General features: G+C 44.1%; 1 protein-coding gene across 1 annotated transcript; it reads right to left on the reverse strand.

Moving 5' to 3' along the window:
* Positions 1 to 46,914: 46,914 nt before the first annotated feature.
* LOC137336181 (E3 ubiquitin-protein ligase RNF144B-like) lies at positions 46,915 to 111,375 on the reverse strand. Its single transcript, XM_068001640.1, has 8 exons — positions 111,024 to 111,375; positions 86,507 to 86,713; positions 79,495 to 79,599; positions 62,912 to 62,972; positions 58,196 to 58,406; positions 53,747 to 53,891; positions 52,910 to 52,999; positions 46,915 to 52,377 (listed from the first exon to the last, which is right to left on the reverse strand). The coding sequence occupies exons 2-8, from the start codon at positions 86,672 to 86,674 to the stop codon at positions 52,237 to 52,239; spliced, it is 921 nt and encodes a 306-aa protein (XP_067857741.1). The 5' UTR covers positions 86,675 to 86,713; positions 111,024 to 111,375; the 3' UTR covers positions 46,915 to 52,236.
* Between the last annotated feature and the right edge of the window lie 32,804 nt (positions 111,376 to 144,179).

The following is a 144,179-nucleotide window of genomic DNA, read 5'->3' on the forward strand; positions in this document are numbered from 1 at the left end:
AACTCAGTGTATAAGTAGCCAGCCTCTACGCACACTCAGGGTAGAGGAGAAAGAAAGTAGAAGCAAGAGAAGCGAGAAGCGGACACAACTTCTACCCAGAACAGAACGAGAAATCTAATTCTTGTTCTGTACTGTTAACTATTGCTTAGACACTCGCACATGTTGATCCTTGTGTGAAGTTAATAAGGTATCGTTATTTCCAATTGGAGTCAAGTCAATTCATTCTGACATTGCACAGCATTTTGCCACTGACCACTTGGCAACCACTGTAAGGACTTCAGTGACACACAGAGGAGACTCAGTAGGAACAACTCTCCTTGAACGTGCCTGCTGTTGCTATCGAGCCATGGGGTCTAAGTTCCATGTGTGACATTGACGGGCCTCATCGCACTTCAGGACAGAAATCCAGGCCTGTCTAGACCAGATCAGTAGCATTCATGAGGAATCAAACTCCAGTGGAGAGTACATGCAGTTTATTTAATATTCATTCTCGGGGATATGGGTGTCGCTGGCAAGGCCAGCATTTATTGTCCATCCCTAGTTGCCCCTTGATGAGGTGGTAGTGAGCTGCCTTCTTCTTGAACCGCTGCAGTCCATGTGGTGAAGGTTCTCCCACAGTGCTGTTAAGTAGGGAGTTCCAGGATTTTGACCCAGCGACAATGAAGGAACGGCGATATATTTCCAAGTCAGGATGGTGTGTGACTTAGAGGGAAACTTGGAGGTTAACAAGGCCGTAGAAAATGCAAACCAAGCACTGGGGTTCATTTCTAGAGGAATAGAATTGAAAAGCAGAGCTGTTATGTTAAGCTTGTATAGAACCTTGGTTAGACCACATTTGGAGTATTGTGCACAGTTCTGGTCTCCATATTATAAAAAGGATGTAGAGGCATTGGAGAAGGTGGAAAAAAGATTTACAAGCACGATACCAGGACTGAGAGGTTATATCTATCAGAAAAGATTGAACAGGCTGGGGCTCCTTTCTCTAGAAAAGAGAAGGCTGAGGGGTGACCTGATAGAGGTCTTTAAGATAATGAAAGGGATCGATAAGGCAGACATAGAAAAGATGTTTCTGCTTGTGAAGGAGTCCAAAACTATGGTCATAAATATAAGACAGTCACTAATAAATCCAATAGGGAATTCAGGAGAAACTTCTTTACCCAGAGAGTGGTTAGAATGTGGAACTCACTACTACAAGGAGTAGTTAAGGTGACTAATATAGATGCATTTAAGGGGAAGCTAGATAAACACATGAGGAAGAAAGGAATAGCAGGATATGCTGATAGGGTTGGATGAAGTAGGGTGGGAGGAGGCTCGTGTGAATCATAAACACCAGCATAGACCAGTTGGGCCGAATGGCCTGTTTCTGTGCTGTAAATTCTATGTGATGGTGTTCCCAAGCACCTGCTGCCCTTGTCCTTCTAGGTGTTGGAGGTTGGGGTTTGGGAGGCGCTGTCGAAGAAGCCTTGCTGAGTTGCTGCAGTGTATCCTGTAGATAGTACACACTGCAGCCACCGTACACCAGTGGTGGAGGGAGTGGATGTTTAAGGTGGTGGATGGGCTGCCGAACAACTGTGCCAGTAGCACAGGAGATTTGAGGCTGGCAGCCCGGTCAGTGCTTTCCTCATGCCGCCAAGTGCCACTGCAGCAGGGGGCTCCTCCAGTAATACTCAGCCTCCGCACCGTGGGTACATCGCAGGGAGTTCCTAGTGCAGACGCAGGGACCTCTGGGCACGGGGAAGCAGTCAGGCATTGCAGCACACCAGGCTGAACACATTCACTGTTACAGTCAATAAAGAAAATAAAGAAACAGCAGAGTTTTTACATGACGAGGTCAGTCCTTTCCTTGTGTAGACTTTAAACCAGAAAGGAAGTCAGTACCCGTGGCTCAAAAGTAAAGCCTTTCAGATGGGAGCACTTTTCTTCTGCCGGCTTTCGAACAAAGAAAGAAACAAGAGCTTCTTGGCTGAAAAAGAAAACATTCAGGTGATCAATGCCGCGGCTCTTAAGTAAAATCTTCACATGTCTGGCTTCAAGTGCCATGAGGCAGAAAGAAATATATTGCATCTTCACGATAAGACTCAGTTCAGCGAATGATTTCCATGGCCACGACATTTTGCGTGAACAGCTGATGTTGTCAGGGACCCTTCCTGCTCCGATCACGCACCTGCCGAGGTCCCTCGTGCCTCTTAATCTTCATCTTCTTCCTCGGCTTCCTGCGGCCTCTGCCCCATTTCCGGGGGCTGGGGGGAGACTTGCCCCCATTGCCTGTAGTGCAGCATGCGGCACGCCACAATAAATTGAGGGCACGCCTGTCAGGAGCACCTTATAAGGCATCTCAGAGCTGCCTAAACATCTGAATTTTTGGATTCATTTTCATTTAACTTTCGTAACGGGAGTCCCACGGGATCGGGTGGAATGTCAGTTTTACATCCCGCTTAATGTTACTCTATAAAATTGGGTGGGCTATAAAACCAGCATTGCGCCCGATCTCGTCAGTTTCCCGACAGGTTAAAACTTCCTCCCTATATTTCAACAAAACCAAAGTTTGTTCCAAGTGTCACCTGGAACATCCACATGACTGACTGTAGCTCTGCTCTGTTGGTGTGTGGGGGACGACGTAGAGGTGTAATGAGCCATGAATGCTGTGAGCATCCGTGGCCTTCAAGGAATCAGCCTTGCAGCCTGTCCATCTCTTGGAAGGAGTTCTGGTCCACGAGTTGTGAAAAACGCGCATAGCCTGGAAACTGTCCATTCACATGCATGCCTGTCGTTGTGTGATCACAGATAACTTATGCATTGGTGGAGCTGAGCTGGTTAAAGAAAGAAAGAATTAGCATTTATATAGCACCTTCTCCTGCCCTGAGAATGTCCCAAAGTAACACCCAATCAATAGAATCCTTGTGAACTGTGGTCACTGCGGTAATGTAAGGGGAGGCAGCAGCCAAAATGCACAAAGCAAGTGAATGAATGACCAACAACAACTTGCATTCATAGAACAACTTCAATGTCTTAAAACATCCCAAGGCGCTTCACAGGAGAGTAATCAGACAAAAATTAACAACGAGCCAAAGAAGGAGACATTAGGACAGGTGAATAAACGCTTGCTCAAAGAGGTAGGTTTTAAGCAGTGCCTCAAAGGAGGAGAGTGAGGTGGAGAGGCGGAGAGGTTTAGGGAGGGAATTCCGCTGCTTAGGGACTGGACGGCTGAAGGCACGGCCGCCAATGGATAATGCGTTTTTGTTTGGTGTTGGTTGAGGGAGGAGTGTTGGCCAGGACACTGGGAGAACACCCTACTCTTGTTCAAATAGTGCCACGTGATCTTTTACATCCACCCCAGCAAGCAGACATAAGCAAATAAAAGCGGAGGTGACCCTCCATATTCTCTGGGCTGGAAGCAATGATGAGCTTGTGCCTCATGGCACAAGGTTTGTCTGTAATTAGGCAAACTTGAGCTCATCGAAAACGCTCCTCCAATTCTGGCCTCTTGTGCATCCCTCACTTCCTTCGCCCCATCATTGGCGGCTGTACCTTCAGCTGCCTAAGCTCTGAAATTCCCTCCCTAAATCTCTCCGCCTCTCCACCTCTCTCTCCTCCATTAAGATACTCCTTAAAACCTACCTCTTTGACCAAGCTTTTGGTCACCTCTCCTAATATCTCCAGATGTGGCTCGGTGTCAAATTTTTGTCTGATTACGCTCCTGTGAAGCGCCTTGGGAGGTTTTAACATGTTAAAGGCCCTACATCAACGCAAGTTGTTGTTGTTGTTTGCAGTCTGCTTTGAGAGCAGCACTGGAAACCCTTATGTCGCAGAGAGGTGTTTTGAGGAATGGGGCCTGTACTCTGTGACCTGCGAGATCCCAAAATTGGTGTCAGCATTTAAGTTTAGCACATGGATCCTGCGAGGGTTTCTCCAGCTGCTGCCGACAGTTTGGGATAGTACGAGGAGCCTGTGGGAAGCGACGCAGCTGTTGTTGGGAAAGGAAGTCCTGACAGCAGCTCCGGGTACCCTGAGGCCCGTGTGATAAATGCCTGTTATCAGACATGTGGGCAAGAACAGGAATCTGTCATATCCAGTTTCTCCCTGCACTTTCAACATAAATACAGAAAATGATTTAATAGTGTGTCAAGAAGGGTGCCAGAAGAATCCTCTCGTGGAACTTTTCTTGTTAATTTTGCTGCCAGTAGATATGTTTCAGTGGCAGTGACTCTTTTGTGTGTGCGTCCGACCTTGTGTCTATTCCCATTGAATCCCAAAAAAACGCTGTGGGTGTGTTTTTTAATGACATTGAAAACTAGACTCTGTGAACAAAACAAATCCAGTGCCTAATGTTTTGTTCTGCTTAGTGTTGTTCCTTGATCAGCAATTTTTCTTTTATTGATCCTCGAACCCGAATTGAGCCCGCAGTCAACCGTATTGTTAACTGTTATGAGGTCAGATGTCTCACACAATTGATATTGGTGAATGTCGTGAGCAGAATCGCTGTGCTGGGCAATTACGATTGCCCGTGGACCAGTGAATGCTGCAGAAACCCGATTCAACAAGCAAGTCGTGTACATGAGACATAAGGGGGTGCAATTGGTCTTGGGCGCTGGTACAAAATGGGCACTAGCGAATCGCCAGCCCACCTTACAACCTGTCCAATCTCCTTTTCCATTGAAAAGCGCCAGCCACTTTTCACATTGTTCTTTCATCGTTCATTTTCTTTTCTTGTGTGTGTCCGTCACTTTCCATTGTTATAACACAATGATACATTCCAGTTCCCAAGATTGTGCCAGCTGCTTCAAGACAAGTGAAGACAATGGTCCTCTGAAGCTGACCGCAATTTCATTGGGGGATAGGAAGCATCAGGTAGAGGCTGAGCACCCCTTGGGCAAGGGGGGAAATCAGAGTGAGAGGCATTTCTGAGCTGTTGCTTGGAGCAGGCCTGGCAGTGGCCTGGAAGCAAGTATTGAGGCTGACTGACTTCTCAGCTGCTGGACACGTATGTCCCAGAGAGAAGAAATATAACACTGACCACTACACTGTGCAATACTGTGGTTGTAGCTCAGTTGGTAGCACTCTCACCTCTGAATCATGAAAGTTGTGGGGTCAAGTCCCACTCCAAGGTCTTGAAGCACAAAATCTAGAATGGCACTCCAGTGCAGTACTGAGGGAGTGCTACAGTGTTGGAGGTGCTGCCTTTCAGATAAGACGTTAAACCAAGGCGCTGTCTGCCCTCTCATGTGCACATAAAAGATCCCATGGAACTATTTGAAGAAGGGCAGGGCAGTTCTCCCTGGTGTCCTGGACAACATTGATCCCTCAGCCAACATCACTAAAATAGATTATCTGGTCATTATCACATTGCTGTTTGTAGAACCTTGCTGTGTGTAAATTGGTTGCTGTGTTTCCCACATTACAGTAGAAAGTGGTAGGCCAGAAAAATGGCAAATGGAATTCAATCTGGAGAAGGGTGAGGTAATGCATTTGGGGAGGGCAAACAAGGCAAGGAAATACACAATAAATGGGAGGATACTGAGAGGTGTAGAGGAACAAAGGGACCTTGGAGTGCATGTCCACAGATCCCTGAAGGTAGCAGGGAAGGTAGATAAGGTGGTTAAAAAGGCATATGGGATACTTTCCTTTATTAGCCAAGATATAGAATATTAGAGCAGGGAGTTCACGCTAGAACTGTATAAAACATTGGTTAGGCCACAGCTTCAGTAGTGCGTACAGTTCTGGTCGCCACGTTACAGGAAAGATGTGATTGCACTAGAGAGGGTACAGAGGAGATTTACGAGGATGTTGCCACGGCTGGAGAATTTCAGCTGTGAGAAAAGATTGGATAGGCTGGGGTTGTTTGCTTTGGAACAAAGGAGGCTGAGGGGAGATTTATTTGAGGTGTATAAAATTATGACGGGACTAGATAGAGTGGATAGGGAGGACCTATTTCCCTTAGCAAAGGGGTCAGTGACCTGGGGGCATTGATTTAAAGTGATTGGTAGAAAGATTAGATAGGAGCTGAGGAGAAATATTTTCACCCAGAGGGTGGTGGGGTCTGGAACTCACTGCCTGAAAGGGTGGTAGAGGCAGAAACCCTCAACTCATTTAAAAAGTACTTGCATATGCACTTGAAGTGCCGTGACCTACAGGGCTACGGACTACTGGACAGGGCTACTGGAAAGTGGGATTAAACTAGATAGCTCTTTTTCGGCCGGCGCAGCCGCGATGGGCTGAATGGCCTCCTTCTGTGCCGTGACTTTCTATGATTCTGTGATTCTGTGATTACAACAGTGACTTCACTTCAAAAGTACTTCACTGGCTGTAAAACACTTTGGAACGACCTGAGGCTGTGAAAGGCGCTTATATAAAAGCAAGATTTTATATTTACAGAACTGTGTAGTATTTGAGGCTTGAGGTGGCCAAGCACAGTATTTCTAGAACATTCTTTAAGGCATTTCGTATTGCTGCTACAGGTGCACAGACTCATTCTGTGGTGACTCAATCAAGAATGCATTTGGGATTAAAGCCAAAATTAGTAAAGGGTTCAGGAGAAGAAATTCTGTGGATTTCCAATGAATCTCCATTATTTTAAAGGGCTAATTTTTCCATGGGACAAATTTATATATAGTGCCTTTAAAATATTGACCGTCCAAAGATACTTCTCAAAGGGGAAAAAACAGACATTAGTTGTAAATTTGGGGGAGCTGACCAAACACATGGTTGAAGAGACAGGCTTTGAGAAGAAAGTGGAGGGAGGGGTAACAAGGATGGGAGCTCCAAACAGTACAGCCAAAGTAACTGAAGGCTTTACCACTGAAGATGGTATGGGGCGTGTGCCCAGGAGATGAAGAGGAGGTCAGAACGAGAGGGGTGTTGCTATGTAAGTCTCGGGAGGTTGTAGAGATAGGGTGAGGCAAGGCCATGGAGGGATTTGTAAAGGAGGACTCGGATCTCAAACTCAATTGATTGGGGGATAGGTGAGCAAAATGGACAGGTTGATGGGTGTGCGAGATAGAACGCGAGCGGTGGTGTTTTGGATGTATTGGAGTTTATATAAGTTGATGCTAGGCAGACTGGTGAGGGCTGCATTGAAGAACTCGAGTCTGGAAGGCTTGGATGCCGGGTTCAGAAGCAATTGGGAGTGAGCTATGGGCGGAGGTGCTGATATTTTTGAGGTGGACATAGGCGATCTTGCTGAGAGAAAGTTACATTTCTTAAACATAAATTGCTTTAGTAACAGCATGGTAAGGAGCCAGGTACTGAACACAAAACAACCAGGAAGTTTAGCTGACCTCGTAGACACCTGACCAAATTATTTTTACAACTCCTGTTTTTTTTAAAAAACTCCAGGTTGGCTATGTAAAGAGGCACGTTATGACACAATCCTTTCCATTGATTAGGCTGTTGATTTGTTAATCTGTCTATTTGTTAATCTGTCTGTACAGCTGCAGTGTTTGCTCTTTGCATACTTTGCACTCTGGAGAACAGTATGAAGTAGTGGGAGGATTCACAGGCTGGTCAACAGTCTGACTGGCCGCAACGTGAACACTCCTTCCATGGCCGTAACCATCGTTATACCAGCCGATGGGGTGATCAGTCCTATACGGCAGGAGGGTTTAATGGGCTCCCACAACCCATATGACTGAGGTGGGGGGGAGGGGGAGGCGGGGATGGCCGACACCCATCGGACATGAGTATTCAGCTGGATATCAACCCAGAATCCACTCGCTGGGACTGTCTGGAGCAAGGATTTGATCCACCTGCCTTCTAACTCGGAGGTGGAAATCCTACCACTAAGCCAAAGGCTCGCTCCACTTCACACTAAATGACCTAATTTTTCTTTTCTCATGTTGTATTATAACATGTGGAGATTGTGGAGTGATTTGATGGAGGTTTTGAAGATTATAAAGGGATGGGACATAATAGATAGAAAGAGACTGTTTCTAGTGATTGAGGAGTCTAGAATAAAGGGACATAGGTATCAGATGAAATGTAAGAGATTTAGTTCAAAGAGCAGGAGAAACATTCTTGTTGAACACAGAGGGTTGTCAGGGTGTGGAATTCACAAGAAGACTTAGTGATTGGAGCAGAGACCATGTCAACATTAAAATATAGGTTAGATAGGTGGTTGAAGGAAAGGGGAATAAAGGGATATGAAGGCAGAGTTGGGTGCATGGGATTAGGACTACAGCTCATGTGGAGGACCAACACCAACACCAACGGCTTGTTTCCAATTTCTAAAGGCGCGATTTTAACACAGCCTGCCGGTGGAAACTGGCCAAGTGGACAGTTAAAATCACCCATGGGTCTCACCAGCCGAGGTCTCGCTCTCTTCCCGCAGGTTCAGATTTAACTGACTCTTCCGAGCAAGAGAGAGGGACACCCGGGTTCTTCTTTAAATATTCAGGTCAGGCTCTGATGACATCATTAGGGCCCAACTGCTATTTTAGCCAGAGGCCTGTGCAAGGGAAGCAATTGTGGCTTTCCCTCTGGACCAAACTAGCAGGAAGAGGAGTCGGGGCCAGAAGAGGTAAAAAAAAAGTATTTTTATTTTATTTTTTACTTTCCTTGTGGGGCCAGGAAGAGCAGGAGTGCTCCCCCAGGCCTCATAAGGAAAATTGAGACCTCCACTCTCCCGATCGCAAGGCCTCCCCAGCCTGTTCCTTCGGTCCCCGGCCAAATATTCGCTCCTGCCCATCGGCCAGCTGTCCCCTCCTGCCAGGAGACGGACAAGGCCTATGCAAATGAGGCCCGGGAATTTGCCGCCCGTCTCAGCCACCCCCCTCACCCGCAGGACTGCCAGGCCCGACTTAAAATCGGGGCTCATAAAAACATAAGAACATAAGAAATAGGAGCAGGAGTAGGCCACACGATTCCTCGAGCCTGCTCCGTCATTCAATAAGATCATGGCTGATCTTCTACCTCAACTCCACTTTCCCACCGGATCCCCATATCGCTTGATTCCCTTACAGTTCAAAAATCTATCGATCTCAGTCTTGAATGTACTCAACGACTGAGCATCCACAGCCCTCTGGGGTAGAGAATTCCAAAGATTCACAACCCTCTGAGTGAAGAAATTTTTCCTCATCTCAGTCTTAAATGGCCGACCCCTTATCCTAAGACTATGCCCTCTAGTTGTAGACTCTCCAGCCAGAGGAAACAGCCTCTCAGCATCTACCCTGTCAAGTGGTACCATTTCAATGAGATCACCTCTCATTCTTCTAAACTCCAGAGAATACGGACCCATTCTACTCAATTTCTCCTCATAGGACAACCCTCTCATCCCAGGAATCAATCTAGTGAACTTTCACATCGTTAAATAAATTTAAAACAGAAATAGACAGTTTCCTAGAAGTAAAGGGAATTAGGGGTTACGGGGAGCGGGCAGGAAATTGGACATGAATTTAAATTTGAGGTTACGATCAGATCAGCCATGATCTTATTGAATGGCGGAGCAGGCTCGAGGGGTTGATTGGCCTACTCCTGCTCCTATTTCTTATGTTCTTATGTTCTTATGATCACTGCACAGCCTCTAAGGCAAGTATATCCTTCCTTAGGTAAGGAGACTAAAACTGTACACAGTACTCCAGGTGTGGTCTCACCAGACCCTATATAATTGCAGCAAGACCTCCTTACTCTTATACTCCAACCCCCTTGTAATAAAGGCTAACGTACTATTTGCATTTCACAAGCATCTTCTCATTTGGTTACAAACACACAATGTGATGACATTCATTGCACCAAAATGCAAGATTACGTTGCTAGCACATAAATGTGATAGTGAGCAAATTGCCAACCCGTTTTACATCTTTCCTGATTTTTATTTGCATTGAAGTTAAAAACGGTGATTTAACGCTCAAAAAATGGGCACAACAATCTTCAAACTCTTCCCCCATGTCTTTCATACATGCCCTCACGTGCACTTCTTCAGTCAACATCCTGGGTGGGGGTCATCATTGACCAGAAGCTCAATTGGATCAGGCACATCAATGGCATGGCTACTACAGCAGGTCAGAGGCTGAGTATTCCAAACTTACCTCCTGAATCCCCAAAACCTCTCCAGAACCTACAAGACACAAGTCAGGAGTGTGATGGAATACTCTCCACTTGCCTGGATGAGTACAGCTGCAACAACACTCAAGAAGCTCGACACCATCCAGGACAAAGCAGCCTGCTTGATTGGCACCTCATCCACCACCTTAAACATTCATTCCCTTCACCACTGGCGCACCGTGGCTGCAGTGTGTACCATCTACAGGATGCACTGCAGCAACTTGTCAAGATTTCTTCATCAGCACTTCCCAAACCCGTGATCTCCATCTCCTAGGATAAGGGCAACAGGTGAATGGGAACAACACCACCTCCAAGTCACACACCATATGATCGCCCTTCCTTCATCGTCGCTGGGTCAAAATCCTGGAACTCCCTACCAACAGCACTGTGTGGGAGAACCTTCACCACACGGACTGCAGCGGTTCAAGAAGGCGGCTCACCACCACCTTCTCAAGGGCAACTAGGGATGGCCAATAAATGTCGGCCTCGCCAGTGACTCCCACAGCCTGAGAATGAATTAAATTTTAAAAATCTTCCTCCCCCCAAGGACAGGTTCTTCAAATGTGAGCCTTACAGCTCACTTGTGATGGCTGTGTGCCCAAACTGGGTGTGTCACCGTGACTACTGATCCTCCCAGACCCCAGAAGTCCACAAGTTGCTTAGAAACCTTCCCTAGAGACATGCAACTCCTGAGCCTCTGACCCCATTGCGCAAACTCCAGTTCCACGAATCGCACAGACGGGGTGCCTCTGCACCAGGGCACGTACCATGTAAAACCATAGAAGTTTGCAGCACAGGAGACTCTTCAGCCCATCTGTCCGTGCTGGTTCTTTGCTGGAGCAATCCAAACCTAATCCCCACTGCCCCAAGCTTCAAATGTTTACCCACTTTTCCCTTAAAAGATGCCTCAACTATTTCCTGTGGCAAAGCATTCCAAGCTCCAACAAATCTGCATAATTCTCCTAAGCCCTCACCTCAATGTGTCATAGATTCATACAGTCATGGAATCATAGAAATTTACGGCACAGAAGGAGGCCATTCAGCCCATTGTGCTGGTCGAAAAAGAGCTACCCAGCCTAATCCCACTTTCCAGCTCTTGGTCCGTAGCCTTCTAGGTTATGGCACTTCAAGTTTTTTATCCAGGTACTTCTTAAATGCGATGTGGGTTCCTGCCTCTACCACCCTTTCAGGCAGTGAGTTCCAGGGCCCCACCACCCTCTGGGTGAAAACGTTTCTCCTCAACTCCCCTCTATTCCTTCTACCAATCACTTTAAATCTATGCCCCCTGGTTATTGACCTCTCTACTAAGGGAAATAGGTCCACCCTATCCACTCTATCTGGGCCCCTCATAATTTTATATACCTCAATTAAATCACCCCTCAGTCTCCTTTGTTCCAAAGAAAACACCCCCAACCTATCCAATCTTTCCTCATAGCTAAAATTCTCCAGTCCTAGCAACATCCTCGTAAATCTCCTCTGTACCCTCTCTAGCGCAATCACATCTTTCCTGTAATGTGGTGACCAGAACTATACACAGTACTCTAGCTGTGGCCTAACTAGTGTTTTATACAGTTCTAGCATAACCTCCCTGCTCTTATATTCTATGCCTCGACTAATAAAGGAAAGTATCCCGTACGCCTTCTTAACCACCTTACCTATTTGTCCTGCTAACTTCAGAGATCTGTGGACATGCACTCCAAGGTCCCATTGTTCCTCTACATCTCTCAGTATCCTCCCATTTATTGTGTATTCCCTTGCCTTGTTTACCCTCCCAAATGCATTACCTCACACTTCTCCAGATTGAATTCCATTTGCCACTTTTCTGCCCACCCCACCAGTCCATTGATATCTTCCTGCAATCTACAGCTTTCTTCCTCACTATCAACCACACAGCCAATTTTTGTATCACCTGGAAACGTCTTAATCATGTCCCCTACATTTAAGTCTAAATCATTGATATACACCACAAAAAGCAAGGGACCTAGTACTGAGTCCTGCGGAACCCCATTGGAAACAGTCTTCTAGTCACAAAAACACCCATCGACCATTACCCTTTGCTTCCTATCACTGAGCCAATTTTAGATCCAACTTGCCACTTTCCCTTGGATCCCATGGGCTTTTACTTTTTTGACCAGTCTGCCATGTGGGACCCTGTCAAAAGTCTTGCTAAAATCCATGTAGATTACATCAAACGCGCTACCCTCATCGACCCTCCTTGCTACCACCTCAAAAAATTCAATAAAGTTAGTTAGACACGACCTTCCCTTAACAAATCCATGCTGACTGTCCTTGATTAATCCGTGCCTTTCTAAATGATGATTACATGTCATATTGTGTAAAACTTTTATGTTGTTTCACAAACAAGTTAAAATCTAAAATCAGCAACTAAAATGACTTCTATCATAACATAAGTAGTAAAGGAAACAGACAGGCCCCTTATTTTATCATTTGTTTGTGCTGGAAGGATTTCCCTGCTATAAATGTCATGTTATACAGTAAGTTTGTTCTGCTGGTAAGGTCTGGTGTCATAGTTTATTTGGGAGGAAGTGCTGATGAGGTTCAGGGGGACTGGCACTTAGTTCTAACCACGAACTGTCCTATGTGTGGCAATGTTCCAGCTCTTCCTGCATTGCCACTGACGATATTGCGAGACTTACAGTAATTTCCATGAGTATGTAATTTCCACATTGAATTAAGCCCAGCTGTGCCACATTAGCTCGCAGTGACAAAACCACCAATTAAGTTCAAATCTTAAGCCCTGGATCTGACTAATCTAACCCCAAGCAGCCATTTTTCACCTCATTTGTGTGTTACTGAAATAAATGGCAGGAAAATTGGAGTAGCCCATTCAGCCCCTCGAGCCTGTTCTGTGATTCAATTAGATCATGGCTGATCTGCACCTCAGCTCCATTTACCCGCCTTTGATCCATTATCCCTTGACGCCGTTACCTAACAAAAATCTATCGATCTCAGTCTTGAAAGCTCCAATTGTCCCAGCATCAACAGCCTTTTGGGGGAGAGAGTTCCAGATTTCTAATACCTTGTGTGTGAAAAAATGCTTCTTGATTTCCCTCCTAAATGGCCTGGGTCTAATTTTAGGATTATGTCCTCTCTGATTCTGCGCTGCACCCTGTCCAGGGCCAATATATCCTTCCTGAGGTGCGGTGTCCAAAACTGAACGCTGTACACCAGATGGGATCTGACCCAGGCTCTGCACAACTGTAACATAACTTCCTCCCCTTTATATTCCCGCCCCCTTGAAATAACGGCCAACATTCCATCAGCCTTTTTGTTTGCTTTTTATACCTGTCTACTTGCTTTTAATGATTTGTGTACTTGGACTCCCAAATCTCCTTGCTCCTCTACAGTTCCTAGTTTCTCATTATTTAAAAAATACTCTGATTTATCTTTCTTGGCTCCAAACTGGATGACCTCACACTTGGCCACATTGAATTCCATTTACCATAGTTTTGCCCACTCACTTAATCTGTCTATGTCCCTTTGCAACTTCCTGCTCCCATCTACACAACTTACTGTGCCTCCTAATTTAGTGTCATCTACAAACTTGGATATGCAACTCTCTATTTATTTATCCAAGTCATTGATGCATATGATGAAATACTGAGGCCCCAGAGCTGTTCCCTGGGGAACATCACTTGTCACATCCTGCCAATCAGAGTACATTCCCTTTATTCCTACTCTGTGTCTCTTACCTTCCAGCCAATTACCAACCCAAGTCAAAAGGCTACCTCCAATTTTGTGCACTCTCATTGTTCACCCCTAACGGGGCTCCTAGCCACCAGCAGAGCCTTGCTTATCAGTGGCCTCTGAAGTAACATTTAGTGCTTCCCACTATGTTACAGTGTTTTGTTAATATTTTGTCACACAATGCTGCCCATCTGTAATATCTTTCAGTTCTGAGGTTTAGACCTGAAACGCCAACTGACTTGTGTTTTCTCAACAGATGCTGCCTCACCTGCCGAGTGTGTCCAGTGTTTTCTGTTTCCGAAGAACCAGTGATTCCGATCATGTCAGCAAGGGACATAGGTGCAACCTCCCCTCATATTTACCCAGAGAGTAATGAGAATGTGGAACTCGCTGCCACAAGAAGTAGTTGAGGCGAATAGTATAGGTGCAATTAAAGGGAAGCTAGATAAGTACCTGAAGGAGAAAGGAATAGAAGGATATGATGAAGTAAGGTGGGAGGAGGCTCGTGTGGAGTATAAACACCGACGTAACCAATTGGGCCGAATGGCCTGTTTCTGTGCTGTAAAATTCTATGTGCTATTCAAATTCTTCCAGACCAAATTGCCCTGATGGCATTTTCAGTCATCACTGTTTAAATAAGAGTGAATGCAGAAAATGAGGATGGGTTCACACCTCAAATGTTTCCCCTGGCAGGAGGGTCAGTGACCAGAGGGCACCGATTTAAGGTAATTGCCAAAAGAACCAGGTGGGGGTGTAGGAGAGATGAGGAGACATTTCTTTATGCAGCGAGTTGTAATGATCTGGAATGCACTGCCTGAAAGGGCGGTAGAAGCAGATTCAATAGTGACTTTCAAAAGGGAATTAGATAAATACTTGAAAAGGAGAAAATTGCAGGGCTATGGGGAAAGAGCAGGGGAGTGGGACTAATTGGATAGCTCTTTCAAAGAGCCGCACAGACATGATAGGCCGAATGGCCTCCTTCTACGCTGTAAGATTCTATGTTAACTCACCTGTTATCTCCACAGATGCTGACTGACCTGCTGTGCGTTTCCAGCATTTTCTGTTTCTTGTTTCAGGTTTCCAGCAACTGCAGCTTCTAAGCTTTTTGTTTTTTAGTGTTTAAATAAAACTATTTCCAACATTAACAGAAACGGTAGCAAAAAGAAAATCATCCCAACATTTTCAGTGAGACTCCCTCTTTGATCCAAGACAAACTCAGTCCGGGCTACTCTGGGATGTTAGTTGGAATCTGCACTCCCTGTTCTGTATTGCACAGGATGAATTTGATGTTAATCTTCTAGATTACAGCAGTGCGACAAACCTCAATAGTATTTTCAGCCGACCTAACTGGACGTTCCCTGGTCCATTCACCTTTAAATGTCACATCATCAATGGGGCAGTTGGTAAATGCAATGAGTACACAAGAACTGAGGTCAGTCGACTAGGAAGGTCAACGATTAAATCCCTGGTCAGTGCTGATCTCAGTCAGGTTGGTAAATGGGAGCGAGAATTGGTAATACTGGCACCATGAACTCAGAAAATCGGCCCCTCTGCCTCTATTTGTTAAAACAAAACTTTTCTCATTGCTTTATATTTTAATATTTCCCATTCCCATCCCACCCCCCCACCCCCTTCGGATTTGACGCCTGCTTAATGTTGTAAATTTAGCTGGTGATTTGGCTATTGCTGAGACTAGAGCAGGACGCTGGCTGATTGGTTGCTTGGATTCACAGGTGCCCTGCGGTATTGTGTGATTTCCCCCTCCTCGGCCCTTTTCCTCCCCTCCTCCTCCTCCTCCTCACCCCACCTATCCACCCCTCCTCTCCCATCCCCCAAACCTCCCCCCTCCCACCTCCTCTCTGGCCTCCTCTCTTGTCCCCACGCCAATGCCTCTCGCAGCTGGCAACGGTGCCACACTCTCCCACGTCAACCACTAATGACTTGCAGCTGCCGCCAGTTTTTGGGGCACTGCCACGTCGTCATTACTGCTGGTGAGCAGCCAAATGCCAGGTGCTGGCACCGTTAGTTCCAAGGCGGGGGAAAAGCCCATCATTGCCCCCTTGTACCAAATGTAATGTCGTTTTGTGTAGATTCGTGCCCTGGCATTTAATTCTGGGCGAGTGGGCAGGAAAGTGGGAGCAGAAACTGTGTCATTCAGATTAGCATTTTAAAAAATCTGTTCGGCTAAACGTTACTTTTTATTAAACTCAAACCACAACCATCTCTGCTTGTTATCTGATGGCCAGTTAATGGCGCAGTTAGTGGTTAGCTACAGAAGTCCCCTTGTTAAGTAAAAGTACTTCATTTTATTTCCAGTCACCACAATGGCGGGCCGGACAGAGTGGCAGACTGTTATTCAGCAGCTCATTGTGCTCATTGAAAAGTCCTTTCATTGCAACAAGCTGCAGTTGTTGTGGGTCCCTGTTTGAAGTCCGCCTTCTCTCTCTCTCTCTCTCTCTCTCTTGTGATTTGACTTTCTTGTTTCAATTCAATTAATTCTTTTACTAACATTGCTTCCGATTCGCAGAGCTGAACTGCAGACCTGGCCGCCTACTGACTGCACCAAAGATGGAGGACAGCACCGCTCATTAATAAGTACGTGCTGGCCCGGGAGTCAGCGAAACCCATTCTCTTTCAGAAAGTTTAAGATGTCAATAGTTGCAAAAGGCACGGAGGGAATGATATCATTCCTGACTGTGACTGTGGGAAACACTTAACAGACGCAGAGTATAAAGGTCTTCTTGCCCACTTTCAATTTGAAGCGAAGTTTAGCACAATGGAACAGGACTCTAATCTCTGACCTTTCACCTCTGGGGCCTGTATTTAAAATCCACCGCAGACAAAAGGAGATGAAAACATCTTCTCACTGGCAGTTGCTAAGAGCTCCAGGTAAAGTGAGTTTAGGCAGTCACGATTCACATTCTAGTTGGCATAGAAGTGATCAGAATTCAGCACTAATGTGATAGTCCCGCCAGGAGAGGCCACTAGGATGGCTGGCAGGAGAAACAGAGATGTCGCACTCTACTGGTGCAGCAAAAGATGCTGGTCATAAGTTGGGTTTAGGTTGTATCGTGGAATCATAGAATCTTATAGCACAGAAGGAGGCCATTCGGCCCATCTTGCCTGTGCCGGCTCTTTGAAAGAGCTATCCAATTAGTCCTACTCCCTTGCTCTTTCCCCATAGCCCTGCAAGCTTCTCCTTTTCAAATATTTATCCAATTCCCTTTTGAAAGTTACTATTGAATCTGCTTCCACCACCCTTTCAGACAGCGTATTCCAGATCATAACAATTGGCTGCGTAAAAAAAATGTCTCCTCATCTCCCCTCTGGTTCTTTTGCCAATTATTTTAAATCTGTGTCCTCTGGTCACTGCCCTCCTGCCAGTGGAAACTGTTTCTCCCTATCCACTCTGTGAAAACCCCTCATAATTTTGAACACCTCTATTAAATCTCCTCTTAACCTTCACTGCTCTAAGGAGAACAACCCCAGCTTCTCCAGTCTCTCCATATAACTGAAGATTTACTGGGATCAGAGCAAAGGGAACTTTACCCCACATTTAACCTGCTCTATATTTGCCCTGGCAGCATCCAACACTTTAATTTCCTTTCCCTACCCGATCCATCTTTTCCATATCTGGTTTTCCTGAAACAAACCAGTTTTGAAAGTTTTCGGTATCTTCTTCCTCCTGGGCGTCATCGTCCATTTTGGAGAAATTACCATCCAATTGAAAGCACAGAATGTAAAAATTAACATAGTCTCATTGTAGATTCAACCAGGTCAGTCTTTGATATGTAACGGCATTTCAAACACAAGTAGGCCTCTGCTGGATGACTGTATTTGTCGGTTGACCCAGAGCCTGGCAATGGAAACGTTCGACTCATCCACGGCACTGTAAGGATTACATAGAATTACATCGAATGTACAGCACAAAAACAGGCCATTCGGCCCAACAGGTCCATGCCGGTGTTTATGCACCAGACGTGCCTCCTCCCTCCTTACTTCATCTAACCCGATCAGCATATCCTTCTATTCCTTTCTCCCTCATGTACTTATCTAGCTCCCCCTTAAATGCATCCATGCTATTCGCCTCAACTACTCCTTGTAGTAGTGAGTTCCACATTTTAACCATTCTCTGAGTAAAGAAGTTTCTTCTGAATTCCCTATTGGATTTATTAGTGAATATCTTATGTTTATGGCCCCTAGCCTTGATCTCCCTCACAAGTGGAAACATCTTCTCCAAACCCTTGCATAATCTTAACGACCTCTATCAGGTCTCCCTTCAGTTTTTTTTGCACCTTCTCCAGTGCCTTTATATCCTTTTTATAATATGACCAGAACTGTGCACAGTGCTCCAGGTGTGGTCTAACCAAGGTTCTATACAAGTTTAACATGACTTCTCCGCTTTTCAATTCTATCCCTCTAGAAACGAACCCCAGTGTTTGGTTTGCTTTTTTTATGGCTTTATTAACCTGCGTTGCTGCTTTTAGTGATTTGTGTATCTGTCCCCCCAGATCCCTCTGCTCCTCTACCCCATTTAGACTCTTATTTTCCAAGGAGTATGAGGCCTCCTTACTCTTCCTATCAAAATGCACCACCTTACCACATGGACGGCAGCGGTTCAAGAAGGCGGCGGCTCACCACCACCTTCTCAAGGGCAATTAGGGATGGGTAATAAATGCTGACCTTGCCAGCGATGCCCACATCCCGTGAATGAATAAAAAAAACCTTTGAATTATCCAAATTGAAATTCATTTGCCAATTACGTGCCCATTCTGCAAGTTGATTTAAGGATTAACTACTTCATTACTAGAACCATCCCCTTATGGAATAGACTGGCGCTTAGCACAGTGAATGTGGGCAAACAGCAGGGAAAACTCTTAATAATCTTCAAGGCCTGCAAGCCACAAAGAGAAACGGGCACCACAATCATGAAACAAAATGATATAATATAAAAGATGTGAGGTGATCCCATGAGCCAGCTGCCAGCCGGGAGCAACGCCCACGGGGAGCTTCTCTCCGAAGCTCGTGGGCACGCAACCCATGATTTTTGGATTTCCCGAGAGCATTGGATCATGGAATCAATCCTACGGTGTGTGGATCATTTATTCATGCATGTTGTTATGTCCTAAGTTAGGTGTCTGCCATGGATCAGTGGTAGCACTCTTACCTCTGAGTCAGAAGCTTGTGATTTCATAGTCCCACTCCAGAGTCTTGAGCACAAAATCTAGACTGACACTCCAGTGCAGTACTGAGGGAGTGCTGCACTGTTGGAGGTGCCGTCTTTCAGATGAGACGTTAAACCAAGGTCCCGTCTGCCATCTCAGGTGGACGTAAAAGATCCCATGGCACTATTTTGAAGACAAACAGTGGATTTCTACCCAGTGTCCTGGCCCTCAACCAACATCACTAAAACAGATGATCCAGTCATTATCACATTGCTGTTTGTAGGGCCTTGCCGCTTTTCCTACATTACAACAGTGACTTCATTGGATGTAAAGCGCTTTGGGACATCCTGAGGTCATAGAAGATGCTATATAAATACAATTGTAAACAATTTTACAACACCAAGTTATAGTCCAGCAATTTTATTTTAAATTCACAAGCTTTCGGAGGCTTCCTCCTTCCTCAGGTGAACGATGTGAAATTGTCAACCCCAGTCCATCACCGGCATCTCCACATCATATAAATACAAGTTCTTTCTTTTCTTTCTTTAAGTTAGATTTACTGGCAGAGACCCATAGCAAAAGCAGTTAATGCTGCGTTGCTTAATTACATCAAAAAGAGCTGGATCAACATCTGGGTAGAAATAGGGGCGAGGTTTGCAGGAATAAGTTAGAATCATAGAATCATAGAAGTTACAACATGGAAACAGGCCCTTCGGCCCAACATGTCCATGTCGCCCAGTTTATACCACTAAGCTAGTCCCAATTGCCTGCACTTGGCCCATATCCCTCTATACCCATCTTACCCATGTAACTGTCCAAATGCTTTTTAAAAGACAAAATTGTACCCGCCTCTACTACTGCCTCTGGCAGCTCGTTCCAGACACTCACCACCCTTTGAGTGAAAAAATTGCCCCTCTGGACCCTTTTGTATCTCTCCCCTCTCACCTTAAATCTATGCCCCCTCGTTATAGACTCCCCTACCTTTGGGAAAAGATTTTGACTATCGACCTTATCTATGCCCCTCATTATTTTATAGACTTCTATAAGATCACCCCTTAACCTCCTACTCTCCAGGGAAAAAAGTCCCAGTCTGTCTAACCTCTCCCTGTAAGTCAAACCATCAAGTCCCGGTAGCATCCTAGTAAATCTTTTCTGCACTCTTTCTAGTTTAATAATATTCCATGGATTATGACGCTTTATGTTCTGCTGGGACCATAGAAATTTGTCCTGTATAAACAAGACCAGCCTTTCACTTTGTGAGAGTCGTGATGCTCTTCCCACCTTCATCATATATTGTGATGCACAAGTCATCGCACTTGTGTGGGACAGGCTGGGTGGACCAGTGCGTCTTTTCCTGTCACTGACGTATGTTCATATCAGTGGCTGAATTATTTTTATGTGTAATTGCCGAAGCTTAGTGTATAAGTTATCCAAAGAGAAGATTTTCCGATTGGCAGTCTTTTGGCACTCGCACCAAATTCACGCCGATGTTATTCGTAATGGGTCAACACCTGGCTTAAAATAATACTGGCACAAGTGCCTTAAGCACTCACACCAAACATTCATCCATCAGAAAATCTCTCCTCAGATTAGAAACTTGAGTCCTGGAGGATTAACTAGCTGAACTGAGTACACATGCATTGCTGGAAGCCATTAAGACATTTTTAAAGCTGTAATGAATGTTGTCATTGAGTTTCTTTTTTGAAAACCTAAAAATTGTTGACATTTACCCAATTTTATTGAAAATTTCCTATTTTGAATTTCATTCACACAGAGTACGTGTAAGTAAGTGCAATGAGGGTCATATATAGTTAGACAGTTTGACAGGGCACAGAATGTACTCTGGGTGGGGGACTTCAATATCCATCACCAAGAGTGGCTCGGTAGCATCACTACTGACTGAGCTGGCCGAGTCCTGAAGGACATAGCTGCCAGACTGGGCCTGCAGCAGGTCGTGAGAGAACCAACACGAGGGAAAAACCTACTTGACCTCGTCCTCACCAATCTACCTGTCGCAGATGCATCTGTCCATGACAGTATTGGTAGGAGTGACCACCACACAGTCCTTGCAGAGACAAAGTCCCGTCTTTACACTGAGGACACCATCCATCGTGTTGTGTGGCACTACCACCGTGCTAAATGGGATAGATTCAGAACAGATCTAGCAGCTCAAAACTGAGCATCCATGAGGCACTGTGGGCCATCAGCAGTAGCAGAATTGTATTCCAGCACAATCTGTAACCTCATGGCCCGGCATATTCCTCACTCTACCATTGCCAACAAGCCAAGGGATCAACCCTGGTTCAATAAGGAGTGTAGAACAGCATGCCAGGAGCAGCACCAGGTGTACCTAAAAATGAGGTGCCAACCTGGTGAAGCTACAACTCAGGACTACATGCATGCTAAACAGCGGAAGCAACATGCTGCAGACAGAGCTAAGCGATCCCACAACCAACGGATCAGATCAAAGCTCTGCAGTCCTGCCACATCCAGTTGCGAATGTTGGTGAACAATTAAAAAACTAACGGGAGGAGGAGGCTCCGTGAACATCCCCATCCTCAATGATGGCAGAGTCCAGCACGTGAGTGCAAAAGACAAGGCTGAAGCGTTTGCAACCATCTTCAGCCAGAAGTGCCAAGTGGACGATCCATCTCAGCCTCCTCCCGATATCCCCACCATCACAGAAGCCAGTCTTCAGCCAATTTGATTCCTTCCACATGATATCAAGAAACAGCTGAGTGCACTGGATACAGCAAAGGCTATGGGCCCCAACAACATCCTGGCTGTATTGCTGAAGACTTGTGCACCAGAACTAGCCGCGCCTCTAGCCAAACTGTTCCAGTACAGCTACAACACCGGCATCTACCCGACAATGTGGAAAATTGCCCAGGTATGTCCTGTCCACAAAAAGCAGGACAAATCCAATCCGGCCAATTATCGCCCTGTCAGTCTACTCTCAATCATCAGCAAAGTGATGGAAGGTGTCGTCGACGGTGCTATCAAGCAGCACTTACTCACCAATAACCTGCTCACCAATGCTCAGTTTGGGTTCCTCCAGGACCACTCGGCTCCAGGCCTCGTTACAGCCTTGGTCCAAACATGGACAAAAGAGCTGAATTCCAGAGGTGAGGTGAGAGTGACTGCCCTTGACATCAAGGCAGCATTTGACCGAGTGTGGCATCAAGGAGCCCTAGTAAAATTGACGTCAATGGGAATCAGGGGGAAAACTCTCCAGTGACTGGAGTCATACCTAGCACAAAGGAAGATGGTAGTGGTTGCTGGAGGCCAATCATCTCAGCCCCAGGATATTGCTGCAGGAGTTCCTCAGGGCAGTGTCCTAGGCCCAACCATCTTCAGCTGCTTCATCAATGACCTTCCCTCCATCATGAGGTCAAAAGTGGGGATGCTCGCTGATGATTGAACAATGTTCAGTTCCATGGCAGGTGACTCACCTCCTGACTCCCCAAAGCCTTTCCACCATCTACAAGGCACAAGTCAAGACTGTGATGGAATACTCGACACTTGCTTGGACGAGTGCAGCTGCAACAACACTCAAGAAGCTTGACACCATCCAGGACAAAGCAGCCCGCTTGATTGGTATCCCATCCACCACCCTAAACATTCACTCCCTTCACCACCGGCGCATTGTGGCTGCAGTGTGTACCATCTACAAGGTGCACTGCAGCAACTCGCCAAGGCTTCTTCAACAGCACTTCCCAAACCCACGACCTCTACCACCTAGAAGGACAAGGGCAGCAGGTGCATGGGAACACCACCACCTGCATGTTCCCCTCCAAGTCACACACCAACCCGACTTGGAAATATATCGCTGTTCCTTCATCGTCGCTGGGTCAAAATCCTAGAACTCCCTTCCTAACAGCACTGTGGGAGAACCTTCACCACACGGACTGCAGCGGTTCAAGAAGGCGGCTCACCACCACCTTCTCAAGGGCAATTCGGGATGGGCAATAAATGCTGGCCTTGCCAGCGACGCCCACATCCCATGAATAAATAAAAAAAAGACAGTTCTTGCAGAATTACACTGCCAATGTTATAGAACCATTGAAGTTTACAATACAGAAGGAAACCATTCGGCCCAGCATATCTGTGCCAGCCCTTTACTAGAGCAATCCAAAATTAATCCCATTGCTTCACTCTCCACATACCATCCTCTACTTCAAAAGAAGTTTCCTTAAAAGATGTAATTATCTCTGTCTCCACATAAAGGCATTTCTCCTAACATCGCTTCACACTCTTTTTGTGACAATTTTAAATTGATGACCCTCATCACTGACTCCCCACCCAGAAAGAATAGACTTTCCCTATTCACTCTATCAACACTTCTTCATTTTAGAGAAACATCTATTAAATCTCCTCTAATTGTTATCCACTCCAGCAGAAATAGTATTAGTGTCGCAATCTATAGTTTCTCGTTCCTGGTATCATCCTGGTGAATCTACGCTGTACCGCTCTCCATGGCTTTAATGTTCTTTCTATAACAGAACAGCCAAAATTGCAGGTAGTTCTCTATTTATTCTAGAAGACCCCTTGCATATTTTCTATGAGTTGTAGCACCTGTCGTTTAAACCCAAGTCCCCCCAGTGTTTACCACTGAGCAGTCAGCCAGCCATTATCAAGTCAGTGCAATTTATCATTTCCACCCTACTGCAGTTGTATCACCTGAGTACATGCTGGCTCCGTCTGCTGGATAACTGAGGCATAACATCGATAGCAGCATCCATGAACGCTGTAGACTGGGAACCTCCCTCTGGCTGAAGCCAGGGAGGATGTTGAACCTGTTCACTTATTATTTTGGCCCACTCTTTTTTTAGCAGGTTAGTTGATGATGTCAGTATTCAGCTGTAGCCAGATCCACCCGTCTTTAGTGACGGAATAAATCAAACTTCATTTTTGCAACATGGAATTACAGTGGTTCCTCTCATTGTATCCTGCCCAGGGTTGCCAACTCTGGCTAGACGTATTCCTGGAGGTTTTATCACATGACCTCCCACCTCCAACTGCCCTGCCCACTCAAACAACCTTTTTTCCCATCTGCATTATTTTTATAACTAATAATCGAAAGTGTTTGAAGAAAATTAATTTTTTATATACCCCTATGATTTTTTTTCTCCTAAGATGCTCGCAGCAGTTTCCAGGACATTAATCTTTAATTCCTGGAGGCTCAAGGATAATCCTGGGGTGGAGGGGGGGGCTGCCGATCATATTGCTGCCCCTCCATCACCCAACCCCTGATATCACCACTTCATTTGCACAACTCAACTTCTCACCTTGGTCTCTGTGCGGCCTTTATTTACCTCCACACTCTCCGCCCAGGTATCAAAGGTTTTGACAGCAGTATTGGCTTCTGAGGATGTGCTTGTTATTGGAGCCTTGGTGACTTTCTGCTTCGTGCAGATCTCCTACTGTCTCCGAGCCCCACCTTAGAATTTCAGCACGCAGTCGAGGCTGACACAGTCCTGAAGGGTGCTGCATTTCAGAGGTGCCGTCGTTTGAATGAGCTGTCTGATACGTATTGCACAGGAATCTGATCACTCCAGCCCAGCCTAAAGACAAATCGGATGGGGAGTCGGTCCAAATGATCAGAGAACATGTGAGCCCAGAACCGCTCGTTATTGGCGAACGGTTCAAGATCAAGAGATGATGAAAATGTTCATCAGTTTGTGGCAAAACTGAGGAAACTGTCCAAAACATGGGACTTTGGCGGGCTTCTTGACCACGCAATAAGAGACCGGCTTGTCTACGGTTTGAAGGAAATGTCGATTACAGAGGAAACCGTTGGTAGAAGACAAACTCACAGCTGTTAGAGCTCTGGAAATAGCACATGGGCTGGATATTGCTGCCAGGCCCACTCGCGAGTTACAGGCCACAGAGTCCAACAGCTTCAGAGTGAACAGAGTCGCTCAACCATGGTGGAAGATGTGGCAAAAGTAATCATCATCCAGACCAACGTTTTTGTAAGAAGGTTAAACGCCAGAACGGCACAGAAACAGGCCATTTGGCTAAGTGTTGCCGGAAGCCAGTAGGTGCTAGAATGGAGGTAGGGAGAAGAAAAGAAGGCCCTAAATCATACTGTAGCACTGCGAGGAATCAAAAGAAGAAAAGATAAAAATCCAGTGACCATGAGGTCGATTCCCGCGAAGAACCTGAGTATAAAACCACACCTCAAGGTGTGACAGATGAAGAGATGCATTTCCGGTATCTTCCATAACAGGAAAGGGGAAATGCGAAATTGTGGTTGGAAGGAAATTGCCAAATTGTTTGAGCTTGTAGATGGTTACGGGCGCACCGGGAATGTAAATTGGACACTGGGGCAGCGGTAACTATTATGTCATCAAAAGTATATGAAGAAAAGTTTCGGAAAATTTCCCGACAGAAAACTGACATTTTGCAGAAAAGTTATTCTGGACACCCATTTGGGAAAATAAAAATCCAAGTAAAATACAAAAATCAGATGGAACAATTGTCTGTAATTGTAGTTAAGGGCAAAGGTCCCTCTTTGATGAGCTGAGATTGGTTTTGTAGCTTGAAGTTAAACTGGGCCAATATTAAGAAGATCACCACTCAAAGACCCGTGGACATGCTCATGGAAGAGTACAAGTCCTTACTCAGTCCGAAACTCGATACAGCAAAGGGCTTCCAGCTACACCTTAAAGTGAAGGAGGGGCCAAAGGCAAATATTTTTAAGCCCAGAGTAGTGCCCTGTGCTGTGAAGAAAAGGGTATCAGGGGAATTAGATCGTAAGGACTGAGAGGCAATGACCATCTGAACAAGACAGAGTCTAATCACCTCCCCTTGACATTCAACGGCATTACCATCGCTGAAACCCCCACCATCAACATCCTGGGGGTCATCATTGACCAGAAACTTAACTGGACCAGACATATAAATACTGTAGCTACAAGAGCAGGTCAGAGGCTGGGTATTCTGCGGCGAGTGACTCACCTCCTGACTCCCCAAAGCCTTTCCACCATCTACAAGGCACAAGTCAGGAGTGTGATGGAATACTCTCCGCTTGCCTGGATGGGTGCAGCTCCAACAACACTCAAGAAGCTCGACACCATCCAGGACAAAGCAGCCCGCTTGATTGGCACCCCATCCACCACCCTAAACATTCACTCCCTTCACCACCGGCGCACTGTGGCTGCAGTGTGTACCATCCACAGGATGCACTGCAGCAACTCGCCAAGGCTTCTTCGACAGCACCTCCCAAACCTGCGACCTCTACCACCTAGAAGGACAAGAGCAGCAGGCACATGGGAACAACACCACCTGTACGTTCCCCTCCAAGTCACACACCATCCCGACTTGGAAATATATCGCCGTTCCTTCGTCATCGCTGGGTCAAAATCCTAGAACTCCTTTCCTAACAGCACTGTGGGAGAACCGTCACCACACGGACTGCAGCGGTTCAAGAAGGCGGCTCACCACCACCTTCTCAAGGGCAATTAGGGATGGGCAATAAATGCTGACCTTTGACGTCCACATCCCATGTACGAATAAAAAAAAATCATAATTGAAAAAATCGCCCATAGCGAATGGGCAAGCCCGATCATGCTTGTGTTAAAAGCTGGGCAGAATGGTCCGGAAAGCATTTCTGTAAGTGAAAGCACCGAGACCAGCACCAAAGAAAGCCCCAGTGACAGTCTGATATGTGACGTCAAAGAAGACCAGTGGGATTTGCTTAATCCAGAGGGCAAGAAGCGATATGACTAGGACTTTCTCCTTCGGTTTCAGTTCATATCAGCCAGTATCGACAAGCCAGATGGTTTTCCAGCAATCAGTGGTGTTGTTCTTGACAAGATTAACCAGACCAAACTAATGACCAGACCTTTGAATCCCTTGAATCCCTCACCAATGTTGTCCAGGGGTCCCAGGCCTCATGCCGTCCAACGCAGGGTTTGGAAGCAGTCACAAGGTGAATGAGAAGGAGCTCCTGATGATCCAGAAATACAAAAAAAACACAGGAACAATTCTGAAGGAAGCTGTGAAACTCGACCGTGTTGAAACCGAACTTGAGAAGTTACTGCCCACTGCTCCTGTTATTAGTCCTAGTTCACCCCTTGTTAACCCAACTCCTGGACATCCTCAAAGGCCAAGGAAACTGCCATATCGTTTGAGCTTGTAGATAATTATGAGTGCTATGGTTTATTTTATTTATCACTTTTTATATAACGTAGTTGCTGAATTTCTTTAGTTCATGTTTTTTACCTGTTAACCAGGCTCATTCTTGGAGATGGTTTTTGTCATCTTGAAATTCTATGGGGGTGGGGGGGGGGGGCGGGGGAGTGTTACGTGTTGTACTTGCATCTTGTTAGTTGGATACTAGAGGCCCTTTGAAAGGAGTAAGCATACTGTAGCAATGACACTCCAGGGTCTGCTCATGTTATCGAATGTTATATCTTTGGGAGAAAGTTCCAGCTCTGTCTCTCTATTCAGGTGAATGCTAATGATCCTATGGCACTATTCAAAGGGACTCATCCCAGCCAACTTTCTTCCTACAATCAGTATCACCAAAAGCAGAGTAACTGGTTCCTCACCTCACTGTGTTTGTGGAGCCTTGCTACCAGCAATGTGACTGCTGTTTTACTGACATTTCTGCGCAAAGTAATTCATTGTATGTGAAATAGTAGGGCACGTACGGCTCTATATCATTGCAAATTATTTGGTGCTTTCCATTCTGTTGAGTGGAAAGCTTTTTAACCTGTTCCATAGTAGACAGGACCTCAGTTTGACTTCCAACACTGCTGAACTTCTCCAGAACACCTTAGTGTCAGCCGAGATTACGTGGCCCACTGTGGATTGAAGCTCACAACCTTTTGGACTCCAAGGCAAGCAACTGAGCCAAGCTGACACTGAATGAGAAGCTATCTTCCCACAGACACAATGTATCTACTTTGGTGTGAGCTCAATGCAAGGTGATTTACATCAGTAACAAAATTGCATGTTTTCCGCTCCAAGTGGCAAAACAAGAATATACTCTGCTTTAATGAACATAGGAACAGGAGTAGGCCATTCAGCCCCTCGAGCCTGTTCCGCCATTCACTTAGATCATGGCTGATCTCTATCCTAACTCCATTTATCTGCCTTGGTTCCATATCCCTTGATAACCTAACCTAACAAAAATCTATCAATATCAGTTTTGAAATTTTCAATTGACCCCCAGCCTCAACAGCATTTTGGGGGAGAGAGTTCCAGATTTCCACTACCCTTTGTGTGAAGAAGTGCTTCCTGACATCACCCCTGAATGGCCTAGCTCTAATTTTAAGATTGTGCCCCCTCATTCTGGATTACTCCACCAGGGGAAATATGTTCTCTGTATCTACCTTGTTGAATCTTTTTATAATTTTAATGACCTCAGTCAGATCATCCCTCAATTTTCTAAACTCAAAGGAATACAAGCCATGTTTAACTTAATTTAACCATTTTAAGTCCTGGAATCATCCTGGTGAATCTTTAATGCATCATGTCTTAAAATTATGCATTTAAGCATTACAGTTAATTTTTTTTAAATTAATCATTTAAAAATTCCTGAACGCTGTCTTTTGTAAACTCAAGAATAGGGGATAATAAAATCTGCAGCAAATGATGTGGTTTGGCTGGAGTTCATTGTGTAGCCACTAGAGGGTGCTTAGTGTCCATTTATAGATCATAGAAACATAGGAACAGGAATAGGCCATTCAGCCCCTCAAGCCTGTTCTGCCGCTCAATTAGATCATGGCTGATCTGTATTCTAGCTCGATTTACCCGCATTGGCTCCATATCCCTTAATACCCTATTGATCTCAGATTTAAAATTATTAATTGAGCTAGCATCTACTGCTTTATGTGGGAGACAGTTCCACACTTCTACCACCATTTGCGTGAAGAAATGTTTCCTAACTTTTCTCTTGAATGGCCTGACTAATTTTAAGGTTATGTCCCCTTGTCCTAGACTCCCCCACCTGCGTAAAAAGTTTCTCTCTATCTACCCTATCAATTCCTTTCAAAATCCTAAAAACCTCAACCAAATCATCCCTTAACCCTTAATTCCAGGGAATACAATCTAGTTTATGTAATCTCTCCTCATAATCTAACCCTTGGAGCCCCGGTAACATTCTGGTGAATCTGCGCTACGCTCCTTCCAAGGCCAATATATCCTTTCTAAAGTGCGGTGCCCAGAATTGTACACAGTACTCCAGACTTGGTCTAACCAGAGCTTTCTAAAGCTGTAGCAAAACTTCCTCCCCTTTATATTCTAGCCCACTAGATACAAACGCTAACATTCCATCAGCCTTTTTAATTATTTTTTGTACCTCACTACTACATTTTAGTGATCTGTGTACATGGACCCCTAAATCTCTTTGGACCTCCACTGTTTCTAGCTTTTCACCATTTAAAAATACACGGATCTATCCATTTTTGGTCCAAAATGGATGACCACACACTTGCATGCTGTAAGAATATGGTTTATACCAAGTATAGTCAAGTATCCCGACTCGCATGGCATCCAGGCATTTAGCAAGAGGACGGTGCTGGAGAGGGCGAAGTTCCTGTCTCCATGTTAACAAAGACAGTTTGCAGATCAGAGATAAGGGATGTGGTTACCAAGAAACCAACATACCATAGAAACTGGTATCATTGAAAGACTGCTGAGGCAGTTAGAATTATGGAGACCCACAACGCCATAAGGGGGTCTGCACTTAAATAAGAAGAGTCTACACATTACTGGGAACAATATCAACTTGTAAAACAGAGATGAAGGTTGAGGTGACTAGTAACACTACATGAAACAACTCATCTTGAGTTCTTAGCATGGCGTCAGCTTAGCGGGATAATTAACAACTAGGAGATAAGGCCAGCGATGCGTCTGTGCAGAACAAAGCAGCTGAATAGTATAAAGATAGGGCATACTCCCTCCCAAAGGTTAGAATTCTTGGGACAGTCGGAAGTCCATAGCCAAGAGGCAGCCTATGAAGGTCGAGTCTGATCACTTCAAGTCTGCAGGGAAAACCAGGTTGCATGAATTGCTTTTCATTTAATGTGATGTTGAATACAGCTGTAGAATAATTCTGTTGTAAGTCAATATTAAAACTTGTTGAATAAACACTTTGGCCCGAATCTCACAGAAGTTATTCCTGAAGGACTAATGGGAGGAGGAGGCTCCGTGAACATCCCCATCCTCAATGATGGCGGAGTCCAGCACGTGAGTGCAAAAGACAAGGGGGAAGAGTTTACAACCATCTTCAGCCAGAAGTGCCGAGTGGTTGATCCATCTCGGCCTCCTCCCGATATCCCCACCATCACAGAAGCTAGTCTTCAGCCAATTCGATTCACTCCATGTGATATCAAGAAACAACTGAGCAAAGGCTATGGGCCCCGACAACATCCCAGCTGTAGTGCTGAAGATTTGTACTCCAGAACTAGCCGTGCCTCTAGCCAAACTGTTCCAGTACAGCTAGCATCTACCCGACAAAGTGGAAAATTGCCCAGGTACATCATGTCCACTAAAAGCAGGACAAATCCAATCCAGCCAATTACCGCCCCATCAGTCTACTCTCAACCAGCAGCAATGTGATGGAAGGTGTCGTTAACAGTGCTATCAAGCAGCACTTACTCATCAATAACCTGCTCACTGATGCTCAGTTTGGGTTCCGACCAGGACCACTCGGCTCCAGACCTCATTACAGCCTTGGTCCAAACATGGACAAAAGAGCTGAATTCCAGAGGTGAGGTGAGAGTGACTGCCCTTGAAATCAAGGCAGCATTTGACCGAGTGAGGCACCAAGGAGCCCTAGTAAAATTGAAGTCAATGGGAATCAGGGGGAAAACTCTCCAGTGGCTGGAGTCATACCTAGTACAAAAGAAGATGGTAGTGGTTGTTGGAGGCCAATCATCTCAGCCCCAGGACATTGCTGCAGGAGTTCCTCAGGGCAGTGTCCTAGGCCCAACCATCTTCAGCTGCTTCATCAATGACCTTCCCTCCATCATAAGGTCAGAAATGGGGATGATCGCTGATGATTGCACAGTGTTCAGTTCCATTCGCAACCCCTCGGATAATGAAGCAGTCCGTGCCCGCATGCAGCAAGACCTGGACAACATCCAGGCTTGGGCTCATAAGTGGCAAGTAACATTCGCGCCAGACAAGTGCCAGGCAATGACCATCTCCAACAAGAGAGAGTCTAACCACCTCCCCTTGACATTCAACGGCATTACCATCGCCGAATCCCCTACCATCAACATCCTCAGGGTCACCATTGACCAGAAACTTAACTGGGCCAGCCACATAAATACTGTGGCTACAAGAGCAGGTCAGAGGCTGGGTATTCTGTGGCAAGTGACTCACCTCCTGACTCCCCAAAGCCTTTCCACCATCTACAAGGCACAAGTCAGGACTGTGATGGAATACTCCCCACTTGCCTAGATGAGTGCAGCTCCAACAACACTCAAGAAGCTTGACAGCATCCAAGACAAAGCAGCCCACTTGATTGGCACCCCATCCACCAACCTAAACATTCACTCCCACAAGGAGTAGTGGATGGTACACACTGCGGCATTGTGGCTGCAGTGTGAACCATCCACAAGATGCACTGCAGCAACTCGCCAAGGCTTCTTCGACAGCACCTCCCAAACCCGCGACCTCTACCACCTAGAAGGACAAGGGCAGCAGGCACATGGGCACAACATCACCTACACGTTCCCCTCCAAGTCACACACCATCCCAACTTGCAAATATATCACCGTTCCTTCATCATCGCTGGGTCAAAATCCTGGAACTCCCTACCTAACAGCACTGTGGGAGAACCTTCACCACACGGACAGCAGCGGTTCAAGAAGGCGGCTCACCACCACCTTCTCGAGGGCAATTAGGGATGGGCAATAAATGCTGGCCTTGCCAGCGACGCCCACATCCCATGAAAGAATTTTTTTTAAACTTTTTTACGACAGTAATGGCAAGATCCGCTCACACATGCGTTAGATAGAATTACATAGAATGTACAGCGCAGAAACAGGCCACTCGGCCAACAGGTCTATGCCAGTCTTTAAGTTCCACACGAGCCTCCTCCCATCCTTCTTCATCTAAGTTCATCAGCATACCCTTCTATTCCTTTCTCCCTCATGTTTATCTAGCTTCTCCTTAAATGTATCTATGTTAGTCGTCTCAACTACTCCTTGTGGTAGTGAGTTCCACATTCTAACCACTCTCTGGGTAAAGACGTTTCTCCTGAATTCCCTATTGGATTTATTAGTGACTGTCTTATATTTATGGCCCCTAGTTCTGGTCTCACTCGCAAGTGGAAACATCTTCTCTACGTCTACCCTATCAAACCCTTTCATAAACTTAAAGACCTCTATCAGGTCACCCCTCAGTCTTATCTTTTCTAGAGAAAAGAGCCCAAGCCTGTTCAATCTTTCCTGATAGGTAAAACCTCTCATTTCTGGTATCATCCTAGTGAATCTTTTTTGCACCTTCTCCAGTGCCTCTATATCCTTTTTATAATATGGAGAACAGAACTGTGCACAGTGCTCCAGGTATAGTCTAACCAAGGTTCTATACAAGTTTACATAACTTCTCTGGTTTTTAATTCTATCCCTCGAGAAATGAACCCCCGTCCTTGGTTTGCCTTATTAATGGCCTTATTAACCTGCATCACTACTTTTAGTGATTTGTATATCTGTACCTCCAAATTCCTCTGCTCCTCTACCCCATTTAGATTCTTATTTTCCAAGGAGTATGTGGCCCCCTTCATTCTTCCTTCCAAAATGTACCACCTCACACTTACCTGTATTGAAGTTCATTTGCCAATTACACGCCCATTCTGCAAGTTTATTAATGTCTTTCTATATATCTTATCGCAATCCTCCCCAGTATTTGACATCCCCCAATTTGGTGTAGTTTGCAAATTGTACTTCCAATTCCTGAGTCCAAATCATTTATTAAAATGATGAACAACAGTGGTCCCAGCACTGACCCTTATGGAACATCACTTCCGACCTTTGTAGTCCCAGTCTGAGTAACTACCTTTAACCCCTACTCTCTGTTTTCTGTTTTGTAGCCAGTTTGCTATCCATTCTGCTACTTGTCCCCTGACTCCATGTGCTCTGAGCTCAATCATGAGCCTACTATGCGGTACATTGTCGAAGGCCTTTTGCAAATCCAAATATATTACATCTACTACATTACCCTTGTCCACCCTTTCTGTTACTTCTTCAAAGCACTCAATAAGGTTGGTCAAGCATTGCCTTCCCTTTTGAAATCCGTGCTGACTATTCTTTACGTTTTCAATTTCTAGATGTTTTTCTATTACATCTTTGAGTAAGGATTCCATTATCTTTCCTACCACTGACATTAAGCTAATTGTTCTATAGTTCCCTGGATTGATTCCATCTCACTTTTTAAATATAGGAATCACATTAGCTGTCCACCAGTTCTCTGCCACTATTTCCTTTTCTAATGAATTTTTCTATATATGTAATAGTGCCCCTGCTATCTCTTCCCTAACTTCTTTTACTATTCACGGATACAATCCACTGGGACTCTCTAAGTTTGATTAATTTATCAATTATCTCCCCCTTTCTATCTTAAATGTCTTTATATCTTTTTTGATCTGTTCTTCTAATGTCATGCCCACCTTGTTAGTCTCCCTGGTAAATACTGAGGCAAAGGCCCTGATATTAGCGGGGAGGTGGGCTGGCACGTGGGTAACCCGCCCAATAAAATCTGTTCATTTCCCATGCGATCGCGGGTCAATTGGAGCCACTTAACGTGGCTTCCGGGTTTGCAGCCCAGGGGAAATGATGCTCCTAGATTTAGTGATGCCTCACTCCAGGTGCTACTGGATGGGGTGAGGAAGAGAAGGGATGTTTTCTACCCGGCGGACGGGAGGAAGTGGCCTGCCTCTGCCACCAAGAAGGCCTGGCTCGAGGTGGCAGAGGAGGTCACCACCAGCAGCAACATCTCCCGCACCTGGATCCAGTGCAGGAAGCACTTCAATGACCTAACTAGGTCAGCCAAAGTGAGTACACTTACTCATTCTCCAGCACTCCGTCTCCCACATCACCGCCCCCACCCCACAACTCATGCTGCACTGCCAACACTACTCTATCACATCACTCCTCACACCCGCTTAAGGCTCATCCTCAACTTACCTGCACTTCCTCAGCATTCCTCACCTCCCCATTAGTCACGCCACCACTACCACTCACCCCCAATCCTCATCCACTGTCATGGCTCTGTCTCATACTCACCCTCTGATGCATCTCTTTTACAGTCGGCCGCACCCAAAACAATGCATTCATTGGTTGGCCACGTCACCATCACTCACTCACATGTCTGTACTTTCTCCCCTTATAGGAGAAGAGAGCTCAGAATACACAGGAAAGGGCGAAGACCGGAGGGGGCCCGCAACAAGTCGTCGCCCTCACAGACGCGGAGCAAGAGGCGCTGGAGCTGAGCCTGTCCGTCAGGACACAGAGACTGGCACCCGACAAACGTCTGGTGTCAGGACTTTAACATTCAGCACACACAATATGAATTGATGTTAACATGCCCCGCCATCTTCAGCACCTCAGTATGCTCATCGCAACATGACACATCAGTGATGATGCTTAATATTGCCTTCTGTTCTCTTACATAACCTTCAGCGACTGCTGTGATGGCGGAGGGCGATTCCTTAGAGGACCTGCCGGCCTCTGAGGGTGCACTGTCACATCTGAGCGAGCCATCCACCAGCGCAGATACTCACACCTCGGTGGGTCCTAGTCCTCAGTTAGTTGGGGTTGCACATGGTGAGTCACCACACACATGTGAGCACGAGCAGACACTGGTGACAGGGGCAGCTGCGGAGAGACGGCGTCAGTGGGAGCACTCCTCTCCAGGCTCTGCTCAGCTGGACGCAGATGCTGAACCCTGGGGGCCATCCTTTAAAAGGAGAATGATCGAGGGCCAGCAGCACATTTGCGAGGTGCTGAAACAGGTACCACAGACACTCTCCACAATAGTGCAGAGGATGGAGGAGACCAACTCCTGCATGATTGGAATGGTGGCACAGGTACGGGAGGGAATCTCTGAGATACTGTCACAGGGATGTGAAGGCATCTCTGAGATAGTGTCACAGGGACGTGAGGGCATCTCTGACATTCCGCACTCGGGAGGCGTGCGCACATCCGGACGGGTCACTGGGGAACCCGGAAGTCAATGTGTTGGAGCCGAGCTCTGAACCCGCTCGGCATTTCAGCAACTTTCGGAGCCCCCCCTGCTCCTTCACCCAAAAATCAGCCCCAAAGTAATTATTTAATATTTCTGCCATTTTGTTGTCATTACCTGTGAATTTATCGTGTGTATCCCTTAGTGGCCCTATCCCGATCCTGATTTTTTTTTTGTTATTTGTGTGTCTGTATTCCTTAATAATTCCTTGATAATTTTATTTTGTAGTTTCTCTTTGCTTTCCTAATTGTTTTCTTTGACTTCTTTCCTCACCTTTTTGTATTCTCTTTTGTCATCCTCTTTGTTGTCTTTTTCTTTAGTTTCAATTTTGCCCTTATTTCTTTATTCATTCATGGTGAATCATTACTGGCTAGTTTGTTCTTGTTTTTTAGTGGGATATGTTTCTCCTGAACTCTATTGATCACTGTTTTAAATGTTTCCCACTGCTGTTCTATGTTTTTGTTTATCAGTAAATTTTTCCAGTTTATTTTCCTCGGTTCCACTCTCGTCCCCTTAAAATCAGCTGTTTTTGAATTTATTACTTTGGTCTTTGTCTTATTTATGTCCTTCTCAATCTTTATCTTAAACCTTATTATGTTGTGATCGCTATTGCCTAGCTGTTCCCCTACGCTTACTTCTCTTATCTGTTCTCGGTCATTTCCCATTACTAGATCCAGCAGTGTTTCCTCTCTTGTTGGGTTCTTTAAATACTGGGTAAGGAAGGAGTCCTGCACACATTGTAAAAACTCCATTCCCTGTACCTTCCTCTTCTTGCAGCTTATTTGGGGGTAGTTAAAATCTCCCATGATTATTATTCTATGTCTTTTACTCATTTCACATATTTGCTTACATATTTCTTCCTCCACCTCCTTTCCACTAGTAGGTGGTTTGTAGTACATCCCTATTAGCGTGATCGATCCCTTCTTATCTTTTATTTCAATCCATATGGATTCTGTGTCTATCCTTCTGTTAGTTATGTCCCTTTTTTCTACTGCCATTATGTTATCTCTAATTAGTACAACTACTCCACCCCTCTTCTTCCTTCCCTATCCTTTCTGATTGTTAGAACCTGCAATATTTAGTTGCCTGTCCTGTTCTTTATGTAGCCATGTTTCAGTTATCCTGACTACATTTGGTTCCTTGTTACAAACTATTGCCTCCAGTTCCCCCGTTTTATTTTGGGCTCTGTGTACATTGCTGTACAGGCAGTTTAATTCATCTTTAAGAATTGTTCCTTGCACTTTATTTGTAACAGTCTTTTTGTACTTCTGTTTTATAACTGTATTTGTTCCTTGACTGTTTATGCTATCTTTATTCCTTCCCCTGCTCTGACCTTTACACTCATCTCCTGTTTCTTTTATCTTTAGGCTTTTGTTATTGCTACCAGATCCCTCCCCCTTACTAGTTTAAAGCCTTATGTACAGCACTAATTATCCTTTCCGCTAGGACTCTGGTCCCATTCTGTTTCAGGTGGAGCACATCCCAGCAGTACAGCTCCTTCCTGTCCCAGTACTGGTGCCAGTGTCCCATGAAATGGAACCCCTCCTTCCCACACCACTCTTTCAGCCACGCATTCACCTTTCTGATCTGCCTATTCCTATGCCAATTAGCATATCACTCAGGTAGTAATTACTACCAGTGAAGTCCTGCTTTTTAATTTAGTTCCTAGCTTTTGATATTCCCTTAGCAGAATCTTAGCTTTGAAATCCATCTGCTACAGTGTTGCCCACTCACATAATCTATCAATGTGTCCTTGTAATTTTATGCATCAGCAAACTTGGATATATGGCTTTCTATTGTGTTATCTAAGTCATTAATAAATATAGTGAATAGTTGAGGCCCCAGTACAGATCTTTGTGGGACACCACAAGTCACTTACATCCAACTCGAGTACATACCCATTATCCCTACTCTTTGTCTTCTACTGCCTAACCCATATCCTAACCAGGTCAATAATTTGCCTTCAATTCCATGAGCTTTAATTTTAGCTAACAGTCTCTTATGTGGAACCTTATCGAATGCCTTCTGGAAGTCCATATAAACTACATCCATTGACATTCCCCTGCCTACTACTTTAGTTACTTCCACAAAAAATTCAGTTAGGTTTGTTAGACATGACTTACCCTTTACAAATCCATATTGGATCAACACCACATTATTGCTGCTGTAGCCTTCAAAATGGTAAAGTATAGTCAGTCGATGCTGGATAATATCACACAAATAATGTCACAAGTCCAGATCTATAATTAAAAATACTTAAGATAATAAAAGCATCACTACTTTTAAAACAAAAACAGGAAGTGCAGAAATCACGCATCAAGACCGTCAACATCTGTAAAGACATTTTGGGTGCAGACCCTTCTCATCAGAACTGAAAACTGTAAGATAAGAAAGTCCCTAAATTACATTGAATACAAAAAAAGGAAAGGGGGGAATTCCCAAAGGTATAATCACAAAGGGCAAGTGAATGGGTTGAATGGCCTGCGACCTGCTTATTAGAGAATCGGGATTTGTTGAAATGTATTTATTCTTGAGATGTGGGCGCGTTGGCAAGGCCAGTATTTATTGCCCATCCTGAGCCACTTCAGAGAGGAGCTAAGAGTTAACCACATTGGTGTAGGACTGGAGTCACATATAGGCCAGACCGGGTAAGGACGGCAGGTTTCCTTTCCTAAAGGACATTAGTGAACTGGTTGGGTTTTTACGACAATTCAACAGCTTCATAGTCACTTTTACCAACATCAGCTTTTCATTTCCAGATGTTTTAAACAGAATTCAAATGCTCAAACTCAATTCTCAAAATGGCATCCGAACGCTTAACACATTGGTATGAAATGACCTGGTCACCTAATTTAATGGCAGCATTAAACCTTTAGAAATAGATGATTAGTGCCTCTGTATTTATATAGCGCCTTTCAAAACCTCAGGATGTCCCAAAGCGCTTTACATCCAATGAAGTACTTTTTTTGCAGTGTAGTCACTGTTGTAATGTAGGGAACACGGCACCAACTTGCACACAAACAGCAATGAGGTAAATGACCAGCTAATCTGTTTTTAATGGTATTGGTTGAGGGATGAATGTCGGTCAGGACACCAGAGAGAATTTCCCTGCTCTTCTTCGAATAGTGTCATGGGATCTTTTACATGCACCTGAGAGGGCAGACGGGGCCTCAGTTTTAACGTCTCATCCGAAAGACGGCACCTCCATCAGTCCAGCACTCCCTCAGTACTGCACTAGAGTATCAGCCTGGATTTTGTGCTCAAGTCCCTAGAGTGGGACTATAAACCCACAACCTTCTGACTCAGAGGCATGAGTGCTACCACTAAGCCATGGCTGACACAGCTAAAACAGCAGCTAAAGTTGTTTCATACAGGTCCATAAACTAGTGTCAGCCAGTGCCATTTCTAGGCTTATGTAACTTATTTTGTTTGTTTATATAAATCTATGTCCTCTGGTTCTTGACCCTTCCGCCAATGGGAACAGTTTCTCTCTATCTACTCTGTCCAGACACTTCATGATTTTAAATACCTCCATCAAATCTCCTCGCAACCGTCTCTGTTCCAAGGAGAACAACCCCAGCTTCTCCAATCTATCCACGTAACTAAAGTCCCTCATCCCTGGAATCATTCTAGTAAATCTCTTCTGCACCCTCTCTAAGGCCTTCACATCTTTCCTAAGGAGCGATGCCCAGAACTGGATACAATACTCCAGCTGTGGCTGAACCAGTGTTTTATAAAAGGTTCATCATAACTTCCTTGCTTTTGTACTCTATGCCTCTATTTATAAAGCCTAGGATCCCGTATGCTTTTTTAACCGCTTTCTCAACCTGCCCTGCCACTTTCGATGATTTGTGCACATATATCCCCAGGTCTCTCTGTTCTTGCACTCCTTTCAGAATTGTACCCTTTCATTTATATTGCCTCTCCTCATTCTTCCTATCAAAATGTATCACTTCACACTTTTCTGCATTAAATTTCATCTGCCACGTGTCCGCCCATTCCACTAGCCTGTCTATGTCCTCTTGAAGTCTATCACTATCCTCTCCACTGTTCACTACACTTCCAAGTTTGTTTCATCTGCAAATTTTGAAATTGTGCCCTGTACACCCAAATCTAAGTCATTAATATATATCAAAAAAAGCAGTGGTCCTAGTACTGACCCCTGGGGAACACCACTGTATACCACCTCCCTCCAGTCCGAAAAACAACCGTTCACCACTCCTCTCTGTTTCCTGTCACTTAGCCAATTTTGTATCCATGTTGCCATGGCCCCTTTTATTCCATGGGCTTCAACTTTGCTGACAAGTCTATTATGTGGCACTTTATCAAACGCCTTTTGGAAGTCCATATACACTACATCAACCGCATTGCCCTCATCAACCCTCTCTGTTACCGCTTCAAAAAACTAAATCAAGTTAGTTAAACACAATTTGCCTTTAACAAATCTGTGCTGGCTTTCCTTGTCCAAGTGACTATTAACTTTGTCCCGGATTATCGTTTCTAAAATTTTCCCCACCACTGAGGTTAATCTGACTGGCCTGTAAGTGCTGGGTTTATCCTTAAACCCTTTTTTGAACAAGGGTATAACATTTGCAATTCTCCAGTCCTCTGGCACCACCCCCATATCTAAGGATGATTGGAAGATTATGGCCAGTACCTCGGCAATTTCCACCCTTACTTCCCTCAGCAATCTAGGATGCATCCCATCTGGACCAAGTGACTTATCTACTTTAAGTACAGCCAGCCTTTCTAATACCTCCTTCTTATCAATTTTTAGCCCATCAAGTATCTCAACTACCTCTTCTTTTACTGTGACTTTGGCAGCATCTTCTTCCTTGGTAAAGTCAGATGCAAAGTATTCATTTAGTAGCTCAGCTATGCCCTCTGCCTCCATGCGTTGATCTCCTTTTTGGTCACTAATCGGTCCCACCCCTCCTCTTCCTACCCGTTTACTGTTTATATGCTTATAGCATTCCCTTCCGTTGTCAGTCCTGGTCTACTATTCCTAAGTCGTCCTTCCTTCATTCATTGGGGATCAAACCTAGGATCTACCAGATCTGTACTGTTCAATACCTCCTTTAGTAATCACGCAACTTAAAAATGTAAAATGTAATCCCTCTACAATGTACGAATACCAACTCTGGAAGTATCATCACATGCCCTCTTGCCTCCAACCGCCTAGCCCAGTCGAACAGCCTTTCTTCGCCATCTCTAATATTTTTATGACTCATAAATAAAAGTGTTCAAAGAAAATGAAAAAGACACTTTTTTATGGCCCTATGATTTTTCTCCTGGTTGCTCACAGCAGTGTCCTAGAGATTAATCTTCAATTCCTGGAGACTCCAGGGCAAACCTGGAGTGTTGGCAACCCTGCTATAAGGTTGCATTTTCCAACTGTACGCTCTGCACAGAGCCCCGTTCTCCGGGAAAGCTGCATGCCTGGGATTTCCTGCTCTGCTCTCCCAGCGGGTGAGACTACATGCCGGGAGTGGGTAATCAGAAAATAGACATTATAGTTTCAACAGCACAGAAGAGTTTGCTATGCATTTAACACCTGAGCCAGTAAAAGACTTGCATTTATATAGCGACTTTCACAACCTCACGCCGTTCTAAAGCACTTTACAGCCAATTAAGTACTTTTTTTGAGGTGTAGTCGCTGCTGTAATGTAGGAAACGCGGCAGCCAATTTGCACACAGCAAGCTCCCACAAACAGCAATGTGAAAATGACCAGATAATCTGGGGTTTTTTTTAGTGATGTTGGTTGAGGCTTAAATTTTGGCCAGGACACTGGGGAGAACTCCCCTGCTCATGTTTGAAATAGTACCATGGAATCTTTTATATCCACAAGTAAATCAATAAGAAGAACGTCACATATCTAGAAACTGGCTGCTTGATGTTTAAAAAGATCCAGACCAATTGTAGGGAAATTCTGCATTAGGAATATCCCGAGATTTAAGAGCTGTCCGTATGAGGAAATAATTGGTGATCTGTTAATGAAAGACGTGTCACTTATAAACCTGCTCACAGACTCAAGTGGTTTCACATGGTTGGTCATCAAACCCATTAGCTAATTGGAGAGCTCCCCACCCACACACTCCAACCTCTGATGTCACCATGAGATGTTGTATACAGGAAAGTACATAAAACCTCTTCAGGGGTTGGCTGTCCTGTTTACACTATAACTGGATTTAAGTTGGCATTTTGAAAGTTCAGTAATTATTAAAGGGGCTGACATATCCTGTGTACAAGTAACTTTAGTTCCTTGTAAAATTCTGCTCTAGAGCAGTTACCGCAGTGCCTGTGGGAAGTTTGCTGTATGTTGGCAACACATGTAATTCACGAAACGCTGAGATAATTGGATTACCAATCACGTCATGACATTTTCCATTTGTTGATAAGATAAAGGGCCTCACAAGTCTCACAAATCAATAAAAAAAAGACCTGCGTCATATAACATCTTATCACATCCCTTAAAAGCCTCAAACCCCTTTAGATGTATTCATTCTGAAATGACAACACAGAGGCAGTGAAGATATTGTGGAGAGGTAGAGATGGGTGTTGTCAGCGTACGAGTGGAAACTGACCCCATGTCTGCAGATGATGTCGCCAAGGGGCGGCAGGTAGGTGAGGAAGAGGAGGGGGCAAGGGTTGATCCCTGGGGGACTCCAGAGGTAACGATGCAGGGGCAGGGGGAGCATGTGGGGAGATTTGGCTCAATGGGCAAGGGAAAGGGAGGAGCTGCACGGATGGTCTCAAACTTAGTTGAGCTCCTTGCATTTGTTGTTGGGGGTGAGGGTGCATTGTGCATGGGAGAGGGGTTTAAGGAGATGGTAGGTAGCGGAGAAAAGAAGTTAGGGGTTATCTTTGCTCTCCAGAATGATACTGGTCTATGGCAGTTTTGGCAGATGAAAGCAAGGCCTGGTGGATGGCAAAGCCAGTTCTGCTCCGGATATGCACAAGTCTGTGTCCCTTGGGTACGAAGGAGTGAAGACCTGAAAAGGAGACATTTTTCCAAATCTGAGTGGTTCACTCAGATTTGTGCTAAAGGAATTTCATAGAATCATAGAAGTTTACAACATGGAAACAGGCCCTTCGGCCCAACATGTCCATGTCGCCCAGTTTATACCACTAAGCTAGTCCCAATTGCCTGCACTTGGCCCATATCCCTCTATACCCATCTTACCCATGTAACTGTCCAAATGCTTTTTAAAAGACAAAATTGTACCCACCTCTACTACTGCCTCTGGCAGATCATTCCAGACACTCACCACCCTTTGAGTGAAAAAATTGCCCCTCTGGACCCTTTTGTATCTCTCCCCTCTCACCTTAAATCTATGCCCCCTCGTTATAAACTCCCCTACCTTTGGGAAAAGATTTTGACTATCGACCTTATCTATGCCCCTCATTATTTTATAGACTTCTATAAGATCACCCCTAAACCTCCTACTCCCCAGAGAAAAAAGTCTCAGCCTATCCAACCTCTCCCTATAAGTCAAACCATCAAGTCCCGGTAGCATCCTAGTAAATCTTTTCTGCACTCTTTCTAGTTTAATAATATCCTTTCTATAATAGGGTGACCAGAACTGTACACAGTATTCCAAATGTGGCCTTACTAATGTCTTGTACAACTTCAACAAGACATCCCAACTCCTGCATTCAATGTTCTGACCAATGAAACCAAGCATGCTGAATGCCTTCTTCACCACCCTATCCACCTGTGACTCCACTTTCAAGGAGCTATGAACCTGTACTCCTAGATCTCTTTGTTCTATAACTCTCCCCAACGACCCTACCATTAACGGAGTAGGTCCTGGCCCGATTCGATCTACCAAAATGCATCACCTCACATTTGTCTAAATTAAACTCCATCTGCCATTCATCAGCCCACTGGCCAATGAAACCAAGCATGATCCCGTTGCAATCCTAGATAACCTTCTTCACTGTCCACAATGCCACCAATCTTGGTGTCATCTGCAAACTTACTAACCATGCCTCCTAAATTCTCATCCAAATCATTAATATATAATTTGAGAGCAACTTGGACTCTGCAAACACTTTGGGGTCCATCTCTTATCAACAGACAATTCGGAATCAACTAGCCTTCAGGCACGGGGCTTTGGAATGACCCCTATTAGCAGTAAACAGCAAATGGTGACATTTGGTAATGATTATATTACTAAGAAATGCAAGCACAAATTGCCGATGTTGGTGCAGCAGCACTGGCAGCAAAGAATCTTGAAGATGATCACTAAAGGCGGGCGGAGCGCCCAAAACATCACTGGGGAAAACTGGGAGCTGCTTTTGGAAGAGATATAAAGCGTTGCAAGTTTCTGATGCAACATGTCTAGTTTTTAAAAGAGAGGATGTCAGAGTGGATTGGTGCCAAAGGGCTGGTATTTTGTAGGCTCATGACCTCATCCCATTGCCAAGGGAGGCAAAAGGCCAACAGAGACCGGGGTGGGGTGGGGGGGGGGGGGCAAATGCTTTCTCGTGAGGTGAGGACGTCAGAGAATTGACCTGGGTCCTTTTCACACAAGTCAAAACAAGATAGTTCATAGAAACGTGGAGCACAGGAGGTGCCCATTCAGCTCATTGTGCCTTTGCCAGCTCTTTCAAAGAGCAATCCAAACAGTTCTAGAGTAACATCGGCAGAAGCCAGGGAGCAGGTTACCTGCCAGACTTTTCAACTACGGATGGTGCATGCCAAAGGGGCTTAATCTTAAAATAAGAGCCAGGCCATTCAAGATTGAAAACAGGAAGCACTTCTTCACACAGAGGGTAGTAGAAATCTGGAACTCTCTTCCCCCAGAAGGCTGTGGCTGCTGTAACAATTGGAGCTTTCAAGATTGAGATCAATAGATTTTTGTTGGGTAAGGGTATCAAGGGATATGGAGCAAAGGCGGGTAAATGGAGGTACAGATCAGCCATGATCTAACTGAATGACAGAACAGGCTTGAGGGGCTGGATGGCCTACTCCAAAGAAGGTTTGGAGTGCAAATAAAATTTAAAAAATTCCTTAATTTTTTTTTAAAAAACAACTATACTATCCAGTATATTTCCAGATTGTCAGGTAGCACAGTTGGGTTAATAGATCCAGCAAAGGGCTACCTGCCTGATACCTGAACTACAAGGAGAGACTACAGAAGCTGAGCTTGCTTACACTAGAAGACCGAGGGGGGATCTTAGTGAGATATTCAAGATCCTTAAGGGCATCAACAAATTGAACCCCCGAGAAGCTGGCTATCATGGTCCTGTGAAGCTGGGATGAAGCTCAGAAAAAGGAAGCTGAATGGACAGGTCAAATATAACCACTTCACACGGAGGATGGTGAGTGTTTGGAAAGGGCTGCCTCAGAAGGCAATCAAAGCTAATGTCATTGATTATTTTAAACTCCCCGTCAAGACGCAGGAACGAAAACTGGCCACTTGGGTGAGGTTTGGGAATGGACCTGTAGACCCATAACGCCAACAACTTGCATTTATGTAGCACCTTCAATGTAGTAAAACACCCCAAGGCACTTTGCAGAAAGGTAAATCAGACAAAAATTGACACCATGCTAAAGGAGGTGGTATTAGGGCAGGTGACCAAAAGCTTGGTCAAAGAGATGGGCTTTAAGGAGGATTTTAAAGGAGAGAGGTAGAGAGGCAGAGAGGTTTAGGGAGGGAATTCCAGAGCTTAGGGCCTTGACAGCTGAAGGTATGGCCGGCAATGAAAGGGTGAAGGAAGTTGAGGATGGACAAGAGGCCAGAGTTGGAGGAACACAGAGTTTTTGACGGGTAATAGAGCTGGAGGAGGTTAAGGAGGGATTTGAACACAAGGATGAGAATTTTTAAAATTGAGGCGTTGCTGGATCGGGAGCCAGTGATCTTGGGGATGATGGTTGAACAGGACTTGGTGCGAGTTAGGATACGGGCAGCAGGGTTTTGGATGAGCTCAAGTTTATGGAGGGTGGAAGATGGAAGGCCGATCAGGAGATGGACATACTCCAGGAAGGCAGTCTACGTCTTCAGAAGAGGAGGATAGAAATCAAGCAAGGGGGAGCAATTGTAAGAAAAATAGCTCAGCCTCCCGACAAAGTTCAGACCCTCCTCATATACCAGTCCATTGTTTACATTTGCTATGATTTATTTTCAGGCTGAGGACAACAATGATTATTGGTACAACTGAGCAGCTTGCTTGGCCACTTCAGGGAGTGTTAACAGTCAACCACATGGATGACCAGATAGGGACAGCATGTTCCCTTTCCTACATGTGATAGCAGCAAAACATTAACAAAAAAAAAGGGTAAGTAACTGGATTTATTTTTCCTAAAGGAGTGTGGGTTTTTACGATAACCTGCCAGCTTTAGTGGACATTACTGAATTTACTTGCCACAACAGGGCTTGTTAATTCGTTACTGTATCCCCTACTCTACTGCATCCACCATTTTCAAGCTCTAACCTGTTATCTTTTGATGTTTTAACCAGATAACCTCATTACTGTTTTGGAAACTCTAGGACTCTAGCCCTAAGGGCCGATTCCATGGTTGGGCAGGAAATCAAAGACACACCGCGCCTGATTTTCCATCGAGTAACGTTTGCACCTCATTTTCCAGTATCTCTCAAATCACCATTACTCACTTAAGAATATAAGAAATAGGAGCAGGAGTAGGCCATAAGGCCCCTCGAGCCTGCTCCGCCATTCAATCAGATCATGGCTGATCTTCGACCTCAACTCCGTTTTCCCACCCAGTCCCCATGTTCCTTGATTCCCTTAGAGTCCAAAAATCTATCGATCTCAGCCTTGAATATACTCAACAACTGAGCAATGACTTCTTGCCGAGGGCTTCAATTCCCAAGCAATCCCTCACTGGAGGTCCACCCTCAGGAAGGCCATCTCCCCACCTGCCATGTCCCAGACAGTGGGCTGATGGATTCAGTCAACCCACCGTGGACAGTTGTCACATGGGGGGGGGGGGGGGGGGGGGGGGAACACTTCGTCTGTATGGAGACTGGAATAGCCCTTGCTCCCAAACAGCATTCCCTTGCTTTCTTGTACTGGAGAGAGAGAGAGAGAGAGAGAGAGAGAGAGAGAGAGAGAGAGAGAGAGAGAAAGCAATCCCAGCTAGGGTTGCCAACTCTCCAGGAATTAAAGACCAATCTCCAGGACACTGCTGAGAGCAAACAGCTGGGAGAAAAATCATAGGGGAAATTGAAAAAAAATTGTTTTTTTAAAAACTCACTTTGGTTATTGGTTACAAAAATATCTGAGATGGGAAAAAAGGCTGTTTGACTGACAGTCAAAAATCATCCAATTGGTAATGAAGAATCTTTTCGCTTTCCAATTGGCGTAGGAAGGCAGCGCGCAGCGAGTATGGACGTGTCGGGCGACCAATGGCAGGAATGTGGGGGGGGGCTTGGGGGAGGGTTGTGTTTGGAGGCAGGCGGACATTTGATGACATCTCCAGGAATATGTCCAACCAGAGTTGGCAACCCTAATCCCAGCTTGGGTCCGGTCAGGCCAGGCCAGGCCAGGTCAACCTCGCACAGCTGTGGACTGAGGCCTTAAAAGGGGCATGAAGCAACTGACCTACCCAAGGCCACATGTGAGAGGAAGACAGGGTGCAAGTCGGCCCCAGGCCAGATTAGGAGTACCACTGCCTTAAACTTCACCGAGAATAAAAAACTGTCAGAGCCACACCACTTCCGATGATACTGTGAAGTACAACCAACACAGGATAGCAGCAACATATCAATAAAAAGCACCATACAAGGATAAGCAATATGATTTATTTTAATATCAAACAAAAATATACATAAGCTTCCAAACTATTTTGTTTTCTTACAAACTTTGAACATTGTTCAGCAATATGGCACAGAGAGCTTTATACACATATATATAGATATATATACACACAGATATAAAGTGCATGGATTTACAATGTTGTTTATACGATTTCATTACATCGAAACTTGGGCCTGGTATGAAAGTTAACGACTGGGATTGCAAAGGAAACTCAAGACAGTTGTAAGTGGCGTTTACATTGCTGCAGTGGAGTTGACTGCAGCCTAGGGTCGCCAACCTTGCAGGATTGTCCTGGAGTCTCCAGGGATTGAAAATTGATCTCCAAGATACTGCTGCAAGCAACACCCTGGAGAAAAACCATTGGGGCACTAAAAAAATGCATTGGGTGTTATTTTTTAAATTTCCCATGAATACTTTTGTCTATTAAGTTATTCAAAATATTGAGACACGGGGGGGGGGGGGGGGGGGGGGGAGACTGCTTGACTGGGCGGGGCTGTTGGAGGCAGGTCATGTGGTTAAACCTCCCAGGAACACGTCCAACCAGGGTTGGCAATCCTACTGCAGCCATGTGGTGCTCCCAATGCCAGCTGTCCCCCTTAGTATCAACAGCGTGCCTTGCAGACAAGTGGGGCTGGCACTGCTCGTTGGGTTAAAGCTGCCCGTTACAGTGGGGTAAGTGTGGGGAGTTCAACCAGAGGGCTTGTGCTCTCATCAGAATGGTTCGTACACCCCTGCTGTGTGACGCTCTTCCCTTTTAGTAAAATTAAAAATTTCTAATATTATTCAAGTGTATAATAAGATCTATCCAATGATCCCAAAAAGGACACATTCATCTCATTGCATTTTAGCATCTGCCTGGCTATGGAATCGCATCTCCATATACTTGTGCCAGGATGTCCCATGATTCATGATGGGCTTAGACTATCCAAATAAGGACATGCTCCCAGACCAGCCCCCGCCCCGCCCCCCAATCCCCGGTCTCCGATGGTGGGGGGGGGGGGGGGGGGCTACATGTAGAACAGAACAAAGTGCAATATAAATGGGGGGAGACCAGTGAATGGAGGTCCCTCGCCCCAGCCAGCAACAGCAAACATACGGACATATAAAAGCTCCTTTAAACCCGCACCAAGTTCAAGTCTTCGCCAGTCAGTCCCAATGAAGTAAACAGCTCGACCAGTGACCTCCACCACCTAGAAGGACAAGGGCAGCAGGTGCATGGGAAACTCATCACCACCAAATTCCCCTCTAAGTCACACACCATCCCGACTTGGAAATATATCGCCGTTCCTTCATCACCGCTGGGTTAAAATCCTGGAATTCCCGACCCAACAGCAATATTGGAGAACCTTCACCACACGGACTGCAGCGGTTCAAGGCGACGGCTCACCACCACCTTCTCAAGGGAGGGGCAATAAATGCCGGCCTTGCCAGCGATGTACATATCCCAAGAATGAATTTGTAAAAATAGCTCGGCAATTCCAATTTTTAGTCTTAGCAATTCAACCTTTGCGCTGTTAATCAAGATTCTTTTAACTGGTGAGGAAAGCACAGCTAATTGATAGACGTTTGTCTAAAGTTCTCCGTGAGATTCCATTCCGTGGGGAGAAGAGAGTCGAGCGTGAAGCTCGGCTTCATGGACACAGTCTTAAGGTCTACCTCATTAGCTGATTCAGCTGCATCCTTGCACTAAAGTGCAGTTATTTTAATGAGCATGGCACTGAAATTAGATGCAAAACTGGGGACCAGGGCGATTGGGCTGAAGTGAGGCTCCCCAGCCAAGATCCTGCTTTCCATAATTTGTAGCACTGCTGATTTATGGGAAACCAAATCTTACAAACATGACCGTGACACCCTGCCCTGCTATCTGTGACAGTAACAACAGATGTTTTACAGTAGTGCAAATTACACCAGCACCTGGAGATTAAAACTGGGCCCAGTTTCTCACAGCAATGACAATAAAAACAAATTGTAATTTCTTTTCTTCCCCTAAATAAATGTTGATTTTCAATCAGGTGGTTTTATATAATTCCCACTTCCCAGCCTCAAATACTGGTCTGGGAGTAGAACTCTCCAACAAAGAGCCATCACCAGCAAACAGCTTCCCCCCCAGTCTGAAACTGGGTTTCAATATTAGAAACTGCCCTAATGACTCTGGCACTATTCTGGAATATTTATTAGCAAGGAAGTTATGCTAAACCTGAATAAATCACTGGTTAGGCCTTAGGTGGAGTATTGTGTCCAATTCTGGACACCACACTATAGGATGTCAAGGCCTTGGAGAGGGTGCAAAGGCGATTTCCTTGAATGATACCAGGAATGAGGGACTTCAGTTATGAGGAAAGATTGGAGAAGCTGTGATTGTTCTCCTTACAGCAGAGAAGGTTAAGAGGATATTTAATAGAGGGTTCAAAATTATGACTGGTTTTGATAGAGTAAATAAGGAGATGCCATCTTTCTAATGAAACATTAAAATGAGGCCTCATCTGTTCTCTCAGGTGAATGTAAAAGATCCCATGGCACTATTTCAAAGAGCAGGGGAGTTCTCCCAGGTGTCCTGGCCAATATTTTTCCCTCAACCAACATCACAAACAGATTTTAGGATCATTATCACATTGCAGTTTGCGGGACCTTGCTGTGTGCAAATTGGCTGCCGCGTTTCCTGCATTACAAGAGTGACTACACTGTAATAAGTACTTCGTTAGCTGTAAAGCACTTTGGGACATCATGAAAGGCACTGTGAATGCAAGTCCTTTCTTTTCTCCCTCAAGTGTGGAGGGAAGATCAGAGGAAAAGGGCCACATCTGGGCTGGTCCTGGCACCTACCAGCAGCTAGTGAGAAGGGGGCACTGGCAGCAGCCTGCAAGCAGGCCATGTATCGACTGCCTCAATTGCAAGGCATCAGTCAAAAATAAAAAAGGAAGATCCTTACCCAGAAAAATATCCGAATTTAGAAAAAATTACTGTCATCAAACCTTGCGGTATTACAATCGTTGGCTAAAGACTGTAGCGGTCACTTTAAGGATTTGTGCTCCTGACACAACTTTCACTACTGGGGCACTGATGGAGTTAATGATCAGCGAATCCTACCGACTTCCACACCCAAATTCCTAATATACACTCCAGTCAGACAAAGCTCTGCATCAGGAGCATGAATTTGTAAAATCTACCACTTGTATAGTTCGTTTATAGTTTACAAGACGTGCATCTGATCACAATTTGCCAATTGCACAATCTGATTTTTGTTTTTCTTACACCCACTTGGCTGATTTTAGCATTTAACGCCACGCAATTGTATTCAGACTGCTGGAATTTATTATACTATAATCTAGGCTATTACAAATAAAAATGTTTGTAACCATTAACAGTGCAAAAAGAGCTCCTACATTCATCAGTAGGATCTGTTCTCCTTGAGAACTGCTTCTTGTGCATTCTCTCCTGCGTATGACTGATCTCGTTATTTTTTCTGGGAAAGGAAAGTTCAGATTAGTACAGCTGCCCTCAGAAAGACATTCCACTGTACAAAGGCAGAACAGTGGTGGATTCAGGCCTAGTAGAGCAAAGATTTTCAAATCAAGATCATTTTCTCTGAAGTCATGATGGTCCAAACAGTGTGTTGCCAGAGCTCACCACATTGCTAACTTTGAACAGCCGAGGGGTGTTGACACCTTTACCTTCTAGTCTCTGAAGATCTCTGTGCTATCTAATTTAGCAGGTTTACATCAAAGGAGTTACATTACTGTCAGTGAAATTTATTCTGGTCGCTAAATTTGGATTATAGTCTTAAGATTCCCAAAATATTCCTGAACTTTTTTCTTCTCTGTTCTCCCCTCTTCAATATCTCACCTCTCTGTCTTACTTATTCTTATAACTCTGCTGTTACAAACAAGTCAATAACTAGGAGAGAGCAGGGATTTTGAACAGTGGCCTCCCTCACACCTGCCGGAACAGTGCAGTAGGGAGCTAAGCTCTCTGGAATTTTTTTTATTACCTGAATGTTTGTCAGGAACTGTCAGTGACTAGATGAAAACCTAAACAAATCATTGGTTAGGCTACAGTTTTGTGTCCGGTTTTGGGCACCTTATGAAGCAGAATCCATAATAGCTTTTAAAAAGGAAGTGGAAAAATAAAAGAAAAAAGACAAAGGGTATGGGGAAAGGACAAGGGAATGGGACAAAATGAAATCGATCTTTCAGAGAGAAGCAAACGCTTGATGGGCTGAATCTATGCTGTAAAATTCAATGATTCTTTCATCAATAAAAGCAATGTTCCAATCTGCTGTGGCTGAAAGCAGGTTTCCTAGAAGGGCTTTTAAAGAGACTTTGTGGCTATAACTTCAGCTCCCAAAGTTAATCCCCTTTCTCTAAAAATGGCATTCTCAACTCACAGCAAGATTTGTATGCTGTACGCAGTCATCTCAATTTAGTGCCGATCATATATGTAAATGTGTGTGTGCGCACTGTTCAAGAATTCATGTCCATAGTTATCTTTCCTGCCTCTCCTTCCATTTCATATCATAGATCCCAAAGCTTTAAGGAAGGAGGATGTCGAGCCCAGTTACTTGAAGTGAGATTCCAGCCCACAGCCTCAAGCCTCGGTGCTGAGAGATAAGCTACACAATATTTGTAACCCAATCGCATGATTGTTTCATTTGAGCGTACCAAACAACGGCTTGTAATAACGAATAAGTTAAAAATGTTCTGTGTGAAAAGCGAAACCTAGCAACAGACTAATGAAACAACAACAACCGTAGTCCAAAGATCAGTCAATAGTCCTAGCAGTAAAGCACTCATCTAAAGGGTGCAGGTGGCTCTGAGTCCCAGCCTCAAATTGCTCCTTCCAGGTGAATCCCACTGTTTTTTTTTTAAAGCAAAGCTACTAGATGGAGCATTTTATGGCGGCCAAACACTGCATTCTCCAGGGGACGAGGAAAGTTGGAATTGAGAATGTTATCTTGCCCCATGATGGCCGACACGGATCACAGTAACAACAAACATGGCTGAAGCACGACAGGGGGAAAGCAGGCAAAGGGAGGGGTGGAACAAATAGCTGAAAACAGAGCTATCCTCAGATTATTAAGCAAAGTAGGCTGTAGCAGCTTGAATCATGAAGACAGTTGGGACAATAGTGTCAAAAGGTATCCACCAATTCCACTTTGGTGTGACTTGCTTCCTTCAGTTAATACAATGGCATCTCCAAAGTCTATCAACCCCCCTCCCCCATTAACTGTATTAAATGTGCTTTCACAGCACTGATCCAGTAGGCACTTCATCTGAAAGAATAACCAAGCGGAGTGAAGTAGTTTTGGCACCAGAAGAACATCAGATCGGGCGTTCCTTCACTTTAAGTGGACGGGGGGCGATGGTGTTTCCTCTTACTCCTGCAGGACTTGCAAGCACAGCAGATGATGCAGGGGGAGGCCAGAAGGAGAAGTGGAGATGTGACCAGTACAATCAGGCCTAATCCAAAGAGGATCCCCACAACCTGCAAAGGAAAGGGGGAGGGGGGAAAAAAGGCATGGTCCTTAGTGTTTCTGTGATTCACAGGATTAGTAATCAAGCTGTACAGTTATCAAGACTCGTGTTCAGACCCCGAGTGCTTTCTCCTGCAATCCTTAAAAAGTAACAGTCAGGAATTTCCAACTAAAAAAAAAAATTGAAGAATTCTTAGCCCAAAGCAACCACTCTCAGCATCACCCCCTGGGGAGGCAGACTGTAAGCCCACTTGCTATCTCTTCCAATTTCCATCATATATCGTGCTAATTATAGTCACGTAATACGCACACACACGCCAATCTCCCGCAGTGTTGCGCACAGGAAGTCAGGAAAAGAGCAGTCTCTAGGTGAAGTAGGGTTAGAAGGTGGGGCAGGCTATGCAGACATAATTCAGTCTCTCTCTCTCATATATATATATATATAAGAGAGAGGCATTGGCCTGAATTTCTAGGCCAATGCCTCTACAATAAAAGGTCAGTGCAGAATTTAAATGGTTCCAACTTCCCTTTTGCTCCACTCACCTGGGTTCTGTTCCAAATGACGGAGGCCCTGGAGTGGCCAAGTTTATTGCGACACGGTCCTTTGTCATAATGTCTCAGGAAAATGTCATTCTGAAAAATCCAAATTGTACACATCTGAATAAACCATATTGACCTACCACATTCTATTGTGTGTCGTCAACAATTTGTTGGTTCAATATTAATTTGTAGCAACAAATAACATTGTCTGTGAAGATCAGCATTTTAAATGCTTAATGCATTCATATGCAGTTCTGTTTACTGTTTTAGAGGTTAATGACACTTGAAGCACAGCACTCAGTAACATTTACTATTGTTACCAAAACAACAACTTGCATTTCTATATAAAAATATCAGAGGCATAATCAAAAATAAATGGATGCCAAGCCAAGAAAGGAGATACTAGGAGGAGTGGCCAAAAGCTTGGTCGAAGAGGTGGGTATTAAGGAGGGTCTTAAAGGAGGAGAGGAAGATGGAGAGGTGGAGGGATTTCCAGAGCATGGAGCCTAGGGAAGCTGGTATTGTTCTCCTTAGAGCACAGAGGGTTATAGAGGTATTATATATCTCTTTCACAGGCACGATGGGCCAAATGGCCTCCTTCTATGCTATAAAATTCTATGATTCTGAGCAGCTGAAGGCACAACCACCAGCAAGGGGGGCAGGGGGGGGGGGGGGGGGGATATACAATGACTGACGCATAAGATCGGTCATTGCACAGATGAATACCTCTGCCTCGATCAGAATCTCTGCCCAGATCATAACTTTCCATCAAGATTAAAAGAATCATACGAATTCAAGTAACCTCTGAGTGACTAACAGCTGTTTGAGGAAGACACTTACATCCAGATTATGAAGGCAGTACCAGCAGAAGGTGTGCTTGCAGTTTTTACACATCATTTGGGCGCAGCCTTCGTTTCGTTCTATGAAGATATGACATACTGGACACTGTTTGATGGGAGCTTCAGTGTCATTGCTGACGGGAACCCTGTGGCAAGAGGTGACAAAGAAAATTAGTTAAAAGTCGCAATGCGCAATTAGGCCGTACGAGCTTGGCAAAAATAGACAAATGCAGATTTCAAAACCGTCCTAACGTACAATAGAAGTTATCACAATTACTACACAATATATTAGATGATTTCATGATCATCGCCCAAGAAATCAACAAATTAGGTTTGTGTCATTAAAAAATGTATTACTCTCTAAATATGGTCTAATTCTTCAATACACACAAATACCGAAAACTATTGACTATAACCTGCCCTATACAAAATCTGATTAATTTATTGACTAGCTTCTTATTTGTGGACTCCGTGAAAACGCAAGCAGTCAAAAAATCAGTGAGGAGTTTATCAACTCGTTTCCAGAACTTGGTGCAGAATTCTTAAAAGGTTTCTCAGCAGATTATATACCACCAATTACGGAATTATTTTTAACAGGGAATAAAAAGACACAGAGAAAGAAATGTTCTATTTTTCCTCTTTAATTGGACTCAGCTCTTGGTTGGGAGAAGGAGGGGGCTGCTGGAATTCAAACCCAGGATACCCCAAGTTATAGGGCACATGCTTTAGTCCACCCTGTCACATACCACGCCAGAGAACTGGCTAGCAGACTGGGTTAGACCTTTTACCCCTTGGGTATGCTGGTTGTAAGGGCCCTATGTGAAATGAGCAGTTCCGAGTGAGTGTGGGTCCACAGCATAAAACAGTCCCTGATTTAGCACTAATTGTCAATTTTAATCAAGTATCAATGCCACATTGATTCAGTAGAGGGCACTCGTAAGCTGGGGCTGAGACATATTGTTGGGGTAGAGTGGAGCAATATTAATCTCCGAAGGCTGTGCCACCACTTGACCAGACACTGGGTGCCTGAAATGGGAAGAGTTCCATTCCCAGACCTAGTCATAACAAGTACCAAAATTTAAAAAGTAAAATGGTAAAGACTCAGCTTTTTGCTGCTCTCGCAGGTTGCATCTTCAAAAGTGACAAAACAACTATGAAGTAATCAACCCTGATCCACTTATTTAAATAGCAATGACTTCATCGCACAACTAGTCATGACGCACAATCTAATCAACAGCAAATTTATAACAGTGACTCATCGGACAACAGAAACAGCTCCAGGTAAAATGTTTGTTCTTCACATTTAATGTAGTCACAAAGAAGCCAACGGTATAAATATGTGTGCAGACCCTAGGATACAGTAGCATAGTGGTTATGTTACTGGACTAGTAATCCAGAGGCCTGAACTAACAATCTGAAGACAAGAGTTCAAATCCCACCACGGCAGCTGGGGAATTTAACTTCAGTTAATTAAATAAAAAAATCTGGAATTAAAAAGCTAGCATCAGTAATGGTGACCATGAAACTACCGGATTGTTGGAAAAACCCATCTGGTTCACTAATGTCCTTTAGGGAAGGAAACCTGCTGTCCTTACCCAGTCTGGCCTATGTGACACAGCAATATGGTTGATTCTTAACTGCCCTCTGAAATGGCCGAGCAAGCCACTCAGTTGTACAATCCCGCTACAAACAAGATGGCGGCTCACCACCACCTTCTCAAGGGCAATAAACCCTGGCCTTGCCAGCGATGTCCACATCCAGTGAATGAATAAAAGACATTTATGCGCTCTGGACAGGTATTCAGTCTTAAGTGTTAGCCATGGCTCAGTGGTAGCACTCTCGCCTCTGATTCAGAAGGTTGTGGGTTCAAGTCCCACTCCAAAGACTTGAGCACAAAATCTAGGCTGACACTCCAGCGTAGTACTGCACTGTCAGTAGTTCCGTGTTCCAGCTGAGATGTTAATCCGAGGCTCCGTTTGCGCTCTCAGGTGGACGTAAAGGATCCTATGGCACTATTTCAAAGAACAGCCATGTTTGAATATTTATCCCTCAACCAATATCACTAAAAACAGATGATCTGGTCATCATCATATTGCTGTTTGTGGAATCTTGCTGTGCGCAAATTGGCTGCCGCGTTTCCCTACATTACAACAGTGACTACACATTAAAAGTACTTCATTGGCTTTAAAGTGTGTTGGGTCGCCTGAGGTCATGGAAGGCGCTATATAGATGTTAGTCTTTCTTTTACTGAGGTTAGCATGTTGCATACACAATGCCACAAGTTTACAATATCAGTTATACTTTTACATTTAGTTGTAAAATCACACAAATTCAGTACTGTGGGTCAATGTTATCTTTGTAACAGCAAGCAATGCAGCTGCAGTGGCTTGGACCCTGACAAAAAGTGCATTGAGATTTCATAATTGCCATTACAGTCGTTACACAGGAGTCAAAACAAACATTGTGGAACAGTCCAACCTCAACAAGGTCACATCACTCCCTTCTCACAATGAAAACTAGATGTTTTAAGGGATATGGAACCAAGGTGGGTACATGGAGTTAAGAAACAGATCAGCCATGATTTAATTGGATGGCGGAACAGGCTCGAGGGGCTGAATGGCCTACTCTTGTTCCTATGTTGAACCTCATGCGTTCTGTTAATGAGTGGTTCCTATGCCTCACTTCTACTCAATTACAAGCAGGCATATAGCTATCTGTATATGTAAAATAGCCTGTGGAAAATCTCACTCCTTTTCTGATGAATTTACTCTGCAGCTTTCAAATTATCCAAATGTATGCTATGTATTATTTTTAATTTTTCTCTAAATTATTGCTTATTAAGGAAATGCATAGGACCAGATTAAAATGTCCTAATTAGGACCACAAGCTGACCTAGGCCAATAACGCATGGTCACTCATTAGCATATCCAGACAAGGCTCCCCCAGCGTGTAGCGCATAATGTTCTGGGAGAGCGACGATGTCGCCGGGTCAGGTTATCAGGCACCAGCAGCTGTTAAAGGGCCGCAGGCTGCACATGAAGCTGTGTGTGGTTTTGGTTTAAAAAAAACATTGGCTGGAGAAGCCAGAGAGATTCACGGAGCAGGCATAGGAGGCCCTGGTGGAAATGAAAGGTGGTCCTAAGTGGAGAAGAGGGTCACCCAGCAAACTAGTCTTTATATTTTCATCCTGTGTCCTTCGGAACATCAGGTTCACACGGGCACTGAGGGTCTGGACAGCTCCTCCGATATTCCAGCTGCATTATGGGGGTGAACCCTCACGCACATAAAAGTAAGTCTTCCGCACAGTCTGTATGCAAAGTGCTCCCAAATGTGTAGAAAATGCAGTGCACAGACTAGGCCAGAAGCATTCCTGCCCAAAAATATGGGGTCCCATCGCCTAAAGTACAATCTCTGACCACATTATTGGTTCTTATATGGATCCATTTTTTTTTGAAGTAATATTATTTAAATTGTTTCTTTTTGCAAAACAATAAAGCTCCCTTTCCACCTAGTGACATCCACCAAATATGGAGACAGGATGTCAAAATTATATGATCAAAATCTACTAAAACATCCTACTACACACAAATGCTGCCGTTTTCTTAAAGGGAAAGGCAAATCCAAAACCCAATAATCTAAATTTGAGGCCCACTCCAAGTGTGTAATCTATGCTGTCACTTCAGTACTGAAGGAGTTTTACAATGTCGTGAGCTTGGCTTTCAGATGAGACTTTAAACTGTGTTCCCTTCTGCCTGTTCCACTGAACAATAAAGATCCCGTGACATTATTAGAAGATCAGAGAGTTTGCATGGTCACCTGACCAACATTCCTTTCTCAACCAACACCACCAAAAAATTTTGTTTAACTACTCATTCATCTCATTGCAGTTTGGGGGATCTTGCCGTGAACAAAATGGCTACTGTGTTCACCTATACAGCAACCTCGTTTCAAAAAGGAATAAAGGGACACGGGAACAGGGCAGGGATATTTGACTGGGACTACTGCTCATGTGGAGGATAAACACCAACATGGACTGGTTGGGCCGAAGGGCTCATTTCCATTTTGCAATTTCTATTTAATCCCTTGTATGCAAAGCACTTTGGGACATAGAAATTTGCTCTCTCTTTCTTGGTTTCTTCTGAAAACGCTATATTTAGGCCTGATTTACATTTAAGTATTTTGCCAGTTAGTGTTCATTGCGGTTGACCTTCTTGTCTTTTATAACCCAATAAACACGTCAAAAAAGCCCACAGGCTGGATACAAAAAAAAAATCACGGGAGTAACACTGTAAACAAACACTGATTTTCTCATTCTGCAATGACTTCCATGGGTTGGTTTCATGTTAGACACTTTTAATTACGAGCAAGAAAGGGAAAAATACGTTAAAATTCACGCAAAGTGCTGCTCAGAGAACTGCACGGTTACTGTTTCACGGTTCGGAATTCTTACCCAGCATCCTCTGCTTTCGAGGGCATGAAGGGCTGGCTCTCCTGACACGCTTGCCCTGGATGCCAGCTGGCTTTGCAAGCACAGCAAAACTGTATGTGGCAGGAGGGGCATTTTACTGGCACAGGCTGGTGAGAATCAGCCACGTCAACCTGGCACACGGCCTGACACTGAACTCCGGGGCACCACGTCCTGGAGGGGTCCAGATGGACTTCTAAAAATAAAGCAGAGAGACGTCATGTCAATTCTCATTACCATCAGTAACTGAGTGCTAAATATTTTCAATCCTGCCCTCCGACCCTTACAAAAATTAGATTTTAAAATCAGCCGCTTTAGTTTTTTCCCCCTCACCTAATTAATGTATAATTGTGATTTTTTTTTATTAAAAAAAGATGGCTCTGTTCGCGAGGGTTTAGACATGAACATTAAGGTCAAGCTCCTCTCCCAGTGAAACAATTACAAGATCTTTGGTTTTAAAATGGACTGCTTCTTGCCATGCATATTATCGGTGGAGATATTCCTGGTCCGGATCACCTGCTTGCAGCAGATGTCAGGAAAATCAGGTGTGGAGGAATACACTTCTGTGAAGGAACAGACTCAATTTCCTGTACCTGCTGTGCCCAGGCGTTCCAGCACATTCGGGTGCGGGATCAGAAAAATCTACTCTATATAATTTTTTTTAAAATGTGCCCTGATCATTTATTAAATACTCGAGTTACTTCTGTTTTCTGCATCGCCCAATTCATAATCTGTAAAATGCTTCTGACCTGATGTCCCTGTCGGCCATCCTGATTGGCAATCTTACGATATGCCAATGACTTAAAGGGGCAAGGAAAATTGAATTGCTTTCACTTTGAAATGCTCTAAGGTTTATGTAAACACGTGTATTGTATATTTATAAAAATATCTTGCTTTCTTTAAAAAAAATTACAAATTTCCTGCCAAAATAGAAACCAATTTCATAGAATTTACAGCACAGAAACAGGCCATTCGGCCCAACTGGTCTATGCCAGTGTTTATGCTCCACAAGAGCCTCCTCCCCACTACTTCATCTGACCCTATCAGCATATCCTTTTATTCCTTTCTCCCTCATGTACTTATCTACCTTCCCCTTAAAGGCATCTATGTTATTCGCCTCAACTATGGCTTGTGGTAGCAAGTTCGACAATCTCACCATTCTGAGTAAAGAAATTTCTCCTGAATTCCTTATTGGATTTATTAGTGACTACCTTATATTTATGCTCCCTAGTTTTGGAAACCCCCAAGTGGAAACATCTTCTCTACGTTTACCCTATAATTACTCCGTAATTTTAAAGACCTCCATTAGGTCACCTCTCAGCCTTCTCTTTTCTAAAGGAAAGAGCCCCAGCCTACTCAGTTCAATTTCTGGTCTTGTCTCGTCTTCCTCCACAATCTCTCACTGGCATGATGTGGTCACCCACATCCCAGTATTGTTCCATTTATTTTAATGGGGGTTTCCCGAGAACTGACCTGCAGCTGCATAACCCTGGGAAAACACACTACATCTGGGTGCACTGTACATTTTGACATCCACGTTACACCAGAGTGGTACAGGGTAGCAGACCCGACATTTAGGAATAGGTTAGGTGGGTGGTTGAAGGAAATGGGAATAAAGGGATAAGGGAACAGGGTGGGCACATGGGATTAGAAGTATCTGCTCAGGTGGAGGATAAACACCAGCAGCGGCTGGATCGGCCAAACTGCCTTTTTCTGTGCTGTAAGTTCTAGAAGTTCTTTAGGACAGTTATTTCAATTTTGCAAAAGATTTTATTTTGCTGTTTATTTCTGTAGTGTCTAACTACGTTAAGAGATGAGAATCCTGTAACATATTAGTTTCCTCCCAAAGCAGCCTAAACATGGTCACATCCAGTATCTTTGTCGGGTTACTGTCGGGATAGAAGATGCTCAGCTGATATGAACTAGGAACAGGAGTAGGCCATTCAGCCCCTCGAGCCTGTTCTGCCATTCAATCAGATCATGGCAGATCTGTACCACAACTCCATCTACCAGTCTTGGTTCTGTAACCCTTAATGCCCTTGCCTAACAAAAATTAGGAGAGTGAAGCTTGACTTCCATCTATAAAACACCCAAAAGCTGAGGTTATTTTTGCAATTATTGTTTAGAACATGTTTAATTTTTATTTGCATTTCCCAAACTCTAACTTCTTGGGATACAGGCTTCCCTGGATTTCCACTTTCTGTGGAATGCATGGTGTTTTGAGGGTAGTTAGTGATGCAAGCAGATGGAAGTGTAACTCGTAGAAAAATTCAATGCAAAAGAACAAATACTTAGGATATTTTAAGGTTGTACTGTAATTCAATTGGGGAGAGGCGGTTATTACAAAAAGTGAAGTTAGAGTGGCTTGTACAAGCAGAAGGCCCGACATTGAATGAGCGTCTTTTATCCCTCCCAGGTATAAATTATGTAATATACAGAGGATATGTGAAGAACAATCAACAGCTGGAAAGAATTACAGGGCAATGCTCTCAATACCCTATACTATGATGAGATTTTTGCAATCATGATTACAGCCCCTTTTTAAAATATATATATTATGTATGAATGAATGACTTGGAGGATACACTGTTTGAAAACAATAGGAGTGTTATTTATCTAGAAAGTGTGATGGGGAAAGTGTTAAAGGAAGTGTGACACAGGCAGTGTACACTTTTTGAAAGATTTTACCAAGTTTTTAAAGAGGTCTCCCTCCCCTCTTTTTGGACCTATGCTTTTTTTTTTGATAATAGCAGATGCCATGACAACGACCAACGTGCTCTGTGTCATTCGTATGTGATAAAGCCCACATTGAAGGATTAACGGCTGGGATGGGATCACTGCAGGTTTATAGAGTGATAGTCAACAGCTTATTTGAGGGAAATAACATTAGAAATCTTTAATTCAATAAAAGGGTACTGCTGGGTTGAGCTCCAGGTTCACTTTAATGAAAATAGCCAGCACTGACAACCAATATGTCATAAAAACATCCAAAGCATTCTGTGGAGCTGGTAATATTTCACAAAGATGCCTCAGGAGTATTTAATGGAGGACATATAGGTAAGGAAAAATTGCCCAAAGGAGTTGGATAGATGCAGCTGACATTTTCTGGCAGAGTCTGAAAAACCCATGAGGTAGATAAGTTACATTACTTTGTACAACACTGGACCAAAAGGACAAGTTATACCTCCTCTATCATAAGATTTTTTCCTCCCTCCACCTCCGGGCTACCGACAGCACTGACCCCCCCCTCACCGGGCTACCGAAAGCACTGACCCCCTCCACCTCCGGGCTACCGAAAGCACTGACCCCCCCCTCCACCTCCGGGCTACCAAAAGCACTGACCCCCCCCCCCCTCCACCTCCGGGCTACCGAAAGCACTGACCCCCTCCACCTCCGGGCTACCGAAAGCACTGACCCCCTCCACCTCCGGGCTACCGAAAGTACTGACCCCCTCCACCTCCGGGCTACCGAAAACACTGACCCCCTCCACCTCCGGGCTACCGAAAGCACTGACCCCCTCACCGGGTACGGTTCCATAAACTCTGGTGTCTTGCTCAAGAGGCCATTATGCTTTTGTGAGCCTGGACAGTGAATATCGGTAGGTTATTTGATTGTGGGGATATCGCAACTGAGCCTAATCTGTCCTCACCCAACAATCGCTCTCACGCACTTCCAGCAAGAGTTGTTGCATAATAATCAGGACCAGGAACCATGGCAGATATCTCCCCCCACCCCCCCCCATAACCCAAGGGCACTTAAGCCAATCGCAGCACCTCATACTGCCATCCCAGGTGAAATCAACACAGTCCAGGGACCGAAGCTCGCTCCCTGCGAGTGTCACTCGCCACTGGGAGTGCCACACTCATCCCTATTATGGCTTCTTGGGCAAAGGAAATGTCGTATATTGAAAGCAAACAGCCACGGTTGCATGGTGGAGATGTGGGGATGGATGGATGGATAGTCTGTGGTTTCCCTTCATTTTCTTTATGGGGCCAGGCAGCAATTGAGCAGAACTTTCCCCATCAGGGGATTAAATAGTTGGGGTAGAGTCAGTGATATGGCTGGTTGCACATAGACTGTGGAAGATTAAACAGTTGGCGTAGAGTCCATGTTAGGACCATTTACACATGGACTGTGGAAGGAGATTAAATAATTGGGGTGCAGTCAATGATAGGGCTGGTTATACATAAGACAGTGGAAGATGTAAGCTGGATTGACAAAATCGTCTTTTCGCGTTCCGTGTTTCCTTTCGCTCTCATGATTAAAGAAGAAACTGGGTGAGAATTTCGCATGATTTCTTTGCCCAGTTTCTCACCACCTGCAAATCACGACTGAACACAAAACCAATGGTGACCACTTGTCTGACATATATCGCATTGAACAGTGTACACTCTATTCAAGAAGCTAACAAAGCAAGTGCAGGAAAAGGTCTGAAGAATCAGAGGAAAAAAAAAAGAACATTTGAGTGAGAGGAAGGCGAAGCACAAGCAAGCAGTCTCCATTAGCTGCCTCAGCTGTTCAAGATGTTAAAGATTTGTAACAATCTGTCACAATGTTAAAAAAACATTGCCCATTGACATCCCCAGCTGACCCATTGATTAGGCAAATTTCGCTTTGCAATAGTTGCGAGTCAGAAGCAATAGCATCCCCAGTGAAGAAACCAAGACATAGCGCTGTTGCGTATAAAAAAAGGTTGCACACCTCGTTCAAATTTCAGTTGCTGGTACAGCTGAAGCAGATCAGCTGGAACCAAACATGCAATCTGAAACAAATATAAAATAAAACAAGTTAAACAAGTCCTGAAATGTGGTTTTTTTTTTAAAAATAAAAAAGTTATAAAATAATTAGACATACATGCAACTCAAAAATGTGCCTTAAAACACTGTCTGATTTTCTTGCCGACAGCTACAGGTACTGCCACCAGCGAGTTGGGCCACTTTCTAGCAATGAAGCTGTAGTTACATTGTTGCTATCTCAGAGCACCAGCTGTAGGGAGATACCACTGGGTCTCCGAGAAATGATCTAGAGATTATTTCTTTCAAATCCTCTCTCCTTCTTCCTCATCATCTGCCCTGGAGCCGATCGATTACTTGCTGAGGTACGGTTCCATCGGTGCTGGTCGCCCTGTCGTACCTCATCCAAGTGCCAAATCTTCATGCATGAGCCACAGCAATGAGTCTCAGTGGGCTGTTCCATGTGATGGGGGGGTGGGGGAGACGAGGAGAGGAGGGCAGCGGAAACCGCTTGCTGCACACATGCGCTTGCCAGCAGGGGCCATCCAAATCCCCTCCCTAACCCTAACACGCTGAGACCCCTTTCTGCGCCCTGGCTGAGATCAATCAACTCGGCATAAACCAGGGATCACACCTATGACCGTCCTGGTCCATGTGGCTCGGCTACTGACCGAATTGCCCAGCTGAGCAGTCAGTGAAGCCATTTGCCTTTACCACTGGCAAAATTAAGGCCAGCAAGAAGTTCCAGTGTCACTGAAAACAACTCTTTGGGCCACAATTCTAGCTCAGATTCAAGTATTCAGTCAGGCAGAGTACAGAAACACTTTTGAATTTACAACAATTAAATTAATGAAGCCAGGCCTTTTATCTCAGATGGCTGCCTTGCATGCTCCCTGCTACTAGACAGAAAGAACTGTGGCTGCTGGGGCCGAAGACTGTTTGGCAGAAACTTGCACTTTTGAGGATGTGCACACTCCCACTGATGGGGAAAATCTGACTTTTGGGCAGTATCTAAATTCCCATCAGCAAAGCTGGCAATAAATACACTTCTTCCCACATAAAGGAAAAATTGCACAATACATACTCTGAATCATTCTCCACTGATCATTGAATCATGTTACAATTACAAATTACTACAGTTGATTCCAGTTAAAGTGAATGAGTAAATCACACAATAATCCTAAACAATTTGTTTTTTTACCTGCACCTATTGTGTTCACTCATGTTAAGTGAATACTCTCAGATATAAACCCACGACCTCCACCACCTAGAAGGACATGTGTAAACAATTTTACAACACCAAGTTATAGTCCAGCAATTTTATTTTAAATTCACAAGCTTTCGGAGGCTACCTCCTTCCTCAGGTGAACGATGTGGAAAATCGTTCACCTGAGGAAGGAGGTAGCCTCCGAAAGCTTGTGAATTTAAAATAAAATTGCTGGACTATAACTTGGTGTTGTAAAATTGTTTACAATTGTCAACCCCAGTCCATCACCGGCATCTCCACATCATAGAAGGACGTGGGCAGCAGGTGCATGGGAACCTCCAAGTTTCAAGCCATCCCGACTTGGAGATATGTCGCCGTTCCTTCATAGTCGCCGTGTCAAAATCCTGGAACTACCTAACAGCACCATGGGAACACCTTCACCACACGGATCACAGCAGTTCAAGGTGGCGACTCACCACCACCTTCTCGGGGGAAACTAGGGATGGGCAATAAAATGCTGACCTTACCAGCAACGCCCACATCCCGAAAATGAATATTTAAAAAAAACTGACCACGAGTATTCCTTCAAAACAGTATGCTTCATTTGCCTGCAAGAATCAAACATATGAAAGGATGTACCTGTTTTTGTAACCAGCCGCCAAATCAGAGTCACCCTTTTGGCACAGTCTCCAAGGCTGCATACTAAGCCAGTGATTAACCATGGAGAGACAGGCAGGAAAGCACAGCTGTGACAGCTGTGTTTGGGATTGACTCCAGGACTCATGGGATATATTAACTACAAACCCTGCTGTCTGGCATTTTTGAAACAAAAAAGAATCTAACAGGAGGACAGATTCACACACCCAATCAAAAATCTACTTCTGGCAGTTTCTCTCCCATATGGAAGTAGCTGAAGGAATTCACCAGAGTGCATCAGCTGGTGTGTTATTAAGTTATGCAGAACAAGAGGCCCTGGATTCGACTGCCGGCTTGTATCGAATAAGCCAATCTCAGCCAGTACTGAGGGACTGCTGCACTGTCGGAGATGCAGGCTTTCAGATGAGACATTAGACTGAGGCCCTGTGTGCCCTCTCAGATGAAAGCACGAGATTCCATGGCACTTTTTGAAGAGCAGGGGTGTCCTGGACAAGATTTATCCCTCAACCAACATCACAAACAGATTATCTGGTCATTTATCTCATTGCAGTTTGTGAGACCTTGCTGTGCGCAAATTAGCTGCCACCTTTCCAGACATTACAAAAGTGACTACACTTCAAAAAAAAACTTAATTGGCTGTAAAGTGCTTTGGAATGTCCTGAGGTCGTGAAATGTACTATAGAAATGTATGTTCTTTCCATCTGTAAAAGCTGTGCTTTTCTCAACATCTTGTAAAAGCTGAAACTTGTGCCAGTGAATTCATGGAGTAAGGGAGAATGTGGGAGGCTGTAACAGTGTTTAAATGGATGTACTTTTAGAAGCAATGCTTTATTGTGGTGATGGTTTTGTGTGCAACTGACAGTTTCTGTGAGGTGGGGCATGACAAGGCAAACCAGCATTTCCTCCTTGTTTAAAGGGGATGCTCCATCACCCTGAGGCATCATACCTGAATGGGCGGGTTATGAACTGAAATCGTCATCACGTAAGTGGCTGCCAAATTACCATGGCAACTAGTCATTGCTGAACCCATGATTACAAGGGTGGCTGTAAACTGCACAATTATTGCATTATACACGGAAAGAAAACAAAATCAGCCAGGATTCCTACTTTTACTCAGTGACTCCTAGGAGGTGATTTTAAACCCCAAGAACGGATGGGAGTTGAAAATAGTTGTTTTTTTGGGTCGCAACGGCAACATCTTTGGACTTTGCATTCCCAGTGGGAAGACTGTACTTTTACGCGGTGACGTTAAACCCAGAAATAAAGCCGGGTTGCGGTCGCGACCCAAAAAACAATTATTTTCAACTCCCATCCGTCCCCAACCCACCTGTTCTTGGGGTTTAAAATCACCCCCCTGGTGTGTGTCAGGATTGTACCTGGATGCAATACCCCGCCCCTACGTTCACTGACTAGACTCAGATGAAAAACGGCCACCAAGAAATTTCTAATATTCGCTGTCTCACCACCCACCCCCACCGAAAAGCAGATCCCTACTTTTGTCACCTCCATCCTCCACATCTCCAATGTACTCCTTCCCCACCTCTCAAACCCCATCCTACACGAACTCCAAAACATCCAGAGTTCCACCACCCACGTGCTCAGCTGCTTACCCATCACCATCTTCACTGACCTCCACTGGCTACCTGGCCCCCAGTGCACTGAATTCAAAATAATCCTCATTTACAGATCTGTATATGGCCTTGTTCCACCCAACCTTTGCAACCTCCTCCAACCCTACATCCCTGCTCACCCTCTTCCTAAACCCCTTCTCCTTGCTACATCTCCCTTCACCTTCCAATGCCTCCTCAAAATCCACCTCTTCAACCACATCGTTCCTCACTTCCTGTAACTCGTTCCCAATTTCTGCTGCGTCCAATTCCTTCTTGTGAAGTGCTTTGGGACATATTACCCCATTAGTTGACTAAATAAATGCAAGGTCTTGTTGGTTTCCTGACAGAAGTACTGAAGGGTACCCTTGGAACCATATCCCATCAAGGTCCAATGCCTTCAGGCAAGATGGGGAGAAGAGTGGAGGAGTGGGAGTGGAAAAACTAATTTAAAAAGAAAAAACTCACTGAACCACGGGATGGCTACAATTACGAGTAACAGCTATGAAGGGTTTTGATAGAGTAGATAGGGAGAAATTGTTTCCACTGACAGGAGGGTTCGGTGGCCAGAGGACACAGATTTAAGATAATTGCCAAAAGAACCAGAGGGGAGATGAAGAGATTTTTTTTTAAATGATTTGGAATGTACTGCCTGAAAAGGGTGGTGGAAGCAGATTCAATAATAACTTTCAAAAGGGAATTGGATAAATACTTGAAAAGGAAAAATTTACAGGGCTATGAGGAAAGAGCAGGGGAGTTGGGACTAATTGGATAGCTCTTTCAAAAAGAGACGGCACAGGCACGACGTGCAGAATGGCCTCCTTCTGTGCTAGGAGATTCAAGGAACTTGCCAATCCCCTTTTAAAAATTATTTGTGGTATGTATTATGTTGGAACTGAGTAGAAAACATTAAGCTTCCACCCGGATGAGGAACCTAACATCCATATAGCACACATTATAAAAGATTCTGGTGTCAAATTGTTGAGGAATGACTCACAAGCAACAACTAAATGCAGCTGTGGTACACATGCCTTAGAAGGACAAGAACCTATATTGACCATTACTTCTTATTGCAAGCTTTTAAAACGTTACATCTTGGTTGAAAGTATTGCTGGCGCTATTCACATTACACCTACAGGTTCAGAAAGCCAGCGTGAAATCTTAAGCTAGAGCCTGACTGGTCACTAAAGTACAGAGGAAAGAAACCAGCAGACCTTCCACCAGTTTGAAACTGGGGTACAATAATAGAGAATGGAACAAGTCATCAGTGTTAGGGAGTGGGAGGTAACACCTGTATATATGAAGTAATACTGTAGTGTAGGGTCAAAATGGAAGTGGTTAACCAATATAACCTTTCAATATAAATCTTATGGGCTTCAGTTTATGCATTTATGATAAACAATGATGGCTGAAACAGGGTCTCTATGGACTATCAGAGTCATCATTAAAATAAACACCGTATCCTTCTGAGAATTTCAATCATTGGCATTTGATGCACTCCTGTTAACATGTTTTCTCCCCCACCTATTAACGTGATTACTTGCCCCCATCTCACCCTTTCCAATAGCATTCCCTCCCGACCAAAGGTATATGAAAACTATCCAGGTTCATCAGACTACGCACAAGGACATTCTCTGCAACAATGTGAGTGCACAATTGTCGCCCCATGTGCATCCTGACTGGTTGAAAGTCAGTGTATGATTTTCAATACACTTTCTGACAGATAAAAGAAAGTTGCTGATTTCAGAAAAGTAAGATCTTTACTGCAAATGCAAGCACTTTTTACTAGCTGGTGTTTAAACTGCTGACCCACATAAATTTGCCTTTCGTTTCACACAAAGGAACAGGAGTAGGCCATTCAACCCCTTGAGCCTGTTCAATTAGATCATGGCTGAACTATATCTTAACTCCATCTACCAGCCTTGGTTCTGTAACATGTGCCTCAGTTGTCTGCTTCCAAGCAGTCCAATATTTGAAGCTCTGCACATACTGGGAGTTCACCTCGTTACAGCAGTGACCCATTAACAATTTTTTTTTAAAAATCAGAAAAACATCTGAGGTCATATGAACAGTCATCAAGTTTCCTGCCATTTAAGGAACTCATCCCATATTTGTTTAGGTCTGTTTCCTAGTTGACTGCTTACAGGAGAGGTTCAGAGCAGAATAGCAGGGTGGGTCTGGGATAGTACAGAACTTGGCAGAAAGTTATGGCAGCACTGAGTCACACTATCTCCAGTAACGTCTGGTCAAATATCACCGAATGGAACTATTTTGCATTGCAAGTCAAGTAGTGAGAGGAGGAGTTAAAAGATTTTAGTATTATATTTTTCTAATACTTTACATAGAATAAATATGAATTTAAAAAATTGGCCACAGCTAACTGTAGCTGAAAATATAGGGGATGATTTTCAAGGGGTGCAAGCCCATTTTAGATCAATAAAATAGGTGCTAGGATCAGAAAATTGGGTCATGGTCTCGCCTGCCCTTTCCGGAAGTGAACCAGACACCATTTTGGGTCGGGCCTCCTTTTAGGTGTACAGCACGCCCACCTGAGATCAGACGCCTATTTAATAGTGTAAATGAGGGTGCCGTGCTTGTTTAAGGACGCAAATGCCATTTTCAACAGCTCTAGCATCCTATTCATCAGATCTGCAATAGACCCACAAATCATGGGCAGGAGGGCACCATTTGCAGTGATATTTAATGGATCATCAACTGATCAGAGGTAAATCTCTGGTTTGTTAAATTTGGTTGCTCGGATGCTGCTTTTGATTTTTTTGGCTGCTGGAGCGGACTTCAAACTATCCTAAAAGTTAACTGGCTGAATCTACAGTGGAATTTGACCAGGGCTCCTGGTAAACTTCTGATTGGCTTTATGGATGTGCCATTGTGGCAGGAAGAGCAAGCAAGAGACCAGAAGCTGCAGAGAGAAGAGGCAGAAGAAGAGAAGCTGGCAGGAAGCCTTTCCTCACTAGAATGCACAGGCCAAGAACTCCATACCTGCAAGGAACAGTGTGTGAGGAGGCACTGCTTTACCCAGGAGACATCACAGAGCTATGTCAACCTGTTGCAGCACCAACTGCAGCCCAGCACCAGGTCAAGCTCGTTCTTGCCTGTGGCCCTGAATTTTATGCCCCGGGGTCATTCCAGGCTACAGCAGGTGACGTTTGCAACATTAGTCAAGCAGTTGTACATGCCTGTAGTGAGTGGATGATGGATGTGCTCTTCACCAGAGCCAAAGAGTTCATCTTCAGGTCCAGATGGATTGCATCCGGCCGTACTAAAAGAAGTTAGGGAAGAGATATCAGAGGCACTATTACACGCATATAAAAATTCTTTAGAAAAGGGAATAGTGTCAGAGGACTGACGGACAGCTAATGTGATTCCTATATTTAAAAAGAGACACAGAACCAGCCCAGGGAACTATAGACCAATTAGCTTAATGTCGGTGGTAGGAAAGCTAATGGAATCCTTACCCAAAGATGTAATAGAGAAATATCTAGAAACCAGAAATCTAATAAAAGAATAGTCAGCACGGATTTCAAAAGGGAAGGTCATGCTTGACCAACCTTACTGAATTCTTTGAAGAAACAACAAAGTGTAGACAAGAACAATGCAGTACATGTAATATATTTGGATTTTTAAAAGGCCTTCGATAAGGTACCACATAGTAGACTCATGACTAAGGTCAGAGCATGTGGAGTCAGGGGACAAGTAGCAAAAGGGACAGCAAGCTGGCTACAAAATAGAAAACAGAGAGATGGGGTTAAAGTTAATTACTCAAACTAGCAAAAGGTGGGAAATGATGTTCCACAAGGATTGGTGCTGGGACCACTGTTCACCATAATACATAAACGATTTGGACTCGGAAATTGGAAGTACAATTCCAAAATTTGCGGATGGGTATAGTTAATACAGAGAAGGATTGCGACAAAATACAGGAAGAAATCGATAAACTTGCAGAACGGGCACGTAATTGGCAAATGAATTTCAATATAGACAAGTGTGAGGTGGTACATTTTGGTAGAAATAACGAGGCCACATGCTTCTTGGAAAATAACAGTCTAAATGGAAGGAATCTTACAACACCAGGTTATAGTCCAACTGTTTTATTTGAAAAACTGTTTTATGTGTTTTATTTTTCAAATAAAACAGTTGGACTATAACCTGGTGTTGTAAGATTCCTTCCATTTGTCAACCCCAGTCCATCACCGGCATCTCCACATCAGTCTAAATGGGGTAGAGGAGCAGAGGGGATCTGGGGGTACAGATACATAAATCACTAAAATTGGTGACACAGGTTAATAAGACCATAAAAAAAGTAAACCAAGCACTGGGGTTCATTTCTAGAGGGATAGAATTGAAAAGTAGAGAAGTTATACTAAACTTGTACAGAATCTTGGTTAGACGACACTTGGAGTACTGCGAACAGTTCTGGTCTCCACACTAATATAAAGTATATAGAGGGTCACTGGAGAAGGTGCAAAAAAGATCTACCAGGGTGATACCAGAAATGAGAGGTTATACCCATCAGGAAAGATTGAATAGGCTGGGGGTCTCTTTTTCTAGAAAAAACTGAGGGGTGACCTGATAGAGGTCTTTAAGATTATGAAAGGGTTTGATAGGGTAGACATAGAGAAGATGTTTCCACTTGCAGGGGAGACCAGAACTAGGGCCCATAAACATAAGATACTCACTAATAAATCCAATAGGGAATTCAGGAGAAACTTCTTCACCCAGAGTGGTTAGAATGTGGAACTCGATACCACAACGTGTAGTTGAGACGACTAAGATAGATGCATTTAAGGGGAAAGCTAGATAAACACGAGGGAGAAGGGAATAGAAGGATATGCTGATAGGGTTAGATGAAGGGTGGGAGGAGGCTCACGTGGAGCATAAACAACGGCATGGACCAGTTAGGCCCATGGCACGTCTAAGAGCACAGCCAGTTTCAGTTCATGGAATACTCAGTCTACTTATGGAAACTGCCTCTCTGCTGTGAGCACCAAGCAGTAGTGTTAGGAGAAAGCCCAAATCACAAAGAGACTCCATGGTATTACATTTCTCACTTGTGAAGCTTTGAAAATAGTATCTGATTATGTTCAGTTATGGCATGACTCATACCTGTGTAAATTGTCTCACAATCAAGATTTTTTTGTAAAATATGCTTCATATTTTTCACCTTCAAGGAGCTGGTTGAAGCCTCCTTGGTCCAAGGTGTGGGATGTGTGATTTTTGAACCAGGTGCAACACTACCAGATCTACAGACAGATTCCAATTGATCTGCTTGGGATTTTGTCTATTTTTTTAAAAAAAAACATTTGTGCTCAAGGCAAAGGATGTAAACATCGGAGAATGTAACACTTTTTCACTTGTCACCCTGTACTCCAGCTCAAGGAATAGCTTGGGCTGAAAGCAGAGTAAACTTCTCTCCATTCTGCCCCAAAAAGGTGCCTGAAACTCAACTTTAGGAAGAGCACCCTCAACAAACTACAACCGATTTCCATTTGCCGTACATGCTACTCTGTGACCTCCAAGAGGGAAGTAGCCAGTTACTATGAATTCATGGCAGGCTTGTGTTGTGGATTCACACTCAATGGGAACAGAGTACAGCCAGCAGAGAAAGGAGAGTTTCATTCTAATTAGTGTGGGCTAGACTAGAGCCAGAATGCTAGAAGTAAAAAGGACAGCATTCTAACCCACCGCACCAAGGGTTGCCAACCCTCCAGGATTGTCCTGGAGTCTCCAGGAATTAAAAGATTAATCGCCTCAGTACTGCTGCAAGCAACCCAGGAGAAAAATCATTGGGTCATTAAAACAATTGTGTGATTTTTCATTTACTTTAAACACTTTGTTCATTAGTTGTAAAAAATATTAGAGATGGGGGAAAAAGGCTGTTTTATTGGGTGGGGCAGTTGGAAGCAGGTGGTCATGTGGTGAAACCTTCAGGAACACGTCCAACCACAGTTGACAACCTCGTAATCCCCTTCTTGGGATTTCCTTTGTATTTCTATTCCCTTTTTGACTTAAGCTACAAAGTATAAATAGTATTAAAAAAAATCCCCAACAGATGAAAAGGTAAAATGAGTCAACGGAGCTATAGGGCGATTTTTCAGGTTTCATCTGAAATGGGTGCGAAGTGGGCAGGGTTGCCATGTCACTTGCCTCATGAAGTTTGCAGAAGATACGAACCATTTTCAGGTTTGTGCCCCCTTTCAATTCGATGGGCCAGCTTTCCCATTTGGGTGGAGAGAATTCAGGCGGGCGTGATGTCATTTAAAGCTGGCCTGCAGTAAGAATTATGGGGGTGCACTGGATGAAGTAGCATAATCCCCTCACCGATTGCATTCCTGGCTGGAATAAAAACAAAACTAAAAACTGGAACTCTTTTAGCTTGGTGCCACAGCAGCTGCCAGCGATCCCTCCCCCCACAAGACTCCTTCCCAGTGACAACGACTGCCCATTGAAACAATCGGGCCCCTTTAACTACTAGGCCTAAATCTTCTATTCCATGTGTTCATGTTATCATGTGTGATGTCTTTCAATTTGTTGAAGAAATAGTTGTCTTGCCTCATGACTCGGAAGACTCAAAGCGTCACAAGTGATTCGTTTGAGAATGCATTTCCAGCTTAAGTCTGGACCGCACAAATATAAAGAAAACCCAGAGGGAACTGCCAGGGAACTGGGGTAAAAGCGTTGTGCCAGGAATGAGTCTACCTTGAAGAAACAGACTGCAAGTAAAAGAGCTGAAATATTTATTTTTAAGCTTCTAATCTTTACTGTGCCAATACAAAAAAGCACTTCACTCCTTGTCCAGAGAAGAGTTGATGTCTCACTGAGGAGATGTAACTGGATTCTGAGCTACCATTTAGTGTGGGACAATTTTCAAACAGTCTGCATCCAGCTGCATTTCAGATAATTGACAACCACCACTGGGTTAAAAGACAGCAATCCAAAGGTCCCCAAATATATTCAACCAAGGTCTACTTCACTCAGACAGACAGTCATCTAGCCAAGGATCGGGACCAACTTTACATGGACCATAACTATTCAGGGTACTATTACTTCAGTAACAGTGTTAGGAACATCAGAACAGGAGTAGGCCACTTCAGCTCCTCAAGCCTGATCTGCCATTCAATTAGATCATGACTGATCTGTACTTTAACTCCTTATCCCTTAATACCCATACCTAATAAAAATCTATCAATCTCAGTTTTGAAATTTTCAATTAATCCGTTCCCAGAGAATGTCGGGATCACCTGTGATTTTCCGTCCACTGTAAATAACGGTTGGAAAATCATGGGCTGAGGATGCACAATTTCCCGATATCTGACAAAAATAATGGTTCTTTGTTGAAGTTGTGTTGTAGTATCAATGCTGCCTAAAAGAGCATCGTCCATACAAAACAATCCTACATGGAAAACTATTGCCATTCAAATGATGTGAAGATGTATAAGTGGCACTAGCTGTGATACGCTGGTGTAGTAATGTTCTGTGCCACAGACTGGTAGAAAACAGGTTCCCTCTGTGCTTCCTCGCTGCCGGGTTCCTTATCTCAGCCTGGGTGCTAGCAAGAGCTGCTAAGCTGAAAAGGTGAGGGAGACAAATGGTTTCTAACTCAATGGGGGCACTCTTGTTCATTTCCCAGCAGCCAATTGCCAACAGTGGCCCTGGCAGAAGCCTGCCCAATCTTATCCATTAGTGCATGGATTGGAAAAAGAAGAAAATTGGGAATACAAGTTAATTACTTTTCTTTTGTTTTAAATATGACACCATGTTGGTGTGGAAACCATAAAACTAGAAAAGCAGAACACAGTGACAGGAAACAAGTACCTTAACTACAGTCTGTGTCATTAGAGTGAATCTCGAAACAACACAGCAGTAAGCAGATAGATGCTGTCCCAGAATAACCTTTCCCTAACTTAAACGTTTTGGGATTTAACTCTTGGATTCATAGAATGATACAGCACAGAAGGAGGCCATTCGGCCCATGGTGCCTGTGCTGGCTCTTTGAAAGAGCTATCCAATTAGTCCCACTTCCCTGTTCTTTCCCCATAGCCCTGCAATTTTTTCCTTTGAGTATTTATCCAATTCCCTTTTGAAAGTTATTATTGAATCTGCTTCCACCACCCTTTCAGGCAATGTATTCCAGATCGTAACAATGCTGCATAAAAAACTCACCATCTCCCCCCCGCTTCTGGTTCTTTTGCCAATTATCTTAAATCGGTGTCCTCCCATTACCAAACCCTCCTGCCAGTAGAAAGTTTCTCCTTATTTACTCAATCAAAACCCTTCATGATTTTAAACACCTCAATTAAATCTCCCCTTAACCTTCCCTGCTCTAAAAAAAAACAATTCCAGCTTCTCCCGTCTCTCCACTTCTTTTCTTTCATGGTACTGAACACTGTGGGCACTCCACTATTTTAAGACCCATTGAGGAGATAAAACTCAAGCAAATAATTTTTTTTTTTTAAGACTGTCAAGATAAGGGTCGAGCGAACCACCTCAGGCTTGTGTGCACGCTTAGGTCACTGTAACCGGCCTGTTTGAGATCTCTGTGGGCCGAGAACTGTCATATCAGGGTAAGGTACCAGATCACATGTTCCACAGTCACAGTATGGGCAGGGGCAGGGGGTTTCCAGCATGATACTCGCTTAACAAGGGACATCGAGGGGAATTTCTAAGAAAGACAAATCTAAATAGCAAAACCTGTTCAATTGTCCCAATGTTTAGGGGCTTTTTGCATGAATAAATTTCCAAGCTTCATAATAAATCTAATTCTGTTCCCTCAATTAGTGAGGATGTTCTGCGGTGAACTAAACTTGAGACTTTGATTCATTTGAAGACAAGAAACGGGGAAGTTGTATCATTTTCAGCAGCAGTTTTATTCCTCAAAAAAAATTTTTTGATGCACTAGTACAAAAATAAAAATTAGATCCCAAAACAGTGAGTTATAGAAAGGCAGTGAAATTAATGTTACTTCCTGTTTGTTGTGGTATCAGTACTTTTCTTTTTAAAAAAATATTACCTGTTAAAAAGACCTTTCCAGTACTGAGTGGTGTAGGAGTTAACCTCTCATGATCCAATCAGATAAAACTTAAGGGATAAAACTTACTAGAAGTAGCCAAGAAAAAAATTGATCAGTTATCGACCTGTGCGATTTTAGCTCTATTATCAACTGGCTTAAATACAGTGTCATTTGAGTTTCACTTAACAGCGTTGAAAGTAGCTAAAATATATTTGTCCTCCTCATTTCCCGTCCAGGTAGCTGATACAGTTTGGCAATGTTTGAAATTCTATTCACACACGAGTTTTGGGTCAATTTCACATCCCTGTAAAGATTTCCCTGAATTTTAGGGGCGCAGTTTTCCTTTTTTTTTTAAACGCACCAATTTTTGTCTTGGCATTGGCCTAGGCCTAGAAATTCGAGCGTGCCCAAAAGCCTTGTGGTCGTGACCTGCAGCGGTCCCTTTAAGGACCACCAGTTCAGTCACATGTCGACCTGGTTTTCCTGGCTTTTGGGCAACCCAATATTGCAGAGGGGGCCTCAAACAGGCATTATGCCCCTTATATTGAACATGCAAAGGGTCTTATGCCGGTTTCAGGTGTGGGCCATGGACACCTATTTTTTTCGCATACACCAATGAGGGGCTACGCACTTCAGGCTCATAACGAGCAGCGCTTTCTGCCCGCCATCTTGGTGGGTTAGTGCCCAAAAAGCTGGTTAGTTTGACTATTTTCCACCCCCCACCCCCCACCCCCCCAAAATTGTATTGTCAGGCTCCACAAAATGAAAATAAATGTGAAACGATGACATGAATAAAAACTGTTGTCAGAGTCAGAGAGAGTGATCAGCAGATCAGGCCCCAGAGTCACAGGGAGCAGGAGAGAGGGACCAGGAGAGCTGGAAACGGAACCTAGAGGCGTAGGACTGATTCCCCAAGGAGCAGCCCTCACATGGATTGCTGGCCCACGGCTCCCAATTTTCCATCTGTCAATTTAAATGGACGGAAAATCAGGGACTTTGGGCCTGTAATTTTCTGACCACTGCCCCTAGTAAGTGTCTTTCCCCACCGACAGCACCCGATTGGGTGATGAGATTGGAGAAAGCAGGCAGAAGGTTGGGCCCCAGAGCAGGAGAGAGTGGGGGGGTGGAGGAGAGTGGGGGGGTGGAGGAGGGAGGGGGAGGACTGGAAAAGCTGGACATGAAGCCCAGGAAATGGCAAGGCAGAAGCTTGGGAAAGCTGGATGGCAGAGAGCAGGGCAGGAAATTGGCTCCCAGAGTTGGCGAAAAACTGGGAGAATTGTACATGGAACCTAAAAGGACATTGAGCTAGAGAGAGTGTGGTACAGTATTAAAAGTTAATACCACACAGGTGCAAGAGGGCACACACAAGGTTTGTCCAGAGAGAGAAAGACTTGCATTTATATAGCACTTTTCACCACCTCGCGACATCCCAGAGCACTTAACAGCCAAATGAAGTGCAGTCACTGTTGTAATGGAGGAAATGCAGCAGCCAATTTGAAGACATCAAGCTCCCACGGAGAGCAATGTGATAATGACCAGATAATCTGTTAATTAATGATGTTGGTTGAGTGATAAATATTGATCAGGACACTGGGGAGAATACCCCTGCTCTATGAAAACTGTCATGGGATTTTCTACGTCCACTTGAGCGCACAGAAGGGGCCTTGGATTAACATCTCGTCCGAAAGGCGGCACCTCCAACAGTGCAGCACTCCCTCAGTACTGCACTGCAGTGTCAATCTAGATTTTTGTGCTCTGGTATGACCAAACAAAACAAAAATGTAAATATGTTGCCGTAGCTGTTTTGGCCAGACATGGGTTGTCTGGTTTAGCCAATTGTTTGGATAAACAATGTTTGCTACAAATGAAGTGCGTCATATACATTACATCACTTATAACGGACCTTATTGTGATGAAAATTGCTCCCCGCCCTGCACCCCCCCCCCTCAAAAAATAAAAGCTTGCCAACTACTTTTTAATGAAGATAATACCCCTTTAAATATGGTAGGACACCCTTGGTGATAATCACGTATAAAAGTCGAGAAGGGTGAGAATATTACCCCCTTTTCCTAAGTATCTTGATTTAAATATCTCCTGTCTGACTACTCCATGCCTATTAAATGAGTTAGGGCAGCCTTGACCCAATCCCTAGTGACCGAGAGCCCACAGCACAATAAAGCAGCCTACGTCTCAGCACTGATACTGTTAAATTGTTACCCTCGCTCAGGAAGTTCACAAGAAGTGGCTGGTGTGGGGAACAAAAGTGTTGCACTGGTGCAGGATGGGATGCTCTTCGGAGTTTGGAGTTGTACCATATTGTTGGGTCAGAGTAGGAGTACGCTGCACCTGTGTAATACCAAAACTAGGAATGTTTGATGCCGACACCGAGTGGGAAAATCCAATTTCCGGCACCAATATGCCTCAGTGTTCTGATAAAAAGAGTCACACCCATTTGTCAGCACATCTTAAATGTTCAGATGCTGATCATCCAGCTGTGCATTTCCATCATTTTCTGTTTTTGTCACACAGATCTTTCACTTTGTTGAATACAAAAACCAAAACACATCTTTTTCTTTGAATGGGAGATGGGGATTGGAGAGGTCACCTATATCAATTGCACAACACTGTACTGCCAGGACTTCCCCTGCACTTCAATACAAAGCAAATTTTCAGTGTTATTCAGTTGCAGGCACAGGACCAGTTGGCACCAGCCAACTTTAATTTGATTTTGATGCAAAAATGCTACCACAGCGCTCAAGGATCGATATGAATATTGTGGCACAATGCAGAAAGCTTGGCCATCAAAGAAGCCACAAAAAAAATTGAATACAACAGGGTCAGAGGCTGCTTAAAGCCAGACAAACATTCCACAACAGCAGCCCTGATTCTAAATGAATGCACTGATTTCATCAGGTGCTTCTGCAGGCAAAAGGGAAATGAATATCAAGCAGTCAAACGTCTAGGAATCTTATGGGGCTTTCATGACCCAAAGCGAATACACTGCAGGCACTTTCTAATATGAAACGCATTCCACTCATCTCAAGACTCCTGTCTCAACTCATGAACAAAGATTCTTCATGCGAAGCAGCCTCTCTTCCTACAGAGAGTAGTTTGCAGGCACTTCTTTTGCAAGCCTAGTAACATACGTTACACTGCAAGGTGGAAGGCTGTAAATGGCCCTACGATCCTTTTATCCCCCCCCCCACCCCTTATTCTTTCTTTTGACCTCCTCATGCCACACAGCATTACCCTGTGAGCGGACAAACAAGTAACCTGCTTCCAGACATCAGCCATAAGTACGTCACCAGGAACGAGATTGTGTCAAGATGATTCTGTCTCCGAATTCCCCTCTCCCTTGCGGAGAATCGCTTGCCTCCGCCCACTTTGATAGCACGGTGGCGATAGAGAAACATACCAGGTTGGGAACGGTTGGTAAGAACCCATCTCACATCAATGTGGAACACAGCAAGTACCACCATGTTATGGCACCACACTACTCACATGGGTCTTTCAACAAACCCACTCCCTAAGGAAATCATTTAGTACTTCAGTCTTTGATATTGGTTTTGTAATTTCTAATCCAATTCTTTTTCTATAAAGTGTTCTTGGCCCCTTTTGTTTCAATGCAAAGTCAATACAACAGGTAGGCAAACTGAGTCTAAGCCTCTGCTAAGAGGTGAGTAAGATTTCAAATGGGCGTCTTACCCTATTTTCCCTCTGCAATCACGTCCACACCCTTTTCCTTGCAGGGGAAGGGTGCAGCACCTACTAATTAGAGAGTGGTGAATGACCCAGTTAGGAGGTGTGGGAGGAAAGAGTAACTGATAGATCGACAGAAAATAAATTGTAAAAAAGATTGATTGGCTGGAACATCACGATTTGATGTGTCATAAATAAAATTAACAGCTAGCTGTAGATATCAAATATGAAAGTTCATGAAACTATAGATATACAACATTAAAAAAAACAAAAAGCACAGGCATGTATGACAAAATCAGGATGTTCGAAAGAGTGGATTCTATTAAACATTAATATACAAAACACATTTTTACCTCTGCATCATGCAAAACCCCATTTTTAGGGCATGCCAGCTCTGGGCACGTGATAGGAGATCCACAACCTTCTCTGATCATCAGTTCTACATACTGCGTCAAACACTGGTGAGGCAAAACATGATAAAAATAAAGTACATCAGTTACTTGGTGTGACATAGTATCAGCAAGTCTCCTATGTTTAGTGCATCAGTGAACCCTGGATTTCATTCCTCATCATTCTCATTTGATGTGACATTCTAAAGAAATATGAAGATGCTGCATTGCTGCATGTGATACCACTAACGAAGGATAAAATTTAAAAACTGTTCATAATTCTCTATATTCACACGGTACTTCTACTGAATACGACATTAAAAAGTTTGTTATCAGTAATGTCATCTTGTAAATGAATCAGGCACACAATAAAAAACATGGCTCGGTGAACAGATTGCACCAGAAGTTTCATTTTTGCAAACATCAGATACAATAAAATAACCACCGTATGGGTTCTGAAGAATGGCCCAAACATTGACCTGCTCTCTCTTCAGATTCTGACTGGTCTGCTGTATGTTTCTAGCATTTTCTGTCTATGTTTAAGATGATTCCAGTGCTCAAAGGGAAATCACATCTAACTTTAATTGGTGAAAGTCAGATGAAATCAGTTTTACAGGCCCGGTGTGTGTTTTTTGACCTGCTGCTATTTTCTCTCCCCCCACCAGACAGACACTGGCGGCTTCCCAATGTCTCTGATAAGGCTGAATTTGTTGGAAATTTAAGTGAAACAGCAAAGGTTCGGAAGGGGCAGAATTTCAGACTGCATCATAGGAACAGGAGTAGGCCAATCAGCCCCTCACTTAATTCCCCAATCAGATCATGGCTAATCTGTACCTCCACTCCACAGACCTGCCTTAGCTCCTTGATACCCTTACCTAATAAAAATCCATCAATCTCAGTCTTGAAAGTTGCAATTGTCTCAGCATCTACAACCTTTTGAGAATTCCAGATTTCTACTACCCTTTGTGTGGAAGTGCTTCCTGACTTCCCTCCTAAATGGCCTAGCTCTTCATTTAAGATTATACCCCCCATTCTTGATTTCCCCTTCAGGAGGAAATAGTTTCTCTCTATCTACCCCATCAAATCCTTTAATCATCTTAAACACCTCAATTAGATCACCCCTTAATCTTCTATATTCAAGGGAATACAAGCCTAGTCTATGCAACCTGTCCTCATAATTTAACCCTCTAAGCCCTGGTATCATTCTGGTGAATTTGCACTGCACCCCCTCCAAGGCCAATATATCCCTCTTGATCATCAAGTTAACAAGAAGCATGGCTCGCAGGAGCTGTTCCAACATTCTTTTCCTGCGGTGAAAGCGAAGTGAACTCTGGGAGGGCAGCACAAAGAGTTTGTCGTGCCGTCTGCCGTTACCCAGGTAATGGCGCCATGCTATCTGTGGAGAGAGTCTGCACACCTGGACTGTTAGAGGCAAACCAATGTATTATAATCCCTTCATTACCAGGAATACTTTCTATACATTCCTACAACAATAAGAGTGAACTCTTCCCAACCGACCTTCAAAATAAATAAAGCACTGAGTTTATTCAAAGAGCTGCAATCACCAGCAGCATCGTAGTAAGTGCTACTTTCATCTGCCAGGTGGTTTCAGATTAAAATCAAAGAAAAGCAGGGCATGCATCCTGCTTTCAATATACAGCTTTTATAATTGAATCTAGACACAAAATGGGTTGAAGTTGTCCTGATTAACAAGGAATGCGTTAATAGACAGTGACATCCAACAAAAGAAACACAAGATGCATGCACATTATCCAATATTAACGATAAACTTAAACATGTGTGATTGGAACATCGGAACAGGAGTAGGCCATTCAGCCCCTTGAGCCTGTTCCGCCATTCAATGAGATCATGGCTGATCTGTGACCTAACTCCATACATCTGTCGTAGCCCTATATCCCTTAATACCTTTGATTAACTAAAAAAATCTATCAATCTCAGATCTAAAATTAACAACTGAGCTAGCATCAGCTGCCGTTTGTGGAAGAGAGTTCCAAACTTCTACCACCCTTTGTGTAGAAGTATTTCCTAACTTCACTCCTGAAAGTCCTGGCTGTAATTTTTAGGCTATGTCCCCTTGTCCTAGACTTGCCAGCAGAAATAGTTTCTCTCTATCTACCCTATTCAGTTCCCTTTAATATCTTGAAAACATGGATCAAATCACCCCATAATCTTTAAATTCCAGGGAATACAACCTTAGTTTGTGTAATCTCTCCTGGTAATTTAATCCTTGGAATCCAGGTATCATTCTAGTAAATCTACACTGCATACCCAAGGCCAATATATCCTTCCTAAGGTGCAGTGCCCAGAACTGAACACAGTACTCCAGGTGTGGTCTAACCGGGGCTTTGTACAGCTGCAGCATTACTTCTACCACCATGTATTCTAGTCCTCTAGATATAAAGGCCAGCATTCCATTAGCCTTTTTGATTATTTTCTGTACCTGTCCATGACATTTTAATGATCTATGTACATGGACCCCTAAGTCTCTTTGGACTTCCACTGTTTCCAGCTTTTCACCATTTAGAAAGTACTCTGATCTATCCTTTTTAGGTCCAAAATGGATGACCTCACACTTGCCTACATTGAAATCCATTTGCTAGTTTTGCCCATTCACTTAATCTATTAATATATCTCCATAATTTTATGCTTCCATCTACACCGCTTATAGTGCTGCCTATCTTTGTGTCATTGGCAAACTTGAATATGTGGCTCTCTATCCAGTCATCTAAGTCGTTAATAAATACAGTGAATAATTGAGGCCCCAACACAGATTCCTGTGGGACACCACTAGTCACAACCTGCCAACTTGCGTACCTGTCCATTATCCCTACTCTGTCTCCTGCCACTCAGCCAATTTCTTAACCAGGTCAATAATTTGCCCTCAATTCCATGAGCTTCAACTTTAGCTAATAGTCTCTTATGAGGGACTGTATATGGACTTCCAGAAGGCATTTGATAAACAACATCCATTGACATTCCCCTGCCCACTACTTTAGTCACCTCTTCAAAAAATGCAATCAGGTTCGTCAGGCATGACCTACCCTTTACAAATCCATGCTGGCTCTCCAATCAGCTGAAAATTTTCAAGGTGTTCAGTCACTCTATCCTTAATTATAGACGAGTAATTTCCCGACAACAGATGTTAGGCTAACTGGTCTACAATTCCCTGGTTCCCCCCCACCTTTCTTAAAAAGCGGAGTAACATCTGCAAGTTTTCAATCTAATGTAACGGTTCCTGAATCGAGAACTTTGGAAGATAGATGGAGGAAATGCAGTGGATGAAGTGTACATGGACTTCAGGAAAGCCTTTGACAAGGTACCATGCGGGAGATTACTAGAGAAGATTAAAGGGTATGGAATTAGGGGGAAGGACAGCAAACTGGATTAAAAATTGGTTAGGAAGAAAAAAAGTAGGAACTAGGGCAGTGTAAGAAAAGCACTATACACGCTTTCTGTATATTACTGTAAGCCTTGTTAGCAAAACTGACATGATGCTTTTCCCTGTGAACAAAGGCTTTCTGTTTATCCAAAACAACCTTATGACCTTGTGAAAGAGAAGGCCTCTTTTTAGTAATTAAGCACCTGGCACATCCTTATGGCCTTGTGTATCAGCTAGAGAAGGGGAGTCATCTCTAGCTTTATTATGTTTTGCTTGAGGATAAGGGAGAGTGGCATCTCGGAGGCAACTAATCATGAGGGAGGTGGTAAAGCCAAACATTGTGCGTATAAGGGAGTAGGACTGATAGCAGCCCCATGGGACAGAGAGGATGATTGATGAGAGGCTCAGAGTTAATTGTCTCAAAACATGTATAAAGTTCGCTGATTTTCAGTATTACTTCAGAATGTTCTCGGAGCAGGTCTGGACCGCTCAAGACCTTCGAAAGTGCACTGCGAAGTCTTGAGACAGTGATCAACTTTGTCAGGTTGTTTTCATCTTACTAGCATGTTTGACTGTACTCTTATATTTTAACATCTTTGTTACTTGTTATAACTTCTTAATAAAGCCATTGTACTTTGGAACAAACCATTTTGCGACCTTTCGAGTAAGGACTCGAACAGTAAAAGTACATTATTACATATGGAAGTTTTTGAGGGGTTAGAAGTGAGTCGTGGAGTCCCACAGGGTTTCATTCTGGGGTCACTTCTGTTCACTGTATACATCAATAATTTGAATATGGGCCTAGAGGGAGCGGTGGCAAAATTTGCTGATAGCAAAATAGGGGAGAGTATCATTTCTTTAGAAGACGAAAGGAAACTGCAAATAGGATCTAAAAACTGGCAGATGGAATTTAATGTCAGTAAGTTTGAAGTGATTGATTTTGGTGAAAGAAAACAGCAGCAGCAATTATACTCTGAATACAAGTAGGACGGTGCTGTGGAAGAGCAGAGGGATTTGGGGAGTACAGATGCTCAGGTTGCTAAGGCAGCACCTCAGGTTGTTAAGGCTGTAAAAAAAGGCTAATGGAATTCTAGGTTTTATCATGAGGTATAGAATATAAAAAGCCAAGAGGTAATGATGAGTCTATATAAAACCGTAAGACCTCAGTTAGAGTACTGCGTGCAGTATTGGGCTCCACACTATAGGAAAAATATTGAGGATTGAGAGTTTTAGAATGGGTACAATGCAGATTCACTAGGATGTTGCCTGGTATGAGGAAATACAAATATGCAGAAAGACATTAAAAATGTCATTAAAACAATACAGATTACGAGACAATGCGATAGATGCTGGCCTTTATATCTAGAGGACTAGAGTACAAGGGAGCAGAAGTTATGTTGCAGCTATACAAAACCCCGGTTAGACCGCACCTGGAGTACTGTGAGCAGTTCTGGGCACCGCACCTTCAGAAGGACATACTGGCCTTGGAGGGAGTGCAGCGTAGGTTTACTAGAATGATCCCTGGACTTCAAGGATTAAGTTACGAGGAGAGATTACACAAATTGGGGTTGTATTCTCTAGAATTTCGAAGGCTAAGGGGTGATCTGATCGAAGTTTAAAAGATATTAAGGGGAACAGATAGGGTGGATAGAGAGAAACTATTTCCGCTGGTTGGGGATTCCAGGAGTAGGGGGCACAGTCTAAAAATTAGAGCCAGACCTTTCAGGAGTGAGATTAGAAAACATTTCTACACACAAAGGGTGGTAGGAGTTTGGAACTCTCTTCCGCAAACAGCAATTGATACTAGCTCAATTGCTAAATTTAAATCAGAGATAGATAGCTTTTTGGCAATCAAAGGTATTAAGGGATATGGAGTTAGATCACAGATCAGCCATGATCTTATCAAATGGTGGAGCAGGCATGAGGGGCTGAATGGCCTACTCCTGTTCCTATGGGTTTAAAATTATGAAAGGACGGGCAGGGTAGATAGAGGCGGACTGTTTCCAGTATTGAGGTGTCCAGAATGAGAGGCCATAAATACAAGTTTAAAAAGGGAGATTTAGAACAGAGAGCAGGAGAAACTTCTTTACACAGTTATGAGGCTGTGGAATTCACTTCCAGGCTTAGTGATTAAGACAGGAACAATGTCAACATTCAAGATTAGATTGGATAGGTGGATGAATGAAAAAGGGGTTGAAGAGATGTGGGAACAGGGTGGGTAAATGTGGTTCGAACTATTTGCTAGTGTGGAGGGTAAACGCAGAACTGGTTGGGCTGAAAGAAATTACAACACAGAAATAGGCCTATGTATTTCTATGATAATCTAGTTTTTGTTATTATATTTTAATCTAATTTTTCTCATTTTGTTCCCCCCAGTGGGTATCTAGCCTCTAGTGAAGAGCAGGCACTTGTCTCAGGGTTTCCCCAAATTGTATTTTTCCTCTTTTTACATCATTAATTTCTAGTAGCTAGGCGGCTTGCTTATAAACCACTACATGGGCTGTGCCATTCTATGTCCAAGAGCCAGGTACCCTGCAACAGCAGCCCAGTGAGGGCTTCCTACCCTCTACCTGGCACCAACCTACATCATGTAAACCAAGAACTAGCCAAGGGAGGGGGGAAAATTCAAGAAACTGCCTCTCAACTAACCTTCACAGCATGTGTATAGTTCAACGAGATGAAAAGGCCATATCAAAAGGGGGTTTTGTATCAGGAAGGTGGTCGTTTCATGATATCGATTGTTTTTGCTGGATTTCGAATGGCTGAGTAAATAACCATGCAAACTGTTTTCCTTGATAGAGGCAGAGACAGAGACAGACAGACAGACAGAGCTGCTACATGTAAAAGGAGGCAGACACTGAAACCTGAGGGTAGGACATCTCATCGGTGAAGTCTGCATTTGAATGCTCAACACAATTATAAAAAGAGGTAATCTGCTGACTTCGTACTGCAGCCGGGAGTCCCTATCGGAATTCAGGCACGCAATGCGCATGGTTCTCCAACTATTTTGGACAGAAAATTGCGTACAGCCTCTCTCGGAACTTCCAACAGCCATTACCAGTGGAGGAACTACCCCATCGGAAGCACAAAGTCACAAAGTCACCAATACTCCATTCCAGTCTGTGCCGTTTTCACATAGACATCAACCGGTTTATTTTAAATGGGTTCAATATCTGCATAATATCACTGTTCCTTCTTCATCGTTGCTGGGTCAAAATCCTGGAACTCCCTACCTAACAGCACTGTGGGAGAACCTTCACCACACGGACTGCAGCGGTTCAAGGCGGCGGCTCACCACCACCTTCTCAAGGGAAACTAGTGATGTGCAAAAATGCTGGCCTTGATAGAGACGGCACATCCAGAGAATGAATTAAGTGTCCGTACATGAACTTGACCAGCCAGATGTAAAATCCTGTGTAGTTTTAGCCTTTAATCAATGCAGGAGTTACTATTTAAAAAGGAAAGCAGTATTATTCCAATCCAATCAAAATGATAGTAATCTCATTAACACCTTTCATTCAGCTTGAATTTCAAAAGAACTCTCCACTGTCATTACGCGTTGCTGAGAACACTCACCATGGTGCAGAAGAAGCAATTGCATTGTTCCAGGGTGGTCATTCCATCGAGAGAGTATTCACAAAGGCAGAGCTTGCACGTCACCAGTGGGTCCAGGGCCAGCTCCCCGCCCACTGACAAACCTGTTGTAGTCAACTTATGATGGCAGGTTTTACTGGAAGCCTCCATCCTTCTACTGAATTAGGCCACTGGATCCGGCCCTTGTACCTGTAGGTAATCACAAGAATTGAAGGTGCTACCATAACATAACCCAGTTCTTTCAATCAAGGTTTTCTTTTCTCTCATGTACCATCAGAAAGCCAATGTAAGTTCTAGAACATTGAACGCCTTCTTTGGCAGAATACCAAAGGTTGAGCACTCATTTAGATTCTCATTTCAGCTCCTTCTGGCTTTGCACCAAGCTCGAAGGCCTCTACTCTCCGCTGAATCTGTGGTTTTTAGTCAGTCGCTGTGCTAGGTGACAACCTACTTTGCAACACAAAAGAGCAACACAGTCGCTCATTAAAATCACATTTAACTCTAGGTTTTAAAAAAATGGTGTAACCATCTCATTTAGTTCTCTCCTGGCTCATGAAAAGATTTTCTCCACAACCACAACAATTATGTAATTGTTAAAAGTTACGTAAAGATTCTGCAGTCACGGGTTGAACTCACACTGCAGCAACAAATAAGGTAGCACACTCGTATGACATTCCTCTCTCTATTTCAGGTTATAGTCTTTGATGGAATAGCAATTTAACGTGTTTGTTACCAATATCACACCACACAATTTCAACCAGTCTCCTCGGAATAACTTTATTCACTGCATAATTAAAACAATTGAGAGAAGTCAGCTTGGCTCAGTTGATAGCACTCTAGTCTCAGAATCAAAAGATTACTGGGTCAAACCCCACTCAGTTTATAAAATCATGGCTCACACTTCAGTCCAGCATTGTTAGAGGTAATACCATACTACAGATACTTTAAACCTGTTCAGGTTAAAGAGTCCCTCACATTTTTCGAAAAAGAGCAAGGAGCTCTCCCAGTGTCTTGCCCAACATTCCTCACGCAACCAACACAACAAACTGGTGATCCATTTGAATGGTGCTTTTAGATCTTGCTGTGTACACTATCCCTGCCCACGAAACAGTGACTACACTTAAAGTAATTCGTGTAAGTGTTTTGAGACGTTTCTCGGACATGGGATGATGTGCTATACAGATGCAAAGTTTTCTATTAGTGAGCATATGGTTTACTCAGAAGAAAATTTATCCAATTCAAGCAAAACTATTATTTTTGTCACTTTTGTAGGCTCTTTTCTCCATCGTTTGAGGTCTCAAACAGGAAGGCAACCTAGTCTTCCACCAATATCATCAGGAAACTTGCCAATCAACCCTAGGGTATCTTCACTTCCTTCTTTCTTTGTGGGAAGCAGTTCATCATCTTCACAATAGCCCCAGTTGAGATCAGAAATTCACCACATAGGGAATCATGGGTGTGAACCAAGTAAATCACTCTGGTGTAGCATGTTGGCATACCAACCCCCAGCTATCTCCTTTCAAGCACGGTGTTAATCCGGGCAATGAACATAGCTAAGTATAGATTGTAACTATGGTGATTAAACCAGTATCTAAACAAAGCCAACTTAAATACAGCCTACCTATGGCATTTTAAGAATTTATGGTTTGCAGCCAGGAAACCTGAACCAACCCAGGGAGGTCTTTTGGTATCCTACCCAATATTCATCCCTCAACCAACATCACAAACAGATCAAATCATTTACCCCTGTTTGTGGGGCCTTGCTGTGCACAAATTGGCTGCCATGTTTCTTGCAACAGTGACTACACTTCAAAAGTACTTCATTGGCCATGAAGCACTGGAGACATCCTGAGGACACGAAAGGCACTATATAACCACAAGTGTTTTTTCCCCTTCAGTTTAGTGCCAATTTGTACATTGCATGCAGTTTTCTACTGCACTCACATCCACTTGAAAGCCAGTCGAGACTGCGCCCAAACTTATTTTATATAGAACCCTTACAAACAGAAATCAGACTTGGGTCCCAGGGCGAAAAGGGTGATGTGCTAACTTGTGTTGCCCTTTTCCCCCTCTAAATAGCAATGCTATACAACTTGTTGACTGATATATTCATTCCAATGTGTAACTCCCAATCCTGCTCTTTCCCCTATAGTTTTCATGTTTTAAATCTCCACTTTCAACAGCCAAGATATTTCCTATTCCTTGCTAAGTTTCCCCGACAATAGCAACATATACCAAAAGACTCATCTGTTGTACAACGTATTGTTAAAAAAAACTTAAATGACATTCCAAAACTAGAAACATCACAGGGTTTTGGAACTATTGAAGAGGGCTCCCACAGCGGTTCAATGGGTGAATGCATCACAGGAGGTGCCACTGAGCCACACAGACCAGGTGATTTGCAGCTGGGCAGCAACCAAGGGCACTACAATTGTCCCCAAAGCAGAGGCGAACCAGTCAGGGTCCCTGATTGGGTCACACTGGGAGAGGGAAGGAGTCCGAATCAGCTGTAATTTTGCCCCCAGTCCCCTCGGTTCTACCCCTACCTCCACAGAAACTATAGCACTCCCCAGCATGAATTCAGCAGGGGAGGGGATAAAACAGCAAAAAAATAAAAGTAACTGAAATATGAATTGTTGAAAATTCTCACCATGTCTGCAGCCTCTAGGAACCTCCGTCCAAACATGGAATTTCTTGGCAAATTAGGAGGATTCCGTTGCATTACCATAAATAACTTGGGACCTTGCTATGCACAAATTGGCAGCCGCGTTTCCTACATTACAACAGTGACTACACTTCAAAAGTACTTCATTGGCCGTGAAGCACTTGAGACATCCTGAGGACACAAAAGGCACTATATAACTGCAACTGTTTTTTTCCCCTTCGGTTTAGTGTCAATTTGTACATGGCATGCAGTTTTCTTCTGCGCTCAGATCCACTTGAAAGCCAGTTGAGACGGCGCCCAAACTTATTTTAATTCCTATCAACATCTTTTTGTTCTGCTAGCAAAGGACTGCTCGCAGACTCTTGGAATGTTCCCCAGGCAAATTCAATCCATCAACAAGTGCAGCAAATTAATAAAATCGGAGGAGTTAAAGCAACAAGCCATCAAATTTCATAATAGCAGGGTGGCTTCAGTGTAAATCTCCTTTACCACCCACCAGTCTAAGAATCCACTTCTCACTGGCTCTGTGTCAAGTGTTTGTCTGAATGCTCCTGTTTGAGTCTTCAATTTCTACCCATGGTTCATGAAATGTTATTTCTCCTCTTATTCTTTAAGACTGCCTTCTCCTTCAATCTATTCCTTACCAATCCAACTCTGCGGGCTGGATTTTCCTGACCCCACCATTACAGGGCCGTGACGGGATTTCAGCCCACCGCCCCAGTTTCTTAGGTCAGAGTCGTTAAGTATACAAGGTGGGTTCCCCGGCAGGATTCGCTCCAGCAAGTGGAAGCCCACCAGTGGCCCCCCGGGAGGTTACACACGGTACTGCAGGGGGACTGCCTCTGCCATAGTAGAAGAAGCCCGAAGAAAACTTACAACGAGCCCGAGGGCCCTGAAGACTGAAAGAAGTCATCCACTAAAGGCCTCAGCTGAGGCAGAGATCTTCAGCCAGCAAGTCATGGAAGCAAATTGGAGCAGCAGGGGAGGGAGGAAGAGGCCTGGGGTTCCGTGTCAGCATTTGCATGAGGCAGGCAAAAAAGGAGTGTCCAGTAGCAGGGGTGGAGGAAGGGAAAAGGAGATCAGGGCAGTGACAGACCAGTAGGTCTCACTGCCAATTCTGCCTCTGTTCTACTGTATCCTGCCCGATTTCAATGTCTTTTTTATTATGTTCCTTTCCCTGCTGATCTTAGTTGCATGTCTTGTCTCTAATACAGTTCCTTTGTCTATGTTCTCTCCAATTGCATTTCTTCATAACTTCAGTGCTTTCTCTGTGCTACTTGCTCTCTATTCCCTTAATTCAGTTTGCAGTCTTCCCAATCCTTCGCCTCTTTTTCTGTCTTCAAAAAAAGTTATTGGTGGGGTGGGGGAGAACAGGGTGGCACAGTATACTATACATTCACCTCCAAGACCCAGGTTAGAATCCAACTCTGCTGACTGAAACTGAACAGTCTTTGGATTAGTTCCTACTGGGTGCAGACCCATAGCAAAAAACTGCCCATAATTTGGCAATCACGCTTGCAAAAGTCAGCAGCAAATGTAGGAAATGGTTTACACAAGCGAAGAAGAAGTTGGGATTAAGACACATTATCAGGGCAGGGTAGAAGGAACTTCACTCTGCATCTAGGCCATTCAATGCCCGACTTGATTGATGCTGGATGTTGCAGGTGATAAAATGTTCAGGTCCCCATTGCTGACAAGCCTCACCTTGATGGACACAAAAACATTCACCAATAACGTACAAGTATAAACATCAAAAAAATAAGCAAGATGCCTATCTGTCCCTACCTACTCTCTCGTCAGCAATGGAAAACTTGAAGAATCTCAAAGCATATGAATTTACCTCACATCAGCAGCTAAGGTTACACAAAATGCAGCAGTAAAAGATAGTTACCAAAGAAAATACACTCTGGGCACCTGAAAACTTTAGCAACTGTACCAAATTCAGACTCCTAAGGAAGGAATGTTTGAGTGGAAGGCCTGCAATTAAATCTGCAGGTAGCTTCGTTATTATGCTACTGGACTAGCAGCCCAGAGGTCGGAATTCAATTTCCCCCAAATTGTGAAATTGGTTAATAAATCTGGTAATTTGTGGGTTGGCATCTGGAAAAATTACCATGGAAACTTCCAGATTGTCATAAAGTCCCAAATGGTTCACGAATGTTCTTCATATAAGGGAACTTGCCACCCCACCTGATCTGGCCTCAATGAGACTTCAGTCCCACACCGGGCAGTCAACTCTTAATGCCCTTGGGGCAATAAATATTATCTTGCCAGTGTCATCAATATCCCAAGAACAAATCAATAAAAAAAAGCTACTGCTGACATTTAAGTATCTTTGACACACATTACAATTTGAGCTGGAAACGTGAAAAAATAATTAGCCCAAGGATTTTCTTGCACCTTAGACTAGGGTGGAGCAACAAGAGGGAAAAATCGCATGCCTACAAGAAAGCCCACCTGAATTTCCTTCTATTTAATTAAACAGCCCTTCAAATCTACACTGGTGATTTTCTCCATGAACTACCTAATCTAATCCTACTCTCCTGAAGGTTACCCTCCTACCCACTCTTTAATATTCCTCTTTTTCACGCCACTATTTAATTCCCTTTCAAAAAAAAAACTCTTAAAAACAGTCTGCAACAGAGAATTCCATATTAGAATGACAAGAACATGTTGCTTACCTCCCCTCTAATTCTTTTTGTAATCATGCCCTCTGATTGCTGCAATGTCCTGAACATCTGAAGACATATTTTGATTTACAGATTGTAACCACTGTAAGTACAAGAGAACAGCCTGACCTTTCTAAAAGCCCTGTTGGAATTAATTACGAAGGGCAACATAATCTCAGGATTCCAAAGATGTCTCCAAACACTTGGAGAAACAACTGTACAGACTCTTCCATCACCATCCCTGAGTATGTCCTCTCCCACCTGCAGAGGGAGAGAGGTGGCGGTACAGTGATATACAGTCAGGAGGGAATGGCCCTGGGAGTCCTCAACATTGACTTCGGACCCCATGAAATCTCATGGCATCAGGTCAAACATGGACAAGGAAACCTCCTGCTGATTACCACCTACCGCCCTCCTTCAGCTGATGAATCAGTCCTCCTCCATGTTGAGCACCACTTGGAGGAAGCACTGAGGGTAGCAAGGGCACAGAATGTACTCTGGGTGGGGGACTCCAATGTCCATCACCAAGAGTGGCTAGATAGCACCACTACTGACCAAGCCCAAAAGGACATAGCTGCCAGACTGGGCCTGCGGCAGGTGGTGAGTGAACTAACATGAAGGAAAAACCTACTTGACCTTGTCCTCACCAATCTACCTGTCGCAGATGCATTTGTCCATGACAGTATTGGTAGGAGTGACCACTGCACAGTCCTCGTGGAGACGAAGTCCTGTCTCTACACTGAGGAGACCATCCAACGTGTTGTGTGGCACTACCACCGTGCTAAATGGGATAGATTCAGAACAGATCTAGCAGCTCAAAACTGGGCATCCATGAGGCGCTACGGGCCATCAGCAGCAGCAGAATTGTATTCCAGCACAATCCGTAACCTCATGGCCCGACATATTCCTCACTCTACCATAACCAACAAGCCAGGGGATCAACCCTGGTTCAATGAGGAGTGTAGAAGAGCATGCCAGGAGCTGCACCAGGCATACCTAAAAATGAGGTGCCAACCTGGTGAAGCTACAACACAGGACGACATGCATGCTAAACAGCAGAAGCAACATGCTATAGACAGAGCTAAGTGATTCCACAGCCAACGGATCAGATCAAAGCTCTGCAGTCCTGCCACATCCAGTCTTGAATGGTGGTGGATAATTAAACAACTAAAGGGAGGAGGAGGCTCTGTAAACATCCCCACCCTCAATGATGGCAGAGTCCAGCGCGTTCACAACCACAGACTAGCCAGAAGTGCCGAGTGCATGATCCATCTCTGCCTCCTTCCGATATCCTCACAGAAGCCAATTCAATTCACTCCGCGTGATATCAAGAAACAGCTGAGTGCACTGGATACAACAAAAGCTATGGGCCCCGACAACATCCCGGCTGTAGTGAAGACTTGTGCCCCAGAACTAGCCGCGCCTCTAGCCAAGCTGTTGAGGTACAGCTACAACACTGGCATCTACCGGACAATGTAGAAAATTGCCCAGGTATGTCCTGTCCACAAAAAGCAGGACAAATCCAATCCGGCCAATTACCATCCCATCAGTCTACTCTCAATCATCAGCAAAGTGATGGAAGGTGTCGTCGACAGTGCTATCAAGTGGCACTTACTCACCAATAACCTGCTCACCGATGCTCAGTTTGGGTTCTGACCAGGACCACTCGGCGCCAGACCTCATTACAGCCTTGGTCCAAACATGATAAGAGCTGAATTCCAGAGGTGAGGTGAGAGTGACTGCCCTTGACATCAAGGCAGCATTTGACCAAGTGTGGCACCAAGGAGCCCTAGTAAAATTGAAGTCAATGGGAATAGGGGAAAACTCTCCAGTGGCTAGAGTCATACCTAGCACAAAGGAAGATGGTAGTGGTTGTTGGAGGCCAATCATCTCAGCCCCAGGGCATTGCTGCAGGAGTTCCTCAGGGCAGTGTCCTGGCCCAACCACCTTCAGCTGCTTCATCAATGACCTGCCCTCCATCATAAGGTCAGAAATGGGGATGATCGCTGATGATTGCAGTGTTCAGTTCCATTCGCAACCCCTCAAATAATTAAGCAGTCCGTGCCCGCATGCAGCAAGACCTAGACAACATCCAGGCTTGGGCTGATAAGTGGCAAGTAACATTCGCTCCAGACAAGGGCCAGGCAATGACCATCTCTAACAAGAGAGTCTAACCACCTCCCCTTGACATTCAACCGCATTACCATCGCCGAATCCCCCACCATCAACACCCTGGGGGTCACCATTGACCAGAAACTTAACTGGACTAGCCACATAAATACTGTGGCTACAAGAGCAGGTCAAAGGCTGGGTATTCTGTGGCAAGTGACTCACCTCCTGACTCCCCAAAGCCTTTCCACTATCTACAAGGCACAAGTCAGGAGTGTGATTGAATACTCTCCACTTGCTTGGATGAGTGCAGCTCCAACAACACTCAAGAAGCTCGACACCATCCAGGACAAAGCAGCCCACTTGTTAGCGCCCCATCCACCACCCTAAACATTCACTCCCTTCACCACCGGCGCACCATGGCTGCAGTGTGTACCATCCACAGGATGCACTGCAGCAACTCGCCAAGGCTTCTTCGACAGCACCTCCCAAACCCACGGCCTCTACCACCTAGAAGGACAAGGGCAGCAGGCACATGGGAACACGACCACCTGCACATTCCCCTCCAAGTCACACACCATCCCGATTTGGAAATATATCGCCGTTCCTTCTTAGTCAAAATCCTGGAACTCCCTACCTAACAGCACTGTGGGAGGACCTTCGCCACACAGACTGCAGCGGTTCAAGGTGGCAGCTCACCACCACCTTCTGAAGGGCAATAAATGCTGGCCTTGCCAGCGACGCCCACATCCCATGAACGAATAAAGAAGGTAAATTTTTGGTAAGCAAAATCCTTGCACTGAGCCTCGCCCATCAACGAACATAACAGGAAGTCGCAAATGTGCAGTCTATGATTTTCTAAATAATGGACAGAAAATTGTGGGCTGGACACTAGACGATTCCCCAATAGGCACTCCCAAGCAGATGGGGCTCCACACACAATTTGCAATTGCACAATGGGTTTTACATTTTACTCAAGCTCTCACTACAGTTGCTAAGGAAGGAAAAGGTGAGTGGAAGGCCAAAAATTAAAGCGTAGGTACACATTCTGGAGCGACCAAGTTACTTTGCATTCTTTGTAACAATGCAAATTGCGTTCGTCGAAAAGGGGAGAATTTGAATTTGTGGGAAAGACATACGTGCGGTGGTGGTAAAAGTTGCACAGAAATCAGTTTGGCGAGAATTTTCTTTCTCCCCTGCTTGGTGGGAACAGAGTGGACGAGCAGTTAAAATGGAGTGGCTCCATTTCCTGCTCAGTCCACACCGATTTTAAGGCAGTCGGTTTTGGCTGCAGATGAAGTGCTCGCCTAGGGTTGCCCACCCTGGCTGGACAGATCCATGGAGGTTTCATCACATGACCTCCCACCTCCAACAATTCCTGCTTGATCAAACAGCCTTCTCCCCACCATCTCCAATATTTTTATAACTAATAAACAAGCGTTCCAAGAAAATTAAAAGTAGGTACAATTTTTTTTTTAAATACCCCAATGATTTTTCTCCTGGATTGCTCGCAACAGTGATCTGGAGATTAATCTTTAATTACTGGAGACTCCAGGACAATCCTGGAGAGTTAGCAACCCTATCCTCGCCTGACTCAGGAGAGAGCCTCTGGTATAAATGCTAATCGGGGACCTACAACATCAATAGGCTAAAGGAGGTCAGCAGCCAGTGGGAAGGACAAAGAGGCTCTCCAAGCAAGTGAAAGGCTTTCTTTTTTTGGGCCCCAAGAGGAGGAGTGCTCCCACAGGCCTCACAAGGAAAGCTGCCCAAGAACCCCCGCCCCACCCACTTCCCTACTGCGAGACCCCCGCCTGCACTGCTTACCTGAAAGCCAGCAGGCAGCCAAGGGCCACTCAATTGTCCGCCACCAGCGGCTGCTCTGCGCCCTCTACCCACCCATCCCGGTCAGGAAGTGGATTTCGACTGCTTGGGCATTCCGATGAGGCCCAAGCAGTCGAAATCACTGTGGCATCTTACTGCCTCTGGCGGGCGGGATATTAACCCCACCAGAAATCTGCTCTGAATTAAGATCCACCTCTTTGCTCCTGTTTCAGTCCTGATTTCAACCAAAATTAACTAACTTTTTTTTGGGGGGGGGTGGGGGGGGGAGGGGAGGGAACGAGAGAAGAGGAGGAAAAAAAAATTGTTAATGTGACTAAATAATTTACAATTTTCCCCCAAATGTGTCAAATTGCAATGCAACATAAACTCAGACACCCAACCTCAAACTGAAACTGGCTCATAGCTAAACTGAAGCCAAAGGCTTAGGAGACAAGTCAGAAACCTGTATTTCCCAGTTGTGATGAAACCAATTGTGATTATCCTGCACGTCAGGGACCCGATTTGGTAATCGAAGTGCAGTATAATTGCCATACAAGAGAGCTGAAAATGTCAATACATTTTTAATAAAAAATTTTTTGAGTTGTGTGGCTGTGTGTTGGATCAGTGGTTGAAATAATGATTTGGAGGAAGGCATTCCAACGCATGTGAGCAATCTTCTGCTCTTGTACAAGTTGCTTTTGTACAAATTGTGTTTAATGGCATAAAGCGGACTGGGAAGAGTGTTCGACCTTCATGACGTTACCTTGATGAAAATTACAAATTGCCCTGGTGGCTTTTTTCTCTCCTCCAAGCAAAAAACAGGTTTTGTCAAACACTTTTTTTTTAAATGAAGACGTTGCCTCTTTAACAAGATGTTTGGAGCATCTCTTATTTCATGAAGATCAGAAATGAAATTAAGGGCAGCTCCCAGGGCTGTGATGAGGAGAGAGGGACATCTGTATTTTCAAGAAGTGGACCAAATCTACACCCTTCAATGATTTCAGACTATGAGTGACTATTGAAGCTTGACAACCAGTACAATTCCAACAAATTATTTTAGATTTACAGTGAGATCTTTGTGTTGCAGATGATCAAAACTTTGAACATGGCCACACAAGTACTCAAAGTGTCGACCTCTAACTAAATGTGTAAGATTTAGAAGTCTAAGAGATCTTTATTGATTGAAATCCACATTATCTTTTCAATAAGGAATACCTTTTTCTGAAGTAATGTTAAAGAGATGAGCTAACTATAAATACCACTGTATCTATACCATATCAACAATATATGTGCTGCTATGATAGGTGGAATCTGACCAACAGTTTGAATCATTCAAGCCACCATAGTCAGGTTTTGATTGAATTTCCAGCAGTTGGGGGATGAAGGCAGCACTTATGTCGAAACATCTGTTAGCTTAAGATGCTTGGTTACATTTCAGTCTATTATTCTAATTCATTTACTTCTGCAGACTGGAAGGTATTAAATATCCCTAATTGCAGTTGCTGGTGGTAGGATTGGTAATACTATCAACAATTTGCCAACTGGAAATCATCCAATACTACATGGACCCAATTTCCTACTATTTTGAACATCTTTTTAGTGATAATAAAAGGATTGAATTTATGTGCCCACCTTTGTTGAGATAAAACACACTACACCACTGAGTCATGGGGCTGGCTTAAATGCTGTGTGAAAATACGCTAAAAATACTTGTTCAACTTGGAGTTTGCACGTGATACCTACCACACAAAGGAGAAATTGCTCAATTTGACTAAGAGAAAAAGGAAAGAACTTGCATTTATATAGCGCCTTTCACGACTTCATGATGTCCCAAAGCACTTTACAGCGAATTAAATACTTTTTGAAACGTAGTCACTGTTTTAATGTAGGAAACACAGCAGCCAATTTGCGCACAGCAAGCTCCCACAGACTGCAATCGGATAATGACCTGATAATCTGTTTTAGTGACATTGGTTGAGGGATGAATATTGGCCAAGACGTCGGGAAGAACTCCCCTGCTCTTCAAAATAGTGGGATTGTTTACGTCCACCTGAGGGGTTGGGGTAGGGTTAAGCATTTCATCCGAAAGACTAATTCAATTGTTTTTCTTTTTACGTCAGAGGCAAAAACTTTGTCTTGCCGACATTGAGTCATTCAACACATTTCTTTTGGACTGAAATGCAATTTCTATTCCCACTGAGCAGATTTTAAAAGGTGGCAGCTGCTCAGCTGTGATTAAAGGAGAGATGCGGTTCAAGTGGACTATTATTAAAGCACTTTATAACAATCCTCAGCACATCTTTAACACAATGATTTAAGCGTATGCTATACAATCAGAAGAGGAGACTGTAGAATACAAAACTTAGGAAAGACCTTGATAAGTTATAAGTGGCAAAAGTGAGGACTGTGTCATGAAGTATTTGCTATGCATACAAACTTATTTGAAAGTTCTCCACCAAGCATCCTTTAACAAAATTAATTTTCTTGTTTCATGTTTCTCTGGTTGGTAACTAGAGGTTATAAATTTAAGATCAACAGAAGAACAAGAGATAAGGAGGAATCCCCCCCCCACCCCCGTAGAGGGTTGTTGGGTCATAGGATATCTTAGTGGTGGAAGCAGAATCCAGAACAGCTTTTAAAAGGAAAGTGAATAAATGCTTGAAAAAGAAAAACGTTAAAAAAAAATAGGGAAATGGGGCATCTATTGCAGAGTCAGCACAAGGGTGATGTGTCGATTGGCCTCCTTCTGTACTGTAAAATTCCATGATCATAATTAGCCTAAAGAATTAGTGACATTTTTATGTTCAGTGCAGCATTTAAGTGGATGTCATAAGGTACGGGGAAATCCAGCAGCACAGGTATACCGTGTAAGCTTTGAATGAGATTACAAAGGGCATTCAGAACCAAATTTGTGAACACAGAAGTAGAACTTTACTTTTTAAACTTGTGTAAAGTCGAACTCACTGAGGCAACAATTTGGATAGGACGTTGGGTTTGTCACATGATGGTGAATAGGTCATAGATTGATTATGCCAGAGCTGAAACAAAGGATTGCCAAGGATCACAAGTTTTCACAAGACCACAGAATTTGAAGGTTAGCAAGTGTTCAGCTGAGTTTTATTATACGTTTGCCACCAAAAGCAGATTTTTACCAGGCTTGCAGCAGCCCCAGCCAAAAGTGTTGCTTTCTTCAGTAAGAACCAGTACCAGAGTGGGGTAGTTAGACAGCATTTACGTAAATTGATCATTTTGCCGGCATTATGCTTGTCCAGTGACACTTCGGCATGAATAAGGCTCTAACCAAATGACCAGTTTGTTGGTCTTGATTACCCTAATCTGGGGTATACAGGAGACCTCTCCAGAAACAGCTGGGATCTCACCTCTAACATTGCACAACATTAACATCAAAATACCAGCTAACCAGCATGATATCATACTTTTTCAAGTTAATGAGAAAAGATCTGCCAAACATTTTGTAATGAATATTTAAAGAGAGATATTTAAAAAGAAATAGTGTAACGTTTATCTTGAGCATGCTAAGAGGTCAGTCAAGATGGATTGCTGTAGGAGCTTCCATTGAAAAATTAGTTGAAAGTCCACTCTTGTTAGCAAGTCAGAGGAGCTACAGCATGAACTTTCATATCCAGCTGTTTTTTGCCCCCCCCCCCCCACGATTTGGTGTTCATTTTAAACTTAGTTAGCTGTGGCTCAGTGGTAGCACGCTCACCTCTGAGCCAGAGGACTGTGGATTCAAGTCCCACTCCGGAGGCTTGAGCATAAAATCTACACTAACACGTCAGTGCAGTAGTAAACAAGTGCTGCATTCTCAGAGGTGCCATCGTTCAGATGAGATGTTAAACCGAGGCCCTGTCTGCCCTCAGGTGGGCATAAAAGATCCCATGGCACTATTTCAAACAAGAACAGGGGAGTTTGCCCCAGTGTCCTGGCCAATATTTATCCCTCAACCAACATCACTAAACATCACATTGCTGTTTGTGGGACCTTGCTGTGCACAAACATTGGCTGGCACGTTTCCTACATTATAACAGTGACTACATTTCAAAAGTGCTCAATTGGCTATAAAGCACTTTGGAACATCCTGGGGGCATGAAAGGCGCAATATAAATGCAAGTTCTTTGTTTCTCTTCTTTAAAAACCTTGTTAAGGCTGGACTACTGGTAATCCAACTGATGTTGCCTTTGGTATCACGCTCAGTGAAATGTTGTTTACTAGACTGTAGACTGCAATGATCACCTCAAGATTTGCTGGAACCCTTTCTGTGAGGTTATGTAAGTCATGTCCCATGGCATTCGTTAGGTGAGCTCTCGTCAATAAATAAAGCACAACTCACAGGGACCTCATTTACACATTCATTGGCCAGCAACAGATTTGTTGTTGGCTAATTTTCTTAACTTAATCACTGATCACACAGTTTTTGGCATAGGGTTGTATTGTGCTATTCAGTCTTCAAGATCGCAAAATTATTGACATTGAGACTTGTCAACAGAAAATGGCTGTTTGTGTTTCCATGCTGTTGACAAACAGTGAAAATGAGCAACTGAAATTCTGATTCTTTGCCAATTTCTTTTTTTTTAAAAAGACATCAATAAGAACTACTGCATCCTTTAAAAAGGGGAAAGGGGATAAACATTTGAAGGAGAGGAACATACATGGCTAAATTCATTTTGTATTGCTCAAGTAAAGAGCCGGCACAGACACAATGGGCCAAATGGCCTTTTTCCGTACTGTAAACATCTACGGTGGAAAGTAGGTAAAAAACTGACTAGTAATCATTCAGGATTAGCACTGCTCCAACATTTTCATACAAAAGTGCATTAACATACATAACAAAACATTAGTTTAAAAAAATGATTTTTGCCAGTTAAGGTCACTTAAGATGAACTCATGTAGCATTCCACAGCCACAGAGTCATGTCAGAAAATGTTATATTCCAGGTCAGACCTGGCATTACAAAGATGATGATTTCAATTGATCACCAGGACAGGCCATTGCCCCTGGACCACTTCACAGATTCACCAATGGCATTTTATTTTTTCTTTTAGTGGTTAATGTGACTTTGTAAATTCCTAAATATGTTATTTTAATGCAGTTGTTAATACTTTTAAAATGTCAGTTTTTGACCACCTCCCTTGGGAAAACAGCAACCAAACAGAACCTGAAGAATTACCTTCCTCCCTCAAATGCCTTTTGAAATGACTGCATTCGGTGCAAAAAGAATTTTACACCAGCACTAATTGTGCTAGTACCATTCAATGAAAACTCGGCTCAGTTTCGATTATTGTGCCTTTATCATCTACGTGTGAATGAATAATTATCTCAGCATCAGGAATTAATACATGCATTATTAAAAGATTTAGATTCTCACTGATTACTTTGAGCTCACACCACTTATGTCAGCGCCCCCCCCACCCCCGTTTAGCAACAGAAATAGTGCCTGTGAAATAATCACTTTCAAAAAGTACTTGATGAACCCGTTCAAATATTCTTGTTAACTTGCACTTATCAGCAACTAAATTTGGCACATGCCAAAAAGGTTAAACTTTGATTTTTTTTTTGAAAGTTGGTTTCCAAAATATTTGGTGGTTTAGATCCACGCTCAAACAGCAAGGGTCATCGATGATGCAAGCCCTATGATCACGCTATGGGGTGATAGGCACACAACGCAACTGACTTCTAACACGTACTATGCAAGGTACAAAATAATCTGGTATCTTGCTCCAAAAATAAAAACCTGGACTGCTCTTTCACTCTCAGTTAATATCTCTGCACTTGCTTACAGCACAAGATGTGGGCGCTTCTGGGAACCATGAGTGTCCCCAGGGCAAGCACAATTCCGCAGAAGGTTGACCAGATGGACTGGCTTGAGCTCAAAATTACTGAGCTTGAGAAACAGGAGACACATTGCGCTATACAGGAAGAGTTTCTGGAACACTTTGCAGTGGGCGGTCACCCCGCACCCAGAGAGGAATAATGAGGTAGTGGAAAGGAATTGGGTGATCATCCGCTGGGAGATTCAGGTAGAGGCAGTGCAAGAACCACCTGGGGTTATGAAGTTGTCTGATAGGTATACAATGCTGGTTAGCTGTACTTCAAACAAAGAAGGTGCCACGGGAGAGAGAAATCACAAGCAACACCATGGCACCGTGGAGAAGGGACTATCCAGGAGGAAGGAGGAACGAGCATTGGGAAAAAGACAAGTGGTCGTTGTAGGGGATTCTATTATTAGAGCATTAAATATCCTTTTCTATATCTGTGACTGGAAGACCCGAATGGTTTGTTGCCTTCAAATTCCAGAATAAGGGATGTCACTGAGCAGGTAGAGAAGATTCTGGAAAGGAAGGGTGAGCAGACTGAGGTGGTGGTTTACATGGGAACCAATGACATAGCAAAGAACAGGATGGAGGTCTTGTAAAGAAAGTTTGGGAAGTTAAGTGTTTATTTAAAAAGCAGGACCTCCACCATAGTAATCTTCCAGTACAATGCATCCCACCATTTAGGGAGAAGCAGATTAGACACATTAACATGCAGCTTGACAGATCATGTGGAAGGTTTCAGCATTCAAGGCATCAGAGATGAGTTCCAGGGCAAGCAAAAGCTCTACAGATGGGATGGGCTCCACTTGACCCAAGTTGGTACCAATGTCCTGGTAAAGAGGGTAAATAAAACAGTTTGGGAGGGGGGGGGTGGAAAAAAAGGATTTTAGGTAATAAAGTGGATGGCATAAATCTAAGGGCACGTGGGCAGGAGTTAATTGAGGTGAAGGGATAAAGCAGTCTAAAATAAAAAACGTTCAAGGGCTGGTATGGGGAGATACACCTTAGGACAGATAGGAGAGAGGTTAAGAGGGATCATAAAAACAAGCACTTAGAGAAAAGAGTGAGAGGGGTACTGAGGAGTATGAATGTGTCAGGCTGGCAATATTTATATGTGAATGTTGAAAAAAAAAACATTACAAATAAAAAAGGTAGAGAACTAGAGGCACTAATTACAACGGAAGGACACGATGTTGTAAACTTGACATCAGCCAGGATGAGACTGGCAGCTAAATATTCCCAGCTATAATTTTTCAAGAGAGATAGAGAAGGAAACTTGTGAGCTGGTGTGGCCTCATTAGAAAAAAATTGAAAGAAGAGTTTTGTTTTTAAATTGATGGTGGTGCTCAGAGTCTATCTGGGTGAAGTTAAGAAATAATAAGGGATCTGTAATCATATTGAAAGCTCATTATATACCACTAAATAGTGAGAAGGAAACCTAAATGAGATTTGTAGACAGTTTAGGGAAGTTTGCAATCGTACTAGAGCTGTATTGCGACAGAACTTTAACTATCCTAAGGTAGACTGAAATAAGACAAGTTTCTAGTCAAAATGGGGAGGGGTTCTTAGAATGAATCAGGACTGTTTCCTTAATTTTGTATGTAGCATGTTCATCAAGGAAGGATGCAGTGCTAGATCTGATTCTGGGTGTTTAAGCTACTGATCTGAAAGTAGATGATCACTTTGGAAAAAAAGTGACCATAACCTAATTAGGGTCTCACTGAAAACAAAGGCAGCAAAAGATAAAAAGCCACTGGGCTGGAAATTAGGCACTTCGACTGGAATGAAGTGACCCAACCCAGATTAGCAGGGTTGGATAAAAAAATGGCCGATCATTCGGTGGACCACTGATGGAAGATAATCAAATAGAAAACAAAATATGGTACAGGTTAAGTAAATTCCAACGAGGGGGATACTTCAAAGACCTTCATGGAAAATTAGATTTTAAAAAAGGAGATACATGGAGGAGGGGAAATACAGAAAAAAAAATTGAGAAATGTAAAAGGCAGAGAAGAGAAACAAAAAGGGAAATTAGGAAGGTCGTGGGAGAGTATGAAAGAAGACTGGCAGTCAACATAAAAAGGAAATAGCCAAAGGCTTTTATGAGTACATAAGTAAAGCATAATCAAGAAGCAGTGGGACCACTTAGCGACAAAGTGTCAACTTGTATTTGTGATGTTAAATAAGAACTTTGGGGATGATTTTGAACCCCAAGAACGAGTGAGTTGGGGGCAGGTGGGAGTTGAAAATAATTGTTTTTTGGGTCGCGACCGCAACCCGGCTTTATTTCCAGGTTTAATGTTGGCACGTAAAAGTACAGGCTTCCCACTGGGAAAGCAAAGTCCGAACATTTTGCGGTTGCAACCCAAAAAAGACAACTATTTTCAACTCCCACCCTCCCGTTCTTGGGGTTTAAAATCACCCCCTCTGCCTCAGTTTTTACAAGGGAAGATAAAAGAAGTAGGACTGCTGGAATACCTCGAGGATGAGAGAGAGACACTACTAGAGACAAAGGACACCATTTTTAAAAAAAAAGTTAATGGTACTCAATGTAGAAAAATTCCCAGGCCCAGATAGTATACACCACAGAACCCTGAAGGAGTGGGGAGGGGAAAGCAGAGCTGACAGTCATAAATTTTCCCCAAATCTTTGGTAATGGGGATAGTTCCCAAGAAATGGAAGGAGGCAAATGTTACAACCTAGTTCAAAAAAGGAGAAAAAGGATAAGCTAGGAAATTTTAAGTCAATTAATCTTACCTCAGTTGTGGGTAAACTTCTGAGGGCTAATTTTATGAATTCATGAAATTGGGGCATTTTTCATTGAGAAAGTTAAAGAAGGATCGAATAGAGGTTCTCAAAACAATGAAAGATTGTTCCCACTGGTCAGTGAATTGGTAATAAGGTGGAAAACAGACTCAAGGTCATCAATAGGACAAACGAGGAAGTAAGAAGTTTTTTCATACCAAGGGTTATTCGAACAGAAATGTTTTAGATAGAGATAATGTGAAATGGAAGAATGTAAAACGATATGGGAAACAGCAAAGAGATGGGATTACTGTTGACAGCTCCAGCTGAAGAACTGGCAGAGGTGTTGGGCCAAATGGCCTCCTTCTGTGGTGTAATTTCTACGATTCTGCAATGCTTGTCACGTGCACTCTCATTCCACTGCACGAGGATGCTGAGAAGTACTGCCCGTGGGTAATTTGCATACTGAAATAAAGACAGGACGGCAACCACTGTATGGGATCATGTATACAGTGCCAACAGCAATGAAGATTCAACACTACAACTGCTATTACTTCAGTTAAAAAATCTGACACACCTCAACTCATGTTACAGACAGCGACAGCCTGCAAACAATAAACCAGTTGATCCACACTTGTTTCACTGTATTCAAGACACCTCATTTTGCTTCCAGATATCTACACTCCAATGCAAGGGCACAAAATGGTGCCTGAGCCTCTAAAGTTCCCCATCCAGATCATGGCACGTGACCTCAAGTTCTATTCTGCCGGTTCCTCAAGTTGCTTCCTGCTACATGTGTCTAATTTGCTCTTCTAAAATACCCAACATAATAGCATTAATAAACTTGTGTATAGTGTAAATAGGACATGAAACTTGCCGGCATAGTTTACAGTATTTATAATAACATACCAATCACCATAATGTAGTCAGATTCATTCGCAGCACACAACAGAAATCCCACCAACAGTTACGTATCTGATGTATTTATGAAGTCAAAAAAATGAAGTGAAAGCAATAAGATACATAGAAGACCTTGTGTTTACTTAAAGGCTGTACTTATATATCACCCGGTCTGGATGGGATGCATCCTAGGTTACTGAGGGAAGCAAGGGTGAAAATTACAGAGGTGCTGATCATAATCTCCCAATCCTCCTTAGATATGGGGGCGGTGCCAGAGGACTGGAGAATTGCAAATGTTACACCCTTGTTCAAAAAAGGGTGTAAGGATAAACCCGGCAACTACAGGCCAGTCAGATTAACCTCGGTGGTGGGGAAGCTTTTAGAAATGATAATCCGGGACAAAATTAATAGTCACTTGGACAAGTGTGGATTAATTAAGGAAAGCCAGCACGGATGTGTCAAAGGAAAATAGTGTTCAAAAAACTCAAATCAAGTTAGTTAATGAGGTAACAGAGTGGGTTGATGAGGGCAGTGCAGTTGATATGTATATGGACTTTCAAAAAGGTGTTTGATAAAGTGCCACATAATAGGCTTGTCAGCAAAATGGAAGCCCATGGAATAAAAGGGGCAGCAGCAGCATGGATACAAAATTGGCTAAGTGACAGGAAACAGGATGAACGGTTGTTTTTTGGACTGGAGGAAGGTGTACAGTGGCATTCCCCACAGGTCGGTACTAGGACCATTGCTTTTTTTGATATATATTAATGACTTGGACTTGGGTGTACAGGGCACAATTTCAAAACTTGGAAGTGTAGTAATAGACTTCAAGAGGATTATAGACAGGCTGGTGGAATGGGCGGACACATGGCCGATGAAATTTAACGCAGAGAAGTGCGAAGTGATTCATTCTTCCTGCCAAAACTTGAAGAGGCAACATAAATTAATTCTAAAGGGGGTGCAGAAACAGAGACCTGGGGGTATATGTGCACAAATCTTTGAAGGTGGCAGGACAGGTTGAGAAAGTGGTTAAAAAAGCATACGGGGTCCTGGGTTTTATAAATAGAGGCATAGTGTACAAAAGCAACCAGGTTGAATCTTTATAAAACACTGGTTCAGCTACAGCTGGAGAATTGTGTCCAATTTATCTGGGCACCGCACTTTAGGAAGGATGTGAAGGCATTAGTGAATTAAAGATTTACTAGAATGGTTCCAGGGATGAGGGACTTCAGTTACGTGGATAGAATGGAGAAGCTGGGGTTGTTCTCCTTAGAGCAGAGAAGGTTGAGAGGAGATTTGATAGAAGTGTTCAAAATCATGAAGGGTTTAGATAAAAGTAAATAAAGAGAAACTGTTCCCATTGGCGGAAGGGTCGAGAACCAGAGGACACAGATTTACGGTGAATGGCAAAAGAACCAAAGGCGACATGAGGAAAAACATTTTTATGCAGCAAGTAGTTATGATCTGGAATGCGTTGCCTGAAAAGGGTGGTGGAAGGAGTTCAAAAGGGAATTGGATAAATACATGAAGGGAAAAAATTGCAGGGCTACAGGGAAAGAGCAGGGGAATGGGACTAACTGGATCGCTCTTACAAAGAGCTGGCACGGGCTCGATGGGCCGAATGGTTACAGCACAGAAGGCGGCCATTCTGTGATTCACATTGCACCTCATCATGTCATTGGGCCATCCCAAAATGCTTTACAGCCAATGAATTGTTTTTGAAGTGCAGTCACTGTTGTCATGTAGGCAAATACAGCAGCCAATTTGCACACAGCAAGATCCTACAAGCAGCAAATAAATGGCCAGGCAATCTTTTTTTTTGGTGGTTTTGATTGAGGGAAATAAGTCAGCCAGGACTTCTCTGAACAGTGCTGTGGGATCTCTTACATCTACCAGAGTTGGCAAACGGGGCTTCAGTTTAATGTCTCACCCAAAAGGCAGCACAACGCTCCTAGTACTGCACGGATTCATCAACCTAGGTTATATGCTTGAGCCTGCAGTGGGACTTGAAACCACAACCTTCTGACTCAGCAAGAGTGCTAGCAACTGAGCTAGACTGACACACCATGTAGCACTGAAACATGTGAGATCTCAGATCCCACCCCTGCTCTGTGATGAGTCAACTAATTATAGTTGGGGCAGTAGAAACACCACAAAAACAGCTGGGATCCTCATGCTTGGTCACTATTCAGTCACCCTGACCGGAAGGGCTTTGTTTGTATTTCAGATGAGGACATGATGAAGCATGACGATACAGTATCCCAAAGCCAACAAGGTTTACTGACTAGGCTCACACAACAACTTGCATTTATGTAGCACCTTTAACATACCACAATGTCCCAAAGCACTTCACAGGAACGTAATCAGACATTTGACACCAAGCGACACTGGGAGATATTAGGACAGGTGATCAAAAGCTCAGTCAAAGGATTTACAGAGCATTTTAAAAAGGGGGAGGAGAGATAAACAGGCAGAGAGGCTTAGGGAGAGAATTCTAGAGTTTAGGACTTAGCCAGCTGAAGGCACGGCCACCAATGGTGGGGCAAAGAAAATCAAGGATGCAGAGGTCTTAGAGGAAGGGGCGACTCTGCTGCCCGTATCCTAACTCACCAAGTACCCCAGTGTTTGTTGACCTACATTGGCTCCGGGTCTGGGAACACCTCGATTTTAAAATTCTCATCCTGGTTTTCAAATGCCTCCATGACCTCACCCCTCCCTATCTCTAACCTCCCCCAGCCCTACAACCCCCACCCCCTTTTTTCTCTCTCTCTCCCCCCTCCTTTAAGACCTACCTCTTTGACCAAGTTTTTGGTCACCTGTCCTGATATCTTACGCGGCTCGGTGTCAAATTTTGTTTGATAATCACTTCTGTGAAATGCCTTGGGACGTTTTGCTACATTAAAAAGGGGCTATATAAATTCAAGTTGTTGTTGTTGTTGTTGATTGAGTCCATGGAGGGATTTGAACTCAAGAATGAGAATTTAAATACAAGAATGGCCACATGGGGGAAGATGATACCTATGGAACTATAGCCTGACATTAACCCTTTCTTCTCCTAACCAAAAAGAACATTGGAAGGAAAACTGAATGAAAAATAAGAAAGGACATAACACAATCTTGGATCTCACAGAGTGGTATCATTGCCAACGATATTCTTGACTGTGCATGAGGTATGACAGCAGTGGCAAACAGTCACTAACAGCAACATTCTGATATTTCCCTGTTAAGCACCAAAAGATAGGACGCAGGAAAGAGGCCAAGATAGTCTACAAGGGAGCGGGTACTACAGGATCACCAGTGTAGTAGCTAATTTTCCTCTTCTGACAGGGATATAACTGATCAATGACTTGAGCTCAGTTAGAAGTCAGATTCCCCCAGTTGCTAATTTAATAACAGTGTGTAAATGTCTCCACTAATATCGATTCCTGTCCTGGGCGGGATAGAAATACAGACCAAGTTAAATTTCCTCACCACACCACCCCCACCAAAAACACAAACTCAAATTGGCATTGCATCTAGGCAGCAGATCACTCGATACACTCCAGTGAGCAGACACATGTATTTCACATTTTTTCCACAATATACAAGAGGGTTTGAACATCCTCACCATCTTTACCGCCAACAAAAACCCACTCCTGCATGTCCTAAGAAAAACCGCATCTATTGTGAGAAACCCACTTGAGCTTTTCTATGCCAGTCTGACGTTAAAGGAAACCCTTGAATTCTATTCCTGGAAAATCTGTTCTACCTTATCCATTATTCTCTCTCTATACATACAGTAGTACAATAAATTGGTTTAAGCAATTGATTGTGTTTATTATTTTTCCCTGAACATGTTACCCAATGAAGAGTTTTGGTGACAAACGTTTTGAGGACTGCGGACTGTAATCTCTATGCAATTGCCCTCGATTTTCATTTGATTGTAATACCCCTTGGGCTGAATTTTGACACTTGCAATAAAGAGCATCATTTTTGATTAGAATTTTTTTAACAGCACAGAAAGCCACCATTCGGCCCATCGTGCCTGCTCTTGGAACGAGCTGTCCAATTAGTCCCACTACACTGCTCTTTCCCCACAGACCTGCAAATGTTTCCTTTTCAAGTATTTATCCAACTCCCGTTTGAAAGTTATTATTGAATCTGCTTCCACCACTCTTTCAATCAATGCATTCCAGATCATAATCCACTGCATTAAAAAAAATTCTCATCACCCCCTCTAGTTCTTTTGCCAATTGTGTTATGTAGCGGTGGGATTAAAACCAGCAACGGGTTTCAGCATTTTCCTTCTTTCTCTGTTGCTGGTGACAGGCTACTACTGGGGCTCAGGGAAAGGTAGTGCCCTGTCTGAATAAGGCAGGATGGTGAAGCTATTGCCCCATTATCTGACACTTCCCTCCTTTTGTTGCTGTGACAAGATCAGGTGCAGGACAGGCTTCTCCTGGGCATTGAGTTTCAAGGGAATTGTTAGGGCTCCTCTTCAACCTGGCTAGAAACTCATAGGGGCCAGAGCTCTATCTGCATCTTCTGATTTCATGCAGTGTGGCCAAAACACAAATTATTAAAGATTGAAACCAGGCCACTTTTACCATGACAGGGCATTGCCTTTCCCTGAGCCCCTGTAGTCGCCTGTTACTAGCAATTCTCCACTCTGCCAGCTGAGAGGGAGAGTGCGTATCTGATGCTTACCACCAGGAGGATAACATTTTGTCGATGGAGTAGGATTATACCAGCACAAAGAGTGCTTACGATTTCAGCAGAAAAACCAAATGACTTTTTTTTCCCCCTCTAACAACAACAACTTGCATTTATATAGGCCCTTTCACAGGGTGTGAGTGATAGTTCCACAGTCTAGGAACATGGCAAATTAACAGCAATGGAAACAGAACCAATAACTAACTGCACCCGATTGTTACTTAATGACCTACATCATCCATTTGACCACCACTTGGTTCAGGCCCCAATTAAACTGTGCGACCAACAGGTCTTTCAAATCACACGTGCAGGCACATAACACCCATCGGCCCCCAAAGTACTAGCAACAGATGTCACTGTTAAATTACTTCACTAGACTTAGTAAAATCTCAGGGCTGAGAATTTACACTGCTTCATCCGGAGACGTACATTAGTACATTCTCTGTATGTCAGGTCATTCTCAATGACATTCTCAAGTCAGCATAAAAATGGTACAAGCACAGGGGGAAAAAAAAGTGACAGAAAAAAGGAGATTCTGATCTGTTATTTTGGTCAGTGCAGAAACAGCAACTACAGTCCTCAAATGGTTAACCAGAGTCTGCAAAATACCTTTGGCTTTGAAACCAGTAACGAGCTTGGTTAGGTATTGACAGAGTGAAAACTAAAAACGGTTTTTATTACCAGACCAACCAAATAATAAAAAAGAAAGAGTGGTATTTGAAAAATTGCCTCAGTTTTGCCAACACACTTTCTGTTCCAACTGCAGTACGTGTCAAGGGTGATTTGAAAATTATCAAAGGAACCCCTGTTACAGCAGACACATGGCTTGCATGAAACGAGACGGAATTTTCTTTAAAAACTTAAAAATAAATACTGTGACTTTCTACAAATTCTATGCCTGAGGTGTGACACAAACAATGGCTAAATACAAAAAAAAGCATTCTCCTCCCCACCAACTATATAAGGTCTTGTGTCAGTCAGTCAGTCAATCAATCTGATACATTTATTTTTAAACAAAGTAACACTGATCAATTTTAAACATGTATTTTTTTTCCCACATTCCATACCTCTGGAGAAGGAGAATCCCAGGCCTGGAGGAGAGAGTGTACGATCAGTGGAGGCTGCTTGTCTTCTAAGTTAATGTGCAGTCTGGTCTGAAAGCCGACCTCTACCTTTGGAAAACAAACACACACAATGCTGCTTTTCAGCTGCTGCAGCTTTCTCTGTGCCTCTGCTGACTAAAAGCTTCACAACAATTGCACACTTTCCCAACACCACAAGCAACGAAGACACTTCAGCCTCCAGTAGCTTTATCTTCACAGTGCGAGTGCATGTCTGCAAGGTTCCTGAAAGACTCCTGAGCCCCTGCTCTCTATTTTTTTTAAAAAGCAAGTTACTCAATAGACACCACGTCAAAAGCTGCCTCCACCCATGAGAGGCTTGTGATTAAACAGGAAGCTGAGGATAGAACTTCCTCCTTTCTCAGTGGGTAATTTAAATATTAACATAAAGGAATGCTCACGTCTTTTTCAAACAACTACTCGATGATTGAGTTAACGCCTAGTCGGCAGTCAATAATTCATGCTTTGGGACTGGCACTAATCCTAAATTTAATTGAATAAAAAGTCAACATTTTAAAAAGCAGGACGAAAATATACATTTTAAGAATATCAATGGAAAGAAACAAAACAAAAATAATGTGCTGAAGACAAACTGAAACTTTCTGATTTATAATTTTTCTTGTTAAAAAGAAATATTTATCCAAAATAAGTAATTGGCTTTCAGCTATAAGTTACTACGGAAGATAGTCTCCCTTGTGGAACAGGAGACTTCAAGCTGATTAAAGCACTTTCCAATCCTTTTATAGACTCTCTGTTCCTATATTCCAGTGGACTATCTGCCTCTCAGTCACCTACCAGCCTCATTAGCAGTTTAACCATTTAGTTGCATGATGAATTCCTTTCCTGTTAGTCTCAAATTGCCAAGAGGTAGAATTGTCGGCTCATTTTCCTTGGTTACACTAGTAACCTGGGTGGGGATAGGGGAGCCATTCCTCCAGCTCCCCATCACCGCATCACCAAACGTCACTTTAAGGATTTTCTTCCTGAATTGAGGTTGGGAGTGTAATACGTCGGTCCAAATAATACGCTGCGAATGAGGGGATGAAATCATAGGATTTCATTCCTGTTATTTGCGTCCTAGCAATGCTACTTTACTGAGGTTCCGATATTGGAGTGTTGGGTTTGCCTGGTCCAGTTGATCACAAAGCAATTGACTGCATTCAGCAAAAGGTGAAGTTTGAAATTTTTTAGATTTCACAATTTTTTTGTCACTACTTCAGTTGATACCATTGGCGAGGTGTTGCAGCAATTTCCATCTCCTTCCACCCCCCAGCCGAGGTCCAGCAACACCTCGAATTTAAAATTCTCATCCTTGTGTTGAAATCCCTCCATGGCCTCGCCCCTCTCTATCTCTGTAACTTCCTCCAACCCCAGAACTCCTCCGAGAACCCTGCGTTCCTCCAATTTTGGCCTCTTGCGCATCCCCGATTTCCTTCAGCCCCATCATTGGCGGCCTCAGCCTTAAGCTCTGGAATTCCCACCCTAAACCCCTCTAATAAGACACTCCTTAAAATCTCCTTATATGGCTCAGTGTCAAATTCTGTCTGATAACGCACCTGTGAAGTGCCTTGGAATGTTTTACCACGTTAAGGGTGCGATATAAAGGCAATTTGTTGTTGAAAGTCCCTCCCCATCACAGATCTGGCACCATTGTAGCAAACTGGCCCCTTGTTTATGTCCCAGATAATTCCTGTTAGGAATCTACTTTTCTTTAAAAATAGATGTCAATTGATCGTAGAACTGATAACTAGGGATGAATTGTTTCTGAACCATTTTTTTGAAGGACACTGTCTTCATGAAAAAGTGTTTTGTGATCATCTTTTTGCTTAGGGAGAGCCAGAAAGGAAATGCATCATTTTCCTTACGAAAACATCACATGCAAGGAACGGGGTGATGTGTGTCATCGTGATTAACATAATTTCATTTAATGTTTGTTAACGTATGAAAAAGTTAGCCACACACTTTTTCATGAAGACAGTGCCGGTTTAAGTGGATAAACCTGTAACGTACAGTACAGACACTTCCTGACACTAAAATCTGCTGGACTGTAGTTTAACAAATCAGATGGTGTTTCTAACAGAGAAACCTTGCTCAGATAAAAGAATGAGAAATATTCATACATGGAGCAAACTTGAAAACTTGCTAGTATCACCCTGTACATACAGTCTGCAGGAAAAACCCACAAGATCCCATGCACAATGCGCACTTTAAAAAGGCAACACCTATCTGTCTGTCTGTCTATCTATTCTGAGCGTCCAGTTGCCTGTCCGCATATCTATTGAATTACTTCCTGTAAGTGTCATACTAACTTCCTGTGACATTTTCATGTCATGCTGTTTCCATCACACCTACCTCCAATGCTTTTTTGTCTCATTTAAACTTTCCTATTTATTACACTTAAGCCCCATTGAGCCCTCCCAGCCCAGTCTCCATGGCAGGTGGCGCTGTGATGCTGTGCATTCTATATCATAAAATATCATGTCCTCTGAGATCCACCAATTATATATAAATAATTACAACATAGTCAATCTGGAGTAAATTCTCTGCTTCTGGTATGAAGCTTCACCTACAAGGAGTGCACACTTGAAAATCGTGCAGGCACAGTCGTTGATTTTCCATCCATTCATTCATTTTCTGGTGGTTAAGGCTCCACACGGGATCACAGTAGCAAAATATTCACCCTATTTTACGCAGACCAGTATTCCGGCAAGTAGGAGATAATCAGAAGATAAGTAACAGATTTCCAAAGGAGGCAAGGAGCATCTGAAGATGAGTTTCACAATCCAAAACCATCCACAGGCTCCCTACATATATTAGTGGGACTAATTAGAATGAGGCGCCGAGAGGCTAATTACTTTCACTAAAAATAACTCTGAGGAGGGTAGTGTTTTAATGCCTTGAGCAAGCATTGCTCAACATTATCATTTAATGAAAACAACAGAGGGAGAAAGCTTTAAAGACAGGTAATTCACAACATGGAGGCAAAAACAAGCACTCCTATTATACCAGTATCGCTAATAGATCTGTAATAGGAATATAGAACATAGGAACATGAGTAGGCCACTCAGCCCCTCTGTCATTCAATTAGATCATGGCTGATCTGTATTTTAACTCCATCTACCCACCATGGTTCCGTAACCCTTAATACCCTTTGCCTAACAAAAATCTATCAATCTCAGTTTTGAAATTTCAATTGACCCCCGCCTCAACTGCCTTTCGGGGGAGAGAGTTCCAGATTTTCACTACCCTTTGTGTGAAGAAATTCTTCCTGACATCACCCCTGAATGGCCTACCTCTAATTTTAAGGTTATGCCCCCATGTTCTGGACTTCCTCACCAGAGGAAATAGTTTCTCTCTATCTACCCTATTAATTCCTTTAATCATTTTAAACACCTCAATTAGATCACCCCTTAATCTTCTATATTCAAGGGAATACAAGCTTAGTCTATCAATTTGTCCTCATAATTTAACCCTTTTCTGGTGAATCTGTGCTGCACCCCCTCCAAGGCCAATATATCCTTCCTGAGGTGCAGTGTCCAGACCTGAATGCAGTATCTCCAGATGGGGTCTAACCAGAGCTCTGTACAACTGTAACATAACTTCCACCCCTTTGTTTTCCAGCCCTCCTGAGATAAACGCCAACATTCCATTATCCTTTTTAATTATTTTTTGTACCTGTCCACTAGCTTTTAGTGATCTCTGTACATGGACCCCTAAATCTCTCTGCTCATCCACAGTTTCTAGCTTCTCACCATTTAGAAAATATTATCTTTCTTAGTGTCCTTCCAACGCTCCCATTATTCCAGTACCAGTGTAGGATCCGTCCTTCTCTCAATAACATGCCCCAATTTTAATTCCTTCCAACAAAAGAGTCTGCCATGAATTACAGATACAAAGGAAAAAAAGATACTAGCGCAGCAGTAGTGCATTTCAAACTACCTCCTGCTCCCTCGACCCCATTCCCACTAAACTCCTGAACTTCCCTTCCTGGCCCCCATGTTAACTAATATTGTAAGAGGCTTTCTCTCCTCAAATACCATCCCCATTCCTTTTCAAACCACCATTATCAAATTCCCTCCTCAAAAAAAAATGATTCTCGACCTGTATAGCCTCATTAACTACCACCCTATCTCCAACCTCCCTGTCCTCTTCAAGTTCTTGAACGTGTTGTCGCCTGCCAGATCCATGGCCATCTGTCCCACAACTCATGAACAACATTCTCTGGGCCTGTGACCATTACATTATCCCTCCTTGTCCTCCTCAAGCTTTTTGCAGCCTTCAACACAGTTGACCATACCATCCTCCTTCAGTGCCAGTCCTCTGTTATCCAGCTCCATGGAACTGCTTTCACTTGGTTCCACTTTTATCGATACAATCATAGTCAAAACATCTACGGCATGAGCCATAACTCTCTCCAGTTAAACTTTGGGAAGACCAAAGCCATTGATTTTGGCCCCCACCACAAACTTCATGCTCTTGTCACTGACTCCTTTTCCCTCTGAATCAGACTGTTTGCAACCTAGGTGTACTGTTCAATCCCAAGGTGTTCTTCTGACCCCATAATCCTCTCCATCACAAAAAATGTCAACTTCCACCTCTAAAGCATCGCCCATTTCCAAACTTGCCTCAGCCCACCTGCCGCTGAAACCATCATTCCTACCTTCATCATCTCTAGACTCGATTACTTCAATTCTCTCCTGGCCAGTTTCCCGTCCTCCATCTGTCAAAAACTTCAACTCATCCAAAACTCTGCTGCCCATATCCTATCCTACACCAAGTGACACTCACCCATTCCCCCCCGCCCCATCCTCATTGACACACATTAGCTTTCAATCCCCCAATACCTCAAATTGACAATTCTTATCCTTGTGTTTAAATCCCTCCATGGCCTCATCCCTCCCTACTTCTGAAACTTCCTCCAGCCCTACAACCCGCTACCTTCTTTAAACTCGCAGTTCCTCTGCCTCCAACCTCTTGTGCAGCCCCCTCAGTTTACCCCACCGTTGCCAGCCGTGCCTTCAGCCACCTAGGTCCCACTCTCTGGAATTCTCTCCTAAACCCCTCTGCCTCTCCACCTCCCTCTCCTTCTTTAAGAGCCTCCTTAAAACCCATCTCTTTGACCAAGCTTTTGATCACCCCTGCTAATATCTGCTTCCTTGATTCAGTGTCTATTCTGTTCATGCTTCTGTGAAGTGCATTGAAAGGCTTTTCTTCACTGAAGGTGCTATATAAATGCAAGTGGTTGTTATTGTTGTTCTACGTAGGGCAGGCACTGAGGCCTTATACAGCAGGTGGGGGAAAACGTGCAGTGGCACCTTTGTAGCATGGCTGGCAGTGCCAGCTGTTGAAAAACTGTCATTCTAAATGTTTTAATTTGTCTCATTGACTAAGACAGTTGATCGCTCTGTGAATTTTAAACACCCCCATCCCCACAGTCCAGAGCAATGCTGGATACCAGTTTGGCAACGTTTGGAGGCAAAGTTGCCTCTGGCCTGTCATGTCTTTCTTAGTGGCCAACATAAGGCCACATTGGCAGAGGTTTGGGAGCAAATTTCCCATCTGAAATCTTGGCTGCAGATAGCACGTGGTCCAGAGAGACTTTGAGACCGGGCAGAACGTAGATGGATTTTGTGTCAGTCCCAGGTATGTAGCATTTACGCTACTTGAAATCTGAAAGTATGAATGCATTGCCCAACAGTATCATTAAGATATCATACCGTCTCCTGTTGCCTGAAAATAAGAGGAGATCAGAAAAATTCCTTGTGCTTTGAGATAAGGCTTGTGATTATAAGCCACTGATGTCAGGATGGAATCCATGCTACAGTTTTGAGTTTTCACTGTAGGGTCATGGTGGAATGTGGGAGAGGGGTGATACCAAGGCCAAGTTCACTGCAGAATGGAATCCTTGTTGGAGTCTCTCCAGCACAATAATGATGGCAATATAAACAGAGGGGGAAAAAACACAGCAGATGCCAGTGGAAAGACATGAAAATTAAAGATATATGCATTCAGCACATTCCAGTTCTAGGGGCATAATAGCAACTTTATCTATACCCCACATTCTATACCAGCTCTAGGATTATAACAGTAACCTAACCTATTGTCAGACTAACTATGGCCATGAAGTCACCTTTCTAAAATAGGGGGTAATTTTGACTTTGGGTGATAGAGTAAAATGGGCGATATCGATTTAGCTTAACTTCAGTGGAAATGAAAATCAGGAAAGGAGTATAATGGGCAGTTGAATCGATATCAACTGTTTCACACGATCACCCAAAGTCAAAATTACCCCCACAGTGCCTGAAACATTTTGTTTCAAGGCAACATTGCTAGGTTGTCTTCTATTAAGCATTACACACAAGGTAGATACAAATGAGGAAGGTACACATAAGATACACACAGATGAAGGAGACCATTTAATCCATTTTAGCTCATCGGTCCAGAAACAAGCTGCAGTTGGCCCCCCATCTCTGCACCTGACTTTTTCTTAAATGAAACCAAGCTTTTTGGATATTAGCTGGAAGCCAATCTACATGTCGCTCATTTTTTGTGTGAAGAAGAGGTTCCTGACATCAGTCCAAAATTTGCCCCTTTGCCACTTTTAATCTGTACCCCTTTGTCCTGCTGTCATAGTTTACCTTGAATGCATCTTGGGAAATCGCTGTCTTGGGAAATCAAATAATCTGTTGTTTAGTGATGTTGGTTGCGGGATAAATATTGGCTAGGACACCGGGGAGAACTCCCCTGCTCCTCTTTGAAATAGTGCCATGGAATGTTTTATGTCCATCTTTTACGGATACTTCATAAACTCCAGAATCACAATATTGATATGTCAGCATCACACAGGCTGCAAAACTAAACATCCTTATTTCTTTTAAGTAACAAACAGCAGCTTTGTACTAATCACATTGTATCTGCCTTGTGTAGCTTACATAGTTATGGAAATTAACTCTAGGTATATTCATGGTTAAATTCAACTTGCATTAAAACTTTATAAGTATCATAAATGAGTATGATAACACATACAATAATGTAATAGTTATGGTACTGGACTAGCAGCCCAGAGGTAATCCCGTAAAAGCTACTAGATTGTTGTAAAAACCCAACCAGTTCACTAATGTCTTTCAAGATGCTACCTAGTCTGATCTAAATGTGACTGAAGTCCCACACTGTGGAGGTAATTTTAACTTTGGATGATTGTGTAAAATGGGCGATATCGAATTGATCGCCCGGCATACACCAGGCCCAATTTTGCTTTCCACCGAGAAAGGAAAAATTGAACGGAGCATATTATTGGTCGGCCAATTCGATATTGCCCATTTCACACTATCACCCAAAGTTAGAATGACCCTTTATGTGGTTGACTCTTAATTCCCTCTGAAGTGGCTTAGCAAGCCAATCAGTTAGAATGGCAATTGCTTGCAACTAAGGACTGGTGATGAATATGGCCTTGCTAGTGTCTCCCATTAATGAAATAAAAGCATTAATAAATTTGTATTTTGGTTTGGTGACAGATTCGATTTTTTTCTGGGCCTGGGCAGGAGCTGTTGATTTTACCAACAGTAAATCTGCTTCTGTCCAAAGTTCTCTTTGGCAGCTTAAAAATAATATTAAATATGTTAACATCTATCAAGCAGACATTTCACGGAGTGCTGGCTGTTTCTGCCCTGAGAATCTCAGGGAGCAGCAAGCAATAATTCTGCCCGTGGAGTAAGTTTAAATTTTATTTGATTCAAAAAAACACAAAACTAATAAATTTTTAAAATATAGGAGAAATTTGCAGGGTTATGGGGAAAGAGTAGGGTTAGTGGGATAGCTCTGTCAAAGAACCGGCACTGGCACGATGGGCCGAATGGCCTCCTTCTGTGCTGATTGATTCTATGATTCTATATACAAAATACTCATCATGCTGTAGCCCTGTCACACTAAGTACATCGTGTACCAATTGAAAGAAAAGCTGCAAATGCTGGAAACCTGAAATAAATACAGAAGGGTCTAGATTCAAAATGTTAATCTGTGGTGGAATTTCCACAGTGGGAGGCTGTCTTGATCTAAACATGTTGTTTACACCACTTCTCCAGGGTTTCCATCAAAGTTAGAGCAAGAGATCAGGAGCACCCACCTCGCGGGAATTCCAGCTGCCTGTCATTTCCCTTTTTGGACCGACTGCGCTTTTCCATCATTTTCTGTTTTTATTTAAGTACAGACCATAATTGTTTTGTAGACACAAGGAGCAGTCTTTTTGTCTGGTGAATAAAATATGGCGACCTTCTATTAGGCCTTATCTGGTCAGTGATAACAGCTTGAGTAAAAATCTGTAGCAATTGAGCAGTTGGGTTGGTAGTTTCATAAACCAACTTTTCCCAAAATTTGGGTCGCGCCATCGGTTCCAAAGTGGGGACACGAACCAGTCGGAAAAATAAAATATTTTCAGAAAAAAACGAGGTGTGTCCCAAAGTGAACACTTTTGCCGTGCTCCCTACACCCTACGTAGCGGTTTGGGGCACTGTCTTAGATCGCGATAATCCACTCACGTGACCGGGGAAGCCCCACGAAATGGCAATGACGTCACTCCGGCAAATGACCAATGGGCTGTGTGTGCGGGAGGCCTGCGCCAAGGGGCGCGCCCCACAGTTTGGGAAACCTGCTTTACAGTAAAGACCTGTAGGGTAGGAGCCAGTACCATTGGGAAAACAGTGGGCGTTAAATTAGGCCGTGTAGCCATTCGGCGCTACGCGGCCTCCTGAAGTGCCAAGATGGCATCTTGGCTGCGCACGCACGTTTCCAGCGTGCCGTGCGCCGGACGCTATCTTGGTATAGGAGTTAGCGCAGGCACAAATAATGAACGCCGGAAGCATGTAAAGTAGGGAGAAAATGGATACAATCAGTGTGCAACGCTGATTTAAAGTGATAGACACCATTTTGGGACTTAACGCTCAACTCAACGCAGAGTCTTAGCCCCGACCATCTTAATGCGTCTTAGAGTGCCTGGACGACCCCCACCAGTGCTATTTAAAGGGACCATGCAGGATTTACAAGTTAGTGGCTGGATTATTGCTTCTGGCTGCCAAGATATTTGTAACTGTTTGTGGAGGTCTCCTAGACTTCAATACTAGAACGCAGGGACATAGCCTAACATTTAGAGCCAGGACGTGCAGGAGTGAAGTTAGGAAACGCTTCTACACACAAAGGGTGGGAGAGGTTTGGAATGGTCTTCTGCAAATGGCAGTTGATGCTAGCTCACTTGTGAATGTTAAATCTGAGATTGATAGATTCCTGTGAACCAAGGGTATTAAGGGATATGGGGCTAAGGCAGGTATATGGAGTTAGGTCACGGGTCCACCATCATCTCATTGAATGGCAGAACAGGCTCGAGGGGTTGAATGCCACTGCCACTTGCTGCCTCCTGTTATGGGCTACCTTCTCCTGCAAGAAAGCGGGATGTGTGTCTGGGTGATGTGCCTGTCATGGTTGAATAGCTGCCAGTGTGTGTGGCCTGTGAGTTGTGGTTGGGCGGCTTGCGACAGTGGTAATGTGTGAGGCTGAGAGGAAGCATCTGATTGGAAGAATTGAGAACTGATGGAAAGAGTTTGTTGGTATGTGGGTGATGGGGGTGTAGTGCAAGCAGCAGTCGGTAGGAGATGCCACTTGACAGTTGACCTCACTCACCTTGACCAATCATGTCAAAGCATTGAACTTCTTCCTGCACTGCATCCATGTTCATTATGCAGTGCGCCTGGCATTGACTTTGTCCCCTTCTGCCTCCCACTGCCTTTTAGGTTTATGTCTGGAGGGCCTCTTGCTGTCCCCCCACCCCACCCCCGCGGATATAGGCTGTCCCTCCTTCTGTCGACCTCTTGTCCCAAGACCTCTGGTACATTAGCAAAGAACCTTGGGGCACAAACTCTTGCAGGCCTGGTACAAACTCAGATCAGCAGATTGGTGAGGTCTGGCACGCAGATTGGAGAATGTGGGATTTAGTGGTGCGCAACCTTTATTCAATATTTTAACATAACTCATCAGTGTGTAAACATAGGGATGGGACCTGCATCTGTGCTTTACATGTGCGATATCTCATCTTCGTTCAGACTCCGTGCAGGCAGCAGACTGTTATTTTCAGCAAATAACAGGTACCAGATACCTTTAAGAGATTTCAACGGACAGCCTGCCTTTAAGATATTGGAGCTCCCTCTGCTGGTGGAAAGTGGAATCCTCATTCAAACCAGATTGCAGGTAAGTCCTCAGGCCTGATGAAAGTCTCGTCCTGCCTGCGCAGGGGCCTTTGGGCGCGGGGTAATAGCTACCCTCGCCTAAAAGCAGGCCCTATCCAATTTTTCCTCCGGTATGTTTTATTTTTATACTTGCGATTTATTGAACTTTGTTTTATGTTTTGTAAGTTAGCAACAAATATCTAATGTTCACAATTATCGGGGGGCGCGAGGGTGCTCGCCTTCACTACTGCCATAAACCAATCTCCCTCCCCCTCCCCAATACAATACCTTGATTAATAGCCCACCTTTACCAACCCCTCACCCAAGCCTTAATGGTGATACCCGACCACTTGTGTTCAAAGAACATTGGAAACCTGCTCTCCTGTCCCGATATGGTACGTGATGTTGACAGACCATAGGGAAGGAAATAAGCAAAATAATCCTTTACCAAAACATGCAGAGAGTAGAAGGGTTCTCTGTAGGGCACATTTTGCAAGGTTCCGCTCCTGATTTGGATCCTTGCTCGAAGGGGAGATTGATTGGAGAAACAGGCACAGAAATTGGTGCACTAAATTCAGTGTTCCCAATTTTCAAGTGAGCCTCGCAAAATTTACCCTCGAATGAGCAGCATATGTGCATCGCACCAGCTGTTTGAAGGGAGCCTCATGAACAGCATCCTTGTCTCAAAAATCGAAATAGATCCAAAGTTTCCGCACAGAATTGCCAACACTTGCAATTCTCAAAGGGCTCCTGATGGGGCCTGGTCATGGTCTCAAAGTGGAGGCGAATTTCCTCAAGACTGTTGCTTTGTCGAAACTCCCTTTGAGAATCATGGGTCTTGGCAGCAGATTGCAGCTTTAACCTGCTGTACCCTGGTGTGCTGTCGTGGGTAATTGCCAAGCAGAGGTTAAGCATTTCTGTGCAGGGTAGGGTTGCCAACCCTTCAGGATTGTTCTGGAGTTCCCAGGAATTAAAGATTAATCTCCTGCACACTGGTGCGAGCAACCCAGGAGAAAAATCATAGGGGCATTGAAAACAAATGGTGATTTTTGTTTTTCATTTTCTTTGAATGCTTTTGTTTATTAGCTATTAAAATATTAAAGGTGGCAAAAAAAAGGCGGTTTGATTGGGCAGGGTGGTTGAAAACGAGAGGTCATGTGATGAAATCTCCAGGAATACATCCAACCAGAGTTGGCAACCCTATTGCAGGGAGAGAGGGAAGATGAGGGGAAGAGCTCCCCAAGTCTACTCTTGTGCACCTTCTGAGGAACCACAGAAGTGAAACGGGGAGAAAATAGTTAACGCCTTACTTAAAAAAGAAAAGCTTCATGATTAATGTTAACTTCCTGTTGTTCTCCTCTGTCGACTTCTATTTTATTTAAATAATATTGTTTGACTGGTCAATGCCAATGACATAATTTTAAAACCCAGCTGGGAGGGGCTAACTATCGAGTCCAATTGGGTGAAGGTGCTTGAATGTTTGAACTGACATCAAAAGATAGTAATTGGGCTCAATTTTAAAAGGGCAGCAGGATGCCAGCAGGGGTGGGGGGGGGGTGGGGGGTGATTTGCAGGTGCCAAACCCGGAAAGGGAAGTAGGTGGGTTGATCGGAACCCTAATGAAGCCAATTAAAGCCTCTTCTGGGTTTCGTGCCCGGCAGCCAGCCTGATTGACAGGCTGGCCGCTGACAGGAGCTGCACATCTATTGGGGGGGGTGGGGGGAAGAGAGAGAGAGAGACCTCATCAGCCATTGCAAGAGAGAGTGAGGGAGGGGGAGACAAAGATCAGAGGGGGGAGGGAAAAGACATCGGATATCGGAAGGAGGGGGGTGCGCAGAAGACATCGGACATCGAGGTGGGGGGTGCCAAACATCGGAGCGGAGGGTGCAGGTGACATCGTTTGCAAGGTATGTTTATTTATTTTTTTACAATAGGAAATGTAATTTTATTTAATTTATTTACTTTGTTTTTCACTGATCCGGCCCTTCATTCACCAGGCGTGAATCGGAAGCCGTGGGAAAGCCGCCCAGGTAAGTTCAAAATCTTTTAAACTGTTCAATAGGCTAAAAATAAACTACCTTAAGTACCTGAGGTACATTTGCTTGTTTAAATATCGTCCCGCTGGCAATTCCGGGTTCGGGAACGGCGCGCGCACCCAGATGACTCTGGGTCATGCATGTTCTTCAGCGGGTTGGGGCCGGGAATCCCACCCGCTCCGGATTTCTCCGACTTTCTCTGCCCCAACGCACCCGGACTTTCCTTTTAAAATTGAGCCCCATTAACTCAGACTAGGTCCAGTCCTCTTGTGATTCCAACTCCCACACACACGTGTTCAAGCTTAGTTATTTTCTTTCGGTCAGTTCTAATAATGATGTCATCAGCTGTCACCGTTTAAACAATACAATTTTTCAAATAATAGCAGCAGGCCAGAAATAAAGAAAAATATGTTGACGTTATTAGTAACTCATTGCAGCTGTTTAATTTTTAACAGGGAGAGGGCTGGCAAGATTTCCTCTTTGGCGAGGCCTCAGATTTCCTGATTAAAAGTTGGCCTCAGGTTATGGAGCGGTTTGACTTTTCATTCTTTCTCGTTGAATGTAAATGGCCTGAACTGAGGTAACTTTCAGGAAATCAGGAGCATTTTAACCGACAGCATGAAAAAGCAATGTTTAATCCCAAGCTATAAACACAAAGGCCTAGAAATGCGTTGGTGCCGCGCCAGTTTTTTAGGCTCAAAATGAGCACGTCAGCATCCAATATAGCGGGCTCATTGCACGCCGGAAATGTGCCACCCGCCATATTGGTAAAGGCAGAAATAGGGATCCTAATGCTTGTTTGGGCTGCCCTGAATGCAGCCACTGCAGACCGGCTGCTTTCAGGAAAATATGGTCTACATGTGGCCTAACCAGTGTTGCTTAAAAAGACTCCTCCCTCTCCTGATCACCCACTCCCTCTCTCAATCGTCCCCTCCCTCTCCCGATGGCCCCCTCTCTCCAGATTGCCCCTTCTCTCCTGATGGCCCCCTCTCTCCAGATGGTCCCCCTCCCTCTCCCGATCGTCCCCTCCCTCTCCCGATTGCCCCCTTATCTCCCAATGGCCTCCTATCTCCTGATGGCTTCCCTCCCTCTCCCGATGGCCCCCTATCTCCCGGTGGCCCCTATCTCCCGATAGCCCCCCTCCCTCTCCTGACGACCCCCTCTCCTCCGATCGCCCCTCCCTCTCCCGATCGTCCCCCTCCCTCTCCCGATGGCCTCCTATCTCCTTATCGCCCTCTTCTCTCCCAGCATCGACCTGAGGGTCGCTGCTGGCAACACAGTGGCACAAAATTGAAACCCTCTTTTGAGAGCACTTTTTCCGTTCCGTTGTGACATGCAGGCACATCATTCTTTCTGCAAAAACGTCGCCAAAACATCATGGCATTGGTTTGCAAATGAAGTCAGTGTGGCTTTTTCTGTTCTCTCTCCTTCTCCAAAATGGGAGCAATCTCCAATTTAAAAAAAGTCATTATAATTGTGAAGCTCAGTTCTACGCTTAGGCAGCTGTAAAATTGGTGTCAAAAACAATTGCAGCACCTTAAAATAAAAATCCACTTTTTTAATACTTTGTATGCTGATAAACGGCATGAAGTGCACTGCAAATAGTCCAAGGGTTTACACTTAAAAATAGCAAAACCTTGTTAATTAGCATCAACAGCAAAATCTAATTTGTGCTTGTGCTAAAAATATAAAACAGAACTTGCACAATGATGGTACAATATATTTAATGTGATTATTTGTCTTAAATGGCATTTAACTCTTACATTAACATACCAATGTTTTTCTTTTCATGAAGATAGCCCTGTGATTGTCAGAGCTGTCGCTATCAGGGGTTTTGTTAAGACCGAGACCTACGGGCTGGGGTTTTCGGCTTCTGTGCTCTCATCACCCCATGACTTTCTGCCCATCGTAGTCAATAGGATTAAAATCAGGGCTGCTGAGCATAGACCCAGGCAAATGGTAATTACAATGCGAGATGGGAAGTTGGTTCTCTCAGAGACCCAACAATGGACAGTTCATTTTTTTTAATTCATTCTCATGATGTGGACATAACTGGCAAAGACAGCATTTATTGCCCATATCTACTTTCCCTGAGAAGGCCTCCTTCTGTTTAATGCAACTGAGCAGCTTGCTAGGTTACTTCAGAGGGTAGTTAAGAGTCAACCACATTGGTGTGGGACTGGGAGTCACAGCTTTTTATTTCAGATTTTTGTAAACTGAATTCACATTCTCAAACTGCCATGATGGGATTTAAACTCACATTCTCTGGATTGATTTGTCTACCTATTGATTACTAGTTCAGCAACATAACCACTACACTACATCGGCTATAGCTGGTTATTCAGAGAGAGACACTGCTGCACCTTGGTGTTGGAAAACTTTTTTGATCTCCTTGGGAGCTGTGAGAGAGGCAGTCGATCAGCAGAAGGTTGAGAAGGGACCGAACAGCTGCCCTGGGTGGTAGAACAGGGTACAGAGAGATTGTGCTTTTCAGTTGAGTTAGACGACCCACTGGAGTGGGCTAGTCCTTGCGTGTTCTTTATTTTTGTAACAGTACACAAACAGAAGTTGTACCAAGCAACTCTCATCAATCTCATTATTCTGTGTGTTTTGCCTACTGTGGAATAAAGCAGTTTATGTTTCAAACCAAAATTTACCTCACCCAGTGTTAACTCATCCCAGCTTCAGAGAGATTAAAGAAGATTTTCAAAGTGTTAGCTGTGGCTCAGTGGTAGCACTCTCGTCTCCTGAGTCAGAAGTTTGTGGGTTCAAGTCCCACTCCACAGACGTGAGCACAAAATCTAGGCTGACACTCCAGTGAAGTACTGAGCAAGTGCTGCCTTTCAGATGAGATGTTAAACCAAGGCCCGGTCTGTCCTCTCAGGTGGACGTAAAAGATCCCAAGGCACTATTTCAAAGAAGAGCAGGGACATTCTCCCCGGTCTCCTGGCCAATATTTATCACTCCACTAAGAACAGATTATCTGGTCATCATCACATTGCTGTTTGTGGGACCTTGCTGTGTTTAAATTGGCTGCTGCATTTCCTACAATAAAACATTGCTACACTTCAAAATAAGTACTTAATTGGCTGTAAAGTGCTTCAGGACGTCATGAAAGGCGCTATATAAATGCAAGTCTTTCTTTTATACATCTGTGAGACATGGAAATCCGTTCCTGATCACATGGGAGTTTCATTGTTACTCTCTTGGCTTCCACTACTGCACAAGTAAATATAGGGCAGTGGAAGTTAGCTATCAGAAAAAGTAGGTGCTCAACCTGCTTAAGGGAGCAACTGACACCACTGAACCTGAGACGATATCTGCGGTAATCCTGAGTTTGTGACACTCGGCCATGATCTAAAAGTGTGAGACAGATTGCAAATCCATCCAAATGTCTGCAGTCAAGCTGAGTGCACCCGGCTTTGAGTGCGGCTCAACACTGGGAATGTAGGATCTCCTGCGAAGGAGGGTTTACTTTATGTGCGAGTTGCACCAAAAAAAGTGACCTTTATGACACAAAATGAGGAAGACTTTAGTAATCCTGTGCAACGCATGTTGGAGACGATTTTCATCTGCCAACTGCCCCGTTCATACTGAAAATCAGGTTGGCAGACAATTTTCTTTTTAAATCTCCCGCCCGTTGGCTGTCCAAGGCCTGGCTGACTCTATTTTCAAGCCAGCCTCGAAATTGGTGGTCAGTGCTGCTGTTCGAAACAGACGGGGAACCTAATCTCAATATTTAAATCAGGATCCCAACACCATTTCCGTGTACCAATGGGCGGAGCCTGCGCCGCGCACATACTGCCCATTGATACTGAGCACTGAGCAGTCTAACCAGTAGTCCTTAAAAGAAAGAAAGAACTTATTATCATATGGCACCTTTAATGACCTCGGGACGTCCCAAAGCGCTTTACAGTCAATGAAGTACTTTTGAAGTGTAGTTACTGTTGTAATGAAGGAAACGGCAGCCAATATGCGCACAGCAAGATCCCACAAACAGCAATGAGTTAATGACCAGATAATCTGTTTTAGTGATGTTGGCTGAGGGATAAATATTGACCAGAACTCCCCTGCTCTTCTTCAATATAGTGCCATAGGATCTTTTACAGCCACCTGAGAGGGCAGCCCGGGCCTCTGCTTAACGTCACATCCAAAAGACGGCACCTCCAACAATGCAGCATTCCCTCAGTAACTGCACTCAAGTGTCAGCCTAGATTTGGTGCTTCATGTCTCTGAAGTGGGGCTGGAACCAATGACCTTCTGACTCAGAAGCAAGAGTGCTACCACTGAGCCACAGTTGACACCTAAAGGGATTGCTGAAGGCCGCTCCTGATGTGGGTAAGTCTTCATTTTCTCTTTAACATTTTTGTGGGGCCAGGAGGGACATTAATGCTCCTCCTGGCCCCACATAAATCTTCGAGCCAACTGCGAACCCATTCATGACCTTCCCAAGATTGTCTCTCCCCTCCTTGACCTTGAACTTCCATCTCTTCCACGGAGAAGCTACCAGATTTCCCACACTCCCATCTCAACCAACTCTGTTCAACTCTTGCAGCTTGCCGGCACTATGCAGATGAGGCCCGTTCGTGAAAATGGCTCAGGGCCTCCCACCAGCGCAATCAGGTGATCAGTGCACTCACTCCACCTCTCGCCCACCCGACTCACGCACAAATCGACCCCGTTCATCATAAAAACCAGCAATTGCTTTCCACATTAATCACCCACATAATGAAGTCTTGTAAGTTTCAGTGTCAAGGTGTAGGCGAAATCCATGTTTCATGGGGGTGGGGAAATGGACGACAGCTGCCTTGGAACTCCCATTAAAGCTCAACTGGAAAATGCATTATCTGGTTTGAAACAGCCCTCTGGAAGGTTGCAAGTCTGTGCTCAGCTGGGGCAGCAGGAGGTGTGCACCAATTGGCCTTGGTTCCCCTGGGGGTCAGAGAGGGCACTGCAGCCACTTGCCAAGGATCCCTCGACTGCATCACCTTCCCCTACAACCTCGATCACTACAGTATCACCAACTTAAGGATACCCGGGGATGGTAGTGTAGTGGTTATATTACTAGACTAGTGATCAAGAGGCCTGGACTAATAATCCAGGATAACGTGTGTTCAAATCCCAACACGGCAGTTTAAGAATTTGAATTCAGTTCCAAAACAAAGCTGGTATCAGTAAAAGTGTTGTTAAGCATTGTTAAAAACCCAACTGGTTCACTAATATCCTTTAGGGAAGGAAACCTGTCATTCTTACCAGGTCTGGCCTATATGTGACTCCAGTCCCACACCAACATGGTTGATTCTTAATTGCCCTCTGAAGTGACCTAGGAAGCTGCTCAGTTGTATCAAACAGAAGAAGAACTTTGGCGGGAGTGATGATTGGTGAATCTCTGCACCCAATTCACGGAGCTTCTAATTTTCCAGTGATTGAAACCAATCACAGGAAAATCAACAGTACTGCAAATCAGGTGTGTTGCACTTCCCGCTGGATCCTCCAATCCATGGGCCGCCAAACAATGCTTCACAATTAGAGCTTAAAGCCGTGAAGTCGCTCCAGGATAAACATATATATAGTTCACAGGAGTGTTTTTTATTCACTTTTGAGTTAGCCTTGGGTCTATTGTCCAAGATACTTTTTTAAGGCCTTTAAATTTTCATTACAAACTCAAGGCTCCCAATGCTTCATTCACCTTTTACCAAAGTGTGCCTGTGAGTTCCTGTGTAGCCTATAACATCTTCCTCTCTACTTTCGTTTTCATTGTCAGATGCCAAACTGCAGCCACAAAGTGCAGAAATATTAAAACTATAGAGCTAATTTACTGAATAATAATAGATAAATATAGCCCGCTTATTGTTCACAGTTAATCTATACTGAGAAACATCACGCTCCCAGACAATGCAGACACCATTTCCCTCAAGTTGGAGTATTTGTATTTTTTCTTATTCATTTTTGGGATGTGGGTGGCACTAACAAGGCCAGAATTTATTGCCCATCCCTAGTTGCCCAGTGATGGGCCTTCTTCTTGAACCTCTGGAGTCCATGTGGTGAAGGTACTCCCACAGTGTTGTTAGGTAGGGAGTTACATGGTTTTGACCCAGTGATGATGAAGGAACAGCGATATATATCCAAGTCGGCAAGGTGTGTGATTCGGAAGGGAACTTTGAGGTGATGGTGTTCCCATGCACCTGCTGCCCTCGTCCTTCAAGGCGGTGGAGATCGCGGGTTTGGGAGGTTAGTATCCATTAATGCAGGACAATACAGTAATAAATCCCTCATAACTGTAGTGGGAGAAGTTATTATCGTATGGAACAAATTTTAAGCTTGGAGACCTGAAAACTTGTATATGTATGACTGCCTTACATAGCAACCCAAAATGGGAGTGGTCAGTGCAGTTTGAGGATTAAGAAAGAGATGACTTCACTGCACCTCGCTTGACTCAATGTGTACTTTACACCCTTTCAGGTGATTAGTGACTCACGAGAACAAAAATTGCTGCCAGTAAACAGAGCCACTATTTTACAGGGAGTTTCTAGTCACTATTCTGCTTCATTTTTCAACCAGTTTTATAACTGCAAAACATCTTTGTGAATGTGTCATGTCGAAGCAGCTGTCACTGTGGTACATAAAACCACATAGCTACATAAGCAGTAAAGCAGCTTTCCTTTGTTATCACATTAGTCACTCTAACATAAATAAAAAATTTCTTGAGATATCTATACTCCCCAGCGGAAAGTCCCATAATAGTGATTTCCCTTTGCGGTCGCTCAACAAGACCATATCAAACACTATTTTATGGACAAGTAATTTCCGCTCCATTTAGTACATTTTAGTCCTCAAAATTATCTAACATTACCACTTTATAAAGCTCACTAAATTAAAATAAGGCATAAGAGTGTAAACAAAGTCCTAATTGTCATATTATATATCTTATATAAAATAGCCAACCAACATAATGAACTCTTAACTTCATCACTTATTTGTCAAGTTGCCATCTTACCTTAAATCCTGGGTTATCCATGACATAGCTCCTCTTTTTACAAACCTACAGGTGGATTATCAGGAAAGGTTCACAGAATGCAGTTGTCATTGTACAAAAACCTCAGAGGAGGCATGGTGCATGTCTTGATCTTTCAATAGTTAAGAACGGATAATTTAGATATAACAACAACAACAACTTGCATTTATATAGCGCCTTTAACATAGCAAAACATCCCGAGGCGCTTCACAGGAGCGTTATCAAACAAAATTTGACACCGAGCCACATAAGGAGATATTAGGACAAAAGCTTGGTCAAAGAGGTAGATTTTAAGGAGCTTCTTAAAGGAGGAGAGAGAGGTAGAGGGCGGAGAGGTTTAGGGAGGGAATTCCAGAGCTTAGGGCCTAGACGGCTGAAGACATGGTCGCCAATGGTAGATTAAAATCGAGGATGCACAAGAGGCCAGAAGATGAGCTGAGGCAGGGGCCATTTGGGTGATGGTGCGGAGGTAGAAGTAGGCGGTCTTGGTGATGGAGCAGACATGTGGTCAGAAGTTCATCTCAGGGTCAAATAGGACACAAGGTTGCAAACGGTCTGGTGCAGCCTCAGACAGTGGCCAGGGAGAGGGATGGAGTCGGTGGCTAGGGAACGGAGTTCGTGGCGGGAACCAAGGACAATGGCTTCGGTCTTCCCAATATATAGTTGGAGGAAATTTTTGCTCATTCGGTATTGGATGTCAGACAAGCAATGTGACAAATTTGTTCAAAAAAGGGTGTAAGGAAAAATCTGGAAACTACAGGCCAGTCAGTTTAACCTCAGTGGTGGGAAAGCTTTTAGAAACGATAACCTGGGACAAAATTAATAGTCACTTAGACAAGCGTGGATTAATAAAGGAAAGCCAGCACGGATTTGTTAAAGGCAAATCGCGCTCAACTAACTTGATTGAGTTTTTTGATGAGGTAACAGAGAGAGCTGTTGAGGGCAATGCATGGATGATATGTATATATGGACTTTCAAAAGGCAGTTGATAAAGTGTCACATAATAGGCTTGTCAGCAAAATTGAAGCCCATGGAGTAAAAGGGGCAGTGGCAACATGGATACGAAATTGGCTAGGTGACGGGAAACAGAGGAGTGGTGAACGGTTGTTTATTTGGACTGGAGGAGGGTATACAGTGGTGTTCCCCAGGGGTTGGTACGAGGACCACTGCTTTTTTTGATATATATTAATGACTTGGGCTTGGGTGTACAGGGCACAATTTCAAAATTTGCAGATAACACAAAACTTGGAAGTGTAGTAAACAATGAGGAGGATAGTAATAGACTTCAAGAGGACTTAGACAGGCTGGTGAAATGGGTGGACATGTGGCAGATTAAATTTAACGCCGAGAAGTGCAAAGTGATACAGGAAGAACGAGGAGAGATAATATAAACTAAATGGTACAATTCTAAAGGGGGTACAGGAAGAGAGAGACCTGGGGGTATATGTGCACAAATCTTTGAAGGCGGCAGGACAGGTTGAGAAAGCGGTTAAAAAGCATACGGGTCCTGGGATTTATAAATAGAGGCATAATCTACAAAAGCAAAGAAGTTATGTTGAACCTTTATAAAACACTGGTTCGGCTACAGCTGGAGTATTGTGTCCAATTCTGGGCACCGCACTTTAGGAAGGTGTGAAGGCCTTAGAGAGGGTGCAGAAAAGATCTGCTAGAATGGTTCCAGGGATGAGGAACTTCAGTTACGTGGATAGACTGGAGAAGCTGGGGTTGTTCTCCTTAGAGCAGAGGAGGTTGAGAGGAGATTTGATAGAAGTGTTCAGAATCATGAAAGGTTTAGATAAAGTAAATAAAGAGAAACTGTTCCAAATGGCAGAAGGGTCGCGAACTAGAGAACACAGATTTAAGGTGATTGGCAAAAGAACCAAAGGCGACATGAGGAAAAACTTTTTTGCACAGCGAGTATGATCTGGAATGCACTGCCTGAAAGGATGGTGGAAGCAGATTCAATTGTGTCTTTCAAAAAGAAATTGGATAAATACTTGAAGGGGAAAAATTTGCAGGGCTACGAGAAAAGAGCGGGGGAATGGGACTAAGTAGATTGCTCTTACAATGAGCCAGCACGGGCTCGATGGGCTGAATGGCCTCCTTCAGTTCTGTAACCATTCTATGATTCTAAATGAGAAACAGTGAAGGGGTCGAGGGAGGTGGTGGTGAGGTAGAGCTGGGTGTTATCAGCGTACATGTGGTATCTGACCTGTTTTTGGATGATGTCGCCGAGGGGCAGCATGCAGGTGAGAAATAGGAGGGGGCCAAGGATAGATCAAGTTATAAACATGTTACTTAATTTAAATAATTATTAAATGGTCGTAACAGAACTAAAGGTTACTAGTACCAAATGAACACGTCTTAAACGATATTAGAGGTTTCAAGATTATTTTTCATCCCTCAGATTAGTAGATATGTGAAACAGATTCTCATCAAAAATAATTTCATTTACAGAAGCTGGTTAAAAACAGGAAGACAGATTCACCAATCCACATTTCCAGCTATAAAAAGGCTGATTCTCCACCCTGTGCTCCCTTCAAGCATAGCTGCCCAGTGAGAGCATGGGTTTGGTGAATTTACTCAAGGGATGAAGGTTATAGGAGAGAAGCACAAAGATAATGAAACACTGCATGAAATGTGATGGTTCCTGTGTTTTGCTAGGACCATGGGAGTGTCATCCATGGAATACAAACACTCAGAGCTACAGAAACGTAGAAAAAGAAAGAAGCTGCATTTATATAGCGCCCTTCACAACCTCAGGACGTCCCAAAGAGCTTTACAACTAATGAAGTGCTTTTAAAGTCTGGGAGCAATGGAGGCTCTGCACATCGGAATGAATTAGCACTTCACTCTACTGTGGGTTCTCATCGGTATACTGAGAGCAAACTTCAGGCACAGGACCAGTGAGGAAGTTCGGGAGCAATTTGCGACTTAAAGGAGCAGGTACTGTAAAAGCCCCAAAGCCAGTTTGTACTGTTTAGTGAAGCTTGATTTTTTACTCTGTTAGCCAGTTTTGAGTAATTGAGAGCGATATATGTCAGCCTGAAGGTCGCTACTGGTCCCGATAATTTAAAGTCCCTACCGAATAACCATGGCTGGGATGGCAACAGCATGGTGCAACGTAATAAGTGGAGAAACAGGGAAAATAAGTGTGGTTGGAAAGAACTCTGTGTAATTCTATGTAATGATGATGCAGGGACAGGAGGTCGTAGCTGCTTTGACTGTGAGACTTCTCTTTTTATGCCGAACGACATGGAACAGGTTTACAGTCAGGGGATTCCTATTCTGTGATAGGGAAACAGTTGTTAGTGCCTCAGGAAAGACCCAGGTGAATTTCTTCAGCAGCCATCAAGAGGGACTATGGTTCTGTCCCCTCGTCCACTCCAAATAAGTCACCTCGCAGAAGAGGAAGGATCCACAGTACTGAACACAGCCTCCACCAGTAAGTGAAAAAGACTAACTACATTCTGCAACAAGTACTGAAACAGGAAAATCATTTGTAACTCAAAAAGCCAAAAATAAAGACCTTTCTTGATAATACCCGCCTGACCCTTAAGACAGCACCTAAACGGCAGCTCTAGAATCTAAGCCAGGCTTTTCTGGGGGCGGTCTGGCCTAAACTGCACATGACCTTTCTACAGGAAATCTGTGTGCAGAGCCATCTGGCATTCATTCATTTGCATGCAGTTTACATTGTTGTGCCCATCTTCAGAAGCAGTCAGGTGCAGCTTCCTGAAAAGCTGTACAGGAAATTTAGGAAAGTGCTATTCAGACACAGAGGGCAAGAAATTCAACATCTCTGCGCCCTTTGTTCGGCGTAAAATCAATGTTGGCGGGATCAACTTCGGGTCACGATCTCCTGTGGACGATCTCCCATGGGAGTGCACCAGCTGCCAAATTACAAGCCAGTGACCTCAAGGGCGCCAGCCTGAACAGGCGTTAGGAACATAGGAACGGGAGCAAGCCATTCAGCCCCTCGAGCCTGTTCCATCATTCAATTAGATCATGGCTGACGTGTGCCTCAACTCCATTTACCCTCCTTGGTTCCCTAACCTTTAATACCCTTACCCATCAAAAATCTATCAATCTCAGTTTTGAATTTTTCAATTGACCCCCCAGCCTCAACAGCTTTCTGAGAGGGAGAGAGTTCCAGATTTCCACTACACTTTGTCTGAAGAAGTGCTTCCTGACGTCACCCCTGAATGGCCTAGCTCTAATTTTAAGATTATGCCCCCTTGTTCTGGACTTCCTCACCAGAGGAAATAGTTTCTCTCTATCTATCCTATCAAATCCTTTAATCATCTTAAACACCTCAATTAGTTCACCTATACTTTTCTATACTCAGGGTAATACAAGCCCAGTTTATGCAACCTGTCCTCATAATATAACCCTTTTAGACCCGGTAACATTCTGGTGAATCTGCACTGCACCCCCTCCAAGACCGATATATCCTTCCTGAGGTGCAGTGCCCACAGCTGAACGCAGTACTCCAGATGGGGTCTAACCAGAGTTTTATATAACTAACATAACTTCCACCCCTTTGTATTCCAGCATGCTTGAGATAAAGGCCAACATTTCATTAGCCTTTTAAATTATTGTTTGTACCTCTGCACTAGTGATTTCTATACAGGAACCCCTCAATTTCTCTGGCGCCTTGCATATGCAAATCGAGACCTAGCATCGCTTGTAGGGCCCCGAGCGAAATTGGTCTGTAGGTAGGCGGAGCTTATGCTGTGCATGGCCGCCCAATTGCTCCGGGTCTTGAGTGGCCCTTAAAGGGAACTCTGGAGGCCACTCAAAAAAAGCCAGAAAACTTTTCAGCAGTTCCATTAATGTGGAGCCAGGTGGTGCAGGAGTGCTCCACAAAAGTACTGAGGCCGCTGCAGGAAAACCTCCCTACATCATTTCCCCGCCCCGGACCCACCTGTGAGTCAGCTCGACGATAGAGCCGGCCGGATTTGGTCAGGCTCCGACTAGCATCCACTGCTCGCCTGTTTCATGCAAATGAGGCCTGAGGCCCAATTTCAATGCAGCCTCAGGCCGTGGGCTCCAATTGCACCGCCCATTTCGGGCCAGAATCCTGCTCCAGTTGAATTTCTCCCCCGGAATGCGGTAAGGGACAAATGATTAGCACCAGATTTTCCTGGGTGCGGGGCACCATTTTTCAGGTTCTAAACCCAGCAATGCCAGTGCATGCTGGTCGGTCCCTCGTACCTGTGTCAGTGCTCGTTCTTCAGCTGGAGATATCCACCTTAATCCCATCTCCCTGCCCTTCCCCCATATTCTGTTATATTCTTCCTTTTCAAACTTATCCAATTCCATCTTAAAGGTTATAATTGCTGCTTCAATAGTCATCTGTGGAGCAAGCATTTCATGTTCTAAGAATCCTTTGTTTGAGAACATTTCTAACTTCCTCCTACTTCATTCTGCTAGTGCTAATCTTGAGTCTATGCCCCTTTGTTACCAATTCATCAACTGGCAACCAATGATTTGTTTTCACTCAATAAAGTATATTCCATTTATGAAAATATGAGTTGTTATATCACACACATTTTAAAAATACCCAAAAAACAAATGAATTGGTTTTTTTTCTTATTATCCCTTAAGTATAAAAATGTTTTCGTAGCCTGTTGTACCGTCTTATGGTGGCATTCAGAGAATAAACTGCCAGTGGTGTGGGTTAACAACCTGCTTTGTTTGCAGTTTTCACCTAATTATAACAGTGAATTATAACTACGTCAATGTTCACACAACAGACTTTGCTTGCGGTGGCAGCCAGCGCCATAGTGTAGGATGCCAAAAAGAAAGAAAGACTTGCATTTATATAGCGCCTTTCACGACCTCAGGACGTCCCAACGCACTTTACTTCCAATGAAGTACTTCTGAAGTGTAGTCACTGTTGTAACGTAGGAAACATGGCAGCCAATTTGGGCACAGCAAGGTCCCACAAACAGCAATGTGATAATGACCAGATAATCTGTTTCTCGGTGTTGGTCGAGGGATAAATATTGACCAGGACACCAGGAAGAACTCCCCTGCTCTTCCAAATAGATCTTTTATGTCCCCCTCAGAGGACAGATGGGGCCTCTGTTTAACATCTCGTCCGATAGACGGAACCTCTGACAGTGCAGCACTCCCTCAGTACTGCTCTGAAGTGTCAGCCTATATTATGTGCTCAAATCTCTGGAGCTGAACCCACACCTTCTGACTCAGATAAGAGTGCTACCACTGAGCCAAGATGGACACCACTAAAGAAAGCCTGGGTAGAGGGTGTCAGAGGAAGTCAGTAGCCGGAGCATGACTCCAAGGGCCTGGAACAAGTGCTGGAAGAGAGTCAATGACCTCATTAGATCAGCAAAGGTGATTGCAGCTCCTCCTTTCCTCTACTCTTGCATTGCACCTGGTCACAGTCCCATCCCCTCCATCTCTTAGCATCCAGAGCAATAACCACCCCTGCATCACATTCCTCACCACCAATCACAAGGGCACACTCTACCACCTCCCATTCTCACTCCCAACACTCACTCACCTCCTGTTTGCTGTCTTCACTGCTTCCACTTACAACATTCTCTTCTCATCTGCTGTCAGTTGCTAAACCTGCACCTCCTCTCGTGACTCCTTCCTCAATTCATACTCAAGCCACTTACTTCCCAATCAATATCTCCCCATTCTCCTTGCACCTGGCTTCTTTCCTCTCTCAGTTTATGCATTATATGCAGAAGCCCCACACACGTGCACTTGCCTTCTCAATAGCCACTCATAATTTTCTCCTTCTCCAGGAGAAGGCAGCGCACAGCATGAGGGAGAGAAATAAGACTGGGGGAGGCGCAGCTGACATCGTGATGTTCACCCAAGTGGAGCAGGAGGCTCATGGCCATCCAGAGCAATCAGCATTGGAGGTAGCAAGGCTGGCGGCCGGTCCATGTAATGAGTGTCTATTTCAAGTGTTAATGTGGCTCGTCCACAGAATCAATCCAGCGAATTATCACAGTGCAAGGGAGGGCGGCAGGCACACAGGATGAGGAAAAGATTGGGGGGCCTGTGATCTGGGATAATATAAATCGTTGGATCGCGAAACCTCATCAAGCGTTGGAGTCCACCAGGGAGATATAGCCAGGTCTAAAGTCGATTTGGTTATTAGGCAGTAGAAGCCTTTATACTCTTATCACATCGATGTGTATGCAGATGAGCTAAAATAGTAAAAACAATTTTATTTACTAAAAATGTAAAATATTACAAGAAATTAAAATACGAGAATAAAAAGAATAATAAAACATCTAAGATAAGTAAAAAGGCATAAAATTAAGTGTCCATAAAAATTTGCAAGATTTCCAGTCTGAGTTGCAAGGTGAGCAGTCCGCACCATTTGCCCCTAGCACCAATAACAAATCCAAAGAATTTGATATTGGCCCCGATATTAGAAAGGAGGTGGGATGGCAGCAGCGGGGGGTGGTGAATGGGCACGCAGGTAACCCGACCAATAAAAATTGTCAGTTTCCCACATGATCGCAATTCAATTGGTGCCACTTAACATGGCTTCCGGGTTTGCCGTCTGAAAGCTGCGCAGTTGGCAGACTGCGCACCCGCATCACAGGCTGTCAGCTGGAGGAGCTCAATTTAAAGGGTCATTGCTCCAAAGGCTTTTCCTGGAGCAAAGACCCACAATGGAGCAGCACAGGGGCAAGGCTGCTCCAAGGTTTAACAATGCCTCACTCCAGGTGCTACTGGATGGGGTGAGGAGGAGGAGGGATCTGTTTTACCTGGCAGATGGGAGGAAGTGGCTTGCCTCTGCCATCAAGAAGGCCTGGATTGAGGTGACAGAGGAGGTCACCAGCAGCAGCAACATATCCCGCACCTGGATCCAGTGCAGAAAACGCTTAAATGACCTAACTAGGTCAGCCAAAGTGAGTACACTTACTGATTCTCCTACATTCCATGCTGCACATCACCCACCCCCCCAAACTCATTCTGCACTGCCAACACTGCTCTTATCACATCACTCCTCACACCCACTTAAGACTCATCCTCAACTTACCTACACTTCCTCACCTCCCCATTAGTCACCCCACCACTACCACTCACCCCAATCCTCATCCAATGTGATAGCTCTGTCTCATACTCATCCTCTGGTGGACCTCTTTCACGGTCAGCCTCACCCAAAGCAGTGCATTCATCGGCTGACCACTTCACCATCACTCACTCACACGGCTGTTCTTTGTCCCCATCCAGGAGAAGAGAGCGCAAAATGCACGCGAGAGGGTGAGGACTGGAGGGGGGCCACAACAAATAGTGGTCCTCACAGAGACGGAGGAGGAGGCCCTGGAGATCAGCCGCACCCTCGAGTGCCTGTCCGCCGGGGACGGCGAGATTGTTACCCCACAAATGTCTGGTGATACAACTTTAACATTCATCACACACAATATGAATTGATGTTAACACGCCTCGCCATCTTCAACACCTCAGTCTGTTCATCGCAACATGACACATCTGTGATAATACTTAATATTGCCTTCTGTTCTCTTACAGGGCCTTCAGTGGCCGCAGTGATGGCAGAGGGTGATTCCTCAGAGGACCTGCCGGCCTCTGAGGGTGCACTGTCACATCTTAGTGAACTATTCACCAGCGCAGATACTCACACCTCGGTGGGTCCTAGTACTCAGTTGGTTGGGTTGGCATCTGCTAAGTCACCACATACTAGTGAACACGAGTAGACACTGGTGGCAGGGGCAGCTGTGGAGAGTCCGCGTTGGTGGGAGCACTCCTCTCCAGGCTCTGCTCAGCTGGACGTAGAAGCTGAACCCTGGGGGCCATCCTTTAAAATGAGAATGATTGAGGGACAGCAGCACATTTGTGAGGTGCTGGAACAGGTGCCACGCGCACTCTCCACAATCGCGCAGAGAATGGAGGAGTCCAACTCCTGCATGAGTGGAATGGTGGCACAGGTAAGGGAGGGAATCTCTGAGATACTGTCACAGGGACGTGAGCAACTTTCTGAGATAGTGTCACAGGTAAGTGCGGGAATGTCTGCGATGGAGAGAAGGCTAGCCACCATTGAGCTTCAAGCACGGCTCACAAATGAATCCATTCAGGCCCTGACAATGGCCGTTTGGACTCATAGTGAACAACATTCTGCCGCCTTAAACAGGCAGACAGATACACTAGCCCTGGCCTTACAAAGCATCACACATGATCTCCAAACTGTTCTCCAGCAGAGTGGTAGGAGTGACATGGTCGTGGCCCAGCGGAGGGATGATGGCGAAAGGAGACATCAAAGTGGGGACTCCACTCAAAGCGCTCCCACGTCTCACCCGTTGCCCCCCTCTCAACCAGTATCCACAATGCTGCCTACTCTCCAGGTGGCCGAGTCTGCCCCTGCACAGATGCAGGTGGAACAGTCTTTGGAGGGGCCCCCACGGGCTCCAAAACACAGAGGGCATTAGGCCCAAAGCATCTAAGCAGTCAGGGCATGAACATGAGCAACCTGCCACTACCTCTGCTGCAGCCACAGGGGATGCACCACGTAGAAGTAGTCGTAAGAGAAAGGCGAAGGTTTTGTGAGCACGAAGGGGATGCACAAGGGTGTTTGACAGACTGTCATGTTTTTCATTTTTATTTGCTTTTTGTTAAAGCGACATTAAATGTTATGATTGTCACCACTACTGCCACGTCTTGCCCATTCTTGACTGGCTTTTGTGATAAGGCCCTTTCATGAGGTTCACCGTGAGCGCCGACACTTGATGCCACCCATTGGATCACTTTACAGTGGGTGTATGTGTAGTTGCAGGACTGTTTTGTGCAGGGAGGGGTAGGCGGCCTGGTGTGGGTGCTGCTCTTTCCAGGTGGTGTGACGATTGGACTCTTCGCACTTCCTGCTGTTAGGAGAGCCGTTCACGTATCAGTGACACCCTGGCCTCACGAGCAGCCAGGTGAGCCGCTGCTCTGCCCAAGGGTTCCTCATCCTCCTCCTCAATGTGGGTGGCAGATGTGGATGGGGCCTCCTCAAGCGGCACCCCACTCTGTTGTGCCATGTTGTGCAGGGCACAACACACTACTATAATGCATCCCACTCCTTTTGGCACGTGTTGAAGTGTTCCCCCAGAATGATCAAAGCACCTAAATCGCATCTTGAGCAGCCCTATAACATGCTCAATTGTAGACCTGGTGGCGATGTGGCTGTCGTTATATCGATGCCGTTATTTGGTGATGGGGTTCCTCAGAGGTGTCATAAGCCACGTGTGCAGGGGATATCCCTTGTCCCCGAGGAGCCAGCCCTTAAGGGTGTTCGATGCGTGGAAGAGGGGCAGGATGTTGGATTCCCTCAGGATGAAGGAATTGTGGCAGTTGCCAGGCAATCTAGCACATATGTGAAGGAATCTTTTGCAGTGGTCATAAATGAGCTGAGTGTTGATGGTGTGATACCCCTTTCTGTTGATGATTAGTCCTGGCTCGTGTGGAGGTGCTCGTATTGCTAAATGGGTACAATCGATTACACCCTGCACCCGTGGGAAGCCAGCCACAGAGTGGAATCCCACTGCCCTCTCCATCTGGCACAGGTCGTCCATGAGGAAGTTGACGTACTACAAGTTCGTGCGAAACAAGCCGTCAGTGACCTGCCGTATGCACTTGCATGCAGATGACTGAGAGATCTCGATGATGTCCCCGGTAGCACCCTGGAATGATCCGGAGGCGAAGAAGTTGATAGCAGCGGTGACTTTAACAGCGACGGTAATGAGATGCTGCTTGGTCCAGCTGGGAGAAGCTCGGCATGAAGGAGGCTGCAGATGTCTGCGACCACCTGGCGACTGACTCTGAGCCTCCGTATGCACTGCTCCTCAGAGAGGTCCAGGAAGCTGAGCCTCGGTCTGTAGACCCTGTGGCGAGGGTAGCCTCCTGTGACGTCTCTCTCTCTGTTGTTCCCCTCTCTGCTCTTGTGCAGGTGCCTGTGGCGCAGCACTGTGTTGTGGAGCTGCAAGTGCCGGAAGTGCCTGGCGAGACTGGTCATGTTGCTCGTCCTCAGATGTCGTGGTGAATGCAGCTTTGCGCTCCCCATCCTGATGGTGTGTGTTTGAGGGGGTCCAAATAGTTGTTGTATATGTGTGAACAGAAGAATTGTGAGTGGAAAGTAAGAATTTTCAATGAAAACACAAAGATCTTGCAGCCAAAAGTTTGTGTGAAAGAACTGAGTGCCCTGCTGCAAGAACTCACCTTTCTCCCCACCTGTCAAACAAGCATTTGAAGGCTGATGGCTGAAACACACCTGGTAGAACACGGAGCGTTTCCTTCAGCAGGAGAAACACGCTGAGGATGTTTCAAAATCAGGCCCCTGCCTTAATGTGGACAAAATTAAGTACTTCAAGTATGTACATAAGTCTCTTAACTATCGGTCCGCGGCCTTTAATTGCTGGTGGGACTTCCACATTCGGGAGGCGCGCACGCACCCAGACGCGTCAATGGGGAACCCGGAAGTCTGTGGATTGGATCCGGGTTCCAAACCCACTTGGGATTTCTCTGATTTTTGGAGGCCCACCCGCCCCCGCTACTTCATTCCAAAATCGACTCCATTATCTCTGCCAGTCAATTTTGCGATTGCATGTGACAGCATTCTATATTTCTCTTGTTTGTCGATCCAGGCACTCTCCAGGGATTTGTTATTCTCCTCGAATCTAATAGTTACATCAATAACAGCAACGTCATTTCCTTTGTGGAAAACAATATCAGGTTTACATAGCTCTCCATCCACTGATTTGAGCCTGGGTTCTAAATAAGATGCCCAACCATAATCTTGTTCTGCAACTTCTCCAGGATCTTCTTGTATCTTTTTATCCTCGCGTTTTTCATGGAAAGACATCGTTCTGATATATGAACGATCGTTTTATTGGCAAGCTCACACTTCCTACAAATTTTTACTGCTGTGGGTCTTCCGAGAGACAAAGTGTATCTCATTGGGTATAAATTAGATTTGAGTAGGAAAGCATTTATAGAAACATAGAAAATTTTACGGCACAGAAGGAGGCCATTTGGCCCATTGTGTTTGTGCCGGTCAAAAAAGAGCCACCCAGCCTAATCCTACTTTACAGCATTTGGTCCGTAGCCTTGTAGGTTAAGGCACTTCAAGTGCATATCTAAGTACTTTTCAATGTGATGAGGGTTTCTGCCTCTACCATCCTTTCAGGTCGTGAGTTCCAGACCCCCACCACCGTCTGGGTGAAAATCTTTTTCCTCAGCTCCCCTCTAATCCTTCTACCAATTACTTTAAATTCATGCCCCCTGGTTATTGACCTATCTGCTAAGGGAAATAGGTCCTTTCTGTCCACTCTATCTCGGCCCCTCATAATTTTATACACCTCAATTAAATCACCTCTCAGCCTCCTCTGTTTCAACGAAAACAACCCCAGCCTATCCAATCTTTACTCATAGCTAAAATTCTACAGTCCTGGCAACACCCTCGTAAATCTCCTCTGTACTCTCACTAGTGCAATCACATCCTTCCTGTAATGTGGTGATCAGAACTGTACGCAGTACTCAAGCTGTGGCCTAACTAGAGTTTTATACAGTTCTAGTATAACCTCCCTGCTCTTATATTCTATGCCTCGGTTGAGGCTGTGTAAAAAAAATGTAACTAACTGGTATATCAAATGTTTTAGATTCTTTTATTCATAAGGCCCTTTGAAATACAATCTCATCTTTTAGAAGTCAATCTGAGAGGCAATGGACAGCAAGCTCTGTAACACATACACAAGAGCATCCCAATGGTCACCTGCTGCTGAAACCCTTTGTTAACTCCAGACTTGACTATTCCAATGCTCTCCTGGCTGTACTTCCACCTTGCACCCTCCATAAACTTGAGCTCATCCAAAACTCTGCTGCCCGTATCCTAACTCACAGTAAGTTCCATTCACTCTTCACCCCTGTGCTTGCTGACCGACATTGGGTCCCGGTCCAGCAACACTTTGATTTTAAAATTCTCATCCTTGTTTTCAAATCACTCGATGGCCTCACCCCTCCCTATCTCTGTAACCTCCTCCAGCCCTACAACCCGCTGAGATCTCTGCACTCCTCCAATTCTGGCCTCTTGCACGTCCCCGGTTTTAATTGGTCCACCATTGGCAGCCGTGCCCTCAGCTGTCTAGGCCTTAAGCTCTGGAATTCGCTTTCTAAACCTCTCTGTCTCTCTACCTCTCTCTCCTCCTTTAAGACACTCCTTAAAACCTACCTCTTTGACCAAGCTTTTGGTCACCTGTCCTAATATCTCCTTATAGAATCATAGAATCATAGAAAGGTTACAGCACGGAAGGAGGCCATTCGGCCCATCGAGTCCACGCCGGCTCTATGCAAGAGCAATCCGGCTAGTCCCACTCCCCCACTGTATCCCCGTAGCTCTGCAAATTATTTCCTTTCAAGTACTTATCCAGTTCCCTTTTGAAGGCCATGATTGAATCTGCCTCCACCACCCCCTCAGGCAGTGCATTCCAGATCCTAACCACTCGCTGCGTAAAAAAGATTTTCCTCATGTCACCTTTGGTCCTTTTGCCAATCACCTTAAATCTATGTCCTCTGGTTCTTGACCCTTCTGCCAATGGGAACAGTTTCTCTCTATCTACTCTGTCCAGACCCTTCATGATTTTGAATACCTCTATCAAATCTCCTAGCAACTGTCTCCATTCCAAGGAGAACAACCCCAGCTTCTTCAGTCTATCCACATAACTAAAGTCCCTCATTCGTAGAATCATTCTAGTAAATCTCTTCTATACCCTCTCTAAGACCTTCACATCTTTCCTAAAGTGCGGTGCCCAGAATCTGGACACAATACTCCAAATGTGGCCGAACCAGTGTTTTA

Source organism: Heptranchias perlo, chromosome 2 (genome assembly GCF_035084215.1).
Source record: "Heptranchias perlo isolate sHepPer1 chromosome 2, sHepPer1.hap1, whole genome shotgun sequence".
Classification (NCBI taxonomy): domain Eukaryota; kingdom Metazoa; phylum Chordata; class Chondrichthyes; order Hexanchiformes; family Hexanchidae; genus Heptranchias; species Heptranchias perlo.

What these genes read in the sequence shown, in the direction of transcription:
- LOC137336181 (XM_068001640.1), bottom strand. Translation starts at nt 86,674, where the DNA reads ATGGAGGCTTCCAGTAAAACCTGCCATCATAAGTTGACTACAACAGGT. An exon ending in GCAACTGAAATTTGAACGAG is followed by an intron (nt 58,407 to 62,911) that starts GTGTGCAACCTT and finishes CTTTATTTTTAG; the next exon opens with AAGTCCATCTGGACCCCTCC. An exon ending in TCGAAAGCAGAGGATGCTGG is followed by an intron (nt 53,892 to 58,195) that starts GTAAGAATTCCG and finishes CTCTTGCCACAG; the next exon opens with GGTTCCCGTCAGCAATGACA.